We start from the raw sequence: 144,179 nt of genomic DNA on the forward strand, positions 1-144,179 counted from the left end.
ATCTCATTTTCAGCCATTATTTTTTTCCCAGCGTACAAATTTAATTGTAGATTCAAACACTAATTGAAATTGTTAATGTTGTAAAAGTTGTAAAATAGTATTTGTTCTCAATCTCTTGTGCTTTCTATTTATGACATACCTGTTCCACAAACATCCCACTGACTGCAATATACTGCTCACTTAAATCATCAGAGACTCTCATTTTAAAGCCTACCTTCACACACTGGATGGGTAATTACTAGTATGACTGGATCATTTCTATAGTGGTAATGCTCCTGGCACAGTAATGCCTGCCAAAATGATCTGCTTTAAGATTGTTACAGCACAAAAAAACACAAGAGATACTGCTTATAAAGAAATTCTTCCCAATGGACTCTATAGTTCTGGGAAAAATCTCTTGATGGTTCCCACCCAAGTATTTTATTTTTATTAAGCTATTTTTACAAAATAAATAAACACTAAAATCTAATGAAATATGTTAAAGTACAAAATACTATGTCCATAGTTTAAGTCAAGATTTATTTTTGTAGTGCCTAGTTCACATACATCTCCAAACTAGGTAACATCATCAGTGCTAATCTTCTGAGGTATGCATCTCATTTATTGCTTACATTCTTAGGCTATTTTCCATTCAGCTGCACAGTTAATTGGAGGTTTGTATCTAACGCTGGTAGGTAGGGCGTGCAGTCATAGGCATTCATGCGGGAAGAAAAGTTGTTCCTGGTGGAAGTGTGCCTACAGGCAATTTTTTTCCCATTTGCATGCTAAGTGAAGCATTTGACGCCCATATGTGGTACCAATAAAGGAGAATATTTGTAGTTAAGGGATGAAATAAGGGGTCCTTGGTGCTTTCTGAGCTTGGTTGTTTTCTTGCAGACATTTCATTACCTAAACTAGATAACATTATCCATGCTAGTATTGGTACTTAATACTAGCACTGTTGATGTTACCTAGTTTGAGTAATGAAACATGTGCAACAAAACAACCTAGCTCAGAGAGCTCTAAGGACCCCTCAGTTAAAAGATTAAAAGAAACCAACATTAAACTATTATTAAAAACAGCACTAAAACTATGCCTACAAGAGATGGATTGGATGTGGATGAGATATTCTTACTCTATCAGCCACCTCCAGTGGTGAGCATCCCCCTCAAGACCCCAGGCCAATCAGCAAAGCCAAATTTTGATAACCTTCTGAAAGGCCTAAAGAGAGAAGGCAGTTCTCACCTCTGGTGGTAGAATGTTCCACAGGGATAAAAGGGCTCTTCTCCTTGATTCTGCCTGCCTCAATTCCTTAGCAAAAGGGATCCATACCAGACCTCTTCCACTGGCACCATTGGAGCAGGCTTGTCCTATTGGTAAAAGTTGGGTCCTTAGATAACCTGGAGCCATGTCATATGGGACTTTGAACACACCTTTCAACACCTTGATTTGGATCCAGAAGCAAACTGGCAACCAACGCAGCTTGTGCAGTAACAGTATTATATGTGCAGCCATAGGAGCAGCCAGAATTGTGCATGCTATTGCATACTGCACCAGCTGCACCTTCAGCATGCTCTTCAAGGGTAGCTCCATGTAGAGTACATTGCAATAACCCCTGAGCACAGGGCCTCAGGGTCCAGGTAACAACGCAACTGGTGCACAATGCAAAGTTGCACAAAGGCCCTCCTAGTCATGACTACCACCTGCTTTTTGAGCAGGAGTTGTGAATCCAGGTGGACCAATGAGTTGCACTCCAGTCTATCTGGGATAGTACAACTTAATTCAGACTTTACTTGGAAATTAAAATTAGGAATTATTCAAAGTTATTTCAATTATTTGAATAAAATGAATCTGATTAGATTTTTATTAGATCTAATTTTTATTAGAAATTTTTAACACAGTATGGTTTTTTACTTAATGTAGTATCCTATAGGAGATACTGCAATATTGATATATCAAAATATACTAGTTCTTTAGTGCTAAGTATTCAACGGTGTCTTAATGAAAACACTATAAAGTTCAGATTTATTTATCGGCCAGGGAGAGGAACCATCTCTATTCTTTTGAATGTATATTTAATATTTATTGAATAAGAATACACCAATGGGTGACATAAAATAGCTTACTGCTACAGATTTTACAATTTTTAAGACATCTTCCAAAATAGATAAAGAATTCCTTATTTAATTCAGCTTCTCTGAAAAGGAATGAATTTGCCTCACAGAATCATAAATAGAAAGTATAAATTACTTTAATTTTACAGAATGGAAGCTGACATACTGCAAATCAAAGCACATATCTCCAACATTATTGTTATTTCAACCAATGTCCCTGGAAACCAACGACCTTATAGCTTTTCTTTAAAAAAAATAACAATTGTGGGTGACTATAAAATAGAATTCTTTTTCTACTTGCCTACAAAAAGAACAAAAAAGGAGGGTGGAAGTAAGGAATAGCTTGCTGGAAGGAAAAATAGAAACAGCATATTTGTAAACAGCTGCTTTGTCTTTTGCTATATTTCCATTTTGTGAATGGAAAAGCCACTAGAAATGTTATAGGAAATATCCTTAAACTTCCATATGTTCCTACTTATACAAAAAATATTTGTGGAGAGGGAATTTTAGTTATGAAGTTTCATGTCTGTATTTAGCAACACACTAGGCCCAAACCAAACATTATTCTGTATATAAACCTAACCTGTACGTGTTGTCCTAGAACAGGAGTCCCCAATCCCCAAGCCATGACTGATTATTGGGTCTTAAGCTGTTTGGAATCAGGCTGTGGGAGACCATGTGCAAGAGTATTCCCACTTGTGCAAGCAGCTAGCACGTGCCTGTGTACTGCATTTACGTGAGCAGCGAGAGCATGTGCCGCCATTCATGCAAATGGAGCTGTGCGCACACTTGCCTGCCATTCATGAGGAACTATGCTCTCTCTCCTCCCCACCAGTCTGCAAAGGTTGAGGAATTCCAATATCGAGTGTGAAGCATTAGTTATGCTCATATTTAAAGAGGTGTCTTGAAATTACATCCACACAGAAAAAGCTAGATCTATGCATTATATTCCAAAGATCACTTACTTGACTAATAGAACTTAAAATGAGGTAGATATTCAATAACTTGTGTTATTGAGTGAGAGAGATCTGAATCAAATTTCATCTCTGCAATAAATGACTTGTAGAAATACTTGAAACTTCCAAGGACTGTAAACATATTTTCTCCAGCATGATTGGATGGAGAACCCACGGATGGGTTGTCTTAATCTATCTGCTCCAATTAGACTAAGTCTGAAATTTAGTACCGCCCCCTCTGTGCCAAATGCACCCCAGTTTTAGACTTAGTCTCTTTGCTCTAAGACGCACTTTTTCTTCGCTCCTGGAGCAGAAGACTGTGTATTCCTATTTTATTTCATCCCAACCTGTAGCCTAGCAGGCTGACAGGCTGACAAAACGTCCCTTTGGGGGGGGAAAACTTTCCCTTTCTCCCTTTGAGAGCCTTTCAGCTTCACAATCAGCTTGAAAATTGGATTCCCAGAAGCAAGAGAAATCTCCTACCAGGGGCCGTTCCTCTGCATCAGAGGCTCCATTCTTCTAACCAGAGGCTGGAGGCTTTAGAGGCAGGGGTAAGCTTGCCAATTGACTGGGGGGCTCCGCAAGGGACGACGAGGCTCATCAGGCCTGGAGGGAGCCTTTTCTAGGTCCCTCGGCCTCAGCAGACCGCCACAGCAGCAGGAGAAAGTTTTTGGCACAGATCCAATTTTCAGAGCCTGGGGGCCTTACTAGGCCTCGGCCTGCCTCAGCCTCTCTCACCTCACCTAATTGTAATCCATTCGCTGCGTTAGGAGCCCAAGCGATTCCTCGGAACGAGGGCTCATTGCAGCTTAGGCCACAGGCCTCAAGGCCTTCTTCTTCTAATGGACTTTTTTTTTTGGGAATCCATTCACTGCGTTAGGAGCCCAAGCGATTCCTCGGAATGAGGGCTCATCGCAGCTTAGGCCTCAGGCCTCAAGGCCTTCTTCTAACTGCCGTTTTTTTGACGCAAACTCTGTGGCCGCCATTTTGAATTGACTCACGGCGGCCATTTTGTGTGTGACTGAGGCCCAGACTGCCTGGAGTTTCTCCTGAAGGCAGTGTTCATCACCGGTGGCAGAGGCTTCGAGACTACAGCGTTGAACCAGGGAGGGCCTGTTCGCTCCCAAGGGACGCAGTGCCCATTAATTCCCCGCCCACCCCCTTCACGGGCTGAATCATCTCTGCAGGCTCCCTTGGTGAGTTACAGCGCCGAGGGGGGGCGTTTTGCCAAGGTTGAGCCCAGAGCAACTCATCATGGCAGAGAAAATCAGCGAGCCGGCCTTGCCACAGAGGGAGGAGGAGTCCCAAAGACTGAGAGCGGCCTCCCCAGATCTGACAGGCACGATGGGAAGGTCCATTTTTGAACCCCTTTCCTCACATTGTGCCTCAGCCCCAGGGGCCTGGTCTCCCCCCAGGGGAATTCCCCAATTAGATTTAACCACAAGAGGGACCCAGGGAGGGGCATAACCAACCAGGACACCCCAGGACCTCAGGCCACGTTCACCCCCACTGCAGCAGGGCTTCGCCCTCCTGAGAACCAGGCCTTGAACCCGGACCTCCTTCAGTCCATGATAGCCCAGGCTGTGGCTCAGTTTATGGCCTCCAACACCCCACAGCCACCCCCCCAGGCCACGTATCATCCACAATCTCCAGATTTGATGGAGGATCCCTCATCGGATTTGGAATCTACAGGGGCTGAACAATCTGGCCTGATTTTGTTTGAGGACGAGGGCATCACTCCCTCTGACCCCACCCCTCCTGTCGGTCTCTTTGACCATTCATTCTTTAATTCCCTGCTACTCAGGGCCTGCACTACTGCAAACCTCCCCCAAGAACAGGAGACCCCACCTACAACGTCCAAGGGTCCCCACGCCATATACACCGAGCCCTCAGTCTCGCAGAACAATATTCCCTGCCCTCCCCTTTTTCTAAATATAGTTCAAGAACAATGGGAGAACTTAGGATCCTTCTTAAGCCCCGGTGCAATAGAGGGAACATTATTCAATGTTGCCCGTTCTCTGGCCTCCCTATTGGAGATTCCTGAGATTGAGGAGCCTTGAACTCATTGTTTCCCAATGCTAACATCCCTGGGGACATAAATGAGGCACTTAGGGCAGAGGATAAAAAGATTGACTCCGCATTGCGTAGTTCCCATCTGGCATCAGCCTGGGCAACAAAGGCGGCAACGTCCATGGCCTTCTTCGCCAGGGCTTCAGCCCTTGGGTTACGTGAGCTCCAGGACAGGATCCCTCCGGACCAGCTCAGAGCTCACCAAAATCTGGGTAAGTTAGTGGCTACATCCCAGTACCTAGCCGACGCTTCTCTGCACATGGCTAGATACACTGCAAGACCATCGCTGCAGACATCTCAGCATGAAGGCTCCTTTGGCCCAGGAATTGGCGAGCAGACACCAAGACCAAGTGGCGTCTGGCCTCTAAACCTTACACAGGTGGACATCTCTTTGGTAAGGCACTAGAACCATACTTAACTGAAGGTAAGGACAAACTTAAACTCTGGTTAACTCATGTCACAGAGCAGTTACAGGAGGCTGCCTTTCGACCAGCTCCATCCTGGGACTGGGCCTAGGCATCCCTCTATTCCTTTCAGAGACAAGAACGACAGCAGGATCGTTCAGCATGCAGAAGCAGACCACAGATCCAGGCCAAGCGGCCCCTTCAAGGCCGAGGGGCCATTCCTCTAAACGAGGCAAGTGATCTCACAGTCTCACTTCCCATAGGAAGCCAGCTGGCCCCTTATTCCAGCACTTGGGCAGTCACCACTACAGATGCCGGCTGGCCTCTTATTCCAGCACTTGGACAGCCATCACTACAGATGCATGGGTGTTAGACACTGTCACGCAAGGTTTGAGACTAGAATTTTGTTCTCAACCACCTGACAAATTCCGCTCTTGCCCTATCCCAACGAGCAGGTCCAGGGCTGACTTTATGTCAGAGGCCATAGCTCATTTATTACAAATACGAGCAATTGAACCAGTACACAAGACCAAGAAGGACGAAGGTTTTACTCAAACCTCTTCGTCATCCCTAAGACTTGGGGGGCTGGAGGGCAATCTTAGACTTGAAAGGTCTAAACCTTACTTGAGGTATAAGAAGTTTAAGATGCAACCACTTCAATCAATCCTGGCCAGCATCAGGCAAGGTGACTTTCTTACCTCAATAGACCTAACTGAGACATGTTTCCTAACCACCGCAAATTCCTCAGATTCAGCTATGCCCACTACCAGTACAGAGCCCTACCATTTGGCCTCTCATCGACACCGAGGGTATTTACAAGGTACTGGCAGTGCTCGCAGCCCACCTTAGACAAATTCCAATCAGAATTCAATGCTATTTAGATGACATACTAATTCAGTCATCATCATTCCGAAACGCTCAGTCAGACCTCGCTCTAGCCATCAAGGTCTTTCAGGAGCACGGGTTTTCTGTTAATTTCCAGAAAAGTCATACAACAACCCGGCTCCTCCATTTGGGCGCTGTTATAGACACGGACAATTGTACGGTCTACCTATTTCAGGACCGAAGGAACTCTATTCAGACTCTTGTACGTCGGATCCAAAGGGCCAGAGTAGTCACATTGGCCTCCCTATCACAGCTACTGGGGAAGACGGTGTCCTGCGTGCAAATTGTGCCATGGGCACGCCTCCATGCCAGAGAATTACATGGCTTCTCCTTCCATTTCAGAGACTTGAACTCCCTTAATGGTGGGACTCCCCAGCGCTGTCACGGGGAGCAGTATTAGAACCAGACAGGATTACCATTACCACAGATGCAAGCCTGTTTGGGTGGGGGGCACACCTCCACACGCACTGGGCTCAAGGTCGGTGGTCCAAACAGGGCCTAAAGAACAATATAAACTGGCTGGAACTCAGAGCCATACATATGGCCCTAAAGGGATTCACTGATATAGTACAGGGCCAACATGTCCTGATTTTAACCGACAACATTACAGCCAAGGCCCACGTCAACAGACAAGGGGGGACAAGGTCCAGGCCTCTCATGCAGGAGGCCAAATTGCTGGGGTCCTGGACGGAACTGAATCTTGCCTCCATCAGGGCGGAGCACATATCCAGAGTGACCAACCAGCAGGCGGACTCACTGAGCTGAGCAACCATGGACCATTCCGAATGGCAGCTGGATCCGAAGGTGTTCAGAGAGATCGTGGACAGGTTTGGTTCCCCAACCTTAGACCTTTTGCCTCCCCCACCAACTCACAACTTCCCAGATTCCTTTCCGGGTTCCCACCTCCATCAGCGGAGGGAACAAATGCGCTCCGCAGTCCCTGGCCCAGGGAACTGCTCTATGCCTTCCCTCCTCTGCCGTTTCTTCCTGCCACGATCAGGAAGATCCTTCGCGAATGAACAGAGGTCCTCCTGGTTGCGCCACATTGGCCGAGACGCTCTTGGTCGCCGACCTGATGGAGCTCTCCGCATCATCTCCATGGAGGATCCCAGCAAATCGCATCTCCCACATTCAGGGGGAACTACGCCATCCAGACCCTCAATGACTCCAGTTAACTGTCTGGCACTTGAGAGGCAGGCCTTAGGCTGAGACTCATATTCGTCAAGGGTCATAGCTATGATTCAGCAATCCAGGCGACCCTCGATGAATAGAATATACGATGCCACATGGAGAGACTCCTGTAATTGGTGTTCAGTTCGAAAAATTGACCTTTTGGCGGTTTCAATGCCAGTTATCTTGGAGTTCCTGAGGGATGGTCTAGACAAAGGGCTTTCCACAAGCACCATCCGCAGGCAGGTAGCAGCACTTGCCACAGTTATTTCCTGTGGCAATGAATCCTTAACACATTACCCTATGATATACTCCTTCCTAAAAGGAGCTAACAGCGTCAGACCATCAACTGTACATAGATACCCCTCGTGGGATCTTCTTCAGGTTTATAGGCTCTTGTTTCGCACCCTTTGAACTATTGACACTGGTTTGTTTAAACAGTTATCGATGAAGGTGGAATTTCTTGTTGCTGTAACTTCAGCGAGAAGGATATCTGAACTGGCTACTCTTCAGTGAGGAAGGACCTGTGTACGTTCCATAAGGACAGGGTAACCCTTAGGCTAGGCCCCTCCTTCGTGCCTAAGGTCAAGTCCTTGTATCCTAGATCTCAGGAAATAGTTTTGCCGGACTTCTGTCCTAACCCATCTAATGACATAGAGGTTCAGTGGAACAAATTGGATGTGCGCAGGGCTTATATTGTTATATACAGAGAACCTCATCTTTCCACAGAACAGAGGCTCTGTTTGTGTCCTATCACCCTTCATCACTAGGTCAGAAGGTTTCTTCAACCACAATACGCAGGTGGATTAGAGTTTGTATTTCTCTGGCATACCAGTCTCAGTCACTGTGAGATCCCAGGCATATCACGGCCCATTCCACCAGGGCGCAGCTACTACAGATGCCTGGTCTACTCAGGCCTCCGTAGAGGGAATTTGTAGAGCAGCAACATGGGCATCGCCCTCTTCTTTTGTCTGTCACTACAAGAGGGATATATATGCATCTTCTATGGCTTCATTTGGCCGCAAGGTTCTAGAACACGTATTAACGTTGGATGGGACCCAGGCCCAATCTAATTCCCCACCCTAGAGACACAGGGCTTTGGTATGTCCCATCCGTGGGTTCTCCATCCAATCATGCTGGAGAAAGGGGTGTTGTCTTACCTGAACGCCTTTTCTCAGCATGATGATGGAGAATCCACTCCCTCCCATTAGGTCAGTTGGCCTGGTTCCCATATTGTTCAGACGCGTCGGACTAAAGTCTGAGTATCGCCTTAGCCTAAAACTGGGGTGCAGTTGGCACAGAGGGGGCGGTACTAAATTTCAGACTTAGTCTAATTGGAGCAGATAGATTAAGACAACCCATCCGTGGATTCTCCATCATCATGCTGAGAAAAGGCGTTCAGGTAAGACAACGCCCCTTTTCCTAACATGAAAAAAAAATCAGTATTTTGTTGTAGCAGGTAGGACAAAAGAGATACTGCATCAAGAATATTTCATCTTGGTTGCCATTGTTTCTTAAAAGTTTAAGAAAGTACAAAGCATATTACTCAAATTGATGATGTTTTTTTCTGGACTTAGCTACAATGCACAATAGAAACATACATTTAAAAAGTGGATACAATTAAGAATACAACAGGTGAGGCAATTAGCATAACACCAGAGTTTATTAATCATCAGCTACCATCTCCAGATATACATTGTTTATAATTTATTTATAATTGTTTATAATATATTTATAATAATTTGCATTTGAAAACCAATAAAAAGAGCTAACCTATGTATAAAACAAAGACATAAGCAATGGGATTTCCTGAATCTCATTTAGCATAAACACATAAATTTTATAAATGTAGATTCCCAATAATAGTATAATTTATTCGGATTCCCTGTTCTTCAAATATTAGGCTATAACTACTCTATCCTTAGACATTTATTGTGATTTCCTGTGTTTTTCTCATGTAAGTTCTCTGTTTCTGAAAATTTTGCTGTAAAGAATATGTTAGTACAACCCTTAGATAATTTTGTTACTACAGAGGCTATAGATTGGACGTAACTTTTCAAGTAACTTTTTGACTTGGATATCATATGAAAAGTTCTCAGCAACTGAAGAGGTTAAAAAAACCAATTCCCTAAAATGTTCTGATTTCAGGTTGTCCATTTGATGCTAGAACTCCAGCCTGAAGATTATAAGATGGACTACTTCAATACTTGTGTACTTAGAGCATATTTCATTTCATGCAAGTTTCCCATCTTTCTGATCAGATTGTCTTTGTGAAAAATCTACCTATCTATGGACAGTGGAAGATATAAATCCTATATTGATTTTTCTCTGCTTTTAGCAATCTTACTGATAATCTATCAATTTTATGGTGCAAGTTTTGTTTACTTGTCAATGTCATAATTAAGCACTTTTTAAATATATTCAGTTCAACACACTTGATGTCATGGATTTTAATATTCTCAATGTTTTCTTATTTCTGGCAGGCAGTCTGCTGTTACACAGAAGCCAAAACCTTTGCTTTTATATCACTAAAAGGGACATATCTCTCTCAATAGCCTTTGCCAACCCCTTAATTTATAGTAATTACCTAGCTGAAAGAGAAATAAACTGTTTTAATGAAACCCAGATGGAAACAAGAACTCTTCTAACAGATACATCTCTTCTCATAAGTTGATAAATAAAAGATTTCAAAAGCTTATGAGTATTATAGCTAGTCTACAACAAGCAATGATATTTTGCTGACCTTATCTGGGCTTTGAGCTAAGCTGGATGCTATCTAATTAGTATTTAGCATAGAATCCACCAGGAAAAGAAAAGGCTGGAGGCTCTAATGGGAAACGGGAAATAATTCCAGAAGTCAATACCAAACCATTTCCATAATCTTGCTAAGAATATCATATGGCCTGAAGTCCTAAGGAAGTAAGCTCATGTGAAAGAGTTTTCAGCTTTTTATTATTAGCCAACACCTGAAGTTCATGTGCTTCTATAGGGTGGGATGGTGTTTCCAGAATTAAGTTGTCAAATAGCCTTGCATAAGTATCTGCAAACACAATTTAATGTGTGCTTGAAGATGATGCCCAATTGCTTTCTTTTCTTGGTAATGTTGCACACCACAAGAGGGCTAGACTTAGCAATGGAAGGGTACTTTTAAAAAGTAGAAGGTCTACATAATATCATATAAGAATTAACAGAGAAAAAGAGGGCCACAATTGCTAATACCTTAGCAATCAAACACAAAATATTTTTAGTTCCCCTCAAAAATTTAAATTGCTAATGAATTAGTAGGTTTCACTAACAAGCTATCTCATTTGATTCTCAGTGATTGAACAAAATGTTTTCAGTCTGGGAAAATGTTAGAATAAATAGCAGTCTTTGGAAATAAAATGTTTATTTGGTTTTCACTCTCTCATTGCCTTGTGGATATTCTATAATGAAATCCAGCAGGGGGAATCATTATTACTTTATTGTTTACTGAAAACAATGTCATTCTATTACTGGATTTGGTTCACAACTAATGGACATAAATTACACCTGGTACAAACTTGGAATATTTATTGTTTATATGCAAGGAAGTGCAAAAGAAAAAAAAGTCAAGGATCAAGCATATAAGCATTCAAATTATTCTGCAGGAAGGAGATGAAAAATACAATTATACCTGAAACTTAAAACAAAAATAAGCATGTCAATATTGAATTATGTTCCATTAAGTTTAGTTTGATTTATCCAAGTCATTTTCTTGATCTTATTCTACAGTACATCATTGTAGAGTTCACTATTGGCAAAACCAGGAAAGTTAATGAACTAAGTCAAATCTGACAGAATCTGAGTCCGATTTGAACAGTTATAATTTTAAATTGAGTCCACTTGAAAATATAATAGGAGCAGAATTATCCAAACCAACACAATATTCTGATTCAAGTCAACTTTCTAATTGATCTGAATTTCTTCAAGTAAATATTCACACCATATTAAAAAATCGCACCTAAATATTATTGGAATACAAGGGGAATGTATAATGCCAGGCTTCCATTTTTATAGGATGCTATTAGATATGTCTCTCAAGCTGTGCATCAGATTTTAATATACCTGCAGCAAACCATAATAATGCCAAAATGACATGAGTGGTTATAGTTTCAGGTAAATACTGAGATTTTGTTTGACACAATGTATGATGTAAGGGTATAATGAAGGATGTCATCATTACTTCTTCTATGGACCATATGTGTTTGAAATTTATAAACTAGTTGGAACCTAAAATTAACTAAGTAGGAAGTTGAATGTAGAGAGCAAATCAAATAAAACAGATCATCACAATGATATTCACTGTAACATTGAATGACATCTCATATGTGTGTACACCATTTCAATTTTAATTTTGAAATATGATTGAAAACTATGGGTGAAAATAATAACAGATGGAACCTTATGCAGCATTTTATCTCTAAGATGACTATGGTAAAAATAGGGAGAGATTGATGGGGAAATGACATAGAAGAAAATTAGAAAGAGATACTATGTCTTTTATACGTGATCTTAACTGCATTGCAAAAAATGCAGTAAGTTTTAGAACTTGGAAATCAAACTGTAATCCTTTTAATTAAACCATTAAAACTTAATTATCACTGAACTATGATCTTACATCTAATGTTAGACAGAACAATAGGAGTATGATTTTAAGATGCTTGAGAATGAATTGTTTATCAATAGAAAAAAATTGTGCAGGATGTTCTTAAAATTATTTTCATGATATTACAGATTTAGTTAATAAACAAGTAAAATCAATCAGAGAAGTTCAACTTAACTGCTGTTTGAAACAGGCATATACTTTCAATTATTTGAGATTCATAATAAGAATTTTAATTGCTCTGTTATAAATAGAAATTAGATAATACATTTGCCTGTGGTGTGGTGGATATATTTTTTATTATTATAAATGAATGCAAATGGAAAAATAATCCATGCAAATCAACACAGTGATAGGGAACTAAAAACAGTCAAAAATAATAATTTTTGCCTGGTACAAGATCAAACAATTAACAATAGCTTACACTGCTAGAACAGCACCAGGCTCAATGAAGTCTTGCCTCAAGAATAAAGCCAAACTCTTCAATAGAGCTTGTCTTTAACAGAGGCATTAAAGCTTAGCTGAGCCCCTAATGATTGGCACCACTAAGTTTGTTTCAAGTAATGTCTATAACTGGCAGTAGGCGGTCCATTGCTCCTTACCAAAAATTGCAATTATTTAATTAGCCGTAACACCTGAAAAACCCAACAGCTAATCAAGAGTGAATGTGTCATCAGATGACTGAAAAATGTGTCTTATTTGGGAATAGAAAGTAACACTCAACTTGCTCAAGAAGACAGAAGCAGGTTGAATAAATCTTAAAGTGCTATCAACCATAATTTGACTAACACAGGTTCTTATAAAGTAAGCCCAGTATTATTGCTTACAATCCTAGTTTTGTCTGATAATAAGTTCCATGGAAATCAAACTTGTTTAAAATTAGATTAAATGAGAATATTGTAGTATGACACGAACATTTGGCTATGTGGAATAACTACCGAACACTGATAATAAATAGAACTTTATTATTATTTCAATATGGCAGCCATAATATTATATTATCTGGTGATAATGAGATTCCTTGAACATCATAATTACTGTTTGCATAACAATGAAAAGTATGCATTTATCTATATAAATGCAAATGGAGATAAAAGCACTGAGAAGCTGGTTTGCTAATGTTTTCACATTTTGTGCCAAAAAATTAGAGAAACGTCTAAGACCACTTGGGAACCCAGCTTTGTCATGACCAAGGAACTGTATGCAAAAGCAAATACTTTATCATAGCAAGCAAAACTTACATATGACTCAGCACTGTATGCAGCTAGACTTACCTCAAATCCAGAAAAATCCCAGGATCTGGCAGATTTTGCAGTTTATGGCAATCTTGGCCTTGATACTTTTTGGGGTGGGGAGAAGTAGAAAATCTGCCTTAACGGGTTGAACTAACCATTCCCACAATATACACAGTATTGTTCTGAGTAATTGTATGAGCTAGAAGGGCAGTTATATTTTTTCAATTGGAAATGTTGAGCTAAGATGACTTATCAGATAGACATTTTTTTCTAGCCTCAATTGGATTTAGATTAGGCTTACCAAATGAAGAGCAAGTATTTTTTTTCCCTCACCTTTAAATATTTCAGTTGGGAAGCCAACTTTCATATTATGAAAAATACAGCAAAGGGAAGCCAAAGGAGCTACCACTTGACAAAGGAAATCTGAACATCACATATAAATAGAATTGTGGAATAATTGGAGTTGTAATGGAATAATTGTTGCAAGAACTGGGCAGGAAAAAAGAAGACTTCATCACAGACTGAAAATACCATTGTTTTATATGATGCTGAATTAGAACAAAATAAATATGTCATTTTATGAGTCAGAAGATCAGTTTTAGCTTTTTAGAAACAAAGAAGAAAAAACAAAATCATTGCCTGGAACCAAGCACTAAATTATTAATAATATTACATTAGGGATATTAAAAAGGAATGCTGAAAGGTTTGTGGGGCTATAATTTCTGGGAGTATTTGAATTCTTCAATTTCAGAAACAAGTTTCAGAACTTCCATAAATATCCTGCAGTAATGTATGTATGAAAGCAAAGCGATTTTTAAGATTTCTGTGGGATACATCATAGAATTAAGAAATCATCAGAGAATTAAGAAATAGAAGTTGTTTGGAAATACTGGTTTCCATTTCACATTTCAGTTTCTTGTAACAAGATTTCCTAATGTTTGCAACATAAATATTATTAGCTTTTCTGATTCCAGTTTCATGTTACCTAATCTAAATATCCAGACTGATAATATAGCCACAATCTAAGCTATCTGTGGCAGATAATTAACCAGATAACATATGTTATCATGAGTTTGCAATAGTTCTTAAACTATTTTTCAGTCTCTTGATGATGTTTTATATCAATAAATTCACATTAGTATGCCCACCTATTTTAACACCCAACTTTTTCTCATATCACCAAATGTATCTCTAGAGCAACATTTCTCAAAAGGAGAAATTTAGATTTCATTTATTATATCACCAGCCAGTTTATCTAAAATTTGCATTGCCTGGGAGTGAAATATTGGAGAAGACACAGGGTTTTTTATGTTGTATTTACATATTTGGCTTAGCATGCAAATATTCCTGGCCACTGGAATCCAAATTGAAAACACAATTTAATACAATTTTAATAATTGTTCAGACTGCAACTTTGGGGGGGAAACAAAATTAATTTTGTTTTATATTCAAATGGCATTTGGAATAACCTAAATCATTTTGAAACATTGTATTTGTAATAAAATTCTGCCCATATATTTGAGCTAAATATAAATATAAATTAACTTTCTTATCATATCTTCCCAGCATACCAAAAATAATGGAAATGGAGAACCAATTTTAAAAATCAGTGCAATAGATAAATTGAAAAGCTCACTAAAAAGAATAACTGCTGGATTAATCTTCAGAATTTTTTTCTGAACTGTCTACATTGTTATCAAGGCCACAGGACTGTTTAGAGGTCATCCTTCCTGATAATGAAACTTTTATCATTGCTAATGTGAAATGATTTTTCCAGATACATATATTTAGCCAACTATGAGTTTTTGCTGAAATGTCAGCTGGCAAGCATGAATATCTCAACTGGAGTGATATAGTATTTCTAGCTATGTCATTTCTTTTTAAAGGATAAGTACACTGCAGATACGCTAGATCAGATGTTTGCTGAGCTACTGTTTTCTTAAAAAACATTAATAATTATTTACATTCATATTTAATAAACATAATCACTAATTTAGATTAAATATCTAAGTTTTCAATAAAATAAGACAATTTCAATCATATTTTCTGAGTTTAATGTATTTAAACATATAAATACATATTTCTGTAAATACATTTTGGAATAACTTATTATCGCTTACATTCCAATTAATTAAAAAATAGCATATAATCATCTGCACATCTTTAACAATGTTCATTTTATATTGATCTCCATGTGTATACTATCATAGCAAATTAATCCATTGCAGCATGAAGGATTCTTCACTGCAAGTTATGGTCCTATAAAGAATTACACTGATCCAGTTTGGTTAGTTAGATAGATAGATATATAGATAGATAGAGTTTCCAATCAAGTCTGAGAAAAGTTACACCACATTGATTCATACCACATGCACATATTCTTTGTCATAGAAGCACTTAATATATACATTTTGACATTTCATTTTATTTCCAAAGATAAATAGTAGGAAGATTTGCAGCATTATAATAGAAGTATTGTATAATTGCCTTAATAAATAATAATCTTAATTCTTCTTCTTCTTCTTCTTCTTCAAAAATGCTTCTTAAGATATATTGAAAGAAAAAGGTAGAGAAACGCTTTAGAAAAGATTGCCATCAGCTTATTGAAGAAGACAGAGAAAAGGCAGGTAACAAAGGAAAGGCATATCTATTCAGTTCTTACCTTGATTCAGTCTTTTCCAACAAAAAAGGCATTTGTTCTGCTAGGGCATTGTAAGAAAGAGGATCGAGATAGACAGAAATCTCTATGACCAATTGAACTGCATCCTAGAATACTCAAGGAACTTTCTGGATTGCCTAAACAAATTCTGGCCCATTACTTCTGAAAAATCCTGGAGAATTCACAAAATACAAAATTATAGTCACCAACTAGCAGTCAGAATAAACAATGAACAATAGTTCTTAATTTCACAACATATCATAAGATTCAATCATAGTTTCAGCTAGTAAGCCATGAACATCCTAACTAAACCAAGATAAATCCAAAAAATCTAGAGAATTCCTGGAAGCTTGGCATTCAGACAAATGAGCCATCATCAGATACACCACTCAGAAGAGACAATAAAAAGGCTAAGAAAAAAACAAGGAATCAAAAAAACAGAATGCATCATCTCCAGCCACCAATACTCAGATAAGCATGGATTAGCATCAGGTGAAATCATGAGAAAACAACATCCTAATTAAGGAACTATCAAGGAGAAAAACTACACCTCTGCCAAAACTGGCAAAGTAGGCTGCTATACATAAACGAAGAGCAAATCAACACTCAATATGCTGAATATGTTACCTAAGTAATTCAACGTTGCAACCAAAAACCCAAACTCAGAGAGCACCAAGGACTCCATACAGTAAGAATAAGCTTTGCCAGATTAATCTTAATTCAGTTTTTGAAACTGCCTTAAGACACGAATATATTATTTAAATCTTTCCCACAGATTATTTCATGACATTCTGGTTTATAGCACCTAGCCAACTTTTACTGAACTTAGAAGCTATGGAGGGTCAGCTTATTTAATTGTTACTTTTTTAAAAAGTGTGGGATATATGGCATGATATTTAACTGAAAGCTCATTGAAAAAAATAGTTGTTTCTCTTCAAGGTTCAATCATAGGTCTGATAATCTTCCACATTTTTATTAATCACTTTACTGAGCAGTTATTAGGAAATGCTAAGCATATTTAAAGATTATAACAGATTAAGTTGAGTAGGCTGGATAATACAAAAGAGAGAGAAATAAATGTCAAAATCATCTTAATAAATTTTAAATGTAATCTGATAATAACAGTAGTAATAATTTAACATAGAGTTCTTCACCTACCAAACAAATCAAATGCACAATATTAGATGACTGATGGGTTGTTTTACATTAATAATTGTGAAATTGTGAAAAAATAAATATTAGAAGACTAACTGATTGCACACTAAATCAACACTGGATCTATATGATCTTTGTTCTTTATTTCTCTAATTTTTGTAAATTATATTTTTGACTTACTTATTATAATATTAATATCCTACTTCAAATGACTGTACTGTAGTAGTTAATAGTCTCATAAGCACTAAACCTAATAATTAACATGAAATTTTCAAATACTATTCTATAAGGTCAAGTTACTAACATAGCAATAAAAATTACACATTAAAATCATAATTAAGGAAATAAGCAATATTATTTACTTTAATAAAAAAACACTGAAAGGTTAAGAAGAAAGACAGATGCACCAACCTTGTCCTGCTCTTACCAGAGGTTATGCAAGAGTGTGATCAATGCTATCGCAATCCTATATCTGGGCCTGAATACAGATTGAAAGGGATTCTGATAATGCACTTCAAGAGTTCTTTAAAGCTGCTCTGCATCCATTTTCCTCACAACCTTCTATAAAGAGAAGCTTGAAAGCTGGATGAAAATTGACCAAGACCACTGGATCTAATGGTGAAAAGGAGATGGGCCACTAACTCTTTAAGACATAGTGGTACCACACTTGCTCTTAAAGAGGATTAACCACCATCAAGATTCAATCATAATCACCTCCTGAAAGACTATAGCCAACCCAGACATGGCTGCGCTAATAGCTAACAGAACCCATCTACTTCATTAGCCCAATAGGATCAAACTCTTTCCAGATAATCCAACCCCATATTTCATAAATGTCATATTATGTTGTTTTTGTAACAGTAGGTATTTTCCTTTATGTGAAATAATCCAACATTAAGTACCTATTCTTATTTTATTGTTATTAATTAATGCCAGATGATGGCATTATCCTTGATCAGTTGAGGTGATCAATTGAAATGTTAATATATATTGCTATCCCTGTATGATATGCCATACTCTAAATAAATAAGTGGATCAGACCTGTTTCTTCATGTTATGGTAGTGAAGGTATGGTTGCTTCACATGGACTTAATCAGGTGAAATCATGGATATACCTCTGGCTGAAATTTGCCTATAAGGCCTCTAGATGCTTCAGCAATCTTAATGTAGTGATCAGGGAAAGATCAGAACATTAGAGAAATCCATTCAGTCCCAGTGCTTGGGGCTGTGACTGTCTGGATGGACCAATTAAGTCCCAAAAAGTAGAATCAAAGTTGATTTGGAATAGATCTGGCTCTATCTTAGTTCCAATTTTAATTTTGAATGGGATCAATGTCTACAAATGTGCACATTTTACAGGTCTCTACTCCATTTATCTGCAAGTCATTATCTCCTGAGAAGATATGGCATGCACCATATATTTTTTAGAAAAGACCTTTTGAAGGAGGCCACCTCATATGAGGTGAAGTGAATGATACTTGATGGCATGACTTCTCAGTTGCATACCCATGTTTTGGAACAACTTTCATCCCAAGCTACATAATTTGAATCTACTGGCTTATAAGCTATTAAATAGCTATAAAACTGTTTAAAACTTAGCTATTCCTTAGAACATTTGGTGCTAATATTACATAGGCTTCCTATATTTGTCCTTAATGTTATGAATTGTGTTTTGGTTTTTGTTACAGTCTATAAATCTATATAATTTATGGCAAATTTAAGAAACAGATTTTCTTATAGTCACAGAGAAATATCTATTCTGGTATATTCAAGTGTTATTGATTTGCCTATTATTCATCATGTGCCTTTGGCAATCTTAAATAATTGGGAAGTTGTTCTACAGAGGATCCAATTAGTTACATGGGCCCATTAAGTCATCCTGTGACAAAAAAAAAGGAATGGATATAAAATTACAAAACACAAAATTATAACATTTACAAAGCCATAGTAACTGTAGAAATTATTTAACTATGATATGAACACAAAATCTTCATTCATCTTCACCAATTTTACTTTATGAGAAAAACATATCTTTCTCTTATATTTGCTTTTTTTAGCAATATGGTTGCTACTTTTAAAATGTTACTCTTAAAACTGACTCACAACAAAATATTCTACAGAAAGGAAATGTAAAATCACTTTCCTGATATTGAGGTTGGTTCATTTAATAATCACAAAGAGAAAACTGTATACTCCTGTAAAAATCCTTGCTCTTCTATAGTTTTACTTTAACAGTGTTGTCTCAAAGCTGTATTAAGGAATCTCATGTCAAACCTGTGAGGAGGAAAATGTAGAATTCAGTATATGTTCATTTAAATAGTAGAGACTCAGTGGGTTTTTTTAGTTGCATTTCTCAATATTTGAATAGCACACTGAATAGATAGTTGATTAAGATGTGATGAGAAGTTTGCTTCATTGGTCCTCATAAATCATAAATCAATGTCCAAATTCACAAAATAAAAATTGGGTATTAAAAGATTACATTATCCAGATTTTTTCCATTTTCTTTCAGTTGTGTCCTTTCTTAATTGGGTTGACAGTGGAGCTGCAATTATAAATTTGAACACTTTAAATTGAAATTTTTAATTTTGCAGAAAAATAGTTCTTGTTCCAATTTTAGAAGTCTGGAAAACAATATTGTATTTATACCGCCTCCGTCTCTATATAAATAAATATAATTAAATCCATCCACAGCCTTCACATAGCAAAATGAAATTTGGGGCTGCAACATTCACATTAGGTTCCAAGTCCTCTGGCTCCTATTTACTCTTTTTTCAAATTGGTATTTTCAGTGCCCCAGGAAGATCATTTAATGTGTTGTTTCTCTGTAGCCTTCACAAATATAATTATTTAAGGATGCTTGAAGGAAATCTTTGTTCTGTGCTTGGCATATTTGATTGGATCCATCTTGAAGTAACAATATCTGTAATAATTTACAGGGGAAAAAAGTAAACTAGAGCAATACTTGGTGTAAATGTATAAGATTTCTACAAGTGTTATTGGAACTGCAGCTATGAGCAATTTCAGAATATTCAATCTTTATTCTTTTAACTATAAATTTAGGTAGAAATTAGCTGCCTTAATAAACAGAAAAAGTATCCCATAAAAGTGTTTGAGGTATAGATTGTCAATACTTCCCCACAAGATAGCTATCCTTTTCTCTTTTTTACCAGAAGAGCTATAAATAGGTTTTGTTTGCTACCTTGCAGATTATTTTTAGTCAGCCAAAGTAAGTTCAAAAAAGCTGCATTGATCTTTCCACACTGAAAACTACTTAATCTAAAGAAAACTCTTGTACAGAAAATGATTAAAAATAACTATAGCACTAAAGAGCAGCTTGTAGAGTTTTAATGAGATGTTGTGTTCAGCAGAAGTTTAGCATTCTCACAGCAGAGGATCAATACTGCCTTATTTCATTTAGGTATTTTGATGAACCACACTGCATAGTGAACTGGTCCTAGAACATTAGTTTTTAACCCTCATTTGATTCTTACACTCTTCTTGTAAGGGCAGTAACAGATAGAGAACTACACAACTGAGTTGGCATTAGATTTCTGATTATAGGCAGCATATAATATACCAGTTTCACAAGCCAAACTAAAGAAGCCAAACTAAAGAACAATATGTATATACACACAAACCCACACACACATACACAGATACACAGACACACACATATGTGATCAAGTTAACCAAAATATATTTTCATGCATTGCTCCCCATGTTTATTGCTTTTTCATTTTTAATGTAGATAATATGGTTCTTATCTCTTGTGTGCATCACCATTGTATTGTACTTACTTAAGTTTTAAAGCTTGTGTGTTGTTTTTATTCTAGCTGCCTATTTTATTTATTTATTTATATTTATATAATTTATATAGCCCCCCATCTCATCAAAACCAACTCTGAAAAAAATCATAAGAGTAAAGTTCACAAAAACTAAAGATACAAAACATATACATGTTGTTAAGAGAAAAATATACTGAACTAAAAATGTAATGACCAACCTGGTAATTTCTGGATTACTTAGACTGTAGATCTAAGTAAATCCAGGATTCTAGACATACTTGGCTTTCACTGTAGTTCTACAACTGGCATGTTATTATAATTTCAGAGGAGAATGGATTATGTCATAACTAATGTTTTATACTGACAAAGGATGCTGGAAGTGAGAAAAAAAATAATGCTGCTCAGAGCTATATTAAATCTACTTCTTCTACTACTTCCATAGCTGATAAAATCCAAATAAAATCATTGTTGAGTTTCCAGATCACAAAAAACCTCTCTTGGCGCCCATTCAGTTTTTACCTGTGTTTTTCAAAATAAATATTTTTGACAAAAGATAAATTGAAAGCTGGGATACTGTGAATCAATTCACTAGACTCTAGCATTATAATTATTTACAGAAATTCTTCTGGCTTCCACAAAGGCCTAGCTATATTTTAAAAAATGTAGCTGACCATGCCTAACATGGGAACTCTTTTGTGAATAGTCATACTGTGGACATTCAAAATCCAAATGTCCCAATCCAAAATCTTCTGCTAGCTTTTTAAGAGTTTTTGAATCTTAGTGCTGTTAATATCAATAATGGTCAAACCACATCCTTAAATCCCAAAATAGTTTTAAAGGAGTTGCTATTGTAGCCATATTAACAAGCACTTCCAAATCTGTCTATCTTAATTTTAGAAACCTGATTTTGCTGTTTCATTCTATAAAGTCTTTCAAAATAAAACAGATTGAGCTTAATATTCAAGATTAGAAATCAAATCAATAAAATATATTTTTAAAAAATCCATGTCTATTGTTAGAAGACCTTTCAGTTTAATGATACTTCCTTTTCTAAATGACTGACTATTCAAATCACTGAAAAGGAAATAGCAAACAAATTAAACAAAGCCATTATATAAGTGGCTTTTTATGTCAGGCAGATGGATTTTGTATGCTAAAGATGTACACTTCCATAAGGTCGCTGGAGGTGGGCCACGGGGTTGATAAGCCACACATTAAAAAAAGCTGTACTGTTCATGACAGTTTGAATATGGAGAAGCTACATCATGTATGATGTTACATTTAAAAAATGTTAAAGTGTGATTAACACAATAGCTGAACCAGTGAAATGCTATCACTGTGAGGACAGAGCAATATAACAATAAGGCAGCTGTTCCTTTATGCATTCTCATTTAAAATGCTTCCTAGAAATCATACCTTCTGTGGGCAGCTGGAATAGTGCTAAGCTACAGTTTCCAGGAATCTCTTCACTTTGAATTTCCTCATAAAACATAGTTAGAGTTTAGTGGAGGCTAAAGGAAGCACCCTCCTGTTCCTTTTTTTCTTGCTGATGGAAAGCAGTATCCATGGATGAGTGGAGCAGGCCCAAAAAAAGTCAAGACATCTCAATCAAAGCCACAAAAGAACAGAGTTTTGATCATGTTGCTATGAACATCAGATATTTGCCACTGTTGCAAACATTATGTTGATTTTTGATCTCCCTAACCCCACAAGACCATTGTCTTTGAAAAAGATTAATGGTGTGGGGAAACTAAATGAAAAGGATGCAATATTATACAAATATAGTTAATATATAAGCCTGGGTCTTATATTAATTTTTGTTCCAAAGATGCATTAGGGCTTATTTTCTGGTTAGGTCTTATTTTCAGGGAAACACAGTAGCAGAATCTTACAGTCTTGCAAGTCTTTCATAGATGCATATCAGCTACAGCCAGTCAGCCACAAGTAATTGTTTTCTGCCTCCTACACAGTGATATCAGAGAAGCAACTCAATAAAAAGGTGCAATTACAAAACTGCTTCAAACTTCAGCAGTACCTATAAGGGCTGGAAGGTAGAGAATAATACAGAGCTAAGTGTAGGATTAAACGACCAAAAAGCCCTTGAATAGGAGTCCCAGTCCTTAAAATGAGGGCTTGAAAAAAAAAACCTGGAACAATACTAACATATTGCTGGAAAAGATGTGCAGTGGAAAAACACAGGGAGAAAGTGAAACCTATGGGTTTATTAAATATTATCACTTTTCACATAGCTATAACATTGTCAATTACCTGTGCCTAATTATATATTTATAAGTAGATTAGTTGTATATATTTGATTTAACACAGCAGAACTTTATATTTTGCATAATAATCAACTTTATGTACATGATAAAAGATTTTGATATATGGTTTGTACCATTACTTAATTGGAACCTTATTGGAAACTGTAAATAGAACCACTTAGAAAAGTAACTCATAAATATATTAATTCAACTTTTTTTATATGAATATGTAGCTATTTGTGACAATGACCTCTTTATATTGAGAGGCAAAAGGAGAATGGACACAGAGTTTGGTTACTTTTATTCATATCGGCCCTTAGGCTATATGATAGAAGCTTTTGTTCCCATTTTGTGGTAGGGAAGGACAATACATAAATAGGAATCTGGAGCTATTGAAGGAAATTTATCTTTAAAAGCTCAAAGTCAGCCTACTCCAAGATGGGTAGCTTTCAACAATCTCAGATTCATATATTCCTTTTTGCATTTCTATTGTATCAACCTTCAGCTGCAAGCACCTAATTCCTGTATATTACTCTGCAGGTGTGCTGTTTTGAGCCAGTCTGCTAGTTTGAAGGAAAAAGTAAATAAAATGATTTCTTTCTCTAGTTTTAAAATATTCTTACATGCATAACGTGGCAAATTGTCTTTGTCTCTAGGGCACAGCTAGGCTTTCTCAGGGATTTCACTGGGGCCATCAATATTTACTTTTCCCTTGAGAAGCCTATGAAAGAATTGCATAAGGAATGCTATATATAAGAAAATACATTTGGCTTCTTTCAGATTCCTGAGTCTTTACCAAATGAGTTTCGAAACTGGCAAAAGGGTGAGCTTTAAAAAGAATCCTTAACCTCTGAAATCTTTGTCCTAAAGAGGTATCATTAGGGCCATTGGTTTGAAAGGGTGTTTTTAATGAAGCAGCAGACTCCTGGTCAATTCCCTTTGAGAATCAAGCAATGAGCAGCCACAGGACTTCATCTAAGGTCTCACTGGATAGTTCTGCTTGATATAATGACCATTCTACATGTACCTTACTAGAACTGAAGGACCATTTCCATTTCACAGCAAGGAAGAAGTGAAGCCCTTCTTTGAGACAAAGCTAAGCTTTCTCTCAATGCATAACATTACTTAGATATTTAGAAGTTTATTTTACAGTGCCCTTGCAGGTGGGGATGTTAACTGAATCATCCTTTCCAAATTTGTGTCAATGAATCCTGACTGTTCTTCATTCTTCTGAATATTACCTTGTATATTTAGATTATTCTGTGTATTATAGAATAGTTCTTTAGAACTATAGTTAAATAGAGAGTTGAAAAAGAAAACTATCCTTAAACTTGTTTATGTGTGTGTTATTTACTGATATGTTTCTAAATAATATATGTTCCTATATATTATTTAGAATATATATGATCTATTTCAATTTTTGTTGTACCTAGCAAGTACCTAGTAAATATAATTGATAAAATATGTTATATTAACTATATATTATAGTCTCTAAATATATAACATCTGTATATATTTACAATAATATGTGTTTGAATGTTTTTTTTAAAACTTGACAATTACATTGCAGAATTCTGACACTCACCAGAAATTACTATTCACACTCATCACCATGCTGGTCACACTAATTTCTTGTGTCTCAAACTGTTACTTATCAGATCGGTCTGATTTTGCTTCAGTGACTTCAACCAAATAGTGTGTATAATGTATCATAATTTCTCTTTAAATACCTGTCAGACATTCTCCATTTAGAATCATTTCAGATGTAGCTATCCATTTAGTCTATAACATGTACTGGTTGTTAATTGCTTCTTTATCCTACCTTATTTTCATTAATATTTGCCAGGATATCAGCTGAGGGAAACCAAGAACAATATGTATGAAAGCTTACAGTAGCTATTTTATTGCTGTTTACCCTATATGGACAGAATCTTACCAGACTAAAGCACACTGTGATAAGTGCTGTCAAAAATTTAGGCAATGGTGGGCCAACTTGCACCACTTCTCACCTACCAATGATTCAAGGCTGGTGTTTTCTTTACTCCTCCCATAACTCAGTGCCAGATTCTACCATATAGAGTCATTTTAGTATAATAATGGTTCTATAGTTTATGCTATTAATTATACTATACTACTATACTATAATCATTTAAGTACTTTATTCAAATTGCATTATGACTTACTATATTAATTTTATTCCCAAATTCTTAAACTAAGCTGTACTGCTGTATGAATTTATAACTTTTTATTGTACTTACTTTCAGTGGTATATAATCTGTATTGATAGCTAGCAAGTTAAATTTTACTCTGATTTTCAAAGATCTGTTTGCTAAACAATCGCCAAAATGTTTTTTACTTTTGAATTGCAAAATATGAAGAAATATGGAATCCAAATAATAATTTTGCTAATAATTAAGATTTTACTTTGAAAAGAACCACCAGTACTTAGGATACCAGGTAGTACTTGTTTACTTCTACTCTATTCTGGCTTCCTGTTGCCATGACCAGCTACATTTATTGTGAACAGTCAACCAGTCACTGCCTTGGTTCTATATTTACAAGATTATTTACAAAATCTTCTTTTTGTACCTTTTCATTTTGTCTAGGGATTCCAAAATATCTTCGAAATTAATTTTTGGCAATCTTACTGACGTTTTCCTTTTATCTTGCAGTATAACTAGGATTCTGAAAGTTAAAATGCTAAAAAAAAATGACAAGCTAGCTGAATGAGTAGCTTTGAGTTCTAGATCCCAACAACAGAAGAAAGAAATTTAGAAGATTTCCAGATATAAACTGTGATAAAGATGAAACTATCTCAGACAGTTTATTATATAAATAACAATGGAAATTGTTGTCTTCTCTTTGGCTGTTCAGTACTACTTCATATCCCACTTTGTCATTTATATACTGTTATATGGAAAGCAATTTAGCCCAAAGTGTGACTAGATAGCATTCATTTGTTAATCCAAACCATGTCATTTTTATGGAACTTGCAATTCAAATTCTATTTCTTTTGTTTAAATGCCAGACCGTATCATTTAATGCAATATCTTTCCAGAACTGAAGGCTCAGTGGGGTCATACATTTGGGCCAACTTGTTTGCTTAATGGTACTTTAGAAGTGAATAACCAGTCATTAAAAACACCATTCAACAAATCATTATTGGCTATCAATCACCACTTGACTCTGGGCCATTTGCATCACCAACATATGCCGGAGTGGCAATAGGGAACTAAGAAAGTCTTCATAAAAACATCCACAAGGACCAGTGCACTCTGATTTGGAAGCAATGAAATCCTTCTGGCCCCTTCTATATAAGTCAGCAGAAACAGAAATTAAAAAAATGTCTTGCAACAATTCAAGCACAATGCTAAAATCATTATTGCCGCTTTAGATTATTTTGTACAATAGCCTTAATGAAGTGAAACATGAATATGCATGAGCGTATTAAAATGCAGTTGAAATAATTGTTTTCTCTGTTCATTTCCTGTTTGTTCTGGCAAGGTGCCATATATACACCTAAACTAATTATTTTTGAAATAATTGTTAGATCAAATAACAGACTTCTAAAAGTCATGATACATATTTATAAGTATAGTTAAAGAATGTTTTAATGTTAAGATTAAATATTTACTGAAAACAAGCAAATATAGTTAATCTTCAAATCAACTGAAGATTTAAAATGTTATTCTGTAATTTATTTTTTGCTAACAGAAGTTTCAATCATGTTTATTTTAAGCATGGATGGACAAAATTAACTTTGCAATACCCCTAGAGGTTTTGCTGGAAATACATATTCACCTTAAACCTTCCCCTCGTTTACAAGAATAGGACATTCAAGTTCATTGTTCCAGATGTCCCATAAGTAATTGTTTGTGTGAAATTGTACTTGTTCAATTTGTAGCCTTACATCAGAAGAAAAATACCTGAACTGAAAGAACTGTTGAAGTGATGAAAGTGCCGATAATTCCAGGCTAGCCACTAAGTTATATAAAGACGTGCAAGGTCAACCTGGCAAACAAGGAAAATAAAGGATACAATAATCTCTGCATCTATTGTCCCAATAGCCAATAAGTGATGGGAAATTGTACACATAAAGAGTTTTGGGTAGATTTGAATTCCAATAGATCTACCCAAAACAGCATAACATGAAAGAACAAAATGCATAGGAAAAATGAAAGGAAAGGAAGACAGCACACATACAATCTTCTTTAATTATGCCTAAAAGTAATAAAAAAATTGGATAGAGTGGGCATGTTCCAAGACCTTTGCCTTAATGCTGCCTTCTAGGAAGAGTACCTTTTCTTTAACAGCCCCTTTCCCTTGAGATCCAGCAGGCCCATCCTCCTTTCTATAAAGTTTTGTAGAGCTGGCTTTTCTGCTAAGCATTGGGAGAATAAGGCTGGAACTCGCAGATTATAGAGATGAATGGACACAGTTTGGGATTGGGTGCCTGGGTTTAGTCTCTTTTCTTTATTGTTTTGTTGTCTTGATTTTATTGTTAGCCACCCAAAGTTTTGTGTCACAAGATGGGCAACCATATAAATCTTATAACTTAAATAAATAAAAGTTCTAAAAAAAGAAAAGGAATTCTGCAAAGAAAAAGTGAGGGCAATATTCGGTTCAAATCTCACCAGCTCAAGGTTGACTCAGCCTTCCATCCTTCCGGGGTAGGTAAAATGAGGACCCAGATTGTTGGGGGCAATGTAAATATATATATATACATTGCTTACTGGTGTACACCGCTTAGAGAGTGCTCGCACTTAAAGTGATATATAAGTCTCATAAATAAATAAATAAATAAATAAATATTTTCAAAAAATGAAGAGAAAGCAGAAACCTAAACCTCTTTACTAATATATGATTTGAACCTCATCCTCATCCCTCTTCTAGCAGAAGACATATTAATTTCCCATTGAATATTACTAAGAATAATAGTAAACATTTTTAATCATTCAAAAAGATTTTCAATAAATTACATTTTATGCTGATGTCTACTTTCTATCGTGATGAAATATAAAGAGACAGTCACAGCAAGAAAATAAAATATTTGAATAGAATTAGCATGTGGAAGAAATCCTCTAAAGTTTTAATTCCCTGTCATTTCTCTGCAGATGCTGGTTAGGATGTTAAAGTTTTAATTTACATAAGAATGCTTTCTTTTCCAAGCATTTTTGGGTATTTTTGTGCAGATTAATCTTCTCTGAGTTGCCTAAAAAAGCTTTTAAAATGAAAGCCTTTAGAACCAAAATCAGATCAAATCAAATATAAATGGCTGCATAAGTATATTTGCATTTACTACTTTAGCAGCAAAAAGAAGTGTCATTGATTAAAAAAATAATTTATATAATAATTCTGTTATATACATATTTATTATGTATGCTCATAATGGGATGAAGATGTAACAAAAACCAGTCATCACAAATAACATGAATAAAGAAAAGCAAAAATCCATGATTTCATATATGGATAATCTTGTCTTGGACAATATAATTTTTTCTTAATTCAAAATTCCCATTGATCAATCCAACAAAAAATGATAATGAATCTAAAAGCCCAAATGGAATGTTTTTAATCCTCTCTAGTGTCTAAAATTTTTAATGAAGAGAAAATCTCCTGCTGTGTGAGTTGTTCCTTCAACAGATGATCCAATAACACATTTATTAAAATGCACATTAGCACAAGAGACAATTTTAAACCAAAGTCTCTGTACAATGTAATAAGGTTTTAGCTCATAAAAGTGTTTAGGTTTTCATTAAAGAGATCAATGAACCAAATATAAATTCAGCCAAGGAAATATGTGCAGTAGTTTTTGTAGAATACAATTTTAGCAGAAAGAAACACTTGTAGACAGTAGAATCAGTACACGTAAAGTCAGAAAGGTAAATGCTGAGATTTAATTCCCATCCAAGTATGTCAATTCTATTGAGCCTAATAAATATGTAAAAACAGATTCTTTAGGAAAGTAGAACACGTGTTTCCCAAATGTAAACCAGAAACTTTAACTACCCTGATTAGCAATATATGAGAAACTGAAAAGATCTTATTTTTGCCACTGAAAGTTTTCCTAAAAGTGCAATGGAAGCTCTACCAGGTTTTTGTGAGTGGAGTGGCCGTTGTTTTGATTTTTTTTTTTTTAACCAGACCCTGTGGGCCTCTCTGGCTCTGGCATTGGATAAGATCCATGGTCTCTTTTTCTTCTTGGAGGACCAAATCTCTTCCAAACGCTGCTGATTTCAGTAAAGTATTCAATAAAACCAGCATATAAATAACCCTCATTTAATGACCACAATTGGGACTGTCAAGTCAGTTATTAAGTGAAGCAGTCGCTAAGTGAAACAGCAGCTCCAGCTTTCCTTTGTTTTACAAGCTTAGGAAGGTTGTAAATGTAAGGATTGACCACAAAGTTATTTTTTCATCACTGTTATAATTCCATATCATGCTCTCCAGGGCAGTCACAAATGAGGATTACCTGTAATTACCTGCCATTTTTAAATGCAAAAAAAAAAAAAAAAACCATATAAAATTGTAATGTAGCAGTGCATAATATCCTTTGGAGATCTGAATTGTATAATATAGTTAAAATCATGACATGTTATCCTCTTTTTTCAGGCATGAGGTCAAACATGTATGGTCTCAAATAATCCAAACCTTTCCAATAATAAACCTTTCTTTGATCAATGATTTTGGACAGAGATTTTGCTTTGAACTTTGTTGATTTTGCTTTGTTGATTTTCAGCTTTCTATCTGTCAGATTGCAAAGAATAATAAGCAAAGAAATTGCAGGTAGTTTTCAACTTATAACTACTTGTTTTACAACCATTCAAAGTGACAGCAATGGTCCCTAAAACACCTCTGGCCGTTGTAGTCATGTAGTTACATGACTGCATGTCAGATGGGTCAGCTTCATGAACCATGATGGCATTGTGTAGCACATAACAATGATTCACAATTTTCTTTGTCAATTTCTAGCATTTTGGTGATTTCTGATTAAAAATGCTAATTTAAATGAATAGTTTATTTAACAGCCATGGCATTCACCTACCCACTACCATGTTCGCATAATGACTTCTGCAAAATATTACTTCCAGTCTCATGGGTGCTTTGACTTATGACTGTAACAACTTATGACAAAATTTCCAGTCCCGGTTACAGTTGTAAGTCCAGGACTATCTGTAAAGTCAGAAAAGGAACATATTGCTGAATCCAGTTTACCTGCATCATTTACCTTTTCTGTCTCTGCCTTTCTACCCTTGCAAATCTGTTAGAGAATTTTAATTTCTCTAATTGGTGAAAAATAAATCAGAAGCTCTTACAGTTGACTGCATTTAGCTGATTCAAATAACTTTATATTTATATAAAAATATTTACAGTACCATTCTTCTTTACAGCAACATAGCTTAATGAAGATTTCTTACAGAGACAGACCAGAGACAAAACCTTGAGACTGGAAATCCAGCTCCTAACTCAATACTCTTTTTGCACAGACTCAGTAGCACTTTCTTCCCATTGGCTGACTGAGTTACCACATGACTCTTCCTGTTCATGAATATTCCAACACTCCTCCCTTCATGACAGGAAGAGACATCAGACCTATTAACTTAATACATTCTTTAATTGTGAAAAACCTTGTGCCACTAACCTGGCCTTATACTGTATATCATTATTTGGCAATACCTTTTTCTTATATACCCATTTACAACCCACAGCTTTGGATCCCTGTGGCAAAGTCACTAATTTAAATACTTCATGGTCTCCCATGGATTTCATCTCTTTATCCATGGCCTCCTTCCATTTTTCTTGTTCAGCCTTTGGTAATGCCAACACCTCTTTATAACTTCTTGGCTCATTGCCTTGGTTGCCCCGCTTTCTCTTTTTTGCACTCCAATTCCACACTTTTCCTCTCTCTCATCCTTGTCAATCTCCTCCTCCCAGCACCGTTGCTGCCGGTGTGCTCTCTAACCACTCCCTCCCACTCATTCCAGGCTGCGCATTCAGACCCAGTGTTCCAAAAGGCTTGCCATTAGCGCTCCCTTTCTTTCTAACCCGTTGGTCTACACGCTGTTCCTGCCTTCCGTCATCCATTCCTGTCAGCCTTTTTTTCTCTGATTTCCCTCCACGCCCAGGTGTGCGCATGCTCCATCGTGCCTCATTCTTCTGCTCCATCTGCCCACAGCCGGTGGGGATGCCTATAGGCTTGCTCTTAGGCTCAGCCCCTCTCGTCCTTGTTAGCCTTATCTCCCCCAATTTCCTTTCACACCTGGCTGACTGTGCACACGATCGTGTCCCATCTCTCTGCCCTGTCTGCCTATGGTCAGTTGGACTATCCGCCAACTCCTCTCCAACTCCAACCTCCCCCCATTTTTATCTCTTTCCTCCTCTTTCCCCCTCTTGGCTAATCCTATCTTGTTTGGTATCGCTGTCCTACATGTTTTGGGTCGTATGGTCAGGTCCGACATTCCTAATGCCCCCTCATTGTCACCCCCCTGCTGACACTGATCCGAACACACCTCCAGCTTTACACACTCCGTCCTTACCAACCCTGTTGCTTCCAATTCCCCCTGACACATCCTACCACCCCATACTGTCTGTCTGTGGTCAGCTGGTCTGCTCACTAATCCACCCCCAGATTCATCCCTTCTCTTCCTTGTTGCCCCTATCCTTCCTAACGTTGCTGTCAGAGGTTTGCCCCTCACTCGTCCTCCCTCTCCCTCAGTTGTCACCCTAGACCACGCGTCCAGATCCAGTAGCATTGACCATTCACCATGCTCACTTCCTCCCTCCTTTTCACTCCATCCATCCATCCATCCAACTATCCATCCATCCATCCATCCATCCGTGGTTCCAATATTTCACCATCCATCCCTATCGTCCCTATTCCCTCCAGATCCTTTCTTTGCCTAGCCATGCAATGACTGCCTTCCCCGGTTCTGGTTCTGCCTCTGGTAAGCGCCATCCTCATCCTGACTTGCCTCATGTATTTCTAATGTCTGGTATGCCGGGGGCAATTCTATGCATCGATTGAATCCATGTTGGAGAGCCAGGCCTCCTTCAGCAGGCGTCCTCCTTTGGAGGCATCCTGGGCGATGGCTTCTGCTCCTTTGAAATCGAATGAGTGCCCGTGTTAACCATATGCGTCCATATTTGGGAATATATATTCAGGTAAAAAGAATTGACTATCGGTGATGAAAAAAAACAGAGTTCAAAATAGAATTATTTATTCTATTGCCTAAAGAGACAAATCATGAACCTCAAATATGCAAAGCTAAAGACTAATTTACAAATATGTTTTAATGAAGCTACAATTTGTTTGATTTTCTTATTCTTTATGGTAAGCTATCAGAAGTATTACATTTTCATTATCTGAAAGATGTACTTGGTAACAATATTCAGAAATAGGGTATTTGATGTATATGAAACTTGAGTTTAATGAAGTCAGCAATTTGATTTTTAAAAAGATAAGAGTTTAAAATGAGAAAAACTAAGTCAATGATCTCCTCTTTATTAGAAGATCTCCAAGATACCTTCTAGTTCTGTTCTGACTGATTTCATAACAGTTACCTCTAGAATATTCACAATAAACAAATTCCCTTTAAACTGTATTTGTAAGAATATTAAATGTATTCATTAAGTCATTGTGCTGCATTACAACACACAGTGCAATGTGTATTGCTCTTGTTTCGATTCAGATTTTTTCTGCAAGTCAAAATTTAGGAAAATTTAAGGAAGTATCTCTAAAGAGAGTACTTTCAGAATAATAGAATAATCAAAGTGGAAGAGACCTTGAAGATCTTCTAGTCCAACCCTCTGCTCAATCAGAAGACCCGATTGAGACAAGTGGCTATATAGTATAATCTCTTCTTAATAGCCTATAGTGATGAAGCACACAAAACTTAATTGTTAATTGTTCTAACTGTCAGGAAGTTCTGAATTGCCTCTCTCCTTGATTAGTTTCCATCCATTCTTGTCTTGCCTTTTGGTGCCTTGGAAAATAGATTGACCCCCCTCTTCTTTGTGGCAGCCCCTCAAACATTGGACTACTACTATCATGTCACCCCTATTCCTTCTTTTCACTGGGCTAGCCATACCCAGTTCCTGCAACCATTCTTCACATGTTTTAGGCTCCAGTCCCCTAATCATCTTTGTTGCATTTTGCTTTTTTCTTTTCTTTTTTCTTTTCAGCATGCAAAATCCAAATGAGTTCCTGAAGAACATGATCTGTGCAATATCAATAGCAGACATTTTGCTCTGTATTTTTTCTGTTCTCTTTTGTTCTAGAAGTTAGGAACGCATTCAACTCCAATTTAATTTAATTTTAAATTGAAATTAATTCTGTAGTTGAGCCACTGCAGTTTCTCTCAGTTTTTAGTTAACCAAGTTTCTGCAGTTCTTATATTTTAATCTGTTCCCACAGAGAAAAAAACTACAAAAATAAATAAAAATCTTGGTTGGTAAATGTAGCAAGTAAGGGTGGTATAATATTCTTCTTTTTATTAACAGTTTCAGTTTTTTTCTAGACACAAGTTAGTTTTATACTCAAACGCATACATAAGCATTTTGGTACAGATGAAAATTTATATGCCTTTCACTATGTGCTTCGCTTTAATATATGTACTTTTATTTTGAAAGCAAAATACCTACTTTCTCTAATGCATATTGTTTAAGCAAAAAACTGCATTATGAAATGCAGATAAGTACAAAACCTAAAAGATGAATATGTTCCACTTCACCTGTTCTGGTTCTAGTTCACCTATTCATTTGAGAAGTATGAATTAGTTCATTCGCATCATAAAACAAACCAAATGTTTTTTTCTTTATCCTTAGCGTCAAGTTACTTTCTGAATTATTTAATGTGTTTATTGTTTAACTGACTAGATGCAACAGTGAATACCACATATCTTCAAACAATGTTCTAATGGCTGCTTTTCACCATTTAATGTTAAAGCAGAAAAAGGGGGAAAGGCACCGAATAGCTATATTACAAACTGCATTTATATGTCACTATTAAAAAACTATTTTGTAAGAAGAGAGGAGAGATAGAGACTTTTAATAATCTGATTCATTTGAAGTCAAAGTCAGCTAACTAATTGCAATAAAGCCCCAATGAAAAAGAGTCACAAGAATAGAAAAGGGGAATGGGCTGAATTTTTTGGATTGCCTTTTATCGCAAGAGAGTAGCTTTGTGGTTCAGTTGGATTGATTTGATTAACTAAGTTCATTAAACTTAATGGAAGCTTAGCACTTATGTAGGTCCTGTTGTGAAAAAAGAGAAAAACTTGGGAGGCTTCGAAGACCACAAGAGTTGAAGGGAATAGATGGTAGCCCTTTCTTAAACAAAACATTAAGCATTTGTGATCTAATTTGTTGGCTCTCTTGTAGTTTATGTAGTTTGTTGCACATGCATAAGCTTTCTTCCACAATGTTAAATACAAATTATCATGTGTCTTATACCTGACTGAGCAAATACTCATTAGTTCCCTCATGCACAGTGTGATTATAGGAACATCAGTGATGTAATTTCCATTTATAACACATGTTTATCTTTATGGTGAAAATGAAACAATACATAACATTGATTATGATAGGAAATCTATGACAGTTGAAGGTTATAGTTGGAAATAGTCATAGCTGTTTTCTCTGTTTTGATTTCCACAAGACAATTTTTTTAATATTTTCCAGAAGACAAGGAACTCATTTTGGTTTGCCTTAGGAAAAATGCCTTAGAAGTCTCAATATGATACAAAGGGCCAGTCAGAATATAGTCTAGTTGCTGCTTTGATTTTAATCTTTCATAGATCTATCAGTCTATTGATTCATTTCATGGTTGATATAATCTTCCAAGTATGAAGTATAAAAATGTGCAAAGAAGCATTTAAAAAAGAAATCTATACAAGATAAACTTTAGAGTACAAGCAGCTCTATATTTTAAAAAAATGATCCATGTAGCTCTGTGGTCATAACATGTTGTAGCTGAAATTATCTATGTAACTATCTTTCAATTTTGCTAATATTAATATTGATGTTATATTCCACTTCCCTCCAAGTTTAGAACTATTTGAAGATTTCAGAATTAAAAAATAAAGGTGATTAAATTGTACAGAGGTTATATTTTGATTAGAGACCCTGTCTGGTGTAGTGGTAAAGGTATCAGGCCAGAAAATTAGACGTTATGAGTTCTAGTCCCACCTTAGGCACAAAGTCAGCTGGAAGAACTTGAACCAGTCATGTTCTCTCAGCCCTAGAAAGGAGGCAATGGCAAACCACTTCCAAAAAACTTACCAAGAAAATAGCAAGGACTTGTTTATGCAGCCTACAAAAATCAGACACAGTTGAATGGAAAAAATAATTTTCTGATTATATTTTTATTATCAGAATACAGGCTCTTTTTAATTTTTTTTTTAAAAAACGGTTCCTGAAATGAACTTGTATTATCACTGAAATATTAAAAGTAATACGATTGTGCAAAGTTGCTATTATTTCTTGCTAGAGTTACAAAATGCTATATAACAATATGTTTAGAGTCCATGTTGATTAAAACTGCACTTTTAAAAAGTGCATGCCTTTTTTCATTTGGAATCTATTCCTCTTTATTCTTACAAATATGAATGGATATGTTCAAGTTTAATCGACAGAAACATGGAATAAACTAATTAACCTTTATTGATATACTGTTTTGTATATCAAATTGTATTCAAATTATCGTTAGCTCAAGTCAATTTACAACATTATAAATGACAAAATTGTTACAAAAGGAGGGCTGGCCTCCCTTCTTTTCATACTGAGTCTACTCAAAGGAAGTCAAGGTACCCGCAATGATGCCCCTTCCCACTGTGAAATGTCTGTTCCTTAATGCTAGTAGTTAGTTAATCATCCAGAATGCAATCCTCAATTAAAGTGCTGATCTGGTTCATAAATGAGAGGAATAATTACTGCCTCTCAGCTTTTTCTGCAGGTCATTTAGGGCAGAGGAGGCTAGAACTGATGTCAGAACTGCATTGAAATCCTGTTTCATTGATTTTATGCTTTATCTAGCAGTCTGAAAATTTTGACTTCTACTGCTACATTTAGATAGTGGAGACAGTGTAGGAATATAGTTTGTATGAAGTACTATCCATCCCACTGTCTAATCCTATCTTTTCCTAGGCTAGCCATGATGTTCTTTGCATAGTATTTAGATTATCCTTGTCTTCTGGGTTAGAAATATTTCAACTGCTATGCTGAAATACAATGATACTTAAAAGTTTGTGAGCCCTTCTGAATTTTCCAAATTTCTGCACAAACCTAAAACATGATCTGTTCTCCATACAAGTCTTAAAAGCATATAAAGAGAACCCAATTACTCAAATGATCCAAAAACATTACATTTGTTCTTCTATTTATTGAGGGGAAAAAAATCAAAATCTGCTTGTGTTTATGTAAACGATAGGTGCATCAGTTTGCATTTTTTAAAAGAGCATGGAAAAAATTACAATTTTTTTAAATTTTTTATTGTATTTTTGCATGTAACTTTCTTAATAAACTTTCTTTTTATATGCTATATGCCACAAGAAATTTTGTATAGCACTTTTCACTAATGCAATATATAAGTTCTGAAGGTTTTAGCCGACAGCTAAGTGCAATATTCAAAGGAGTACAATGTCAAAATATATTTGTGCAGGAGGTGGAAATGATAGAATATTATTTGAATATTCCAATATGTTCCACAAACAAGTTGTGAAAAATATGCATGTATTTATTATTCATGGGTGCTTTTTATAATAAATAAGTACTCAAGCAGGAAGAGAAAGAGATGCCACCATAACTTAAGACAGTCAGAGCAGATCTATGAGATTACATAACAAAAAAGTATTTCTTTTTTTCTCAATCTTTCTAATAAGATATTGAGGAAAAGGGGAAATTGCAAAGGCACTATTTAAGTTCAATTCAGCTAACGAATGGTTTATTAACAATTGAAAATGATGTACAATGATGTACAATGTACAAATAAGCTTAACTTAGCTTGTATTTTAAAATACATTGACATTGTTTGGTAAAAAGAAACTATATCATGTAATTGTGGGCCTATTTCATCTCCATGCCCATGGTACAACTTTAAAGAGACCAGTGGCAGAGAGCGGAGGGCAAGATTCAGTAATTATATAAAACATCAGTGGAGAAATTTAACAAGCAATATGATCAATGGAATAATAGAATTTCAGTAGTGCCTTAAGCCACACTAATGCCTTAATTTCATAAATGTTAGATATGAAGCAAGAATAAGGAAAGTGTCCAAATGCACCAAACTTCATGTCTGGACACTGACATTTGAACTCAAAACTTGAATTCTAAATATCAGGCTTAAACTTTGACACCAGTTCCTGTTTGTGTCGTGTATGTATGTGTGTATACCTGTCTCTGTGTCTGTGTTTGGAATGATTTAGCTGCCTTAACTGATCAAAAGTATTAATGTATATAATATCTCCAGAGTCAAATTTGGAAAGCCTGTAGTAATATGGCTGCCAAATACAATGAGGTGTTGGCTGTCAGGTTCTACCAAATACTGTTTCTCAGCTGCCAGATAACATGCTATATTTCACCAGAAGGGAAAAAGAGCATATGCTTCTCCACATAAGAGTCCAGTGCCAATTCATAGAATCCACTAAAAAGGTTATGAGTCAAAGACTAAGAGAAGAACTTGCTACAAATTTGCTGCCATTCAAAGCAGACCAAATCAGAAGGGATGAACTAGTACTATGCAAGCAAAATGCTCTATGGTAGATGCAGAGTGTGAATGAAGTATAGTTCCAGGAAAAGAAGTTTAGACATTCCAAGGGAACTAACTTGTTTCTTTGAATGAAATTCTAAATTCAAATCTATACAGTGTTTTAATGTATGCTTAAATAATTTTGGTATTGGATCCAAGGCTCTGCATAATCCTAAAATGAAGCAGTGATATGATTCTGTATAACTTATACTTACATATGCAACATATCAGACACTGCCAGATGTCTAAGACTGGATGGGCGATAGCCAATATGTATTGAAGAATGATCTAATTGCATTTAAATAGTATGTAAAGCCAACTTTCAGAGAACAGATATGTATCACTATGTAGTACTTAGAGCATCACTAGTATTCAGATTATACATTTAATGTCTGAGCAAGTGGGAACTGGAGGTGAGCAAAGACCATCTTGGCAATGTTGATGGTGACTAGTACATAAGGTGATTATTAAAGGCTCAGTGACAGGTCATGCATGTGGAACAATTCCCAAATTTCAGAACCTCACAACTTGCAAATTGAGCCTCAGATTATTTTTGTATACTAAGTGCACATTTAGCTATGGTAGAATTAGTTTATTTATATATTAGAAAGCAGCATATACAGTATACTGTGGCATTTCTTTATTCAATTCTTCCCATAACAATGACTGTGGAATGGGATTAGTTTAGGAAAGAATGACTGACCAGATACCACTGTCACCCAGAGAATTTTTATAGCTGAATACAACACCATACTTACATCAATAAATTGTTTCAGGCAGCAAATAGTGAAAATTTGTTGGAGATATATGTATATAGTGTATACACTAGATTTATGCTGCTGAGGAACCCTAAATGGAGGTGACTGTAGTGTGGTCTTGCCCAGTTATGTGTCCAGTTAGGCAAGATCCTCAGAACTATGAGTTTAGGCCTCCGGCTCTTTATCTCTGTCTTTCCTGGTTAGTTGGGCCCTCCAGGCAAGTCCTATACTTTTGAGTCCATGTGATGGTTAACACAGGAGTCCATGTGGTGGGGTTAATTAATTACAGGAAGAGGTGGTGCCTTCTGTTGTGAAGAGATCATTGCTAAACCCAACACAACTTTCATCCAATCTTTGTTTCCCAGGAAAACATGGAAAGGGCTAAAATCAAGGCTAAAATAGTTTTATAGGATTTGGTTGTAATAATATAATCTGATTATCCTGTATCACTTTATTATACTTCTAAGAATTAGGCAAGCATCTGCCTGAGTCACTTCCAAATGTTATTTCCTTGGGTTATTTTAGCCCAATGTTTCATTCCCTTTTAATGATATCTGCATATCTCCATCAAGGTTATCTTATAAGGGTATCTACACCAGCCTGCTTGGAAGAAGTTGCTTATATGGAACTCTTTTAGTTGGAATTCAGACCTAGTTATAGTACTGAGATACACTTGATGATCTTTGACAAGCTTTGGATAAGGGGAATACATTTATCATAAACTGAATACAGAATAACACAGTTGGAAAGGACCTTGGAGGTCTTCTAGTCCAAGTCCCTGCTCAGGCAGGAAAAACTATACTATTTCAGACAAATGGTTGTCCAATTTCTTCTTAAAAACTTCCTTAACTTCTCAGTGATGCTTAATACTATTAGTCATAGTACCTGATTATTCCAGTAGATTTTCTCCTTCTTGATGAAGTAAGTAGGAAAAGATCAAACATAAGATTCCTGCTTTACAGAGTTCCTAAGGGTTCTACAATCTTCCCACTTCTATTTGACATCTATATGAAGCAGCTGGGGGAGATCATCCAGGTGCATGGGTTAAATATTATTAATATGTTTATGATACTCAATTACCACAATCTTCTCCAAACCAATTAAATGATATTGTGAAGGTCATTTCCTAGTATTTAGAGGCTATTGAAAATACAAGTTTTAACTCAGTCCTGGCAAGAGTGAATTTCTGTGGCTTTGAGATCCAGAGATTTCCCATCTCAATCACTATCTCTGAATAGGGTTACATTCCTCCAGAAAAAAATGGTATACAATTTTGAGGTTCCCTTGACTTATGGCTCTTGCTTTATAAAACAGACGGCAGCCATGGTGAGGAGGACATTTACAAAGCTACAATTGTATTTCAATTGCATCCATTTTGGACAAGGCTTTAGTCAGACTGACTCAGACCCTAGTTGGTTGGATTACCATACACAGGACTAACCTGTGGAACAGTTTCATCTCAGAAATCTGGATGACCCTAAGCCTGTTGGCATTTTGTAAGATGTTAAAGACCTAAATATTCTCAAGATATTTAACTGGGAGGTTAAGTGAGCTAGTAGTTTTCTTACTGTTTCAGTGATGGCAATGAAATGCTTATTTCAACTCCAGGCATATGATACAATATGGTGTTTGTTTGGTTAGTTAGCTTTATTGGTTTTTTTTTTTGTTTTGTTTTAGCCTTTTATGTTGGCTACAGTCACTTTGGTGAAATGGGCAGCCATATAAATTGTTTGAATAAATTACCTTTATTTTATGGAGTATCTTGCTCCCCATAAGCTATCCTGTTATCTTCTGATACTTTACCAAACATCCCTTATTAGATAAAGGCTTTATTTCTAATTACATTCTTATATGGGATGAAAAGAGCTGTTACATTGTTTTTTTACTTTAGGCAGCAATATGTGTTAAAGTGGCTTTGAGGTATGAGCTAGTGTCAGATTGTAGCTATTATGAAAGCTCATTTTTTTTCTGGTCTGGAACACATAAGCCCATTATTTTTATATTGACTATAAATATATTTCTCATGAAGCTTCACAAATTTTTTGACTGATATTATTGCAACGTAGTGTATCTGAAATGAATAGGCTCAGCCAAGCACTTACACGTGGGTAGAATTAGAAAGAGTTATGACTTGCACCAAACACACTAAGGAGAGCAAAAAAAAAGTATGACTTCTGTAAGCTCAGCACTGCATTCTCATTCTGAAATGTTAATGAGGTGGAAAATTAAGAGTTATAACATTGTGTGTCATTTGCTATTTCCAGCACCCAAGTGACACATTTTAGTAATTCATGTTCAGATATTTTCTGGCCAAGGTTTAATGTGTACCTGATTTCTATTTCTTTTAAAATGTAAAATATGAGAATATGAATTAAGCCTTCTAAGTATTATATACATATTGACTTTGATTTTAAAAAATTAAAAAAATTACAAATTCTACTAACCTGTTTTTAGATTCTCTAATTATAACAGTAAATGTAATTGCTTCTTTAACATCCTTAACTTAAACACACACACACACACACACACACACACAGTATACACACAGAGAGACACACACACAATTTTCCTAGAAGTTAGTGATATGGGGACAACTGCCAATGGTATAAGAAGTTATGCAACAAACCTTTTATTTATCAAATGTCAGTTCTTACCAATGAATGAAATCTATTAACCATTTTCCACATTCATTGCCATTCAGTAGACACTTATTGCCCCCTCATCTATAACTCACTATAGATGCATAAATGTTATCCCCAAATATAGGACTTTCCTGGAGCAGCATAGCAAATTAACATGTCTCTGAGCAAGCAGAGATGATACTGTGGCAAAGACCAGATGACCAGCAAGTAGACCGGAAGATGGGCGATTATTCACGTATACTCCAGATGGCTTTTGTTCATGAAGACACTGCAAGATAATAATCTCCCAGGCATTTAAGTGCAGGGAGACTAAGGAAACATCCGTCATGCTCACAACTGTAGCAAAACCTTTTAAAAGACTCTGGATTTGCTAATCTCATTTTCTAATCTCTTTTGGAAATTGCCTATTTATTATCCTAAGGTGATTAGAGTTCTTCAGGATATCTTGTCACCTAGTGGGACCAGAAGGGTGCCTTTTCCGTGGCTGTCCCTACCTTCTGAAATACTCTCCTACAAGTAATTTGAGACCCTCTTCCCAGCATTTTGGAAGATGACCAAGACCTCCTTTTTACCAGGATACTGCAACTGTATGGGTGGAAAGCATGGAAGGGAAAGCTGAACCTGCTTTGGGACATCCCAATGTGATGACTCCTCCAGATGCTTCCCCACACACCTCTCCAGATGTCAGCTTGGAGATAAATGAACCAGTTCCAGGCATGTCAGAAGGGGAGTTGGTCAATAGCTCCAAGCAGTTGTCTGAGAGGGATTTGGCTGAAGCACAGTTACAGCAGGACAGCCCTGAAGCTTCAGGTGGGGAAAGCATGAGGAAGAGGAACTGCCTTCTGCACCTGATTCAAGAACATGTAGAGCAGAAAAAGGCAGGAACAGCGAAGATCAGTCCAATTATTCATGAGGAGGCAGCCTCACCCTTCTTGATGCGCTGGACCCAGAAATTGGCTATTTAGCACAGTAGACAGATGTATACGATGCTGGGAACAATGTGTCTGCTGTGTGTCTTGCCTTGAACTTTGGATTGTGTCTTTTTAGCTGTTTCCTTTGCTTTGCCTTGCCTTGCCTTACCTTGCCTTTGCTTGTGGATTTGCCTTTGTCTTGGAACTTGCCTAGTAGACTGGACTTGCCTTTCCCTTGAAGACTAGTGTTGGCTTCATTTGAATAGCTTGTGGAACTCACTGGGATTGAGCTGATGCCGGCACAGGAAATTGTTGGGGAATACCAGTTTCGGCTTGGAAGCCTTAATAAAGACACCTTACACCTGTGGAATGTGTGTGTGTGCATGTGGAACAGCACACTCAAGGCAGACAATTACAAAACAGGGTTTTTGTTTTACTGCTTTCTTGTTTTTAAGATAGATTGATTAATTGGTTTTATGGTTGTTGTAAGCTATCCAGAGTTGCTTAAAATGGGCATTCATATAAACCTTTTAAATTAATATTAAAAATAAATAAATGTAGATGTCCTTTCTTACAAATGTGTTTTCTTAAAATTATTCCTGCATTGGTGCAGTGCATGGAAAACATGGTATACTACAGTTTTACTTACCAATAATAGAATATTAAATTGGGAATCTTTAAATGTATATATTATGAATTTTCAGTATTATAATATGCGATCATCTAGACAAATGGAAATCAAGTTTTACCGTTTTAAGCATATCCTCTAGCTAAATTAATAGGTTTTTCTCCATCTTGTTATTTATACTGTTGGATTAAGTTCTTCCTTGTTCTTGCATTGTTTCAGTTGGAAGAGGTTTGTGTAAAATGGGGTTGTTAATCTAGGGAGACATTCTGTTCTGCAGGTCTCTGCAGACTTGGTTTAAAATGGTAGCATAAATCTCTTTTAATAAACTATTACTACTAATAAAAAAATGCTTCAGAACATATACTCAAGAGTTCCTTACTGAACTATTTTGCTGCCAGGTTTTCCAATATCAGCACCCAGATTGTGAAAAATACTATTTCTCTCTCCTGCAGTACTAAAAGAAAGATTGGTGCATCACATTTATCTTCCAAGTGACAATACCTTCCTAGTTTTGGTGTGCTTTTGCAATTACATTAAATGCTTTTCTAACAAATGCTCTGTCTTCCACTTCTATTTGATGTTACTTTATGGATTTGAAAAGAAAACAGCTCTTTGAAAAACAATTACCTGAATCTAAAGTCTTCACCACTTCCAAAACTAAGGATGTTGCACTGGGGGTAATGATAAGCAGTAGCAAATAAATAGCGTACAGAGAGTCATTAAGAAATTCTCCCCTGCTAAAAGAAAGGAAAGAAAGAAGGAGAGAGATCCATTGATTGTACTGCAGATTTTACACTACAAAATTAAACCAGAATTCTTCTTAAGAGTACCATTTCCATTACAAACATCAGTTGGGACTGTCAACTGTGCTACTCAAGCAACTTGGTTATGTTTCCATATCAGTCTGATAAAAACCACTAAGATTGTACAGAAATATAGATGTCAATAAGATTTTTCCGGAAAAAGACTCTAGAGTTGTGTTGAAGCCTACCTTAAGAGATCAGTAGCTCATACCTGATGATATTCTTAAAATAGCCAAAATGTAGTGATTATTGGAGACCTTGCGGTAAAGTGAATGTCAAACCTTTATAGGACTTTTTAATCAGTTATGGATTATGAGATTTCCCTCCCCAGATGTCTATGATCTCTATTCTTTTATTATTGTTTCTTGCTTTTAACAGTTGCACACTTCCCAGAGTTCAGTGAAATTGGACGGTGGCTAAATGCTCTCCTCATTGTCATTCCTACCTCACACTCACTTTTCAGTTTGCAATGCAATCTGCATGGAGTTGCCTCTGAAGAATATTCAGAAGTTGCAACTGGCCCAGAATGCAATGAATGCAGGAATAGATAGTTCTGGGCACATCTTTGTAGCAACTCCGTTCTTCCCAGTGGATTTTTCGGTGCAATTCAAGCTGCTTATTTCCATTTATAAATCCCTGCATGGTGAAGGCCAGTTTATTGTTGAGAATACCTGTTCCCTATTGTTTCAGATTTGACAGAGTGGACTTAGCTAGGTTCCCTTCCTTGAAGCAGTGTTACCAAATGGGGTACAGAAGTTATTCCTAACCCATGCAAAATTATTTAAAAACATTGCAAGAGGTCATTTCATAATAGGCCTTTTCTTACTTCTTTTCTTTCTTTCTTTTTTTAAGTAAATATTTTAAACCTTCCCCTTTCAACTTTGCCAGTAACATTATTGGTGTGCAAACCCTCTGCAATCAAATAATGCTCATTATAACTCTTTTCTGTTATCCCATTACAACAGGAAAAATGTTTAAAAGGAAGAACATAATCCCCGTCCCAATGCTTTCTTTTTTCCCCTCTAAGAATTAAGATTGCAGGGAAAAATATCAACAACCTAAGATATGCAGATGATACCACTCTAATGGCAGAAAGTGAAGAGGAACTAAAGAGCTTCTTGATGCAGGTGAAGGAGAGTGCAAAAGTTGGCTTGAAACTCAACATTAAGAAAACCAAAATCATGGCATCTGGCCCTCTCAATTAGAGGGGGAAGAAATGAAAGTAGTGACAGATTTTATCTTCCTGGGCTCCAAGATCACCACTGATGGGTACTGCGGCCAAGAAATTAAAAGACGTTTGCTCCTGGGGCAAGTCTAGATAGCATATTAAAAAGCAGAGACATCACCCTGCCAACAACAGTACATATAGTCAAGGCCATGGTTTTCTCAGTTGCTGTGTATGGCTGTGAAGGTTGGACCATAAGAAAGGCTGAGCACAAAAGAATTGAGGCCTTTGAACTATGGTACTGGAGAAGACTCCTGTGATTCCCCTGGACTGCAAAGCGATCAAACCGGTCAGTCCTAGAGGAGATCAACCCTGACTGCTCTTTAGAAGGCCAGTTCCTGAAGTTGAAATTCAAGTACTTTGGCCACCTAATGAGAAGGAAGGATTCACTGGAAAAGAGCCTAATGCTGGGAGAGATTGAGGGCAATAGAAGAATGGGATGACAGAGAATGAGATGGCTGGATGGAGTCACTAAAGCACTAGGAGTGAGCTTAAATGGACTCCAGAAGATGGTAGAAGACAGGAAATCCTGGAGGAACATTGTCCATGGGGTTGTGATGGGTCAGACAAGACTTCACAACTAACAACAAGGGATTAAGTAGCTACCTTCAGCTATGCTTTTTTTTTAGATTAGAGTGGTGTTGAAAGTTATATTTTGGAACCTAAGATGTTTACTTAGGAAATTATTTACACTAAATTCAATGGGGCTTATTCATAAGTTAAATGCTTATAAAATTGCAGCTTCAGTTTCTGCAGCAATTGAACAGGATGACAGATTTTCATTGAAACTGCAATCCTTCCAAAAGTCCTAGTTATCCCAACATAACTTTAATGGTACAGATGGGATTTCCTTTCTTCAGAGCAATCATACCCTCTACAGTTTAGATGCTAAAAATTTTCCCCATGAAATATAGGTTTAATAGAATCTGCTCAATTACCTTTGACACAATGAAACACTACCAAATAACTAAATAGTACTAAGACAGCTTTTTATCATGATAACATCAGAGAGAACTGTCCATGACTGGAGATATTAGTCTGTATTAGAATTTGATCTGGAGATTCAGTTCAAAAGTATGCATGGTTGCCTTCATGCATCTCTCCCCCCCCAAAAAAAAAATTCTGTAGCCTCAATACACTCTCTTTATTTTTCTCTCTTATTGAACCACCTTTGCTCTGCTGCTTAAATGATCAAAGAAAGGGAACAGGCTCTACCTCTGTAGCTCTGTAGGAACTTTGAAGAAAGGACAATTTATTGTTCAGATTCTAAGAAATGAACTAGCAAACACTGAAAATGTGTACTTTTGTTTCAGTGAACCTACGTTGCAATTTAAAGACCCCCCCCCACCCCACACCAAATGAAATATTGCAAAGCAAGATGCATTGGACAGGAAAGAAAGAAAAATATGCTTCACATAGCTTTGAACAAACCTGAAAAACAATCACTGGAAAATGTAAGAAAGAATTGGAAGTTTGCTGGCAGAAGAAATATGAAAAAAAAAACCCTTATTGGCCAGTAGATTTTCCTGGTGCCATGTTCTCTAAGTTCCATTGTTTAGGGGGAGGGAAGGGAAGAGAGGGAAAACACTGAAAATCTAGCCACAAGTGGCTGTGGAAAAATATTTGTACAAGATCTGTACTTGAACTTTAAGCCTGAAAGTGGAAAACAGTAGTTCTGAAGCAAAGTTCCTAAAAAGAGATAAGGATATATTTGGGATGGGCAGGAAGTGGGTGGGAAATGACATCATCTGCCCTGCATTCCAGAAATGATGGTGAACCATACTGGTGATGAGATAAGCAGAAAACAGAGTTCATATAGTGTGAGCAGGCATCACAGAAAACAATTCAGATTGGTATTGGTCACTCTGTTTATACCATTCGAAACTTCTGTTTATAGAACTTCAAATTTGCATAGAGAAATCACCTAAATAACCTCTTTTGACATTCAGTTAGAATATGTATTCTACATATTGATCTGGATTAAGAATGAACAAGGATCAGTACCTTTGCCTCAAAATGTATTGATTATTTTTATGAGTCATCTTATCAAAAGGAAAAGAAAGCAGTAGAGGTTCTTCATGTCCACAGAAGAGGAAAGATGCTGAAACTTAAATATCCCCATTTGAACTTGGCAGGGAAAAAAATGAGCAGTTGGACTGACTGGATTTCATAGAATGTGTGAAAAAGGAAATTATTGCATTAATTCCAGCAGAAGAGGACAGGACACTACTGAACTTACATTCCTATGAGTGTTTGAACAATAGAACTTGCTTTTTTGAACTTTCTCTTTTATTATTCAAAAATCCGTTGTTTACACATGCACTCTGAGAATAAAAATACAACACAAACATATCTCTGGGAGCTGAATAAGAATATCAGAAGCTGTAACTATATGAGACAGTTGAACAAACAACAGAACTGAAAACCTGTGAAGATGAGGAAAATTATATGCCTAAATTTAGGCATTCCCATCAAAATTGAACACAATGTATTTATGCATCTTTAAAGCTTATTCAGTATTTATGCACAGTTTCAGATTAAAAATAAGGGTGCAATAAATATGACAAATGCAGAAGTTTGCACATCCTTGAAGCTTACACAATGCTACTTCTCTCTTACGGTATTGTATAGTTACTAATAAGGCCCCAAACTATGAATTACATATTGTTTGTGTGCATGCCTTTTAGGCAGTGTTGACTCCTGGTGACTGCCTGGACAGGTTCCTGCAGTTTTCTTGGCAAGATTTCAGAAGTGGTTTGCCACTGTTTTCTTTTTGAATTACTTACTAGGCCTACAATAAATAACAAAAGCACACTTCCATAAGTAAAACACTGCTTTGACCCTTCTAAACCCTCAAGTTGTAATTCTTGCTGTGTCTTCTTTCAAGCAGATGCCTGAACATTTAAAAATGCTATACACAGTACAGTGCTAGTTAAAAACAAATAAATATTTAAGTATTTCAATCTAACTAATTTAACTGTGAGAAACATTGCTAAGAAATCAAAATTATGTCAAGCTAGGAACTGGAATATCAACAAAAATCTGAAAAGAACTACACTTTATGTGACACTGAAATAGTTATCCACAGTGCAGATTTGCTTTTATGACAATTATCTGCATAGGAGAGTTTGAAATGCACATTGAAAGAAGCCCTGCAGAAATATTGATTATTATTTTGCTTCTGAATTTGCAAAAATTCATTGGGGCCCCCTTTTTCCCTGCTCTAGTTCTTTTTTTAGATTTTATAGGGAAAAACCTTGAAATATCAGAAGAAGCAAGGAACAGTGATTAGGTGTATAAAAAGTTAAAAAAAAAATCTAGGGCAGTGATCATAGTTTGCCCTGAGGGATAAGAAGCAATAAAAAGTGATTGGATGACCTATGCATAGTGCAGTATCTTTGGACTACACTTATAGGAATATCACAGTTGATATTTAGGTTGCGATTTGGTAGCATTATGGGTCATATTGTATTTTACATTATTTATATCATTTGGATCCATAAAGATCATATTGTGACCCATTTTCCTGAGCATCCTGAGTGTCCCAAAGGTGCTTTTCCTTCAGTTCTGAAGAAGCTTCTTGGATGAGAACTGAAACATCTTCAAGGGAAAAAAACAAGAAAAACTAGTTGCCATTTGAACAAACACCTTTGAGACAGCCATGACCTGGATGAAAGAGAATCTTGTTTTTCTCCAGCATGATTGGATGGAGAACCCATGGATGGGTTGTCTTAATCTATCTGCTCCAATTAGACTAAGTCTGAAATTTAGTACCGCCCCCTCTGTGCCAACTGCACCCCAGTTTTAGACTTAGTCTCTTTGCTCTAAGACGCGTTTTTTCTTCGCTCCTGGAGCAGAAGACTGTGTATTTTCCCTTTTTCTTATTCTGTTAGCCTAGCTCTAACTACTCATTTTTCATTATTTAATTAATTTCATTAATTAATTTCATTAATATAAAGAAGATTTCCAGCGATTGGAATCATCCTCACCTGACTGCCCAGCCGGGCTGACAGGCTGGGCATCCATAGACCCTTTTTTTCCTCTCCTCTTCTGAGAGCTTCCTTGAATTGCTGCTAACAGAGCCAAGCTCTAGTCTGACTTTTACAACTGACTGCAGCTCCGGAAGCTCCGAAACTTCAGCCGCCGCCTGGTCGATTCCCCCGCTGTCAGCTGTTCATTGGAGATCTCATTTTTGACGCGCTGACTGCCCGCGGCTCCGGAGGCAAGGGTAAGCCTCGTTGATCGACTGGGGGGCTCCGCAAGCGGCGACTAAGGTCGCCAGGCCTGGAGGGAGCCTTTTTAGATCCCTCGGCCTCTGCAGATCATCGTAAGGCAAAAGAGAGGGTATCGACGACGATCTAACTTTCCGAGGCCTGAAGGCCTTATCGGGCCTAGGCTAGTCTCAGCGCCTCCCAGCTGACCATCCAAACACCCTCCGCTGTGTTAGGAGCCCAGGCGATTCTCTGGAATGAGGGCTCATTGCAGCTTAGGCCTCAGGCCTCACAAGCCTTACTTCCAACGGCCGTTTTTGGCGCGCAGAGCTGGAGCCGCCATTTTGAATCACCTCCCAGCGGCCATTATGAAAGAGAATCTTGTTTTTCTCAGGAATTCCCATATTTTGAGGTCCTGTTGGGTAGAAACATCCTCAGGAATTAATAGATTGCTTATTATATTTCCTTTGGGGAGTATTTTTGAGATTGCAGATTACTTAGAAGTTAAGGCCACTAAGTGTACATTCCAAAGTAATGATCCAGGATACTGTGTCATCCATAAAAAGTGGGTGTGGGAGTGGAAAGTATGAGTGTGCACATCTAAAACCCAATTAGGCGTTATGGAAGGCAACCTTTTCATCATAAAAGTGATTTTGTAAAGAAATGGCAAAACCTTGCTAAGCTTAAAACATCTTTGAACAAAGCATTTTGGACTGATGATAGATAAAATGAATATACTTGATGTTGAAAAAAGAATAAAATGTTTAAAGAACACTTTCTCAACCATTAAGCCTGGGAGTATCTCATTTATGCTTTGATGTTGTATGATAGTCAGTGGTGTGAGAAATATTGTTCACATGAAATGAAGAATGTTTTCAAATAAATATCAACATATACTAAAAAATATACCATTGTCAACTAAGAAATTGAAGCTCCAAAAGACTGGATATTTCAAAAAGAGAACAGAGTGAAACATAATACCACATCAATAATAAAGTCCTTATAGGAAAGAATGACTTTAGAATGGTTTTCACAATAGCAATAGCATTTAGACTTATTTACCATTTCACTGTGCTTTACTGCGAAAACAGTTTACAGAGTCAGCATATTGCCCCCAACAATCTGGGTCCTCATTTTACCGACTTTGTAAAGATGGAAGACTGAGTCAACTTTGAGCTGCTGGCAGTCCTTAGAATACTACATTCTAATCACTGTGCCACCAAGGTTCTTTAATGCTCAGGCTTGACTATTGTTTCAAATCTGTGCAATCACAAGTATGCAATTTAGGAATATTTATGAGCTAGAAGAATTCTGCAAAGAAGAATAGAAAAACTTTTCACAATCAAGAACATAAAGACACTTAGCTGGCTTTAGGAAATACTTGAAAGTTGTTATTTTTGCCAAATATTTTAAAATGCAGAATAAAAAACCGTGCACATTTCTGTACCTACCTTATTCATTGTTTTCTTATTTTTAAATCTGTAATTAACTGCACATAAAAAGATAAATGTGAGCATTTAGATTTTCAGAGAGATGCCATATTTACCCTTCTATCATAAAGTGGTTGTGTCAGCTTCTGCTCACTGAGGGAGCTCATGGAAACAAACAATTTGACCAAAGATGTTTATGTACTTTTTATGTACTTTTATGTACATGATTGAACCACAAGACTGAACCACAACCATTCTTCAATAGACAATAGATCTTGAGTGCAGTAGCTGAACTCAAAAACATCATAACTGCACATATTAATTTATATGTTTAATTTCCTATATTTTTCCTATTGCTAAATAAATTAAGTTAAATATTTAGAATTACATTTAACATCTCATGAATATATGTAGCATTAACTTAGATGGTTTATAAAAGTTGAATATTGGTGGTATCATTGTGCATATAAAGTAACATTTTAAAAATTAAGATCCTTTCAGCTCTTTCTCTTAGCCCAGATCACAAAAAATGTAACACTATATCAATGTGGACGAGACACTCATGGCTTATATTTGGACATTGAGAAATAAAATCCCAACTCATTTCTAGTTTATTAAAAACCCCAATTCATATATATTTAATAAAGCAACTGTTGTACAGAGGTACTAATGACAGTTTATGCAAAAGAAATAGTTTGAAATGTAATTGCTTGATTGATTCCTTCAGGATGATGTAGAACAACATGTATAAACATGTTGCACATTAAAAGAAACTGGAGAATAGAAAGCAGCTATTGAAAACAAGCCTATTTTGTTATGCAATGTTCCTATTCAAATGTGTAATGCTTTTGTATTATAAGACTTGATTTGGCAATTGTTATAAAGGTGCTGTTTTCCATATTTGCTGTTAACTTCTTGGCCATTAGCTTTATTTTATATTGGTGAGCTTTGTCTACTGTCCTAAGTGCTATTTAATAATGTTGCCACTGAAAACATACATATAATAAGACTGACCATTTTTATTATCTTTCCAAGGAAAATTATTGCAATAGAGTCTTTGAACAACGACTTTTGAACTATCCATGTCTTTCTTGGTGGTGAAATATGAATCAATAAGCATGCCCATTTATCTTGCTGCTTAACACTGCAGACTTTAAAGAGAGCTTTACTAACAATTTCTCAATGGCGTAGCAATAATTTTGTCTTCTGATGCTATAAAGTAGTATTATAAGTCAAAAGAAAAAGCAATATATTTTGTGTCTCCATCTCTCTCTCTCTCTCTCTCTCTCTCTCTCTCTCTCTCTCTCTGTGTGTGTGTGTGTGTGTGTGTGTGTGTGCATGCATGTCTTTTGAAAGACATCTGTATGCATAGGAGACCTTCCTCTATATTCCCCTGATGTGATGCCAGACTAAAAGAGTTCCAGTTATTTCATTCCTAGTCATTGGTAGCTGAATATTCTAGCTTGATCATAAAGAATGTGTAAAGAAATCAATCCCCTTTCTAATATTACATATTATTATCAAATGTTGATTTGTTTATGAAGGACTTTCTATGTAATTTGAATAACTTGAAGAATGGGGTCTCTTTCTAAGTCTTTGCAAATCACAACCCCTAAAACTGATTGATTAATTGATTGATTTAATTTGTTAAATTTATATGTCATCCAATCTCACTCTGTAAAGCAATTCTAGTTGTCTTATTATATCATAATTGGCAGGTCTGGGGCATTTAATAATAATAAAGTAATTTATTAAATAGTAATATGCATGTTGAGTGCAATCTCAAAACAACTGGAGCACCACTTACACCATTGGCACTGACAAATTCACCATCAGTCATTTGCAAAAATACAGCTTTACTCAAAACAGCTTATATCCTGTGACAATGCCTGTAACATCATCATCACCACCACCACCATCATCATCTTCTTCCTAGCATTATTCCCGCAAATGCAGGGCCCACTTTTCGGAAAGACAAATGACATCCTGTATGATCAAAGCAACATCCGGATTGTTGAGTCCTTGGCGGGAAGCAGATACGAGAAGCAGTTGAAGTTCTCAGTTTTCTTTATTCTGCGTTCAGCTTACAAGTAGATGGCTTCAGCAGCTCCCAAAACCTCCCAACTTCTTATATAGACATTTCCCGGGTAAATGCGATACTTTTCCCACGCCAGCACCCGCGCATGCGCACGGCGCTGGCGACAGCCTGTCTGGTCCCGGGCAGCTTTGCACCTGCCCGGGACTGCCTGCAAACGCCCGAGCCGTTTGCAAGGCTCGGGACATAACACCCCTTTCCCCCGGGCTAAAACTACTACCAACATATAAACATTTATTTTATGCAGTGTTCTGCTTCTCAGTGCTCCTATCGTTACCTGGCTTTTGTTTAGCCAGCAATGTTATGTAATCCTCTAAGTATTTAGGAGACTTCTTTGCTCTCTGTGACCTTCTCAGCTCTGGGTTACTAGCATGAGTTCCCTGACTGGAGGGAGATGTGAGCCTGTTCTCCTTATTTTGCCTTGGTGCCTTCCAAGGACTGTGCCCCGCTGCCTGGCCTGCTTGCTCGCCCACCGGGCTCGTCAGGCCAGGTTGCTCGTCACTTTGTGACCTGGTTGACCTGCCTAGCTGTAGACCCTCGGGCCCCTTGAAGTGATAGCCACTGCTGGGCGTCTCTGTTGAACCTCCTAGGTCCGTCCAAGACCTGTCAGGAGGCTGTCCATTCCCTGAACCCCGTTCTGTGTCCGGGCTTGTGTGGGTTTCTGTACTTTCCCAAAACTCAGTTACTCCCTGATTTGGGCTAGAGGTGTTGTAGTCGGGACTTGGTTCCTCGACCACCTCCCTGTATGTTTGACCCCCTGTAGGATTTGGGGTAAGGTCAGGCCAACTTTGGGGATTGTGTGCCAGCTCTCTTGCGGGGAATGATTTGTTGGGATGCCCCCGGGTATCCTCCGTGACTGGAGTGCTGTGTGATGTGTGTGGAAAGTGAGTATGCCCCCGGGGTGACTCCCTGGCTGGAGTAGGCGTGGATGCCTGGTAATTAGGTAGGCTCATAGAATTCTTGTTCGGAGCTCTCGCGGAACCCTGGGATGGGCCGTTTGTGGCTCCATCAGTGGAGATGGGCAGCAGCTTGTGCCCTTCCCTTTGCTCCAAAGGGTCCCCCTCCCCCCCTGGAAAAGACCCAGGAGTCTCAGCAGAAAAGTCTCGCCTAGAGCGAAGTTGGTCGATGTGCCGACGCAGGACACGACGTTGTCCAGGGCAACCTCGTAGGAGAGAGGACCTGTGATCCTGGACACAGAAGCGGGGACCCATGTATGACCAGGCCCGTAATTGCGAGCCCAAACCGGGGCACCCACAAGTAGTTGTCTAGGTGCCCTAGGATGTGAGGTAGATGAAGGCAGTCTGTCCGGATGCAACCGGTCCAGTTTAGTAGTAAGTTGACGCCCCCAACGAAGTTCAGCTGGGCTTCTCCCTGTAGAAGTGGATGGTGTGGTGCGATAAGAAAGGAGAAAGTCAGCCAACCTGTGATGCCAGTCCCCGTAGGTGAGTCTTTTCAATGCGTCCTTTGTGATGCGCACCATACGTTCCGCCATACCATTGGTGGACGGGTGGAAGGGTGCAGACGTGGCATGACAAATCATGTTTGCCTGTAAGAAAGCTTGGAATTCAGAGGAAGTGAATTGAGGGCCGTTGTCGGACACAATGACATCTTGCAGCCCGTGTGCAGCAAAAATCCCCCTCAGTACCTGAATAGTCTTTGCAGTGGTGGTGGATGAGACAGGTACAACCTCAAGCCATTTCGAATGGCTGTCAACAAGGACCAAGAAGAACTGGCCCTGAAAGGGTCCAGCGTAGTCAATGTGCACCCTAGACCATGGGGACTGTGTTTCCTCCCATTTATGCACGGGAGCTTGGGGCATCTCTGGGCGAGATCGTTGGCACAGGTGGCATGCATGCACCTTAGCCTCAATATCTTTATCTAAACCAGGCCACCACAAGTGGCTGCGCGCAAGAGCCTTCATACGAACAATGCCAGGATGACCCTCATGGAGGGATTCTAAGACCCTAGTCCTCATTGAGGTGGGAATGACAACTCTGTTTCCCCAAAGCAGACAACCCTCATGTGTTTGTGACCACTGCCACACTGCTTGCTTGTCTAGTAGCCTGTGAAGAGGCTCAGCTGCACTAGCTTTTTGTGGAAGAAAAGAATTGTAGAAATTCAGGAGGCCCAGGAAGGCCTGAGGTTCGGCCTTGGACTTTGGCCTAGGTGCTTCTAAAATAGCAGTCAGTTTGGATTCAGCAGGGTGAATCCCAGAAGCATCAATTTTGAACCCCAGAAATTCAGTAGAAGGCACCCCAATCTTGCATTTGTCTTTTTTGAGCTTGAGGCCTGATTTCCTGAATCTTAACAGAACAGCTCTTAGCCTTTCAGCTAGAATGTGTGTGGAGTCTCCTGCAATTAAGACATCATCAAAGTAGGGGCAAACCCCCGGTATGCCCCGTAGTGTGTTTTCCATTACGCTTTGGAAAATCCCAGGAGTGACATTCACTCCAAACTGCAGCCTTTTTACCTTAAAGGCTCCCCTGTGGGTCACAATAGTCTGAGCTATAGCAGCATCATCATCAACAGGCAGCTGTTGATACGCTTGAGCTAGGTCAAGCTTTGCAAAAACGCGCCCCCCCTTGAGGGAGGCCAGAATATGACTGACCACAGGAACAGGATAGGCATGTTGCTGCAATGCCTTATTCAGAGTGCATTTGTAGTCAGCACAAATGCGAATGTCCCCATTTGCCTGTAGAGGCGTGACAATGGGGGTCTCCCAAGGACTGGAATCAACAGGTTCTAGGATTCCCTGTTGGATCAGTTTGTCTAACTCAGTGTCAATTTTACTCTTTAAAGCAAAAGGGACCCTTCTTGCTTTAATTCTAATGGGAGTGACAGTGGGGTCTAGCTTTAAGGACACAGGGGGTCCTTTGAATGTGCCCAGCTGGGGGCTGAAAACATCTGCAAATTCTTTGCAGACTTCCTGTAGGTCGAGTGTTTGTAAGCTGTTGAGTCCTGTGACGTGTATCCCCAGGGCCTCAAACCAATCGAGTCCTATGAGACTCGTTCGTTCACCCCCTACTACTAATAAGTCTAGTGGACCTTCAAAACTCTTGTATTGCACGTTAAGGGTGGCCTCCCCCTTAACACACACTCTTGAATTTTGAAAATCTGTTAACACAATGTCAGAAGGCCTTAACTTGGCCTGAGTTCCACTACCGGAACAAATCTTCCTAAATGTATGCAAGGAGATAATTGAAAAGGCAGACCCTGTGTCTAGTTCCATAGATAATGGAACCCCTTGTAGCTTCACCTTGAGTGACAGCTTTTTCTTAATGGGCTTGTGTGTGCCTGTCCTAAGGATGCTTCTTCGCGAAGCGCAAAACCCTACCCTATTCTGGCTGGGGAATCTGGTACCTTTCAGGCGCAGTTCTTCCTGAGGTTGTACCTTTCGTCGCCCAGACACACAGCTGCAATGTGTCCTTGTTTGCCGCATGCCCGGCAGGTAGCGGAGCGGAACTTGCAGTCGGTTCTCCTGTGGCGACCTCCACAGCCGATGCACTTGAGCGGAGCTGAAGAGCTTCCCTTCTGTTTTTCTTCCTTCGTGGGGTGGAGACGGTCGACTTCCTCGTCCGGATCCTCCTCGGAGTTTCTTTGGACGTCTTCCTGGTGCACGGATGCAACCTCTGGACTGTTTCTGATCGGCCGCATGTTCTTGACAGCGCCGCCTGCTGCTTCTTCTGCGGTGACTTCCCTTAAGGCATCTTGGTAGGACAATTCTTCTTTAGCGAAAAGTCTCTGTTGTAGATCTCGATGCCTTAACCCGTACACGAATCGGTCCCTCAGTCGTTCTTCGAGGTCTTTGAACTCGCAGTGCTTGGCGGCCTTCCGTAATGCGGCGATGAATTCTTTGGCCGACTCACCGGGCCGTTGATCCCTCTGCTCGAAGGTGTGGCGCCATGCGATGACGGACATCTTGGGGTGGAAGTGCTCCTTCAGTAGCTTCTTCAGATCTGCGTAGCTTACAGACTCTACTGGAACAGGTGCTGCAAGGTTTTCTGCGATGTCGAAGGCGTCTTGGCCGCAAACACAAAGCAGGGTGGCAGCCTTCAAGCTCTCTTCCCTCACTTGGTTTGCCTTGAAGTAGTTCTCCACCCTGGCTACGTATGACTCCCACCGCTCTGGATGTGAGACGTCGAATTCCGAAAGCCTTCCGATTTTCGCCATCTTCAGGAGATGGGTCTATCAGCCAGCCTACCCCCGAATGCGCACTGGATTGGCAGGTAGCTGCCGAGTCGACGCCGTTCCGCCGCTCAGGACTCACTTGGGTAAGCTTACACTTCTTCCTTTCCAGGCGGTGTAAGGCGATCCCACCTTCGTCGCCAGTGTTGAGTCCTTGGCGGGAAGCAGACACGAGAAGCAGTTGAAGTTCTCAGTTTTCTTTATTCTGCGTTCAGCTTACAAGTAGATGGCTTCAGCAGCTCCCAAAACCTCCCAGCTTCTTATATAGACATTTCCCGGGTAAATGCGATACTTTTCCCGCGCCAGCACCCGCGCATGGGCACGGCGCTGGCGACAGCCTGTCTGGTCCCGGGCAGCTTTGCACCTGCCCGGGACTGCCTGCAAACGCCCGAGCCGTTTGCAAGGCTCGGGACATAACACGGATGATGTCTACATTTTGACAGAGGTGGCTGTAGATCCACTGGTTGCAACAAAAATATGACTGACTTGTTGTCAGGGCCTGAGGTCAGTTTGGTCTGTGTTCATTTCAGGTGGACAGTATGCAGCAGCACCACCACTAAGAGGAGTAGATTTCATCGCCTATGACAATACCTGTAACACTCTCAAACACCCAAATTTGCCTATCTCAGGTTCTTGGAAAGAACTTGAATGGTGGACAAAAATGCCAATCCAGTCGACTGTGAAACAAACCAAAATAATTTATTAAATTTATATGTTCCCCAAATTTCAGATAAAAATTAATCTAGTGTAAAATAGATGGGAAAGGCTGAATTGTTTTCCTAAGCCATTCTGCATATGGAATCCTATATTTTCCAAAATATTCATCCTGCAATAATATTAAAACTAACCTCTGTAAAAATACCATTATAAATATTATATCACCTAACATGGCAACAGTGAAGATTTGTAGTATGAAAATAACATACTATGCATATAGTTAATGAGAATGTTCCCTGATATATATTTTTTGGTCATGTAAATGAACAAAACATTCTTGGAGAAAAAAAATAAACTCTCATTAAAATAACAAAACAAGGCATTATGATCCAAATTCTGTAAATTATGTACTTGCATTCAATGTCATGAGCAAGTACAAAAGGGATAGACTTTGCATTGTGGGGTCACAATGTACGTTCTTTCCTTATTCCCCATCTGTGGACTCCCATGCTCAGGGAAGAGGAGAAATGTAGTAGGATCTACTTTTAGTTAAAATAGCAAAATTATAAATAGTTACCATAATGTTTATAATAACATGCAGTGGAAACAAACAAGTTGTAGAAAATCCATCTCATTCAGCTTTCTCTGTAACATAGGATCCAACCCAAATATTACAGTATTGACTAGGTGATAGCTCTCTTCGATTGTGTCAAGCCCCATGGGGCTTGCCATTCACAGGTGGTGGTGGGGGTTATACACACCGGAGTCTGCAGCTGCCGAAGACCGCTCACACACCAACCGCCTTAACAGTGTCAGGGACTGTAGCCTCCAGTCCCCCCCATGCCTTGACGGTCGGCCGGCTCTGGCATGTCGAGCTCAACACCGGCAAACTGGCAATAGCCCATGATGTGGCCGTGGCACCATTCTCTTCAGATGGCTGTCACGCACCGCAGCTGATGGGGGAGTGAGCACATGCTGACACAGAAGCGTGGCGGAGCACCAGCAGTGAGCGCTGCCACCATGGAGACACCACATCCAGCAGGGACGGAAGCCTGCTTGGACAGCCCAGGAGGCGGAGCCGGGGCTTTCCTACCTCAATGGCATGTCGGGAAATGGGTGGCTGGCAAGGCTGCAGCGCCAGGGTCTGCCGGCCATGTTAGGAGGCAGCAGTGTGGGGCCGCTTCTGAGGAAAGGCGTGGGCAAGATGGTGAAGGAACTTATATGGACCTAAGGCAGATGTTAGTTTGCGGCTGGGGGTAGGAATACAGGGCGTGGTATTATTATGTAAAGCACTGGGAGCAATCCACTCCTAGTGCTCACTTTTGCTTTGTCAGAGATTAAAGCCTTTGATGATTGCACCTTGTACCAGCGTTCCTGGATTCCTTTTTCTCCGGATGACAATGGACATTGTGTCAGTAAGTCAGCAGTCCCTACAATTTTTTTGTTTACTTTCCCCTGCCCTCATCTGGAGGAAATGGTGGAGGGTACTCAAGAGGCTCCCCAAGGATTGGGGGAAGTGGGGCCTGGTGGAGTAGCAGAGCCTGAGCCGGTGCTGGAACGTGAATCAGAGCAGCCGGTGGTGAGACCGAAAGCGGCACAGTCTTCAATCCCTGGGGATGGGGTCGAGAAGGCTACAGCTCCAAAACTTCAGGGAGAATGGTGGCAAAGCCCAGCTGTGGTCCGTTTGAATACTGGATGGCTGCTCACACCAAGGACCAAGCCCGCCCATCTAGAGTGGAGGGAGAGGCGTGTCACGGGGGACGACGAAGAAGAGTGGAGTTACTCCACAGCCCCCGGTCAGAACATGATGGACATATTGCATGACCAGTTTGGCAAAACCAGCTACCAGGGTCCTGGGTCGTGGCAGCGAGAGGACAGTTCGGCAGGACACACCTCATCATCCCGCTTTTGGCTCAGTAGTCCGAGACTCCGCCTGCCACCGCACGCAGGTGGTTCAGAGGCTTCGGGTTCTGTGTCAGGTGGGACAACTGCTCAGGCTCGGTCAGCACGACTCGGTGGGTCGGGGCTAGATGCTAGTGGCCTTTCTGCAGGGGGAGTTTTGGGGTCACAGGGCCTTGGTCCTGGGCACCCCAGTGGCATAACTGGCCAGCCTGTAGCCCCATGGGGTACGGGAGATATGTGGGGTCCCCCCATCTCAATAACGTTTGACGGGAATCCTGACCAATTGGCTATGTTTTTAGGTCATGTAATTAGTCATCTAGATCAGCATGCCCAGTTATACACATCCCAGTGGGCAATGGTAGTGGCGGTCACAGCTGCTTTGCTAAGGGAGGCAGCAGCGTGGGCTGCTGACCTTTATAGCGACCATGCCCAGGAGCTAGGTAATGCGAGGTTGTTTTTGGACGCCTTGCATGGGCAATTTGAGGACCTGTTGTGGCTCCAGAGAGCGGAAGCAGAACTCCTGTCACTGACCCAACAATAGAGTATGCAATAGAGTATGTCCAGAACTTTCGCAGGCTGGCAGGCCGGTTGTGTTCCTCTTGGCCAGAACGGTTGCTTGTCCACCATTTCCGGGCCAGCCTTGACTACGAGCTACGCCAGGCCTGTGTGTACCGTGGTGTGCCGAACAAGCTCTGAGACTGGTTTAAAGTGGTAGTAGATCTGGACATGGGCCTCAAAGAGTTCCATAGAGAGGTAATCAGGGGGGCTACCCCTCCAAAGAAGAGTGTGGAGAGATCAAGAGCTGCTAAACAGCAAATAAGTCCAGTGGTCTTGTGGGGGTCCCCAGCTACGGCAAAGGCCATGGCGGTGGCGAGGTATCGATTGGCAGATGATGACAGTCCGGATGATGCATCAGCTGATCCGATGGTAAGTGAGCCCATCAGCCCATTCATTCTACCTATAATATTGACAAGCCCTCAAACTGGGGCGCGGAAGGAGTGTCAAGCCCTTATAGATACTGGGTGCACACAATGCTTGATCAGCAGGGAGGTGGCAGTAGAAAGTGGCATTAGGCTACACGAGATAGCTCACCCTATCCACTTTGAGCAGGTGGGAGGGGCTTAGGCCACCCAAGTTACTGAGCCAGTTCGTATGGAACTGGGAACGCACTGGGAGGTCCTTCGTTTCATTGTTGCTCCCATCATGACTGAAAGGGTGATATTGGGACTGGCTTGGTTAGACAAATGGACTCCCACCATATGGTGGGAGGGTAGTTATCGCAGAGTACATCTTGAGGTCTGGCCCCAACTGCTAGGCCCATGTCCCGGGGATCCGGTTCCTGCAAAGGTGGTGATGGCGCAACAACAGGAGGGGGAAGGAAAAGACCTTTTCCCTAAGGAGTACAATGACTTAGCCGAGGTATTCAGTGAAAGGGAGTGCAACCAATTGCCTCCTCAACGACCGACGGATTGCGCTATTGAGCTCATACTGGGTGCCAAGCTTCCAAAGTCCCGAACGTACGCTATGATGCCTAAAGAACTGAAAGAATTATGGCGTACATCGACCAAAATCTGGAACGAGGATTCATCCAGCCAGCCCGCTCCTGGGTTGCTGCCCCAGTCCTTTTCAAGGAGAAAAAAGACGGGTCACTGCGCTTGTGTGTTGACTTTTGGGGACTGAATGCAGTGTGCATCGAACATCTGTATCCTCTCCCGCTCATGAAAGATTTGTTAGCACAGCTGGGAAAAGGCTGGATATTCACCAAACTAGATCTCCGAGAAGCGTATTACAGGGTGCGGATCAAATGCGGCGACAAATGGAAAACAGCTTTCAATTGTTCACTGGGCAGTTTCCAATTCCGCATCATGCCTTTTGGTCTACAAGGGGCCCCTGCGGTTTTCATGCAACTGATCAATCAAGTGTTGCATGAATATTTGTACCGGGGGGTCCGTGTGTACCTCGATGACATCCTGATTTACATGACCACCATGGAAGAACATGTCAACCTTGTCAGGCAGGTGTTACATAAACTCCTGGACGCTCACCTATATGTAAAATTGTCGAAATGCGAATTCCATCAGAAGCGTTTGGACTATCTACGATATTGGATTTCGGGAGATGGGGTGGAGATGGATCCTAGCAAAGTGCAGGCCGTGTTGGAGTGGCAAGCCCCAGGACACAGCGTCAGTTACAAAGTTTTCTGGAGTTCGCCAATTTTTATTGGAACTTCATTCCCTCCTTTGCCGCAGTAGTTCATCCTCTGACAGAACTTCTATGAACAAAGCATTTGGGCAGCAAACCCCAGCCCAGTCAGTCATTGGAGTGAACCATGACCTTCCAAAGAGCCTTGGAGAGCCTGAAGTCCCTGTTTGCCAGGGAACATATATCGTGCCATCTGGATCCAGATGTCCCGTTTGTAGTACAGGCCGATGCCAGTGATGTGGCTGTGGGAGCTGTGCTCCTCCAGAAGAACAAGAACGGGATGTTACAACCTTGTGCCTATACCTCTCGCAAATTCACCATGACCGAAAGGGGTTGGGCCATCTGGGAGAAGGAGGCATTTGCGGTTCGATGGGCCCTCACGACATGGTGCCACCTCTTGGAAGGGACAGTGGTACCATTCAAAGTATGGACAGACCATAAGAATTTGGAAGCATTACAAACACCAAGACGCCTAGAGCCCAAACACGTCAGATGGGCTCAATACTTCGCCTGGTTCAAATTCACCTTAAGATATGTGCCTGGTGGAAAAAATTTCTTAGCCGACGCATTGTTCATATGTTCATATGTTCATATGTTCATATGTTCATATTAGTAAAGTTGGAAGGGACCTTGAGGTCATCTAGTCCAACCCCCTGCTTGGGCAGGAAACCCTACACCATTTCGGACAAGTGGCTGTCCAGTCTCTTCTTAAAAACTTCCAGTGTTGGAGCATTTACTGCTTCTGGAGGCAAGCTGTTCCACTGATTAATTGTTCTCACTGTCAGGAAGTTTCTCCTTAGTTCTAGGTTGCTTCTCTCCTTGATTAGTTTCCACCCGTTGCTTCTTGTCCTGCCTTCAGGTGCTTTGGAAAATAGCTTAATTCCCTCTTCTTTATGGCAGCCCCTGAGATATTGGAATACTGCTATCATGTCCCCCCTTGTCCTTCTCTTCGTTAAACTAGACATACCCAATTCTAGCAACCGTTCCTTATATGTTTTAGCCTCCAGTCCCCTAATCATCTTTGTTGCTCTTCTCTGTACTCTTTCTAGAGTCTCAACATCTTTTTTACATCGTGGTGACCAAAACTGGATGCAGTATTCCAAGTGTGGCCTTACCAAGGCATTGAAGAGTGGTATTAATACTTCACGTGATCTTGATTCTATCCCTCTGTTAATGCAGCCTAGCACTGTGTTGGCCTTTTTGGCAGCTGCAGCACACTGCTGGCTCATATTTAGGTGATTGTCTACTAGGACTTCGAGGTCCCTCTCACAGTTACTACTATTGAGCATGGTGCCACCTATGCTGTACTTGTGCATTTGGTTTTTCTTGCCTAAATGTAGAACCTTGCTTTTTTCACCATTGAATTTCATTTTGTTAGTTAGTGCCCAGTGTTCAAGTCTGTCCAGATCCTTCTGTATCTTAAGCCTGTCTTCTGGAGTGTTGGCTATTCCTGCCAGCTTGGTGTCGTCTGCAAATTTGATGAGTTCCCCATCTATCCCTTCATCCAAATCGTTGATGAAGATGTTGAAGAGTACTGGGCCCAGAACAGAGCCCTGGGGCACCCCACTACACACTTCCCTCCATATAGATGCAGTTCCATTGAGGACCACTCGCTGAGTACGGCCGGTCAGCCAGCTACGGATCCATCTGGTGGTGGTTCTGTCTACCCCACATTTTTCTATCTTGTCAAGTAGTAGGTTGTGATCTACTTTATCAAATGCCTTACTGAAGTCCAAGTAAATTATGTCCACAGCATTCCTCTGATCCACTAATTTTGTCACTTGGTCAAAGAATGCAATAAGATTTGTCTGGCATGATCTATTTTTGACAAACCCATGTTGGCTTTTAGTAATGACTTTGTTTGCCTCTAGGTGTTCGTTGATTCGTTGTTTGATTATCTTTTCCAGGATCTTCCCAGGTATTGAGGTCAGGCTGATAGGTCTGTAATTTCCTGGATCCATTTTTTTTCCTTTTTTGAGGATGGGAACTACATCAGCTCTTTTCCAGTCCTCTGGTAGTTCCCCTGTGTTCCAGGATCTTTGAAAAATATAGTTCAGTGGCTCCGATATCACATCTGCCAGTTCCTTGAGAACTCTGGGATGTAATCCATCTGGTCCTGGCGATTTGAACTCATCTAGGCTGGACAGGTGCTCACTAACCATTTTCTTGCCTATCTTAATTTGTGTTTCTGTTTTGTTTTTTATGGCACTATTTTTGATAGGTTGGTCTGTTTTTTCCCTTTGTGTAAAGACAGATGCAAAAAATGAGTTAAATAGTTCTGCTTTCTCCCTGTTGCTTGTCACCTTCTTGCCACTTCCACCCACTAATGGACCAATCATTTCCTTCACTTTTTTCTTGTTTTTTACATGTTGAAAGAAGCTTTTTTTGTTATTTTTGACTTTGGTCGCAAGCCTTAGTTCATTTTGAGCCTTGGCTTTCTTCACTTCATCTTTGCAGGCTCGGGCTATTTGCTGATATTCTGACTTAGTTATGTTCCCCTCTTTCCACTTTCTATACTTGTCCTTTTTATCTTTCAATTTGTCAGAGAGTTCTTTATGCAGCCATGCTGGTTTCTTTTGAGAGCTGTTATTTTTCCTCTTTGTTGGTATTGTGCTAGACTGTGCTTTTATTATCTCATTTTTCAAAATTTCCCAAGCTTCTTGAGTTGTTTTCCCCTTGAGGATTCTCATCCATGGAATCCTTCCCAAGCCCTCTCTAAGTTTATTGAAATTAGCTCTCTTGAAGTCCAAGACTCTAGTTTGACTGTGTTCTATTGCTTGTGCTTCTATAATGTTGAATTCTAATATTGCATGATCACTTCCTCCCAGGGTTCCTATGGCTTCAACACCGTCTATCATTTCATCTCTGTTAGTGAGAATTAGATCCAAAATGGCTAATCCCCTAGTTCCCTTCTCTACTTTTTGGGAGACAAAGTTGTCTGCTAGGTTTGCCAGGAACCTGTTTGATCTTCCACTTGGTGCGGAGTTTGTCTCCCAGTTGATGTCAGGGTAGTTAAAGTCCCCCATTACTATTGTGATGTGCTTCCTACATACCTTAGTTAGCTGACTAGCAAAAAGTTCATCTATTTCCTCTGTTTGGTTGGGTGGTCTGTAGTATACACCTATGGCAATGTCATTTCCCCCCCCCCTTTTATATTGACCCAAATGCATTCAAGACAGTTTTTATCATTGTTGTGCTCTATTTCTGTGGAGATGTAGTTATTTCTTATATAGAGAGCAACTCCACCTCCTCTTTTATTTGGTCTGTTTCTTTTAAATAATTTAAATCCCTCTAGCTGTGTGTTCCATGTGTGGGTTTCATCCCACCATGTTTCCGTAATGGCAACAATATCGTATCTGCCCTCATTAACCTGAATTTCTAGTTCACCCTGTTTGCTGTTCATACTCTGTGCATTGGTGTATAAACATTTGAGTCCTTTGTGGGTGGCCCTGTGTTTCCTTTCTACATAACCTGTGTGGTGCCTGAGTTCCCCTATTGTCTTACCACCTATTTGGTTAGTGCACTTTATGTGGCACTCGCTATTAGAGGCTTCATTTTGCTTGATAGCAAGGTTGATATTCATTGTCACGCATGCTGCAGTACCACAGCAAAAGGGAGGACGTGGTACAGGCATTAATGCCCCCTTGTAGTCAAGAGGTAGCCAGGGTTGTGTCACAGGCAGATGGGCTCACCGACTTGTGATCGGCTGTGCTAGATGATACGTGGACATTCGGGGGTGCTAACCCAAAGAGGAGGACTGGCCTGGAAGGTTGATAAGATGTATGTGCCTGATCGCCTACAACGAACTGTTCTCCAGAGGTGCCACGACGCCAAACAGGCCGGCCATTTCGGATTTTTAAAAACCTTGCACCTAGTGCGCTGGCAGTTTTGGTGGCCTAGACTGAAATTGGATGTGGAAAAGTATGTGAAAGAGTGCCATGTATGTGCCACTGTAAAGCCTCGAACGGGGAAGCCAATGGGCCTCTTACAGAAAGTAGCCGACCCAACCTGACCGTGGGAAGAGATCTCCATGGACTTCGTGGTGGAATTACCAGAAAATCGGCACTATAACATGATTTGGACGGTGGTCGATCTTTTCTCCAAACAGGCACACTTCATCCCATGCAAACGATTGCCATCAGTGCGTCATCTAGCAAGACTTTTTGTACAACATATTTATTGCCTTCATGGAATACCCCCACGTATTATCTCGAATCGGGGGGTACAGTTCACCGCACAGTTTTGGCATGATTTCATCCACCTGGTGGGCTCATCCCAGGGACTCAGTTCAGTATACCATCCCAATACCAATGGGGCAGCAGAATGAGCAAATGCGATGGCTGAGTAGTATCTTCGTAGCTATGTCACCTATCAGCAAACAGATTGGGTGGATTTCCTACCGTTGCTGAGGTGGCATATAATAATACAGTTCACAGCAGTACAGGGTTCACCCCTTTCCAGATAGTACATGGGATGGAGTTCATTCCTATCCCCGAATGGCCACAAGGTGTAGAGAGATCACAAACCCCTCAAACGTGGATGACACAGGTAGCAGGGTTGTGGGGACAGGTTAAGGAGGCACTAACAAAGGCTGAGGAGGCAGTGAAGGTACAGGCGGACAGAAAGAGGACAGATCATAAACCATTTCGAGTGGGTGACTAGATGTACCTGTCCACAAAATATCTTCGGCTGAAAATACCTTGTAAAAAGTTGGGCCCTAAATACGTACGCCCATTCCAGGTAAGCAAAGTAATTAATCCAGTGACCGTTCTGTTGCAGCTACCCTCGTTCCTTGGGAGGATACATCCTGTATTCTACAGAAGCCTCCTCAAGCCAGCGCATGGGACCCCGCTCATGTCCAAGGCTCCGGGACCGGTCATGGACTCCCAGTATGAGGTACAAGAGGTTCTAGATTCCCGGATTCACCATGGGCGGGTGCAATACCTCCTTAGGTGGAGGGGCTACCCCCTCTCGGAAGCGACCTGCGTGGGGGAGGATGACATACACGCTCCCTTGTTGACCCGTGCATTCCACCGCAAGTGTCCAGGGAGGCCGGGGAAGGATGGGTGCAGTAACATATATTCATCCTCCTCCTTTTTTTTCCCAGGAGGAGCCATGGTAGAGGGGGCCGCATGTCAAGCCCCACAGGGCTTGCCATTCACAGGTGGGGGGTGATACACACCGGAGTCTGCAGCTGCTGAAGACCGCTCCCACACCAACCACCTTCACAGTGTCAGGAACTGTAGCCTCCGTTCCCCCCTCTCCCATGCCTTGACGGTCAGCTCTGGCATGTCGAGCCCAATGCCGGTGAACTGACGATAGCCCATGGTGCGGCCGCAGTGCTGTTCTCCTCAGGCGGCCATCATGCACTGCAGCTGATGGGGGGAGTGAGCACACACCGACACAGAAGCATGGTGGAGCACTAGCAGTGAGCGCCGCCGCCATGCAGACACCACATCCAGTGGGGATGGAAGCCTGCTTGGACAGCCCAGGTGGCGGAGCCGGGGCTTTCCTGCCTCAACAACATGTCGGGAAACGGGTGGCTGGCAAGGCTCCAGTGCAGGAGTCTGCCGGCCATGTTAGGAGGCAGCAGGGCAGGGCCACTTCTGGGGAAGGGCGTGGGCAAGATGGTGAAAGAACTTATATGGACCTAAGGCAGATGTTAGTTTGCGGCTGGGGGTGGGAATACGGGTTGTGGCATTATTATGTAAAGCACTGGGAGCAATCCACACCAGTGCTGACTTTTGCTTTGTCAGAGATGAAAGCCTTTGATGATTGCACCCTGTACCAGTGTTCCTGGATTCTTTTTTCTCCGGACGACAACGGACATTGTGTCACATTGTTGTTGCCATGTTAAGAATATGTGTGTCTGGTGCTGGAAAAAATAAACTCTTGAAGAGCAATGATCACAAATAGACCAGTTATGTCTTTTAAAATCATCTAAGCTGGTAGTCCTTGCTCTTAAGAAGAGAAAATTCTAGTTATGTATGGATTGTTTAAAAAATACATTATCCATCTTGAATTTCTTGCACTTATTTCTGATGGATAAGCCAAACACTGTAGGGAAGAATAGGGCAAAGGGATGTGTTAAGCATACCCATTACCCCCTCATGCAAGTCATTAATAAAAATGTTGAAATGTCAAAGACCTAGAGCTAATTTTTGTGATACTCCAATTGAAACCTCTCTCCAGTTTGATGAGGAATCAATGATGAGCACTCTCTGTGTGAGATTTTGAAGCCAGCTGTGTATTCACTTAATTATCAGGCTATCCAGACCATGTTTAGCGAGCTTCCTAAATCAGTATGTCATGGGGAACTTGTGTCAAAGGTTTTACTGAACTCCTATTGCAGAGTGCAGGGCACAGAATAATATATTTAATGCACACATCTAATGCAAAGTAGTGGATTTCACTTGTTTTTAAAAAAAAGAATAATTCTTAGAAATTTCTGCAAATTTATCTGAGTAAGGCCTTATTGTAAATGGCATTGTTTTCATGCAATTGCACAAGCTACAGAAACATTTTCCTAGTATTGAAGCATAGAAAGAACAGATTAGTAGCTCTGTCAAAATCTATTAAAGAAATACGACACAGTTAAGATTGCAAATAACCTTGCTATGTTTTGTGAATTGGCTAAATACCTGGCATTGATTCATTCAACACACACATAAACACACAGAGACACAAATGGCAGATAAACTCTGCAACCTTTAAAGGCTCTGCAAGCATATGAAGCAACCGGTCATGGACATAGAAATTCTGAATAATGCAATGGAAATATAAAAATGCTAGGAATTGTATACTGAAGATATATCAATGTGAAGATAAAAACGCTAACACAGAACGCAGTCTGGTTATGTGTATGAAATCATCCAGAATTGAGTTCCTTGTGATCAAGTCCGCCACTATGCTGCTTATTCTTGGTTTTAATTATTAAGAGACTTAGGACTGAAGAATAGTGTCTGTTGATAAAGAAAGACGGCAGGAGGAGGAGGAGAAGGATAATGGGCCAGAATAAAAAAAAAAAAAAAAAAAAGACTTGCTCTGGAAAATGTTCTCTTTAATTTCTGCCATGTGTGGAAAAAAATATTTTGTGCAACTTTTCCCAAACCAATTACAAAATAACAATATGTTAAAGAGTTTTTGGTTAAAGCATAGAAACTAGAAAGTGTGCTGGTGTGTAAGATATAATTTAAGTCATTTTTTTAATCCTGGCAAATGCCCCCTGAAGTTTTCTTGGCAGCATTTTTCAGAAGTGGCTTGCTGCTCCTTAGTGTTGAGAGAATTGGCTGGTCCAAGGTCACTGAGCTCCCTTGGTGCCTAACATAGAAATAGAACTTATAGCCCTCTGGGTTTGTAGTATAATATCTTACCCAGTACACCAAACTGCTCTAAATATAGACACTTGCAGATTATAATATAAATATGTTAATCACTGGATAACTAATGATTGCAATCAATATTTCATAAGCATCTAAAAATTTTATTTTTTTATAATTTGATACTGTAAAGAAAGAAAGAAATATATACAATAAGCTGCTCAATATTTTTACTACTTTACTTCCTTCTCTGGATGTATTCTAGATTCTATTACATTTTAATTTTACTAATTTCAAATTTGATTTTTTTCATAAAGTTGGTAACGATCATGGACCTTTATGGCCTTAAATAAAACAAATATAAAATCTTTTGTGAAGAGAGGAGATATTCCTTCATTTGAGGGTGACAAAGGAGTTATCTCAGCATGTCTCTTGCTGGGTCCAACCCAAAGCAGATTGGCTGCAACTGCAAGGCCAGGAAAGTCTAGATTTGTAGACTGTCTGCTCTCCAGGAGAAAAGTGGCTACCTCAGAAGCTCTTCTCAGTCTATAGTGCCACGGCACAAAGTGATCCTCACTGCTGCAGTTAAACCAGCATGGTGAGCTCATACAAGACTGCTTGTCATTTGCAAATCTAGAGTTTTATGATACCTAAATGTATTATTACTTTTATTATTATTATTTTGAGGTAATATAGTTTTATGTGTATTTGACTTTTTACTATGTGTATAGGTTTGAAGAACAGTGTGCACACACATGCTCACACATCTTAAAGGGAACATAGAGTTCTTCAATTAAAGAATGCCATAGAATGGAATCTTTTCTGTTGCAATTCCTGAAACCTTGGACACCATGTCCCCAAGATTGACCCTCCAAAGCATAATATAAAGATCACAAGATGAAGTGGCCTATCCATGGATATGATCCTGCTTTGGATTTATTCTTGGCATTCACTGTATATTGTTTTGTTGATATGCTTTTCTACTGTTTTTAATACATTATGAATTGGCCAGTTTAGTGAAGAAGTGAAAAACAAAACAAAAATCCAATGTAAAAGATGGAAAGAGGAATCTGATCATCAAGAATGAGTATAGAGCAATAGTCTGATATCAGAAAAGCAAAAGTTCAGCATTTGAGGTTAATAAGAATTCTTTGGAAATGATAAAAAAGACAAGAAAAAAGAACAAGTTGTCCATAAAGGTGGCAAAATGCTAACAAAGAAAACACAGAGGACCTTTGTTTCTATTTTGGTTCAGATATCTCAAACATAAAGTAGACCAAAAAAGAGTTTGTGAAGAGCAAGCTAAGGGGCAGAATTGAACCCTGAAATTAATAGGAACATGGTCAGATTGTCTTTGTCCTTTGAATGAATTTCATTTTCATAGCCAGATGAATTGCCTGAGGCACTGAAAGAGCATGTTGATGCCCTAGCTGAAACTTTTCATCTATTATTTTTGAGAAATCTTGGAGAAACAGTGAAGTTCCAGATGAAATGGAAACAAGCAAATCTTCCAAAAAGAAAAAAAATGTATCCAATGAGCTGTGACATAGACTGACATTAGAACCTGAGAAGAATCTTAAACAGATCATGAGATAAATCTGTAAATATTTTATGATAATTACCAGAATTCAGAACTAGTGTGCTTATAATGATCCCTGCCATTTTATATCATTTTATTTACTGTGTGACTTTATTAATGAATCGTAGCCATGCTGTAGATAAAAATACATAAATTTACATAAAAATCTTGAAAATTGTATTTGTTATTTCTTGAGAAACATCAAATTAGAAGGGTCATTCTTGGTTCTTCTGGACAGACCCAAGAGGTAGATGAAGAGATAGAAAAATATTTATCAATGTTGCATATTTCACAAACATGATTAAAATATCATGAAGTCCCTAAGGTTGGTTGGTTGGTTGTTGTAGAAATTTCATTACCCAATTAGGTAACAATATCAGTACTAAGTATCTTCTTCATTTCATTTCAGAAAATAAGAGACAATAAAGCATTTGTGCTATAGGACAGATTCCAGTTGAATGTTATAAAAATTTAGTCATAAGAATAAGAACAATTGCAGAACAGAATCAATTCATCAGCTAGAGAGATGCTGGACTTTCTTTCAGTAGATATGTTCAGGCAGAGGCTAAATGGCCATCTGTCTGAGTTCTTTTAATTTGGATTCCATTACTGAACAGGGATCTCATCCAAATATCCAGAAATTCTAAGTGCTTATAAAATGTAATTAAGCACTCACTGTCTGAGTTTACATATTCAAATAAATGATGATTTGGTGTGTTTTATTTCCATTTTAGCCTTCTGCATGAATCAGGGCAATATAACTAAAATACAGTAAAAGAAATTGTATCTTATTATAATTCATGAATCCAGCCATTTAATAGACAATGATATTATTAATGTTTGTCTTCATTCTATTGAACAGGACCTCAAAACTCTCTTCTCACACAGTTCTATTATTATTACTTTTTAGTTCCTAGTTGATGATTTAGAGCAGGGGTCCTCAACCTGTGGGCCATGGCTCAATACTGGTTGTGGCCTATTGGCCATTGGGTCATGAGAATGGCTGGCGAGTGCGCGCATGTGTGCGTGCATACTCCCCACTCGTGCTAGCGCCACCGCAAGGGGACTATCTGCAGCGTGAGCGTAGCAGCCCCGTTTGTACATGTGTGTGGGTGCTAGTGGCCCCATTTGTGCACTAGAGTCCCCGCATGTGCATGGGCGCTAGTGCCACCACCAGTCTTGCAAGGTGCTAGTTGTCTGTTTGTGAATGCATGCAAGTGCTAGCTCCAGCACCACTGCAGATATGTGTGGTTCTGTTTGTGCATGTGCACTAGCACTGCTGCCAGTGCTGCCATGGGTATGCGCAGCTCCATTTTTCGCTTGCGCACACACACATAGGTAAATTTGCCTGCTCCTCCCTTTCCATCTGGGCCACCAACCAGGAAAGGTTGAGGACCTCTGATTTAGAGCTTGACTCTAGGCTAAAGTGATAAAAATATACTTTTTTTCCAGATGTTTTATGAAATAAAAAGTTGCCACAAAGAAGAAAAGAATCTAGAACATCAGTTTTCAAATGCCTCACTTCAACAATAATCTCATATCATAGCATTTTTATTTCACAGATTTTCTTCTTAATTTAACTTGTGAACTTTGTCCTTTAATTTTAAATAGCTACAATTCCACTGTCCCATTACCAAAAAAAGTTGATCGGTTCAAAGGCTGAAAGAGTTCCTACTTAAAGAGAAAAATTACCCCACTCTTTTCCTGGAACAATTCAAATGTGCCCAATATGGTTCTCAGGACCATGAATGTACTACAAATTAGTTCCTTGCAGATTTCTGCATGCCAACTGGGAAGAGAAAATGAAAAGCAACATGATCCTCAAGCATATTGATCTCAAAGAATGTCTTTCAATCCCAAATGGACTATATAAAGTTTCTTAAAATACACACACACACACAAGCGCACACACACAGGGCTACAGTTTACAAATGTACCTTTCTACTTAGAGAAGGTGGAATAAAAGGTAAATAGTATGAGTGAGAAGATTCCTAGGGATGAGAATAAAAGGATGTGACAGATAGGATTTTGGAAATTGATGCTTATTTTCCATGGCAGGTATTTTGTGACCGGACATGCCTACCCAGCAAAAGCACCCACAACATGTTGTTAGAACTTCAAGTGTGTTCTCCAGGCCACTCCCAAATAACACAATATATATACACACACACACAAACAGAAGCATACTAAGTGTTTTAACTCATCTCTTCAACTAATCATTTTTAATTCTCCTTACAATTTTAGTAGTGATTTTAATGTTTTAAATTATGTGTTATTTTCTTTATTTTTTGTTAGTTATCTACTCCTTTGATCAATTTTGACAGGTAAATTAAAGTAAGGTAAGAACCACTTAATACAATATAAAGTACTTTACTTGGGGAACATGACATAGAAACTGTTGTGGCTAATTCTGACTGAGATAGACAATTTAATGTGAGGAGTATCACCCTGAAACTAGAGTAATTTCACTGCATTTAACAACTGTACTGACTGCCAACATGCTTCAGTTGAAGCATGTTGAAGGTCTTAATAACTGTACTTAATAAAGCCAACAAAGCCTTCAAAATAGGCAATTTGCAACATGTGGGAGCATGTACAAAGCACTATGTATTTACCTTTGATTTGTGTTTAATCTTAATACAAAACTTGTTATTAAGCTAGGCTTCTTGGTTATGGCATTCCAGTTGTGAAAAATAGCACCTCGTATCATAAATCTTTAGGTTTACTGAAGTCTAGGATATGTAGTCAAGTTTTCAAGTGTTCGTGACAATAGATTGGTTTCAATTTCTGTTTGGTTCTATTCCTATTGTCTGTACTTATTGTATTCCAGAAGATGGCAGCACTTAGCAGCTGAACATCAAAGAAGTTCAGACATGGTTAGTCCTTGAACAGGAGACCATCAGGGAATCTCAATTTTAAAAAAAAAGTCCTAGGAAAAGCTAATGGCAGACAATCTTCTTGCTGTTGTTGGGAAAACTATTGCATATGTCTATATAATCACAAAAATCTTGAGATTAATATGTCTATATAGTCTCATGGAAGCTTAATCTTACCTGAATTCCACTGATATGAGTTAAACAAATAATTGTGAATAACTTTATCCTCAGCTATTCTTCTCAGTAAATCAGTAAATACTGATACTGAATATTCAGTTAATTGTTCGTTAGAATACAAACTTATGAAACTGGCATGTACTAGCTAGACAAATCTTTGGATCATTGGAAAGTCCACGAGCAGAGCAAGTGCTTTCAGGCAAACATCTTTCACTGAAAATTCCCCTAATGTCCTGTAAACTTTTATGTTTTACTGATTTTATTTTACTGAATCTCTTTTTTAAAACTCTCCTCAGTTGGCTGACTATAGATAAAATCAGGTAGTCCCTGCCCTCAGGTTTAAAATCTAAAAAATCTGATGGGTAAGCAAAACAGATGGGAGGAAACAGAAAGGAAGAAAATCAAACCTGAATGCTCATTTCCTGATTTGCAAGTTTTCTACAAACATTATTCAGCCACTGAAGTTAGAAGAAAGCAGATTACCACTTCAGGGCAGTATGACAGCTTTCTGACAGACCAGCTGACTTTTTATTTTCTCTAATTAAAAACATGAAAGATGAGAGCTATAGTAGATTGTGACCAAATTTCTGGGGAAGAATTTTTAATCTGAGAAGCATATAATGCTGTGATTGCAATGATTAAAGTGTTTTACCTTTTTTTCAGATCAGTACAGTTTTATCCATGGAGAGAACATATCAAGATACTTGACAAAACAGAGTCCTTTTTTCACTACATGGCTCTTTATCAACAAGAATCATCACATAAAATACTTGAGTATTTTTCTTTGAGGAAGAGATGTTTGTCTTCCATATTTCTATGTTGTGAAGGAAAGACCACAAGAAATGTTAAACAACCACATGAGACGGAGAAAGAAAAGAGGGGAAAAAGTCATGCTGTGGCTTGTTTGGGCTATTGTGAAAGTATAAACCGGCAAAGCAGTTGCTAACTCCCCTTCTCAATATCACACTCTACATACTCTTTGCATAAGCATTTATAGAATGATGCAATTCTTCAGATTCAACCTAATCAGCATATTTTGATAGAAGCAGCTATGTGGTTTGTCATATGGAAAAAGCTGTCAAGTAGCTAAAGCTGTTTATAGTCTGCCCAGTACATGACATGAAGGGAGTGAACACCCTGAAAGTGTAGGTCTTAACGCATACAAGATTTAGTGGTATATTTAGAACTTGTTCTGACCATTTACATGTAATGGCTGCAATGATGAGTAGGTGGGGCTGACATGTTCACAAGATAATTGTAATTGTGAGTGTGGCCATTGATATACAGGTAATCCTCGACTTACGACTGCAATTGAGCCCAAAATTTCTGTTGCTAAGCAAGACAGTTAGGTGAGTTTTGCCCCATTTTACAATCTTTCTTGCCACAGTTGTTAAGTGAATCACTACAGTTGTTAAGTTAGTTACAAAGTTATAAAGTGAATCTCCCCATTGATTTTGCTTATCAGAAGGTCACAAAAGGTGATCACTGGACCTCGGGACACTGCAAACTTCATAAATATGAACCAGTTGCCAAGGATCCACATTTTGACAGCATGACTATGGAGGTGCCGCACCAGTCATAAGTGTGAAAAATGGTCATAAGTAACTTTTTCAGTGCTGTTTTAACTTTGAATATCACTAAGCGAATGGTCATAAGTTGAGGGTTGTTTGTAACACCCTTCTCCCCAGGGCCAAATAGGATAATTCCCAATAATTTTCTAGCCCAGTTATTCCTACCAATCCAATTTGCATTCTTTTTTTACAAGCAAAGCATCTGCATTAAAGCCGCTCAGTAATTATGTTTCTTGGATTGCCAATAGAGCTTTGCTGGATGATGTGTTGAGTACACATATGTGATACTAGTGGTGGGAACCTTGCTTTACAGCCACTTTTCATTTTCCTCTCAAATTAAACTCAAAACAAATTTAAAATTAAGTAGACCAGGATATATAAAGACAGACTGCAATAATAGCAAGATGATGCCCATCCTTTAGATAGACATAATCTTGAATTATGGTATTACACTTCTGTTTGACAGTACAAGTCCTACTGCATTCTATCTTCACATATTTGTTCTTTTCATAATTAGTTTGTAACACGGTTGATAAATACATCATATGATTGCTTTCAATTTTTAAAAAATGTTCTCCGTGCTTCTCCTACAGACACTTCTCTGAATAATGCATTAATATTGTTTCACAATAAGTAAATAAACTTCTGTGCAGCACATTGTAGATGACAATGTAGATTATCTAAATAATGTATTCTACCATGTTAAATGTCAAATTCTTAATGCAAGCATAAAATGTAAGTATATTTTTTTTCTGTAATATGTTATTTGCAGAAAATATCTACAACTTGTTGCTAAGGTAACAAAGAATAAAAAACTTGACTCCTCTTCCTTTCTAGAAACATTGATGTTGCTAGGGTCACCGGGCATGATCTGGAAGAAACTAAATTCCCTATCTTCCACTTTTTGTTTGATTATGAATAAAACTTGTATGAATGCACAATAGTTGTACAATATAATTAAATAATATAAAACTTTTTAAAGTGTGACAGTTTGCACTTTCACCTCTTTCTACTGTCGTCATGCTAGCTTTACTACTAATGCTGAGATTGAATAAAGAAATGGAAAGTAAATCCAACTTTCCATAATGCTATGCCATAAATTGTTGATGCTGCTGAAAAAATTAGAGGCCCAAATCTGAAAAAGAAAATTTCAGTTAACAAGACAATTTCATAGGAGGTTTTTCTAATATCAAATAACTCCTGTCTTTTGTTATCAATTAGATTGGGGCACCATAAAATTTAAATAAAAAGTATCAATAAAGTATCAATAAATATATAAATGTTTACACAGATAAATGTTTACTATCTTTGGATAAAAAGAGATTCAATGCTTTAAGTTGCAAACAGTCATATTTTATACTGCAATATCAAGAAAGGGAATAATCTATTTAAAATATTATAATTCAAATACAATCCAGTTGTGTGGGGTCCTTGGTGCCCTGTGAGTTTGGTTGTTTTCTAGTAGAAGTTTCATTACCTGACTAGGTAACATCATCACTGCTAGCCTAAAATTCTGATTACAAATTTAATCAGACAGAACTGAATACAAATCTCATCACTGCTACAAACATCTGGGTAACTATTGGTTAGCTGTATGGTTTGAATTAAGAATCTAAACCAGAGAGAAAAACCTGGAATCACACTGTGAATTCTTGGAAAATAGTTAAAATGTTTTAAGATGATGATGATGATGATGATGATGATGATGATGATGATGATGACATATACAACAATGTAAAATCACAACTGTCAGTTCTTCATCTTGTGTTGGCTTTCACACGCATCAAGTTCTTCACAATAATTTAGAATGTCATAATATATTAGCATTGTATATGTGTGGATCCATGCAGTGTGGCCTTTTATAACTAATATATGGAAATTTTGACAATGTACACATTTCCTAGGTGCCAACCAAGACTTTTAGGTATGACATCCAGGGTGCCAATAACCATTGGGACAACCACAGCTTGTTTATGCCTTTATTTTTCAACTTTAATTTTCAGTTCTTGATATTTTGTGATCCTTTCCATTTCTTCATCTTTTATTCTACTAATCCCCTGGTAATGGGATAATATCCACAGAAAGGATTATTATTATCACTATTACTATGTCATATTTTTCATTATTGGGTTTAATAGGGTTATAGTTAACAGCTGCTATTAGACTTTCGGTATTGATCTGAAAGCCAGAAATATCTCAAAACAATGAATAAAAATATTTTTGTAAAAAATCTAATCATTTCAGATGTGTGTAATGATCGAGGCACCATTAAGGGCATCTGAACAAGTGACTCCTCCCACCCAAGATTCTTGGCACTAATTGTTTGAAGCTCTCCTCTCCTAGTTTTTTGAAACTACTTCCTTCCTAAAATATCTAGGTTCACAAGATATTTTAAAATACCAAAGGAATTCTAGGTAAAATACAAAAGCATGATTCTTTTGGAAATAAAGTCCTTAATGAGGGAATGGACCTTAGTGAGTGTTCATTATGAAGAACTCTGGACATTGAACAATTTGTAACTTGCCAAAGAGCTAGCCAGAGTGCAAAAACTTGGATCTGATTAACTTTAAATGGGGCCTTGCATTATACAATTTTATTACAGGTTTACATAATATTGTCTTCCCACAGAATTTGACAGACTTCTATTGGGCTCATTTTTTAAAAAGAGGAACATATTAAAATCATTTATTTATATTTAAGTAAGTAGCATTGAAGGACTTGACAGTGAAAAAATGAATGTCTGAGAAAAACAAAAGTGTGACTCATCAATCCCTAATTGCCACTATTCCTTCTACATTTTACTATTTTGTGTTGCTTCCTCTTTGACCCAAAGAGGGTCAAATCAAATTTAATTTAATTTCTATACTTGATTAATGAATTTACTTTAATTACTTAGTATCAGGCATCTTAAAATAAATAAAGGGCAAGTGGCACTTACAGCAATCTTAAATAAGCAGAAAATATTTTCAGTTAATTGTTATGGAAGATACAAACAATCCAACTTAAACTTTAAATCAACTACCAAGTAAATAAACATAGATAGTATATGTGTGTTTAGTTTATGAAGTAAAGCCAATGTTTATATAATCTAACACCATTTTTTTCATGCAAGATTGCATGGAATTTCTGAGAACACGGTACCTAATAATCTGACCTCTGAACACATAGGTACATACAGGGTTTTTTTTCTCATAGAACGCCCAGAACGGAGTTCCAGCACCTTTTTTGAATGGAACCTTGTAGGCAAGGCGGGTTGTATGACGTGTGTGAGTTCCGGCAACTTTTATTTTTTTAAAAAAAGCTCTGGGTACATACATACATATGATAGAAAGTATTTGATTTTAAACTGAAGCCAAGGAATAAGTGTCCTGCCTTTAAAGAAAGTCTAATGCAAGCTGAGCATCATAAAATTCAGTTGTAAATTTTCCTGACAGTTATCTCTGTAACTCCAAAAACTGAACTATAGAGAACCTTGATGAGATAATAATAAAAGTCAATGCAGCATAAGCCTTCAACATGCCAGATTTATAGATTAGATTCCTTTTTGCAAAAAATGTACATGGAACAAAGTTTAGCTGAAGAAAGCCTGGGTAGATTGCTGTAAACATTCAATTTCTGAAGTCTGATTATTAAAGTTTCACATTATTTTCTCATATGTTAAATATGCATTACTCTTAATGTTGTCTACCTTAACATAACAGAGATCAGATTCTCTGAAATAGATCAATCACTACAGAATCAGATGCATTGTAGCTTTCTTTGCCCGTATAAAAGGTCTTATAGGACTGGAAAAGTTCAGCCTTGTTCAAAAAGAATGCCAGGGTTTCTTACCCAATGAATTATGCTTCATGTGATTTACATGGGATTGCAGCATTGTTATCCCTGCACAATAGGAAAGAAAGAAGCCTCTTGTAAGGACATTCAATTAAAAAAAATTACATGTAAATTTAGATGCCTTGTCATTTTCAGACAGGCTTAATTGGACAGATGCATATTGCTGTCTGCATTTTATTTGCTCTAAATTCTTTCTGAACAATGGATTACTGTTTTAATAATAATGCATATTTGTACCATCTTGACATTTTTGCCCAAAGAAAGAATCCGTTACTTGAAAAATACTTTTAGAAAAGTTCTCTCATAGTTATTTAACCAAAGTTTTTTTATCCTGTCTCTCTTCCTCACTCTATGTATTCCTTGAAGCAGTTAAAAAACAATACATTATAAAGATAAATTACTCCAATAAATATCTCTGAACAATGCTAAAGATGATCATTAGTGGAAAATTTGGGCAAAACTGTCATTCAGCAGATGGGGATCACTAAAATGTTTATGAATTTAATTTACTTTCTTTACAATATTTATACCACCTTTCAAGGAACGTGCTCTCTATTCAGTTCACAAATAAACACAGAAATAAATGTATCTTAGTATCAGGATTAAAAGTAATTTTTTAACAAAGTTAAACATAGAATATGGAACAGCAGCAGTTAGCCCAATATAGAAATTCCCAATTTTTAAGAGCCCAAGTATATACAAGTGGAATAGGGGTAGCTTTCAGTTTTTTCAGTTTTTTTCAGAAATTCAGATGACTTCACTGAGCCATAAGGCAGAGGGTTGAAATAAAAAGCAAGACAAAAAATTTAAATTGAAAGCCAATTCTGTGACCTCCATCTCAAAAAGAAAAAGCAATCCACCATCACCAATTTTTCTTGAATTTGTCAATGTTTCAGCTCTATCACCTTAAATTTTGAAATATAAATTTAATATAAATAAATAATAGTCAACATTTATTATTTTTAGTCTCCTATACTTTGTCTCTTAATCTTCTGTGACAATTATAATTTTGTTCCACGTGTTATGGAACAAAATATATGACTTTCATCATTGTGAGGACATAAAACAAATTATATGTGTAGATTAAGAAACATCAAACTCAGGAAATGAATCTTTGTAGTTTAAAAGAGTCTCCCTGAACAGCTCATTAGCATATTTCATTTACATTTCAACATTCATTCTGGATTGTTATTTCTCACACACATTTCTAATCTTTCTGTAAAGAACATACTCATGTTTAATCAGTCTTCTTGAGTACCAAAGGATTCCCAAATGGCAAAATAAGGGTTCCTAAATATACCCACTGTTTCTTGAATTAAACCATACAATATATTAGCTTTATTCTCCAGTGGGAGAATAACTAGAGCAGTTGTTAAAATAAGCCAGTTTTTGCCCTGTATGAACTGACATTAAGAACATTATAAAATGTTTTTATTCTAAGTTGTACTCTGGAGAACCAAGATCTGGATGTCAGATTTCTTTTTCTTTATTTAGATTATGTAACTCTGATGTTCCTCCTGTGAACTGGAAAGTCAAGCAAAAAATAAGGAAACATCAAAAAAGAATTCTAAAATATAAACTGAAACATGTATTCACAAAACAATATGGCCTAAATGCTTCCTTAGGTTCACAAATACCTGGAATTCTAGGATCTATGAGAGATGTATTTGAAGTGAAGCCAGCAACTCGGTTTTGTAGGATAACGGATAACAATGGTAAAATATGAAATATAGAATAAGGAATTTGAATATCCAATTTTAGAAAAATTAAATATCCAAATTAGGAAATGTTAAAATATATATTTTATGACTTAAGAATGAAGTTAGTTCATTATAAAATGTTGTTTTATATTATGTTTATTGCATTCTGAACAATGATTGAAGATCAGATTGTGCTGATATATAAATAAAATTGTCAGTTCTCTGACTCAAATAATCTGGTCATACCTAGTCACAGTTCCCTTTTACTTCAAATTATGACAAATGTTAATATAATTTTAGAAGAAAATGTAATTAACAAGCTAGATATGAAACTGAATTATAATCCCCAAATATGGAATTTGTTTTCAAGAAAGCAAGCAAGAAGAAAAGAAAGAAAGAAAGAAAGAAAGAAAGAAAGAAAGAAAGAAAGAAAGATGGTATTCAATATAAAGTTTTTGCTTCACTATTGCTTTCCCAGAATCTCTTCTATAATGGTAGATTTTCCTTAGAATAGAAAGATCCCATAAATTTTGTAAAATAGCTTACTGAACATTTATAGTTGAAAGATTCTCCCCAAGAATTTTTCTTTGATAATTTTCCTTTCTTCCTTTTTAAATTTGTGGAGTTAAGTATCCAATTCCACGTCAAATTCCTGTTCCATGAATTAAGAGCATTTAATAAGGTGGTTATAGAAACTTCAGTAGTAGAACACTCTTTCTTATATTCCCCAGAGCAAAAACTACATGAAGTTGGAAAGAATATAAAGTCATGAAGTGAGAAGTCTCGGGAGATACCTTTTTTTTGTTGCTGCACTATATTAGTAACTACTGTTCTAGGAATATAGGCATTAAATAAGTTTTACTAAAAAGTTGAAAAAACATATTTCATCATCAAGGTTATATTCATGTAATATTTCTATACATCGGGATAATAATTATATTTATGCATTATGAAAGTTAAAATCTTTCACACAAAAAAGAGTCCAATCTTTTTTACAATACATGTAAAAACTAATGTACTGCATGCATATAGTAATAAAATTAAAATAATAAGAATAAATAGAATATAATTAATAATTTAAGCAGAAATGCAGTACGTTTCACTGCCGTGAGAAGGACATGTTTATGCTAACTATCAAATCTGCTGCTTCTGCCCTCTTATGGCTTCTTTTCAGTAACCTGCACTAAGCAATCCAGTTTCACATTAGACTATGCATGTACCGGTACATCTTTGGTCTCTAAAGGCCTTTAAAGGGTGCAGGCTAATTGTTTTTTAATGAGAAAACTGTAACTCTTGATCTGCCCATTATTAATTTTGTGAGTTTATTAGATCCTCCTCCCCCAAGGCCTGAAATGTTCACAGATATTGTAGGTATACCAAAAAATACTGGGAATCTACATGAAGAGAGTATATGATCAGAATGTTTAGTAGAAGTGAAGCAAGTTCATCTGTCATACCAAAGTGATATAGAAATTTGTTGTAGGCAGATGACTGCTTAGGGCTAATGGCAAAGGCATCATCTCAGACTGTGTGGAAGAATGCAATGGTAATCTACTCCTGTATTTTATTTTATTAATTTTATTTTATTCTATTATTTTATTTTATTTTATTATTTTAATTTCATTTCATTTTTGTAATTTTATTTATTCAATCCCTATAGCTGACCATCTCAGTCAATGACTCTGACAAATGTGATTTTACCAAGAAAATCACATGAATAGAGAATACAAGCAATATGTACTGTGGAAGAGCTGAATGTCTTTTGGAGTACAAAAAATGTTTATTACATAATTAGATTAAAACTTTTAGGAAATCTAAATTCTTGATGTTGTTGAAATTGCCTTCAGGAAAAATTAAAGCAAAAGAACAAGGCCAACCATTTTCCATGATATATTCTACAAGGAGAATATCAGGAATCACTTTTAAGTCCCAAATAGGATACTAATGGAATTAAATACATTGTTAAGGATAAATGTAAAAAGAAGCTGCCAAGACCAAGAAAGAAAAGAAAGCAAACTGGATTTCAGAACAGACATTGGAAATTGTCAAGAGACGAGAAGCCAAAGCCAAGAAAGAAAGTACAGTATCTCAGAAAAAAACATAGCAAAAAATTTGTTAAAAATGACAAAAAACAATATTGCAATGACTTTTGACCCTGAAGATGAAAACATAGAAAAAACAAAGATTTTTTTAAAAAATCCAATCTCAGAAAATTTCAATCTGAAATTAAGAAGATAAAAGATGCCAACCAACAGATAATAATTAATGCAAATAAGAGCCAACAAGTATTGAAGCATACTAAAATTCTGTATTCAGAATTCAGTAGAGATATTGACATCCAAGATATTTTAGAAGACATCCCTTATTGATAAGTACAAGAGGATGAAGTTACATCAGCACTCCAATGCTTAACAAGTGGGAATTTATACAGGAAGTGAGGGATTTTCACAGAAATATGACAAGCAACAGAAGAATTATGCCAACTAATCTGGAAGCCAACACAATGACTAACAGATTGCAAGAAATTTGTCTACATCTAAAGACAAAGAAAGGACTTAAACAGAGTGTGTGACCTATCATACAATATATTTAATTTTACCTGCTAGAATATGCAGGATTTGAGCCCTACATAGAAAAATGTCAGACATCCAAGATGTTTTTAGAAAAGGCTGAAGAACAAGGAAAATTTTATTACAGAAATCCAAGAGTAGATAATAAAAATTAAAACAACCAAATAAAAATTAAAAATTAAATAAAACTTCCATTATTGATTTGAACACAATGAAGCATTCTGAGTGCTTATCTTTTAAGAAAAAATACTAAATACAATGGACTGAATGGCCAGGCAATCTATCTGTTAAGGACTGAAATTATTATTGATGCATACTAGATAATCAACATCCCTCCAATGAATACCAAGAAGAAATCAATATGGGCTTCATTGATTATAGAAAGGCCTTCAGTTATGCAAACCTTGTCATACTGTGGAATATACTTAGGAAAACAGGAATTCCAGAATGTTGCATTGTCCTCATAACCTACGCACCAGTCAAAAAGCCACAGTCCAAACAGAACATGACAGAGCAGATTACCTCCAGTTGGGAAAGAAGTGAGCAAGGCTATGTGCTCTCTCTTCATTTATTCAACCTATTTACTGAATATATATTAAAGGAAGCTGGATGACAGTGATTTTAAAAAGGGAGAAAGAAGCATCAATAAGGTGACCAACCGTCCTCCTTTAGGGAGGACAGTCCTCCTTTTGTAAGTTCTGTCCTCCCTCAAAAAGTGTCCTCCTTCATGTCTTCCTTTTCGATATTTGAAGACTAATCTGCAGGGCTTTTTTTCCCCCTCATAGAACTCTCAGAACGGTGTTCCAGCAACTTTTTTTGATGGTTTTTTTTTCAGCTTTTGCATGAGCTGTGCTACTTCCACTATTGGCTTTTGAAAGCCAATAGGAATTGCTGCTGAGCGCACCAAAACACCTGGCTGCAAACTTTGCACATGCAAGTTGTCTGTATTATTGTTGCAATGAATAAAATATTTCTTTTATTTATGATATTTTTTCTTCAATTTATTTGTGTCCTCTTTTTCATTGTAAAAAATTGGTCACCTTAGCATCAATAAATTGATTATGGTGATTACACTATTCTGATAGTTGAAAATTCAAATGATTTGCAAACTCTTGTAATGAAAGTCAAGGAACAAAGATAAAGAGAACTAAAATTAATATTTTAGTAATAATAACATTATTTATTAATATTAAAAGACCAAACTAATTAGAATGAGTACAGTGTCCAGTTTTAAAACTAACAATTAAGATATTGAAGTGATAGATAATTTCTACCTTTTAGGATCAAATATCAATAATTAATTATATTAATTAAGCCAAGTCAAAACACACTAGAGAATTCCTGGAAGTCTGGCACTCAGGCAAATCAGCTATCAGTAAGCATATAGAGATAAACATCTAGAAACCATTCAAAAAAGACAATTGTAAAGCTAAAAAGGAAACCAAAAGATCAAAACACCAGAAACCAACACCCAGATAAGCAGAGATTAATACTAGAATTAATATTAGGCCAACAATCAAAAAGTAAACAATAACCCAATCAAGAAACTATCAACACAGACAAACAATCAAACAGTAAACAACAGCCTAATCAAGGAACTAGCAAGAACTCCCTCACACCAACAAGGCAACCACTCATAGATAAACAGAGCACAAACTTCACTCCTTCTAGCACTCATGATATTCCCTAGTTAGTTAAGAAACATCTGCAAGAAAACAAACAAGTTCAGAGATCACCAGGTTCTCCACACATTTTGTAAGTTTCTGATGATAAACAGGAAGCCTAAATGTAAGCATCTTCTTCAATTTTCAAAGAAGAAACTACAGCTCAATTTCCAAAGATTTTTAAAAGACTACAAATCTATTTTATTATGAGGCCTAGATAGCTGAGTTCAAATAAGTTTAGTAAAGCCTTTTCTTGGGGATCATCTCAAGTAAAATAAGAGAAATCAATCAGGATGACCCAATATGTCTGTTGGATTCCTATATTAGCAGCTAAGGATGTAAATTCAGTCTATCCAAAAACATGATCTCCTTCAAACAACCCAGAGGGTGCAATATAGACAGAAACTAGTTTCTGAATAATATAGTACAAAGTTATGTGTTATCACTGCACTTTTCTATTACTTTTAAAAAATAATTCAAGCTAATTTTACACAGTTTCTCAGGTGAGGCACACAAAAAGTCTTGAAAGACAACATTTATTTTGTACAAGAAAAGAAAGCAAAGGTATGGAATATAGACAAGTAGAACAAATTCTAAAATAATGCAAAATTATAATCCCAGCTATTGGTTCCATATATTTGTAATTTCCTACAATGCTGGTATCCATATATTATTATTAATCTTTACTATTTATAATCTTCTGAATGTATATACCATTTATAAAGGAGAAGACTGTTCTTCTGTCTTAAGCTTAATTAAGGATATAAATAAGAGTTATCAGATCTTTAATAAATGTACCATTTTAGGACCTATCAGATAAGAGAAACTAGAATGTATATGCTAATTGAAATAAGCATGTGTAAGAAGGAGGGCATGTTTTTATTGTATATATTTTTAAACTAAATTTACAACTAAATTCATTTTCCTATTTAAAAAAATCTTTTCTCGCTAGGAAAACTATCCACCGAAATATATTCTTGAAGAAAAGTGTACATGAAAATGTGTACAAGTAATGTAACAGACTTTTATAGCCAATTGGTTGGGCAAAGTTGAGGATGGTTCAATGAAACTTTCAATGGGAAATTGTTGTTTTTTTTCAAGCCTTTTTGCAGGATATTTAATATATTGAATCCTGTGTCATAAAAGAAGTGTTGGGATATTTTCTTGTGTTAGATTGCTTTAAACATGGGTTTCTTTGCACATTTCTATGAATTAAGGGAAATGTTCGTAAGGAGCAATATTTCCACTGATACAGATACCTAGTCTCCTAACATTTTGTACATAGTAGCAATTGTTTTAGATCTGTGAAAAGTGATATTGTGTTCTGTGCCATTTGTCATGGAAATGCAGAAACAATGCCAGAAGAACTAAATTTAAAAGAAAGTTGACTTCCAATTGTGTATAAGTAAGAGTTTAGACAATTTTCATTCTCCTTATATTTTGTATTTTACAGGGAACAAAAAACTGGAAAGTGAAAATGTTTCAGCACACCATAACCTTGGTACATTGAACGTTTCCTGACAAATGATCAAAGCAAAAGGGAGCACAAAAGCTCTATGGAGAAAGCTTAACATCTGTAGTAATGTGCTTATGCTGAAGGCATGTGAATAGGCAAGTCAGTTTGTAGTAGGAATAACTTTGACAACTGTCGCATCCATGGTAACAAGGTTTGGGTCTTCTTGGATGCAAAAAACTCAGTTTTAGGTGTATTTAAATGCTTTAAATGTATTTAGAATCTAAAGTGAAGTGATTCTGTTAAATATCAATATTTATCTATTCTTTATCTCTTCTTTTTAAAGAAGCTACATTCCCTTTTGAAAGATATAAATAACAGGGAAAACAAAATGATATTAATAAAAAAATGTAAATAATACCTGGCATACACCCTTCAGCAAAAGAACTGTCCATTCTCACCTCCCTTTTTGCTTTAAAACGAATTCTTACATATTATTGCCTTGTAAATAAACATGATGCTTGAACAGTATTGTCCTGAAGAGACATCTGTCACTTAACAGATGTCATTCTACTAACTCATCCCTCATCCCTACAATCTTTCTTTTCAGTAAATAAGAATAATAGAGCTGATCCGATAGATTTACAGGGAAGGGTCTGGGTTAAAAGATTTGATTGGTTAAGTTCTGGCTCCTGCATAATCTCTGCTTAGCTTGCAGTAAGATTTGCTCTTAGAGGCTTCTCTTCTTAGGAGTCCATTAGTTCCATTAGTTTTTCGTCCTTCCATCTTGAATACTCAGGAAAAAAAAAACTTTTTATTTCCTTCCTAGCACTATTCCATAAGTGCAGGGTCTGCTTTTTTGGATCAATGAAGTGTTGATTTATTGGATGTCATAGGAATTGACCCATCAGCCTATTGCTTAAGCTTGAGAGAGTGTGACTGGACCAGAGTCACCCAACCAGCTTTCATGACTAAGGCAGTATTAGAATTCAATGTCTCTGGTTTCTAATCTTATACCTTAACCACTAGACCAAACTGTTCTGTACTCAAGAAAATGTTCTTCCATATTTTTTTTCAAAAAATTTTTGCTCAAGAAAATATTATTCTATACATTTTTAAAATGGATCATATTTATGTTTGCAAACTTTAGAACCAGAAAGATTGCAATAATAGTAATAATAACAGCTACTAAATGGATTTGCATTTTATGGTTCAAAAAGCACAAGTGATTTAATACAAAATTGATTAAATTCCAACTTTCTACAAGATCTATGATGTTAGTCCAAGTCCTGCTGCTTTTATATTTTATGGCAAAGAGATATGTACATCTGTACCTTAAAACACACATTTCTATGGATGAAAATATATTAGCAAATTCTAAATTCAGTTAGAATTCCTACCATGCTCCTAGGGATATGCTTATTCATGTGGAAAGGTTTTTGTATTGCAAGATTAATCATATTATAAACCAAAATTATTTAATTTTTAGGTCATAAATAACACTTCATTTTACCACTAGCACACATCCTTATTCAAAATATAGTTGTATAAGACCAGGTATAAGTGAGGTATTCCACACAAGAAGTACACCTTAAAGTACACCTGAAGGCAGGATGAGAAACAATGGATGGAAACTAATCAAAGAGAGAAGCAACCTAGAACTAAGGAGAAGTTAGAACAATTAATTAGTGGAACAATCTGCCTCTAGAAGGTGTGAATGCTCCAACACTGGAAGTTTTTAAGAAGAGACTGGACAGCCATTTGTCTGAAACGGTATAGAGTTTCCTGCCTGAGCAGGGATTTGGACTAGATGACCTCCAAGATCCCTTCCAATATTATTATTATTATTATTATTATTATTATTATTATTATTATTATTATTATGGATCATTGCACAGTCAGCCAGATGTTCAGACTGGATTTGGCATTTTTGTCTACCTATCGAGTCCTTACCAAGGACCTGGGATAGGCAGATGTGGACGTTTGGTGGTATTACAGATATCGTCACAGGATGGAAGCAGTTCCTAGTAAGGCCACCTTTTGCAATTGACTAATGGCGAATTTGTCAATGCCAATGGTGTTCAAGTGGTGCTCCAGTTGTTTTGGGGTTGCACCCAAGGCACCTATTACTATTGGTACTACCCTTGCTTGCCTTTGCCACAGCCTTTCTATTTCTATTTATAGGTCTTTGTATTTTGTTATCTTCTCCAGTTCTTTCTTGTCTATTTTGCTGTCTCCAGGCACTGCCACATCCATTATCTAAACTTTTTTGTCTTTCTTATTGACAAATGTTAAGTCCGGGGTGTTATGTTGCAGATGCTTGTCTGTTTGAATTCTGATTTTCAATCACTGTGTATTTGCAATGGGTAAACACCTTTTCTTCCAGTAGTTCTGCAGCTGCTGGCCCTGGTTGCTAAGCCAACAGTCCTGAGTCCTGTAACCCATTTTTCATCAGATATCCAGGAACTCCAATATCTAGCGCGGAACTTGTTAACCTGGGTGACATCCGAACTGGTATGGCTTTCTGAAATTCACGTCTCTATTTTTTATGGGAGAGACACTCTTTGTCTGACTCCTCTGAAGAGACCGGTCAAGTATGGTTGAACCTCTGGCATAGCTCTCATCTTCCTCAGAGTACACAAGCCCCACAACCACGTCAAGGTACTGCCTCACTGGTGGATGATGATGATAATGATTACTATTATTATTATTATATACTAGTTTTACTTTACTGTAAGATTATATTAACAGAATCTTTTCTGGAATTGGGTATGTCTAGTTTAATGAAGAGAAGAACGAAGGGTGACATGATACAGTGTTCCAATATCTCAGGGCCTGCCATAAAGAGGGAATCAAGCTATTCTCCAAAGCACCTGATGATGGATGAAAACTAATCAAAGAGAGAAGCAATCTAGAAATAAGGATAAAGTTCCTGACAGTTAGAACAATTAACTAGTGGAACAACCTGCCTCCGGAAGTGGTGAGTGCTCCAACACTGGAAGTTTTTAAGAAGACACTGGACAGCCATTTGTCTGAAAGTCTGAAAGTATATTTCTTACCCATTGCCTTTACAGCTTAAGAGACTAGCTGGAGTCCTTTGCAAGATGTTTGCCACTCTCATATTCCTTCAGTAGGTTAAGCAGTTCTTATTCAGCCTTTCCTCTAGCTGTCTCTCTTCCCCTTGTCTCCCAAGGATGTTCCTACAAAACATGACATGGCAGTTAATGACTTTGTGACTTTCCAAACTAGCCATAATAACACAGAAACATAAGATTCTATAGAAGTGTAACTAATGCTTATAATTATTGGTGAGTCACAATAAATTCATTTGAATATCAGAGCAAATTAAATTAATTTTAAAACTTTAGAACCAGAACTTCTGGTGATTTATGCTAACATTATAATCCACCTAGATGAAATCCAAGTTTTAAATAGTAGACATATACTTTCACCGTCTATAAAAGTATTAATTAAAAAGTATTCTAAAGATATAATTTAACTTCCCTAATTTCATAATTCTTCTCTTTATCTTTTAAAACTTTCTTCCAACTAAAGCTGAATGAATCCACTGTTCCATTGTGGCTCTATCAAAGTTTCATTGTTTCTTTCTTCTGTCACAACATCCTCACTGAAACCATCTCAGTTTTAGAAAAAGTAAAAAAATATCAAATAAAAGTTATATATTATGAAGCTGACATTTTCAAATGATGAAGTCTTCTGGATAATGATTGATCTAACTACAGATTGTCCATCTACCAAGAGTTCCATTTTGTCATGATTAAGTTTAGGTTTATTTTGTTTTATCTCAGAGCTGAGAAAAAAAGGAGTTCAAGAATTTAAGTGTCTTCCCAGAATTAGATGAAAATTACAGATAACACTGATTATAATATGTATATTAATTACTGTGAAGCTCTTTTGTTATTTCTAACCACTTTAGGGCGAACTGTGTAATATTTAGCTTAGTCAACTACTAGTTTTTTAATGAATTAGGTAATTCATATTCTATCTATATCTATATTCCTTTCAGAATCAATTCAGCATTTTCTTAGTTCCTAAAACTAGAAGGGCCTTACTGTGCTATTTAGTTCCAATTAAGCATGTAAAGCCTTTGGCTGTAAGACAGAAGTAGTTTAGGATTTTTATATCAGGCAGATAAGTTTAGCTTGTGAGCATGTCCTTAATTTAAAACTATTTTTATTGGTTGGAAACCTAAAAAGAGTACAATCTTAATAAGCCTATAGGCATGTTGTCTAATGTCTTTTTCACTAAAGTACTCAATCAGAAGTTACTGGGAAGAGTACAAGCAGTTTTCTCTACCACCTTTTTTTGTTGTTGTTGTTGCTTGTTTTCTAGCAATTGATATGCCTTATGCTTTTCTGTAGAATAGGCAGCTTTAGGATTGTCCACATGTACTAAACCAGTATTTTTCAAACTTAGCCACTTTTCAGACTTAGTTGTGACAAAGAAGAGGGAGTCAACCTATTCTCCAACGCTCATAAGAACAAGAAGCAATAGATGGAAACTAATCAAAGTGAGCACCAACCTAGAAATAAGGACAAATTTCCTGGCAGAACAATGAGTGGAACGGCTTTGCCTTCAAAGGTTGTGGGTCACAGGAGGTTTTTAAAAAGAGATTGGACAACCAGTTATCTGGTATGGTATAGACTCAGTTTCCTGCTTTGGCAGGGGGTTGGACTACAAGACCTTCCAACTCTGCTATTCTGTACTTCTGTATTTTAAAATATGTGCATTTCAACCCCCAGAATCACCAGTCAACATGCTAGCTGGGGAACTCTGGAAGTTGAAGTCTTCAAGTTTGAAAAAACACTGCACTAAACCACCAACCTAGAAGGCCTTTAGTGTATACTGTGGAGAATCCAAGTTGGCTGGCATCCTTCCACACTGTGGAAAAAGTCCAAAGACAGGAACTATTTCCATAAAACACTGCTCTTAATTTTTCTGAATATATTACAATTAATCTTTTTGAAGGTCAAGATAAGTGAATCTCCCACATATTAAGTGGGGATTCTGGGAATTGATATTCATATACACTTAATGTTAATTTTGCTTTTAAAAAGCAGCATTACATAGCTTTCTTTCCCCAACATTCTTGCTACTTCCATTTCCTTGAGTATATTGCTAGAATTAGGTCAAGGAATGATGATCCTTTCATATCCTGCATCCTCCTTTGAAGGAGAACATTATCAGCAAGACAAATTATCTTTTTTCTTAGGGAGGTGATGATTCCCATTACCATATGTTAGAATAATTAAAATTCCCCCTAAAAGATCTCAAATTTGCTTTTGAAAAGTATCATCCACATTTTGTCCTTGGTTGGAATTACTAGCCACAACAATTGCTTTTATTTTGTTTCTCCACTTACTTCAACACAGCTGTTCTTTATAGCACTGCCAAATCCATTCACCTGGATTTTAGAGGAGTGGATCCATTTACTCTACTCTGTGCCTTCTCCTTCCTTTCTATTGCTTAGTTCCTTTGAAACAAATTGCCTTCAAGTCCTAAATTTCAATCTGGGGAGTCATCCCACCATGTTTCTGTTGCAAACCTATTAAATTGCATTTTGTTCCTGTATTAGGGGTTTAAGATAATTGTGTTTATTTCTCATACTTTGAGCAATGGTGTAGAGATAATACAGACCATGAACTTTATGAGGCAATGTTCTTTCTAAATTTTTACTGAGCAGTTTAAGAGGCCTTCTTATAAAGATACTCCCATTTTTTTTCTATATTGTACATATCTTTATCCTAGGGACTTTTATTACAGATTCAGTTTAAAACTGTTCTGTTTGATCTTACTATCCGTCAACCATACACAAGGCAAAATTCTTAAGAGGTACATTGTCCTATAGCCAAACTGTAACAATTAGTGATACATTTCTGAAGATATATATACCTCCATTCCAGAATTTGTTGAAAGTTATTGAAAAAATAAAATACCTTGCTAGCTGATCTTTTAAACTTCAATTAATTCTGGAATGGAGGCATATAGATCAGCTAGCAATATTTTTTCTAATCAGCTATTTTTTTAAAATAACTAGGCTGTTTTTCCCCAGTGTCAAATGACACAAATCAATTAAAATTAATATTAGAATTGATCCTTGTGAAAAAAATATTTTAATGGTTATTTTTCATGGCTTAATTAGCAGTAAGTAAACAGATGGTTGTAAATTAGAAATTCATTTACTGCTGGACATGCTCAAAAAGCTATAAATCAGGCTTTAGCTTTTCATCTGGATTTTGAGGGATCAGGCAGTAGCAGAACCTGGTCTAGTTCCAAGGAGAAGTGACTACAATTGTTAATTCCAGTCTAGGGTTCAGAATTCACACATCTATATTATATGGCTTCAGTGTAATTATTATAGAGAATCTCCCCTACAAAGGAGCCCAAAGTTCTAACTGGATATTAGTGTAATAATCAGTAGCTCCTAAATGTTTAGTGTGACCCTCCCCAAATTGACACCAAGTTGCATTTTTTAATACAAGACAAAAAAAAATCTATTACTTAGGAAGTAGCTCACTGCATGTCTAAAGAGGCAAGCATTGCTTTCAGCTGGAAAAGTCGATTCATTGACAGTTTAGGGAAACAAGAGCAAGAATGTTCTTGGAAATTGCAGTCAGTTTCTCTCTAAATCCATGTTTTCCATTGTGATTGCCAGAAGCATTCATGTCACAGCATCATTTTTGAATTGGAGATATCAGGAATTGGACTGCTTGAAGAGGATTTGTATTGCTACCAAATTATGATCCTGGCATCTTTAAAAATGTGGCAGTTACTATTAGTTCCATGCTGAGAAGCAGTATGTCTCTGAATACTACATACGGACATTTTCATAAGGGGTGATATATCTGTGGTATATTGAAATAGAAAAGGTTTAAACTAAACTTTAATCTTATTAGGACAGAAACATCTTATGCAGTAAGATCACATGTTGTACTAAGCTGGGGAGGACAACTTTCAGGTGGTATGACATGCTTAAATATTGTAGGCAAGGAAAATGCTGCAAATGGTCTATGCAGTGGTGCAAAACGGATAAATGTGGGTTTTGATTCCTGTCTTCAAATTGAGAAAAATGGAAACAATGTCCTTTGATATTTAAAACAGATGGCAGCATCTTGTTTCCTCTGTTGATCTTAGGAAAGCTAGATAACATGATAACTTTTTAAGAAGCATAGCAGAATTAGAAAAGGTAAAAGCTAGATTTATGAAGATGCTCAATCATCCAGGTCATGATTGTCCTAAAGATTTTTTTTGTTTTTGTTTTTTCAAAAGGTAACTGGACTATCTTGGGTTTTTTTTTAATCCTTTGAAAACATTTTGCTTCTCATCTAAGAAATTTAAAAAAAAATTCAAAGAAAAAAAACTACAAGAAATCCCATTTACTTTTGGAGGGGAAAAAACACTTTTGGGTTAAGCTAGATAGTTCTTGGCTAGTATTTGGATGGCACTCATTAGGAAATTAGGGTTACAGGATAGACTGGGAAATGTACAAAAAAATACCAGAAGAAGGAAATGACAACAATAACAAATTGCCCATTCCTATGTCAAGTATTTATGAGATAAATTTCGCTGGCTTCACATAACACCCAGCTTTAAGTTAAACAGACCACATTGTGACTTGGTGTGATGTGTAAGGACATTTTTGTGCAGAACCAATTATGCAAACTGTAACGTGTATTCATTAATTTCTGAAAATCTGAACAAATTAACCAAATGGATTCTTCAGAAAATATAGTCCTCCATTAATAATTGTATTTGTAACATATTTTTCAAAATATAAATATTGTGATTGAATGTGTACATACCTAAAAACAAACTACTGTTCATGATTCCCATAATACTGTAGATATGCTATAAAAATTAATGCTGTAACAGAATACTAGACACTTTATTAGATTCCAAGTTTTCTCAGCATTTTAATAGCTTTCAGGTTCAATAATATGATATCTTTTTAATAAGCATATCAGAATTAGAAAAGATAAAAGCTAAAATTTATGATCATATTATAATCTAAAATTTCTTTTTTTTATCAAACTATCAGTAATAAAATTCCCTAGTCCAATGTAATTAGTGCTACCCTAAAGAGCTACTTATTTATTTGTTTGTGGGATTCTTAGGGCTGTCCAGTTCAAACAATGCAACTTTGGATATTGTAACTAGGTAGCTTCCAAACAACTAATGCTGCTGATGTAAGTTATTTTCTGATGTATTACATTGTTGGCTATGTTTTTTTGTTATTTATCTGTCTGTCTGTCTGTCTGTCTGTCTGCCTGCCTGCCTGCCTGCCTGCCTGCCTGCCTACCTGCTTGCCTGTCTGTCTGTCTGTCTGTCTGCCTGCCTGCCTATCTATCTGCCTATCTATCTATCTATCTATCTATCTATCTATCTATCTATCTATCTATCTATCTATCTATCTATCTACCTACCTACCTACCTACCTTCCTACCTATCTATTGAATTTTACACACTTTTCAGTTAAACAGGCTTTAGGAAAGGTTTCCAAAATGCTAAATACAACACAAAATCTGATCTCAGAATTGAAATTGAAAAAGATATAAAAGAGAAAATGTGCTGGGATAAAAGAAAAATCAGCCACTAACGTTTAATGTTCTTCTCAGTGACCACCTGGAATACAGCTATAAAGGGAAATCCTTAATATGAAGAGAAGATAGTGATTTCTTATAAGAAGGGAAATCTGAGTTGCTGGTCAATCAGATGTACTAATAAAGTAGCTTCAGTTTCCCTTTTTTCTTGTTAGCTAACATATTGCTTTGGAACACTACCAGAAACCAATTTTCATCTATGATAACCATTGGGAAAGATGCTTCAAATAATGGAAAAAGCTTTCAGAAAGAAGTCAAATTGATCTTGTTCATCAATGAAATATGGTCCATTTCATTTCCTCTGTGGTGCTGAGTAACTCGTCAAGGTGAATCATGGCCAGATGTCACCAATTTATTTGATAGTGAAAAAACTATTAAATCAAAACTTTGCAATAAATAGAAAATAAAAATAAATGAGAGGTGTGGCTGTAACAGTCTCTTTTAGGCCTATAGGATTAAATTAAAATTGAACAATTTCTTTATAATATTTATTCCTAGATACCTAAATACATCTCAAGTGAAATTAATTTCAGGGAGTTTCTACCAATATTAAGTAGCACAGCAAAAACAAATTTCAAATACTACATCAATCACTAAATAAAATTTATATAGTTCAAATTGTAATCAGGATGTGTGGCTATATAACTTCTAAGTCTTTGAACTCTTTGACTTTTGCTTTTTCAATTATTTATTGTTATTAGTCCTATGATAAACAAAGAGATGAAGGTGAATGCCCCTTATCTTATTGATTTGGGGGGAAAAAATCAATGTCCCATTCATGGATGATAATTATTGCTTATGACAATGAATATAACTGATAATTATAAAAACAAAATTATATCCACATTCTAGATTTAAGACTGTTTTAAGACATTTGTCTTTGACGCTGTCAAATGTTTAAAATCATTCAAAAGGCAGCACTATTAAATGTTTTGTTTAATGTATTAGACTTATACAATAACATCCATAAGAGTTTTGTTAAGAATAACCTAATAAATGTGTTTGTACATATGTTTAGATTACACCATTGTTATATGTCTAACCCCAGGTTTATACCTAAAGTATTATTTTCATCAGTTTCTATCTGATATGGTCATTAAACTAATCAACAAACAATAAGCTAAAACTAAGTACTAGTCAGATCTAGAACTTTGTGATTTTAAAAAAAATGTGTTTGGAATTATTTATTTTATTTATTGTTTGATTACTAGAATATTGATGCTTGTTAAGCATAACTTATGCAAATTTGGAATTGTACAATTTGTAATGTCATTTTCCTCAGGTTTATGGGATAGTTTAACTGAGAAATAATAATCTGTCAAAGCATAGTATAGTTTTATAAGTATAGTTTTGCTTGATCAAAAGTCAAAAGTCAAAAGCTGAAGAATGAGAATATTTTAAGTGCAAAAGGAATGAAAATGAGGAATGAGAAGGAATGAGAAGTACCACAGAAGCTGCTACAAAGATTTTCAAATGATATCCCTCTTTATTTTGCATAACAGCAGAATATAATAGCAAAAATGCAGCAAAATTATTCCTATCATGGAAAGTATCTGCAGCAAATTTTGGCCATATATATTGATCAACTTGATGATAACAGTGGCCCTTCTTGAATTCAGTGAAATTTACTATCAGTCTTGAAGTAAAAGAAAAATGCACTAAGCATTTTATTCACTTGTCTTTCCAGTAAATGCACACAGTAATGCAGGCTAATCCAATCAGGGACCTAAGGCGGTCACAAAGCTGCTTCTTTATTCTATGTATAATAGTTATCTGAGTAGAGACCAGAGTTAGGCAATTAATTTTATTCACTTTTTTCAAGCTTCATCTACTCCTAGAAAGCTGTTCTTTCTAATGATAAGGGATAACTATAGACGCAAATAGTGGATAAATAGAATAGATAGTTTTGTTGTGATTTATCAACTGAATTTCTGCTGTTATTGACAGTACATAAGGCCAAAAAAGGATTGATGAAAAAGGATTGGTAAAGGTGAAACTGAGTTTCAAAAGCTCAGCAAACTCTCTAGATCCCCAAATCACTTAGGTAACCCTATAAATTATTCTGACACGTATCTACTGTAACTATTAATGTTCTTTCATATATCACTCTTTTGAACTCTTTCCCTTCAACAATTTCGGAGCGCAATTTTTTCAGAACCAGAAATGACAACTTCTTGATCTTGAGAGAACTCTATAAAAATATGGCATTTGGAAAAGGAAAAAGGTAGAATTAAATGTCTTATACAGCAACCCTACCATTTTAAAATTAAACCAGTGATTTAAATCATGTCTCTGTAAATAAATAAAAGCAATTAGGAGGGGTAGTCAGACAGAAAATTTGACCAATCTCTTCCTAAGGCAATATGTTTAAACACCTCTTAAAACAGGGTAGTTATTTCCCTGCATGTATATGTAGTTTGCAGTGTATAAACATTTTATTACCAGGCTCTTTAAAAAGCCCTTCTAGGCTAATAACAATACCTCACTTCTAAAATCTTACATCATGTTTTATAGTTTTTGACCAGGTCATGAAATTTATAATGTATTAAGCTAATAAAATGTAGCCTCACTATGACCCTAAGACCCTATATGGACAAAAACCTGGAAATACAATTCTCAATTTTATTTATATCACCTTAAATATGGTAAGATCTTTCTTGAAAGATCCTCCCTATATCCAGGAGAGGAGAAATTGAGAGGAAGATATTTGCAATTCAAATGTCATGGAAACAATTTAAAAATCACATAGATTATTACACAATTGGGTTTTGTTTTATTTTTGCTTAATAGCTTTGTTTTACACAGTGCAGCAAAAGCTGATAAAGATACAACTGTATTGAACTGAAAGATTATTACAACACTTTTTTGATGTTCTCATGATTTTAGATCAGTGATGATGAACCTTTTAGAGACCAAGTGTCCAAATTGCAACAAAAAACCTAGGTGGGTGTGGCCCATTGGATGGGTGTGGCCCATTTGGTGGGCGTGGCTGCAGTGATAACGGCAGACTTGGTGGGACTAAAAAGTTCAATCAATCAATTTCAACTTTGCGAGATCTTTTTTTTCCTGCAAGAAGTTGAAATTGATTGACTGATTGAACCTTTTATTTTTTTGCACATGGCGGTGGAGGCCTAAAGGGAAAAGGTTTTATAATATCCAACTGAAGGCCTAGGACTGGGGCGATGGCACACGTGCCCACAGAGAGGGCTCTGCGTGCCACCTGTGGCACGTGTGCCATAGGTTCACCATCACCTTTCTAGATCATGGAGGAGGAGGAGAAAACACTTTAAACATACTAATAAAGGTAGAAAATGAAATGGATGAAATACAGAAATCTGGATAGTATTCCTATTGTAGAAAAACAGAACAGTAATTTTCATTAAGTTTGCTCTTCTCCTGCAAGCACAGAATAAAGCTGCAATAACATTCATATATATGGGCAATGTGCAGCCAATTCATAACCACAGACATGCAAAATACAAATGCAGGCATTTAATCCCAAGAGAAGGGGCAGAGGAAAAAACTGTTCAACACACAATTGAAAATAAATGACAATTTATAGTATGTCCAGTTATGCCTTAAATATTCATATTTTTCTGAATTTTTCAAACACTCTACCAAAAATCTGTTTAAGCCACAATTATTTTTTGTTATGTTAATTACTTTTATGTTAATTTAACAATTATTAAATGAAAACTTATCTTGTAATTGTTTGTTGAACTAATGTTGGAATTGAAATATTCAGGATTTTAATAAAACATTTTCAATAGATATTTTTTCCTGATTTACTAAATTTAATAATATAGTCTAGGGGTCCCCAACCCCTGGTCTGTGGACCGGTACCAGTCCACAGCATGCCAGCAATTGGTCCACACAAACAAGCAAAGCCCCATCCATGGGATGCAGGCAGTACATAAACCTACGCATTCTCCGGTCCACGGAAAAACTTTTCTCCATACATCCAAACATTTGTGCTGATCAGTTAAAAACTACTTAGGCAGAAATGGGATACAATTAATTTAAAGGAGGAAAATGAAAAATTGAACAAAATCAAACTTGACAGATTTACTTATCAATATCCAAGATATTATTCACTCCACATAGATATAGTAAGTGAATCCCTGCAGAGAGAACAATCTTGGTCAATAAATCAAAATGTCAAGAATTCCCTTGTCCTCTGGCATATTCCAAATTTTATAATTCAGTATTTTCATAGTTTATTAATCATGCTTTCATGGTTCATTAACACCTTCTATGAACAATTGTTTTATATTCAAAAATATCCTATTGTGACATTGTATTAATCTATGCTGTTAACTGATCTGTTACTGGACCCATTTACAATTTTGAAGCTTTCTTCAGACACATTAATTTATCTTTTAATTATTCTCTGAGGCAAAAACCATCTTCCTCTATTTTTCCTAAAAAAAAAATTTTTATAGCAGCTCAAAGCTCAGTTTTTGGATGAAATATTTGACTGATCCAAATCTACTTATTGCCAAGCAGCTTAGCAACATACTACAAGGAGTTGAGATTGAAGGTTGGTTAACATCTGGCAAAGCCTACTTGATAATGAAAGGTCCAACAAAACAGCCAATACCAGGTGATTACAGGCCAATTAGCTGCTTCCCAAAAATTTTCAAAATGCTAACTGGTGTGGTAGCTAACGCAGTCCAACAGAAGTTAATTGAAGACAAGCCCCATTCACCCTCAAGAAATGACCCAAAAAGAAACCACCAAAGCAGCAGATGAGCAAAAGATCAGCAAAAACTCCTAACTGACAAAATGATATTGGAATACTGCAACAGAAGGAAGACCAATTTGTCCAAATATGTAGCTTGGAATGATTACAAGAAGGAATTTGATTCTCTGTCACACAACTACATAATCTAGTGCCTAGAAATAAGAGGAGTCAGTAGAAACATCAGAAACTTTGTGCAAAGATTAATAGCACATGGAAGACACATTTGCTGGTCAATGGTGATAGACTAGAGACATCAAGAGAGGAATCTTTCAAGGAGATTCACTATCACCACTACTATTTGTCATTGTATCGATTCCTCTGTCAACAATACTGAACAAGTCAGGCCATGGCTATCAAACATCAAAAAACATCTTTCAGGCTATCCTATATCCTTTACATGAACAGTCTGAAGCTGAATGGAAAAATACCACCTGAAATAGAATCACTGTCCAAGAAATTGTGATGAATTTTGGAATGGACAAATATGTCATCGATAGGAGAAAAATAGTGAAAACTGAAGGAATCAAGATGCCTTATGGAAACAACATCGAGAATCTGGATGAAGATAACTACAAATACCTGGCCATCATTCATGCTGACAACATTCATGCACACTGAAATCAAGAAGGAGATTAGTAATGAATAAATCAGAAAAGTGAAGAAAATAAAGTCCAAACTCAGTGGAAAAAAATATCATCAAAGCAATTAACACCTGGAAATTCTAGATATTAGGTACACAACTAGAACTTTGGACTGGACTCAAGCTGAAATAGAAGTCCTGGAAAGGAAAACCAGAAAAATAATGACAATGAATCATGTCCTTTATCTATGCAGTGATCTAGTTACCAAGTGTGAGTGTGAAATGTTTCAAGTATGCTAGACAATTGCAGAAGGAGGAGGAGGAGGAGGAGGAAGAGGAGGAGGAGGAGGAGGAGGAGGAGGAGGAGGAGGAGGAGGAGGAGGAGGAGGAGGAGAAGGAGAAGGAGAAGGAGAAGGAGAAGGAGAAGAAGAAGAAGAAGAAGAAGAAGAAGAAGAAGAAGAAGAAGAAGAAGAAGAAGAAGAAGAAGAAGAAGAAGAAGAAGAAGAAGAAGAAGAAGAAGAATAAGAAGAAGAAGAAGAAGAAGAAGAAGAAGAAGAAGAAGAAGAAGAAGAAGAAGAAGAAGAAGAAGAAGAAGAAGAAGAAGAAGAAGAAGAGCAGCAGCAGCAGCACTGGAAGACTATGGATAGTGAAGATGATACAGTGAAGCTATACATACTGTATGAAGGCTTATTGAATACTAAAGAGACCAAACTTGCCTATAAGAAAGAGACAAGGAAAAGCAAAGTACATTACATATACATTAGAAAACTAGCAGGCAAAGCAGATAATAAGATGATCTGGCAATGGTTAAGAGCAAAAAAGTTGAAGAAAGAAAGAGAGGGCCTAATTCTGGATGAACAAGACCAAGCCTTAAAAACAAAGGCGTATAAAGCCAGAACTGAGAAGACAACAGTAGACAGCAAATGCCATCTCTGCAAATAAGTTGAAGAAACAGTGGATCACCTAGCGCATTGCTACTAGAAGATCTCACAGACAGATTACAAACAATAACATGATAAAATAGCAACAATGACACTTGCCTATAAACAAGAACTGGTAGGACAAAAAGTAATAGAAAATGAAGAATTACTCTGGGACTTTTGAATTCAAGTAGACAAACATCTACAATTCAACAGCTGAGACTTAACAGTTGTTGATATACAAGACAAAAAAAGTCTAGTAAATATTGAAATACCAAAAGATAGCAGAGTAGAGGGGAAAGAACTGGAGAAAACCACAACATATAAAGACCTGCAAATAGCAGTAGAACTGTGTCAAAAAAAAAAAGAGAGAGAAAAGATAGTACCAATAGTAATATGTACTTGGATGCAATTCCAAAACATTTGGAGCACACTTGAACACCATCGCATTGACAAAATCACTGTTAGTCAATTGCAAAAGGCAGCCTCATTTGGAAAAGCTTACATCCTGCAACAATACATTTAACACCATCAAACAACAACATTTATCCCAGGTCCTTGGAGGGACTTGATAGATGGAGGAAAATGCCAACTCCAGTTTACACATCTGGCTTATTGTGCAACCAACCATAATAATTTAATTCTGTTTCAAATACAAAAGCTTAGTCAGTTCCTGGTCAGTTTCCAGTGAGTTGCTTAGAAGTGTGCCACAGAATACATGTTCATGGTCACCTCTGAATATGTCATCTCTGAATATGTCAGCCACAGTTGCTGGCAAAATGTCAGGATTCTGGGTAAAAATAGGCTTTAGCCTAGAATCCTATCACAACCTACTCTCCTTTATCTAATTGTTTAATAATTTGTTTCATGTTTAATAGCAATAGCATAATATGCATCTAATGACAGTAACACTGTCATACCTCATATATAAATATTTTTCCAATATCAATGTCTTCACTTTTAAAAATATTGAAATAGGTATAAGAAGAATAGGCAAAATGTCAGAGAATGATGAATCCTTAAAACAGACCATTTTAGGTGTTTCAAAAGCAATCCTAAAACTGGTCACATAGGCTATTTCTTTACTGAAGTAGGGCAGTTTAAATGCTTCAGAAGTGGTCTCATAATTAGATCACCTAGAACTGTTCATTTTGGAAACAGAACATTTCAAGATGGGATGTTTTTATGCTTCAAAGATATAATCATGCTGAAATCTGTGTGAAGTATTTCTGTCTTTTACCCAGAGGTCACCAAAGAAACACACAATGAATTTCTGACTTTAATATTACATTCCTTTTTAGCTCTGATTTCTATCAGTATTACCAGATGTCATTCGATAAAATGTAGGGTGCTTTTTACCAAATGAACTGCCAGTTTCTGCAGTTTAGTCTTTTCTACATTCAGCCTATGTGTCAAAATTACTTTCTGTTAAGATCCTCTAACCTGGATTCATTTGCACTCCCATCTCACATGTGCACAATTTGTTTTTTAATATGAAAAAAGTCATTCAGATAACTTTCCTATTTGTTCATAGGGGACACTATAGTCTAATAAGAATAGAATAAAATAGAATAGAATAGAATAGAATAGAATAGAATGATGATGATAATGATGATGATGATGATGATGATGATGATGATGAAGATGATACCAATAAGAGTCTGTAGTAGAGAAGATGAAAAGGTAATAATAATACTAGAGTGATATAACATCGGTGAATATACTTAGACATAAGACAAATACTGTAAGGATTAGAATTAGCAGAGTGATAGCATGAAGGAAAAAAAATCTCCTTGTCTCTAGCATGTAATGCCCTATGGTGGCATTCCAAAAAAGGGAGTTAAAACAGTTTAGGTCCAGATTCTGAGGAGTCTGTACTTATTTTCTCAGACCTGCTTCTGACCTGCGTAATATATTACAGGTCTTCTATGAAAAGCAGCTGATTGCAAAAAGAATTCTGCAGTCCTTATTGTCCATTGGAATCTGTACCTGATTTGTTTAGCTGCTATATCAAACCAGACAATTATAGAAATAAAAATGACAGCTCAATAATTCCTTTGTAGAACTGTATCAACAGCTCCTGGGGCAATCTGAATTTCCTAAATTGATGAAGATAGAACATTCTTTGTTTTGCCTTTTTAATGATGGTTCTAATGTTAGGTGTCCATTTCAAATCCTGGCAGATTATAGAACCCCAAAACTTGAAGGAAACTACTGCTGATACTGTGTTGTTGGATATATGAGAAATGGTAGAATAGGAGGGCTCCTCCTAAAACATAAAATAAAGGCCCATATTATTAAGGCAAAAAAGAAGGAAACACATATCCCAACTCTTCAAAAGGCAACAGGACTTTCTTGGGGGGGGGGGGGGGATTTGCCATGAAAACTTTTCGCTTCTCATCTAAGAAGCTTTTTCAATTCAGAAAGAAGTTCAGTTCAGTTAAGAAAACACATACTTACAAGACTACTAAGTATGTAAAGTTTTCTAGATCAAAACTAATCTATTCAAAATTAGCATGTTTGTGAGAGACTTCTGGTTTTGCATTGTGGCAAGACGGGCGCAGGAAGGCAAGTTTCTGCCTTCTGCACCCGATTTCGCCCTGCTGGGGGCCCTGAAAAGGGCCTAAAGCCGCGCCAAAGAGGAGATGAAGAAGAAGGGGTGCCTTGTTGATCACAGAGAGATGGCGGTCTTTCCATTTGATCCAAGGAAAGCCCTCTAAACTGGCAGGGGAAAGACCAGCCATACCTCTGCAGGTGGCCATTAGCTGCTGAAAACCAAAGAACAAAGCTTCAATTAGTACATTGTAAACAGCATGTTTGGAACTGGGTGAAAATATTGATCCTTTCTTTACTATTTTACAACTGAATTTCCTGGGAAAGGTTCCCAAGAAGCTAAAAACCTCCAAATGTGAATGGAAGTGTTGTTTTAAAATTTTTATGGGAGATAGAAATACACAATACTGAAGTGAAAGTTATACAAGCCACAGTTTTGATAAATTTGAGAACTGAGACAATTGTTAAGATTTTCTCTTTGGAAAAAAATCATTGATGTGAAATATAAGAAATATAAGAAATCAATCCTTTGTTTTAAGAATGGAAAATGGACTTTGAATGACATCTAGTGGTGAATTTGAGTATAGCACTATAACTAGCCGCTTGGCTGCTTAGTGACTTTCAGCTGAAGGGAGAACAACTGGCAATAAAGGAAAATATTTTGGCATATTTATCCTCCTGACCTTCTTGTACTATAAATACCTATTGAACTTGGATTTTTAATCTCAACAGCTAGTTGGAGAGAAAGAAAAATTTGACTTTTGAATACATCTGGCTGCAGGGAAGTTGAACATTTTGAACACTTGGAGCATTGTGGATTACGACCTTGCCTATCTGATAATTTTCAGGATACTTGAGACAAAGGATTACTATAAAATACTGCCATTAGGACTGGATTATAAAGGCTACATATAAAGACTAGAAAACCAGTCTTACTGAGACTGGTGACACTACAGAATTTCTAGGAATGATGCCTCAAAAAAACCCAAATACCTTTCAGAAGGAAATATTCTCCATGCTACAGCTAATTCATCAAACAATTGTTGCACACAAAAAGGACATAAAAAGAAACCATAATAAGACTAAAAATAACTTAAATGATATAAATGACCAAAGTTCCCAGGTAACAACTACAAAGTATGAACAAATAAACCAAAAACCAGAGGATGAAGCAGAAGAAATGGATATAGAGATGGAGGAGAAAGGAGAAGGGAAATATGGACTGCCACATACAAATAAAATATTGCAAGATCTACATATAACAATGAAAATACAAAAGATCCCTATTCCTTTCTCCAAAATACATTTGATGAAGATTCCAGAAAATGGAACATAGAGAGGGCAGGGGAAATTTTTAGGGAATGGGAATCGGTGAGTTCCCTCCCAAAAATACTCTACCTAAATTGTCCTCCTCATGCCAAGCAGTTTCACAAAAATAGAAGGAAAATTTTTGGACGATTTAATTTCCTTGGCCTGGAAAGCTACTTGACAAAGAAAGAAAGCGAGAGTTAGATTTAAAAAAACAGATAATTTGATCTATCAGAGAGGGCTCTATCTGTTAAATATACTTGCTTGAATATGATTAAAAGAATAGATGATCCTTAGATATAACTAGATTTTTATAATGGAAGATATGATTTAGAATTAAAATAGCATTTTTTTGTTCTTCTTTTGATATGGGAAATTTGAAACTAAGATGAGGGTTGGTATGAATAAAAATGTTTAGCTATATAAATGTAAATAATATTGAGAAAATCATAAATGACAAAGATACTTTAAATATTTATGGGAAATTAAACTTTAACAAGAGCACAAAAAACAGGATATTGACTTATGAATTGATATTATGCTATTTGTATAGTATTAGTAAAATATGATGAACATGTCTATATCTAATTTTGTAAACATCAATAGTACCAAGAATTGTAATTGTCTAATGAGAGGAAAATGAAAAAAATATGGGGAAGAAAGGAGGATCAAGGAAGAAATACTGGATTATGCAGTACTGAATAGATTTATATTGAAGAAGTTAATGTTAAATATGTAAACCCAGAGAACATGTTGTTTACTAAGCTCTAACAATTGTAATTTTTAAAAAATTAATAAAACTTATTAAAAAAACAAAATTAGAGCGTTTGTGTATGAGAGAGGGGGGAAAAGGCAGTTTGGTGTAATAGTTAAAGGTACTAGAAACTGGAAAACAATGAATTTTAAATTTTCCTTGGGTTTGAAGATAGCTGAATGACGATGGGTCATTCATTCCCTCTCAGCCTTAGCAATGGCAAACTACTTTATCATATGATATATAGAAACAACACACAGGAGCCAATTTGGGATAGTTTTAAGGCATAAGGCTAGAAACAGAGAGACTGCTGACTTTTATCTGCTTTAGTACAAAGCGAAATGGGTGAGCTGGGGTCAGTTACTTTCAGCCCTAGGAAGCAGGCAATGGCAAAGTACTTCTGAAAACCTTGCCAAGAAAACTGCAGGGACTTGTCCATGCAGTCATCAAGAGTTAAGTCTGATTTGAACGTGCGTATGTGTGTGTGCACAGAGGAAAGAAATTTCAACTATGCAAAAACTCCTGCACTATTCAAACATGCAAAGTCTTCTACAGAAATAGTTATTATAATAAGCAACTTCTGTTAAAACATCTCAGGATGCAGCTTTTTGCTTGCAGACTTCTAAACAAATGCCTACACACCTCCATACAAATATCTAGCAGAGGGATAAATATCTCATATATAATATTTTGGAGAAAAATAAAGCTCCTATTATATCTCAGTTGGACCATTTCACTTATGCAATGATTGATGCCTGCACTGAATCCTGTTGTTGTCAACTTCCCAACTGAAATTTGAATATAACTCTATCAAGCCTAATCATGTTAACTTTATAATTTACTGGCTTTTATATCAACACACTTCAGCAAGCATTAATATCAAGGTCTCTAAACAAGTATTCTTGAATATAGCAATATGTCCCTTCTCTAACTGAGATGCCAATGAATTAGGGCAAAGCTGTGTAAATCAGCACAGCATTGCATGCATACATGCTTTTCTTCATTTCTGTCCGTAGTCACTGGAATAATTATGCAATGTCTCTCTCCTGCTTCTTTGAATGCTTATTTTTCCAAAGTAATCATTGCCTATTAATGTGCAATTATCTTATCATTCCCTATTGTTTACTCTAGTCAAATTTTCATTACAGCAGACAGATGTGCAAAAGAGGCCTTTAGATACTGTCTGGTCCCTCCCTGTTTTGTGTTAATTACTGCAACTTCCATTCTTTATCACCCTGCACTTTAATGACAAAGGATGACAAGTCTAGAGCCTGTTTGGCTTAAGCTAATTACAGCCATTCCCCATTCAATTTATGCTTGGAGGAGTTCAATAATTATGACACAATTTGCCAGCAGTGCTTGCCATGCATACTTACAAACCATCAGGACTGGGTTTGCTTGTGAATATTTTTCTCTTATTTAGCTGGAGGATGACATCTGCACCAGTCAATTTGACTTTCTTTTCCAAGGCAGTATAAGCTATTTTTACTGATATCTTATACAACCTTCACTCTCTTGCTGTAAATTCTATTCACAAGAGATGATCCCCACTTTGTGTTACTGAGTTATTTCAATTTAAGTAATTGTTCTGTGGAATGCAGATTTCTGCATATGGTCTAGGAAGGTAGAGTTTGAAAGGAATCTTGAATGGAACTTGTTGCTGAATACATCTGAATACCAGATTGCATTGCACAGGAGCACAATTATACCTCCCTGATTCAAATATTCCAGCTCCTAAAATTTATGATGAAAAGTGATCATGTTTTCTAAGCAAATTGTACTTTTCAAATATATCTAAATGGCAAGAAGGAAATGAATAGAGATTCGTATAATACTAGTATATGGGATTCATTAGTAACATGGTAACTATTAATAATTTTAATATAGTAGTAGTGTTTGTTTCACTTTGTTTAGTTCAGTATGTTCATTTTTATGTTTTTTGTTCTTTTCTGGTATATTTCTGTTTGTCATTTCTTTTTACTTGTGTGTAATGTTGGGTGTTCAATCAGTGAAAAATTTCTTTTTTTAGAATACTTTAATATAATATGGGAGATAATCATGGTTCGACATATGTCACATTTAAAGATTCCCATAAGTTACATGGAAAATTGCTAAAGGAAGAATAAGTCACTATAAGAAAAATGCTTTGGACATTAAAGAACTGTTGTTGGTTAGAACAGGCTACCATGGAATACTCAGAGAAAAAAACTGGTATATTATTCTTTGTTTCTAACATAGCGTATAACAGAGGTTCTGATAGATTTATTACACATATGGATTCACTCTTTCCGTGGTATATTTGTGTCTAAAGCAGATGAGGAGGACATCTGGTGCGGAATGCTGGTCTATAGATAGAACATTTAAGGACCCACCCCACTTTGCATCTTAGGAAGACAGAACTCTTGGAATCTTTCTTCCAACAGGCATCTTTATTAAGAGAAACTGGTTGCAGGCATTCTACAGCTCGATGCCCTTCTCTTCTGCATTTGAAACACCCCATTTGCTTCTTGGCTGTAGCCAATGGTTTCACTGGTTCGTGTGTCAACTCAGGCGGGGGATGGCTCCACTGTTTTCCTCGGCGGTACTTCTTCAATATGTCGATCTCTGCTTCCTCTGCCAAGACGTACCATTCCTCAAGTTGGTGTGGGTCCCCTCAGGGCAGGCAAGCATCATATAGGTCATAATTTAGTCCATCTTTGAAATGGCTAAGGAGGATGTCTTCCGGCCAGTTCAGTTTGCTGGCAATGGCCCAGAATTCTTGCGTATATTCAGCCACCGGGCATTTGCGTTGCCTCATCATTTTTATCCTTTCACGAGCTTTGCGATCAACCAGGGGGTCTTCAAATCACCTTCTCAGAGAGGACACGAAGCGGTTGAAGTCGTTGAGCTCTGGGGCATTGGAGTCGTGCAAGTTCACCACCCAATCTGTGGCCGGTCTGTCCAGGGCAGATTGCATGATCTGGATGCGGGCTTTGTCGCTGGGAATGTCCCGCCTGTATTCCTCCATGTAGCTGAGGACTTGGGTTAGGAAAAACTCCAAGCGTGTTGGTTCCCCTTTGAATTCCATATCCAGCAGCAGACATCTTGGAATGGATCGGTGCCTTCGTTGTCAGTGGTAGTGTCTTCCATCCAGGTCATCATTTGTGGTTCTGCAGGGGGTGGGGACTACTGGATCAGCAGATGTCCCCGGGGCTGCAGGTTCCACTTCCCCCTCGGTGTCTCTCCCTTTGTGGTTCCAGGAGCTGGGGCAGCTGTAGGGCTCAGGATTCTCCTCTCCTAGGCAGCTGAGAGTTCTCTTCATCAGGTCGATAGCTTTCTCTAGGATCCAGTCTAAGTACGGTGCCCAGCTCCCTTCCTCTTTGCTGGCATGCAGGGATTCTCCATCTCCTGCTTCCATTCTGGTTGCTTGGCCCCCCGTCTCAGGGTCACCTTTCTTGATTTCTTTTCCCACTTTCTTTCCAACGTCCACTGACCAGCGAGGCTTGTGGTCTTGTGTCTCCACCACCTCTTCTCCTGAGGAATCTGACCTCTCAGATCCTGACATCTGGCAGGGTTTCAGTCAGGGCAGCGGCTCCCTTTCCGGGGAGTTTTCTCTCTTCCTTGCTCCATTGTCTGACATGGTAATTTTTGCAAAATCCCCCAGCAAGGGTCTCCCTTCCAGGTGGATTAATTTTGCAAGTCCTGTCTAATGTAAGGACCCACCCCACTTTGCATCTTAAGAAGACAGAACTCTTGGAATCTTTCTTCCAACAGGCATCTTTATTAAGAGAAACTGGTTGCAGGCATTCTAGACAGGACTTGGGGTCCAAGTTCTCCCATTCAAGGTTTTAAGGGATTCCCCAGTAGCCCCACCCCATCACCCCCTTCTTCCAGCGACAGTCCCAGGCATTACATTCCCACCCCCTTTCTCTCACTGCCGACAGGAGGTAGACTTCAGAGAGGAGTACATGAAAGGTAATAGCCCCGTTGTTATGGTTAATCCTTTTGGTGGTATCCACATCCAGTCTCTTTGAAGTGTACTGAAGGAAGTGAGGGCCATAAAGCCCCTTTGTTCACCCCCTTCCCTTCATCGTATGACAGAATCCAGAGAAGGCAGGAATGGGGTTTTCCAAAGTTGATAACTAGAGATGAAATATAATTGGATTCTGACAGCTTAGGCTTGTTGAAAAACAGGTCTTATGTGCTCATCTCTTTTTTCAAACATCACAAAGTGGAAAGAATGGGAAGCATACCAAGAAATTTGTTTTCTCAAAACTCAGGCATTATAGTCATTCCAGAAAAACATGAGGTGGCTCCTGAAAATCTTCTATAAACTTGATCTCCATCGTCACATGCAAAAAGTCAACTATACAAGTTCAATTTATCAAATAGTTTCTTAAGAATGTTTTTGCTGTACTTTTCTCATTCAGGCACTTCCAACAGATGTTCATAGATAGCCACAAAGAAGTGAAATAACGAAACATGCATAATGCCATTACAATGAAAGTTCCTTCAGTGCTTCTGTTGTGATCACACATAAGTACTTAAGGAGAGAAGTTACTACATCTCAATACACATTTCATCACTTGTTTCCCTCCCTCACAAACATTCATGGCACTTCCAATTCTTGTGATCTAACAGCCACAAAGAAGTAATAATTGTACTTCTTTAAGTATTTGTGAGTATATGTTTGTGTCAGCAATAAACATATATATAGCACCTTGGCATCTGTTATCCTCTTTTGGGGAGGAGGATAGCCTTCAATATTTGCAAAAAAAAATCAGGGTTTTCTCTAATGATTTTTGACTATCCCTTATATATGGCAAACATTTAAGCTGTATTATTTGTGCTTCTGGGAGTGCAGACTGATTTTATTTTATTTAATATTATTTGTCTTTGGTACATTCCAGAGAATTCTCAAAACTTTTCTCTGGCACCGCAATTCAAAATCATTATTATTTATTTCATTCATCAACCTTTCATCTTCCACTGCAACATATTAGAGCTGGAAAAATAATAGATTTCCACAAGTATGCATTCTAAGTGATTTACCCAACTTTCCTTTGCATATATTCCTATTTTTTCTACCTTTTCTCCTATACATATAGAAACATTATAATCTATGCAATTACATTTTACATCAATCCCATGAAATAGTTTGCTTATTACATACCCAATGAATTATAACTAAATAAAATCCAAGGCTTATGCCTATCTATTTTTTCCATCTGCCTCTTCTATTGAATAAAGCGACTTGACTTCTTTATCAGTAAGTCCATGTAACAATAGAAATGTATGAGACTTTGTATCAGACATCCATACATCATAGTATGTATGGTTGTATAGAAGATTTTAGCAAACTACTTTATATGGAAAAAGTTAAAATGGCAATGTGTTCTTTCTTATAGAAAAATTTAGAAAACTGGGAGTTGTCTGACAACTAACAAAGCAACTGGCATTGTTCTGAGTTGTCTGCAATTTACCAGACATTTTTAATTATCATTTCAGCTCTACTCAAATGTAGCAGAAAAGAAATAAACCACAGTGAAAGAGCAGATTAACATTGCACAGAATATATTCATTTATCTGAAAGTAAAACTCTGTAAATCTATTTCTTGTTTTTGTTCAGCTCTACTCTTCATTTGAATTAATACTCTAAAGTCTAGAAAGTTTCATTTCAGTAATATAATATTGAGAATTACAGCACCAGTGCTTATATATTTATAAAGTGCAGTTTATATATACATAGAGTGTTTTCAAACATTTGAACACCATAGTGGCGTTTAAATTAAATCCAGCATTTTGGATTGTGTTGTTTATAATCCTGATTGTTAACATGTTGACATCTGCAAAACACAAAGAGGTATGTTCCTAGTCTGTTTGCACTTTATAATTCCATATGCAAAAAATAAAACACCAAATTTGAAAGGAAGAAACAATTAGCCTCTAGGGTTTTGGAAAAAGAACTAATACTCTCAATCATTTTATCACTGTGCTTTCCATAATGGCCACCAAGAACATGCAGACTGGCTTTACCACTGCAACTGAACTGTAATGTGGTTTGTTTAGTTTTTCTTTGTAGATGATATAAACCAGTGTGCTTTATAAGACATTATTTATAGCTTGGCACAACATATGATTTTAGTCAACTGTGGTTTATGGAACAGACCATGAGCATCAAAACTGTGGTTTAGTACAATGTGTGTACCCCACCACAATTTCCAAAGGGATGGTCAGGTTAGTCTGTTCACATAAACACAGCAGAACCTGGATACTAGTACATTTTACAGCATGATTTCCACTGACTATGACCTACATCATTACTTTAATTTTATTGTAAACTGGGAGCAAATTCATTTCTCTATTCTTTATATAGCAGAGGTGTCAAACTCACAATGTCATATAACGTGTCGTGAAGTATCATTACTTTTTTTCCATTGGCAGCAATGGGGTGGGTGCGATTTTAGCATGATGCATCCAGCCCATGGGCCAGCAGTTTAACACCCCTTCTCTATAGTAATGAGAGAGAAAAGAAATGATTTTTTTTAAAAGAAACAAGAGAGAGAGAGAGAGAGAGAGAGAGAAGAGACAGAGATCCATACAAATTGTGTGAATTGTGTAACCACAAACTTATATAATTTAAATCATTTCTACTATCATGTCATAACATTAATATCACTTAACCCCTTCTTCTCATCTATTGGATGCCTACGAATACATTTTTTAAAAAAGTATTTGAAAGGAAAATGTTTATTTTGAATAAAATCATTAAAAAAGATAAAAACAATTTTTTAAAACTTGTCCTTTGGAATCCAGTCCTCTCTGAGACAGTTCTTCCTTTGATGGCATTCAAAAAAGCCTTTAAAGACTTGGCTGTTCTTCCAGACATTGGGATAATGTTCCTGGGACCACCTTGTTAGAGGTGCTAGATATTTTTTCTTGTATTGATAAGGTTGTCTGGGTCACATTATGTTTTTATTTGTTTGATTTTTTTTGTAGTAAGTTTTATTTTGAGAGTTGCCCAGTGTCAGTCTGAGGTCAGATGGCACCAAAATCAAGTTAAACAACTAACTGCAGTTTAGTGCTGAAATTGACAAGAATTTATATGAATGAATATATGAAGTCCCATCTTTTCTAAATGTTGCCATGTTGGCTGCTCATTTTAATAATTTACCATATATACTAACAGGATATTGACAAAACCTAAGCTTTTTGTAAATGTGGGTTCCTACTCTTTGAAACAAGAGACTAATATACTTCGCAAATACAGCCATTGCAAGTAGACAAAAGTTTGCAATGTACCTTTATTTTATATCCGATGTTACATGTGGATGTCATGAGGGATATCACACAACTGATGTATCTATCTATGCCATGATCAGTTCTTTTACAAACTCTTATAGTAAGGACATTTTGGGAAATGGTACAATCTGGTTCTCCACAAAAGGGAGAGCATCTTTATTTCATGCACTGAGCTTTTTTTTCCTTTATGGTGCAGAATTCATTCACAATAAGCAATTTGGTTAATTTCATTTCATCTAAATGTTTCATGTTATTGACTGCCATAGCCCCATGTATTATAAAAACATTTATACAAATATTGATATGTAGTCTGCTTATATAGATTGTTTTGCTCACATTTCTTAATGCACACAATTTTTGTATGCAATTATTTTGTAGCAAAAGGAGATTTAGTATTAATATTTTAGTGTTTAATATTAGTATTTAGAATAGTATTCTCTAATACTATGTGCATAATGTTCCCCAATAGATGTGTGATTATTGCATTGTTTCTATGTTCTCTTAGATTTTTAGATCTGTCTGAACTGAGAATATGTATCTAAAGATACGTGACAGCCTGACTTCACAGTGCTATCAACTTCTATTTCACTAACTATTCACTTTTAACACAAGGTCATAATGGCTTTCCTTCTCACCTTTTGTGTTGTTAGTTTATTCTTTATTACTCTTTTGAACAACTTATTGTGTATGGGGCTTTTCTTTAGCAGGTGGCCTATCTTAATTCATTTGAAACAGCTGGCAATGTTGACACATTCATTAATTAGTAACATAGTACAAACACAAGAGAAACCACTAATTGCTATCGATTTTGTCAGTTATGCCGAACAGGTGAATAATATACTGATGCTACAATTTCATATCCCTTAAATATAGATCTTGTCTTTGGAATGTTCTATCTGAGATCAAAGAGAGATTTCTAGAAAGAGAACATGATTACATTGCACTGATTGGTGTATCCTTATTTTCATTTCTGAAGGCTATATTACCAAGAATACAGACAGATACTAGATGTTTATAGGAGAAAACCTCACTGGGAATTTTTAGTGGGGATAACAAATGACAGCATGACAACATTCTGAGAATATACTTCAATTGTTCCCATTTGGTTCAGAAAAAAAAGCATTATCCATAATTTAACACAGGACTGGCAAACTTCTGGAAGCCAATGGCTATTCATACCTGGGAATTTGAATTCCACAAAAAGGATAGAGCTTGGTTTGGATGGGGGAATGTTTTGTGTTTTTTTTAAAAAAAAACTATACTTATGTTAATGTTTATGCTACCATTTTCACTGACTTTTCACCAAAAAAATAACACAAAAGACCCTTTGCTCAGATTGCCTATACCTGCATGAGTCCAAGGGTCAGAAGTCTCAGTTTCTAGTGTGTTATGAAACACTTCATTCAATTTCAACCATTCTTTGCAAAAAGCCAATTCAAACTTTTGATAAGAATGACTTCTCTGAGAATGCTGCTTCATAAAGAACACACACACACACACAATGCACACAATTACAGAGAGAGTATCAGAAGAGACAAACTTTAATATTGAGAGAATGATGTCCTTAAAAAAAGGAAGCCCAACTCTGCTATAACATTGATTCAGGTTTGTTTCCATTCCTAATAAGGCAGAGTTGGAAGGCAAGGGGGGAAAACAATCCTTGTTAGTTTTTTCCCATTTTAGAATACTACTCATTAAAGCTAAGCTAGAATGTTTTAAAGTTATGGGAAAAAATAACTCCCATGTGAGATAGAATCAAGGTCACATGAAGTGTTGATACCACTTTATAATGCCTTGGTATGACCACATTTGGAATACTGCATCCAGTTTTGACTGCCACTATATAAAAAAGATGTTGAGACTATAGAAAGGGTGCAGAGAAGACCAACAAAAATGATTAAGGGGATGGACACTAACACATATGAAGAACAGTTACAGAAAATATCTAGTTTAATGAAAAGAACTGGGGAGAACTTCCAGTTTCACACCGTAGTGTCCGGTCGCAAGATGGTGAACCTCCGCACCCCAGAGCTAGTCTCGCCCTACCAGGAAACCCTAAATAGGTCTACATCACCTAGGAGAGGTGGCAAAGAAAAGAAAGGTGCCCCTTATGGGGAATAAAAATATAAAATACTACAGTTTGGATAAATTTGAAAGCTAAGAAAGTTGTTAAAACTCTATACCTGTTATACCTATAAATATAAAGAACAAAAATAACTCTTTGTTTTAAAAAAATTAAAAAATGAATAGTGACATCTAGTGAAGGATTAAAAAAAACTATAGCAGCAACTATAGCATCTAAAACTACCCCAAAGAAAAAGAAATGCAAGAAAGCAAAATGGCTGCCTGAGGAAGCTTTGCAAATAGCTGAGAAAGAAGGGAAACTAAAGGCAAGGGAGAAAGAGAAAGATACACCCAACTGAATGCAGAATTCCAGAGAATAGCTAGAAGAGATAAGAATTCCCTCTTAAATGAACAGTGCAAAGAAATAGAAGAAAACAATAGAATAGGGAGGACCAGAGATCTCTTCAAGAAAATTGGAGATATGAAGGGAATCTTTCATACAAAGATGGGCATGATAAAGGACCCAAATGGCAGGGACCTAACAGAGGCAGAAGAGATTAAGAAGAGGTGGCAAAATTACACAGAAGAACTATACAAGAATGAACTTAGCGTCCCTGATAACCACGATGGGTGGTCACTGACCTCAAGCCAGACATCCTAGAATGTGAAGTAAAATGGGCCTTAGAAAATCTGAGCAACAACAAAGCTAGTGGAGATGACAGTATTCCAGCTGAACTATTCAAAATCTTAAAAGATGATGCAGTAAAAGTGCTACACTCAATTTATCAGCAAATTTGGAAAACTCAACAGTGGTCACAGGATTGGAAAAGGTCAGTTTACATTCCAATTCCAAAGAAAGGCAATGCCAAAGAATGTTCAAACAATTACATCATTGCACTCATTTCACATGCAAGTAAAGTTATGCTTAAAATCCTACAAGCTAAACTTCAGCAGTATGTGGTTCAAAAACTTCCAGAAGTACAGGCAGGATTTCGAAGAGGCAGAGGAACTAGAGATCAAATTGCCAACATACGCTGGATCATGGAGAAAGCTAGGGAGTTCCAGAAAAACATCTACTTCTGCTTCATTGACTATGCAAAAGCCTTTGATTGTGTGGATCACAACAAATTGTGGCAAGTTCTTAAAGATATGGGAGTACCAGTCCATCTTATTTGTCTCTTGAGAAACCTATATGAGGGTCAAGAAGCAACAGTGAGAACTGGACACAGAACCAATGATTGGTTCAAAATTGGGAAAGGAGTCCAGCAAGGCTGTATTCTGTCACCCTGCCTTATATGCAGAGCACATCATGAGAAAGGCAGGGCTAGATGAATCAAAAGTTGGAATTAAGATTGCTGGGAGAAATATCAACAACCTAAGATATGCAAATAATATAACTCTAATGGCAGAAAGTGAAAAGGAACTAAAGAGCCTCTTGGTGCAGGTGAAGAAGGAGAGTGCAAAAGTTAGCTTGAAACTCAACATTAAGAAAACCAAGATCATGATCTCAATTCCTGGCAAATAGATGTGGAAGGACAGCCTCACTATAATAAAGAAGACAAAAAAGATGTTTTATCCTCCAGGACTTCAAAACAAAGTTGAGGATAAAAAAGAAGATGTGGAAGGTAGTGATAGATTTTATCTTCCTGGACTCCAAGATCACCGCAGATGGGGACTGCAGCCAAGAAATTAAAAGACGCTTGCTCCTAGGGAGGAAAGCTATGGCAAATCTAGACAGCATACTAAAAAGCAGAGACATCACCCTGCCAACAAAAGTACATGGTTTTCTCAGTTGCAATGTATGGCTGTGAAAGTTGGACCATAAGAAAGGCTGAGCATCAAAGAATTGAGGCCTTTGAACTATGGTGCTGGAGAAGACTCCTGCGAGTCACCTGGACTGCAAGGTGATCAAACCAGTCAGTCCCAGAAGAGATCAACCCTGACTGCTTTTTAGAAGGCCAGATCCTGAAGTTGAAACTCAAATTCGTTACCTAATGAGAAGGAAGGACTCACTGAAGAAGAGCCTAATGCTGGGAAAGATTGAAGGCAATAGAAGAAGGGGACGACAGAGAATGAGATGGCTGGACAGAGTCAATGAAGCAGTAGGCGTGAGCTTAAATGGACTCCAGAAGATGGTAGAGGACAGGAAGGCCTGGAGGAATGTTGTCCATGGGGTCACGATAGGTTGGATACAACTTTGTAACTAACAACAACAACAATAGCAGCATTGACCCAGAATTTGGCAAGATGCCTAGAAATAGCAAAAAAACAGCTGGAAACAAAGCATTCAGCTATCTACTACTGAATGAAACTACATATGTTTAGAAACTGCTGACCTTCTGGAATTATAAACACACTGAGCTGCATTCTTAAACCTAAGAACTGTTTGCAGAGAAAGAAACATCTTGGCCTTTGGCTAATCTTCTAAAGGAGAAATTACTGGAAAACTTTTAGATGGTCAAATACTTTGGATTGAATCCTGACTGGTTCATAATTAGAAGATCCCTGAAAAGAAGAACTATCACAAAATATTGTTTTCAGTGGTGCCTTGACAATTGGAAATGTATTGGATTATAAAACCATTATATAAACATAAGAACTATGTAAGATTTGGCTGTTTGGATTTTAAGATGGGCTGGTTTCATAAAGCTAATTAAATAGATTATGACACTGATGAAAAACTACTTAGAGAGGAGAGATAAAACAGATATTATATACACCTATCTAAAAGTGATAGAAAACCATACCCAACACTTTCCCTTGAAAACCCCAGTTTGGAACTTCAAAGATCTGCAGGAATAATGATTCAAGACAAAACAAATACATTCCAGGAGAAAATATACACAATGCTGCTACAGATTCAAATGATAATTGTTTCAAACCATGATGAGATTAGAAATAAGTTTGACAATATAAACGAACGTATTTCTAACTTAAACCTACAACTAATTAACACTCAAAAAATGACAACAAAGAATGATCAAACAAATCAGAGAACAGAACATAAATTAAATAAAAGTGTCTTAAATAGAAAGCTACAAATGAAGAAAACTACAATTTAACACAAACAAAAAAAATCCGCAAAACCTCACTATAATAAAGAAGACAAAAAGATGTTTTATCCTCCAGGACTTCAAAACAAAGTTGAGGATAAAAAAGAAGAACTAATAAAATGGATTAAAGAACTGTCAGAAGAATCATTAAAATGTGCGAGACAGAAACCTGATACTTTACTTGATTTGTTTTTTTTGTCCCTAACAACACTTACAAAAATACAATCTGGCAAGCCAAACTTGGAAAGCAACCTGGAAAAAGAAAAAGATTAAAGATGGAGTCAAGAGACGTGATTCAACTTATCAGATGGAATATTATATGACTAAACACTTGTTTGAATATGGTTAATATATATTAATATAAATAAAGCAGGGATTCTCTGAGACTTTAAAATCATCCATCACTTATATTCTGGATATGTTATTTATACACAGGCAATCCTCAACTTATGACCACAACTGAACCTCAAAATTTTGTTACTAAGCAAGATAGATGTTAAGTAAGTTCTGCCCCATTTTATAACTTTTCTTGCTATAGTTATTAAGTGAATACTGCAGTTGTTAAGTTGGTAACATGGTTGTTAAGTGAATCTGGCCTCCCAATTGACTTTGCTTGTCAGAAGGTTGCAAAAGGTGATCAGATGATCCCCAGACACTGCAACTGTCATAAATATGAGTCAGTTGCCAAGAGTCTGATTCTGATCACATGACAATGGGGATGCTGCAACCACCATAAGTGTGTAAAACAGTCATAAATCATTTTTTTCAGCGCTGTTGTAATTTTAAATGGTCACTAAATAAACTATTGTAAGTCAAGGACTACCTGTATCTAAGACCATTGCAATTAGAATTCCCTGGCTTGAATGTAAAAAAAAAAAACCCTATTTCCAAAAACAAAACAAAACAATACAGCCATCCTTTTTTTTTTTTTTTTTTGACACAGACATTCTACTTGGATCTTCAGTTGAAGGGACTCAACTCAATATGTAGCAATAGCATTAGTATTTAGACTTATATACTGCCCCATTCCATTGACAGCACTTTACAATATGGAAGGATTATCTGCATAATCTGGGTCCTCATTTTACCAACCTAGAAGGATGGAAAACTAGGTCAGCCTTGACCCTATCAGGATCAAACTCCAGGCTGTGGACAGAGTTTTGCCTGAAATACTGCACTTTAACCACTGCGCCACCAAAGCTCATGTAATTCATTTTGGTCTCTGTGTTTATAACTTATACCTGTGTGTTTATAATAACTTAAAGTATTCAATAGAGTCCAAGTTAAATCATTAACTACAGGCAGAAATTGGACTTATAACTTGCTGTGCTTCCCCTCCTGCTCCCCTGCATTTTTTAATGCCAAGTACTAGGGAAGATATACTAGTCTTTATAGATATGCAACAGCAGCCCTATTAATTCTCCAGAGAACACTTTGGTAACTTTCAGATTCAAATTTAATTGCCTTTATAAGTATCCAATTCAGATCTATTGGATCTGTCTGAATCACCTCAAGATTCACCGAGTACTCAATGTACACCTACTTACTGCTTTAACATTTATATTTTCCTTGTAATATTATAGGTGCATCTAAGTTTTTGTAAGCTTTGCAGCTATTTGACCAGTGTGTTAAAATATTAAGCTTATTAGAGTCAAGTGTTTTAAAAGATTCAGCACAGTTATCTATGTTTCTGTATTACATTACATATTTAATACTTTCTCCCCATCACTGAGGCATCAGTAAGGAGAAAAGAGAAGCTGCCAAGAATCATATTATATTGAGCAAAGGCTAGTTCTTTGTAGCATTTATTTCACACTCAATATGGTAGCTAATTCTTATAACACACAGGCGATAATAAGAAGAGAATACTGCAAAATATTATTATTTTAAGATGAGGATGATGAGGAAATAAAGGAAGAGGGACTTTCTTTTAAATTACCCTAAAAAAAGAATTATTTTACCATTCCTAGTCTAGAAATGGAAAATTGGGTTTGTATTTTAAGGAAATTGACCTAACTTGCAGTTCACTTCATAGTTCTTCTTGCCTTGAGGGATGGTTTTGTTTGGAGCTTTACTGATTTGAATAACCTACTTAGAGTTCTGTTGCAGTGTGTTACAGGGAGCCCTAAAAAAATAAGTGTTGTTTTTAGTGAAAAGGCCATTTATACTTTAAATTAATTCAGAAACTACATCAGTAGCATCTTGTTGCTTTTGTCATGGCTTCACAGAGCAAGCTACTTCCCTTTTGTTTGTGTTTGATATGTTGTGACATACATAAAAAATGGGTGAAAGGGCAGAGTGTGCATCACAAGAATGGTTTTGGCATTCTGAACACACACACACCCCTGTTTCCTCCCCTGCAAACATTGCTGAACTAAGGGCAAGAAATTAATCCCTATCAGGCTGACTGGAAACAGCAAGTTACAGATCCTGGAACCAGTAAGCGCCAAAAGCAAATTTTGACATGAAAATTAAACTCCAATAAATATGCTTTCTTCTAGTTTAATTTCTAAAAATGAGTACCACACTTTTCCTCCATTTCTAGGCAGGGAAACATAAACATTATTTCATAAGTTCTAAAACATTTTACTTTAAAAACTACATATATTCCCAAACCCAAAGAAAACAATCATAGCCCAAAGGAAAGAATCACATGAAATGGTATGCTCAATTTGTATCCTCAACCTGTCACTCAAAGCTGGCCATCCCTACAAGTTTATCAACTACTTGAGAACACATGCAGTGGTAAAGCTGTTGGAGTGGAACTGGAAGTGGCCTAGATTTTAGTCCATGTTCAACCTCAGGAAGTCATTGGGAGACTTTGGGCAATCATTCAATCTTACAAATTTCAGAGGTAGTTGGCTGCTGTAGAATGAGCAAGTGCTGTTTATGCTGCCCTAATCTTTTAAACAAAAGGCAGAATATAAAAATTAATGAATGAATAAATAAATTATAAAGTCAGCCCCTGGCCATAAAAAACTTGTCCAACTCTGCTTGAAAGTGTCCACAAGGCTCTAAGTACACCTCTTTTTAAAAAAAAAATGTTAATACATTAACGCTTAGGAGCATAAAGTTTCTGGACATAAACTGCATGTTCTGCAATCTTGTGCCAGACAGGGTGAGAATGCCTCTTTTAAAGAACATTCACAGAAGGTCCCATTTGGTTTTCTAAGAGAGAACTCTGAGCTGCGTGGAACATCTGCAGAAAACTCAAATCCAAACTGGAGTGTCAGTTGCCAGACCATGTGCTACTTTCATTCAAACTGTGTGCCAAAGCCATTCCTCCCTAGTTACCTAATGCATACAACAGCATGTAATTACCTCCCAAATACATGCTTACAAATAATGAAGCAATTATGTATATCATTTACCCACCATAATTGAAGTGGCCTAGTAAAGCAAAGATTAATTAGTATGTAATTTTCAGGTTTTGTATCTCGGTATCCTCCAAGTTCCTAATATGTAGCATGTGACTCTGTGTTCTTTAGCTAATAAGAGAAATATTAGTTTACCTCAATTCATGCTTTAAAAATATATTTATAGCATTCATAAAATGTAAAAATGTTCTTCTGTCTCAAGAGGCCATTTATGCCATAATAGAGTAATTTTAAGATAATGTATACCAATTCATATCTTATTTAATCAACCAAAGATTGATTAAATGCACAAACCTATTGGGACTCTTTGGTACAAGATCTCTGTTCATCTATCCCCTATTGGAATGAAGTCATGCCATGTGTCAGTGCACAACTAATGCCAAGAGGCAATATCATTGGACACCTGCCAAAGCACATATTCCACTCCCATCCTCTCTCCTCAGTCATAGTTCCTCTCTCATGGTTACCACTTATCCACCTTTTTTCTTGAGGCAGTGGCAAGAGTAAGGCATCCACAACTTGTGTGCCCCTGCCCAGTGGAAAACTATGTGTGATGCATTGTAGTTCACAGGCAGAGGAAGCTTTCTAATGCAAAACATTCCAATTTCAATTCACAGATGGAAAAAAGACTTCTAACTTAATATGAGTCAAGAATCACAGCCAAATAGCCCAGGATAGGCAGACAAAGGAGGAAAAATGCCTGTATTGTCTGGATTGAGGCCAAACAGTGAGCAGATGTGTCACATTGGACCTTTTTAAAGAAAATGAGTCCACTGACAACATTTTTCATCAGGAGTCCTGAAAATCCAAACCCATCACACCTTAATCCCCTAAATATAATGAGCATTGTTCAAGACTTAGAAAATAGATTAGGATCCACGAGTTCAGAAAGATTCTAACACAGCTACCAGATGAGCCTCTTTTAGGAAGTCATTATCACAAACTATGGACAGTTATTAATGCTTATTCACTAAACTTATTTGTTTCCATAGTTTGGCTCACCTAGATCTACAATCAAGATGCTACTATTAACACACACACACTTATTTAACTAATTAACAACACCTGGAGAAGCTTTTCTACTGAAATCTTAAACCCCAAGTAAAAGGCAATCTTTCAGAGAATATGTTCTTAAAGTAGTTAAGATTCTATACATTTTAATGACATGACTTTGAATTCCATCCAGACATGGAACAGAAGCAGTGGCCTAATATGATCCTGCTGGACAACATCTATTAACAATTTTGCTGCTCTAGCTTGAACCAGCTGGTGTTTGTAAGTTATGTTCAAAAACAGCCTGGGGTATCATGCATTTAGGTAATTATACAGGCAGAGAACATAAACAGACTGGTGTGCATTCTCAATCTTAAATTGAGAACAGTCATTCTGTGCCATAAAGAACACTTGTGATTCCTGCAATAATGCTGTTTTCATGACAATCTTAAAGTATGAACCTGACTTTTTATAATGCAGTTCTGTTCAAAGCAGGCCAAATGTCCTTTAGCCATTATCACAAACAATGGACAGTTATTGACGCTTATTCAGTAAACTTATTTGTTTCCATAGCTTGGCTCACCTAGATCTAATGAAAATGACAGCTTGAGTTTCATGTTATCCATATATTTGTATACTACAACCCAGCCTACCATTTACATAGACATTAAACATCATGGGATACTTTTAAAAAAAGGTATCTGGAAACTGCTAACCTCTGCATCACAGTCTGAATCAGCCATGTAAACAAAACACAGTATCCCCAACAATAGGCTATACAGAAGTTTGATGTACCAAAGCTGCCTAATAGCACAAGGCATCTTTGTTCATTTTCATTCTGATTGTAGGCAAAAAATTGTTGCTTAGATGGAGAGTTTTGAAGCATATTTTATCATATACAGAAAGCATCAAGTTCAAATCTTGGTGATATCTCCAATAAAATAACCAAATAAGAGATAATGTAGAAGACTCTTGTCTAAATCCTAGAAAGACACTGAGAATTTAAATAGAACAAGGCTAATAAAGGTGTGATCCCCAGATTTTGCAGTATTGGACATTGACTATCAGCTTCTCTGATTAGGACTAGTAAGAATTTCCAAAGGTGTTTTTTTTTTCATGAGGCAATTGGACTTCAAACGTTTTTCTTTGAACATATTTACTTCTCATCCAGAGCTTCTTCAGCTCTGACTGGATGGTGGGGAATGGCAGGATTTATATTCCTTGCAGATAGCTGATCATTTGCGTTCTTTTAGTGAGTCATTGAAGCTAAACGTATACATTAAGGAAGACAGAAGCCTTAACATTAAAATTTACAGAAAACACACAGATCAATATTTACATTTTGATTCTCACCACCCACTGGAGCACAAAATGGGAGTTATGAGAACCCTACCCCACCGAGCTGAAGATGGGAAAGAAAAAGAACTAAAACACATCAAGGAAGCCCTCAGAACTTGGCTATCCCAAGTGAGCCTTCATCAAATCCAAAAAAAGACCCAGTAGGAGTTCCTCCATAACAGACAAAGAAAAGAAGAAAACAATAAATGAAACAATTTAGTCATTCATATTGGAAAAGCTCAGAGGATCTTCAGCTAACACAATACATGTGCACATTTCAAACCCAAGAATGCACTAAGGCAGAAGCTTGTCCATTCCAAGGATAAACACCCAGACACAAACTGAGCAATGTGGTATATGCACTACAATGCAGTGAGCCATGTGCAGTTCTGTCCATGGGGAAACAAAACAATCACTTCATAAACCCATGGCACAACATAGGAGAACAAACCCATCAGGACAAGATTCAGCAGTCCATCTGCATTTAAAGGACAAAGGCCACTCTCTCAAAGACAATGAAGTCCACATTTTGGACAGAAAGGACTGCTGGTTTGAAAGATGGGTCAAAGAGGCCATCTATGTAAAAATTGAACAGCCCTCTTTTAACAGAGGGGGAGGGATATGACATCATCTATCTCCAGTCTACAACAAGTCCTTTCAACAGTTCCAAGAAGGCTCCACACCTATTTGTGCTACTCAGGTGACACAGATAAGCCTCCAGAGGCTTCAAAGACTCACTAAAAGAATGCAGGTGACCAGCTGTCTGCAAGGAGTATAAATCCTGCCATTCCCCACCATCCAATCACAACTGAAGAAGCTTCTTGGAAGAGAAGTGAAACATCTTCAAAGAAAAACAAGAAAGTCCAGTTGCCTTGTGAAAAAAAGCACCTTTGGGACAATCATAACCTGGATGACTGAGAATCTTCATAGACTAGTAAGAATTGATGATGTAAAGATTTTCCACTCTTGAATAAGCCATGCTAGTCTTCTAACTTGGCAGGATTAACCTGCTCCCTCAAGCTTTTCTTTAATGTTCTGTCCCTGCCAATCTATTTCTTACTCTCTGCCATAATTATCTACTCTGCCTTTTGCAACAGACCTTAACCTGTCATTCCAACCTGAAGTTTTTGCTTGCGCCATCAGAAATTTTAGCTTCCTTTTTCCTTCTGAATATTTAGCACTATAATTTCTTTCAGTAAAGGCCAATACATGTTCAAAAACCAACCTTTACTGATGAAAATAAATGTGTGTTCATTGTCTTTCCCAGAGCATAAAAGATATTCACAATTTTTAGATGATTTTTCATTCCTACAAAATCATATACTGGATTTACTGTAACTAAGATCAGCATCAGCTCTGAAACTAAAATCTAAGCATATCTAACTCATATTTCCAAATGCAGAAAACAAGTAAGCTGTCAAACCAAAAATAAATGAAGGTGCTATCTGAGCTTGGTGTATAATTAACAATGAATAAAATTCAATTAAATTGAAGGTAGGATTACTGAAAAAACAGCAGCCATATTTCCACATCCAATGTAATCATGACAATAGTTAGAGAAACATTTGAGCTCTTGCCCAAGCTGAAAAATCTCAGTGTGTAAAGAACAAGTATTTGAAGTTTCTAGCAATGCAGCTATTTTTCACTTATAAGCAACTTGTTTCTTTTGAATGTTTGATATCTAACAATAATGCAAAGACAATTTAGAGGTTGATTTGCAGATTTATTGCAAAAGTACAGTATGAGGGCACTAGGGGCTCTTATTCTTTACTTTCAAGGATAGTTTTTGCATTGCCAGCTATTACAGAGATGAATAATGCTATACTATCCTTAGGAAAACCAGAAGCAAATTATATTCTGCTGCTGCTATTGAAACAAACACATATTTGTTGATCCAAATAGTTCTATTATATTGGAGTTTGTAATAAAGTAATAGTTTTGAAAATTTGGGCTGGAGGATATAATTTCCAATAATTTTTAAATCAAAATTGCCCTAGATTTTAGATCTTTTCTTGCTGTTTTTTTTCTCAAAAAACCATAGTACTCAGATATATCTATTTACAAGATTTTTTGCAACATATATATATATATATATATATATATATATATATATATATATATGTAGGTCTTTGGTTGTTCGGGTTTTCTCCCGTGTAAAATTGGAAGTTCAGCTGCTCGAAGCACGAAGCTGAAAACACCAGCCTGAAGATGACGAATGGGACTTCGTCGAAACGTCGCCAAGACACTTCCAATTTTACGCGGGAGAAAACCCGAACAACAAAAGACCTACATACAAATACCTGCGAAAACCTCAGAAAACAAATATATATATATATATATATATATATATATATATATATATATATATATATATCATTATGATGCAATCTTCGATCTCCGGGAAGAGTATACTCCAGTTATTTATTGTTAAAACAACATTTAAAACAATAAAAACAGTTATATACAAGATTAAAACAACTTAGCTTTCGCTGGTCCTCTGCCAGAGTCCTCAGAGTGGGGCTTAAGGGGTGGGAAGTTCTTTTTATCCCCTTGCTGATCCAATTGCCTACTCATTGCCCTCGTGACAGGGCCACTATTCCTGATTGCCTGTGACTGCCTTAACTGTTCCGCCCTCTCTTTTTTGCACTCTAACATTGTATTTATATGGGGGAGACAGCCAAATGAATAAAAACTTGGATACATGAATATAAATTGGCTGTCAGAAGGCAGGAGCAATACTCTCAAATATGGACGCACATGATTAATACCGGACATTCTTTTGATTTCAAGGAGGCAGAAGCCATTGCCCAGGACACCTCCAAGGAGGACGCTTACTAAAGGAGGCCTGGTTCTCCAACACAGACTCCATCAACCGATGTATAGAACTGCCCTCGGCGTACCAGGCACTAAGAGTGCAGGAAGAGCATGTCAAGAGACGGATGCCGATTGTCAGAGGCGAAACCAGGACTGGTGGGGGGGGGGGGTATTTACTACATGACTAGACATAGGGAGGATCCCATAGACACGTCATAGGTAGAGACAGATGAGGGAATATTAGGGTCACAGACAGGTAAGGGTAGTAAAGGAAGAGGAGGTGGATATGATGAGGGACTGCAAGGAGAAGGGGACCAGGGAAGACTCTTGGGAACAGCAGAATTGATCGTACGGCCCAGAACATGGGGGAGGGGTATGCCCGACCCCAGGGGACTGATCAAAAGGAAAGGGGAGAGAGAAAAGAATAGAAAAGATGAGGCACGTAAGATTAGAAGCATATTCACGGGGGGAGAGGGGATATTTGAGAAGGGAGTAAGAATGGAGGAGAATAGCCAGGAACAGCAGGTAGAGCTGCAGATTAGAGGGGGGAGGAAACAGGAGAGGGTGGGGTTGATAGGAATGGAGAAGGGCAGGCAGGAATAATAGGCAGGACAGTAGTTTTGGGGGGGGAGTTTGGGAAGGAGAGTCCAACAGGAACGCAGGTTGGTAGATGGGAACAGTACATAGGACAGCAGGTAAGGGGAGGAAGAATGCTGGAAGGAACAGCAAACAGAGCTGTGGATTGGAGAGGGGGGGAGGAAACAGGAGAGGGTGGGACTGACAGGAAAGGAGAAGAGCAGATAAGAATAGCAGGCAGGATGGCAGATTGGGGGGGAGGAAAGCTTGAGAAGGAGGCTTTAATAGGAATGGATGTTGGCATGTGGAAATAGCATGTAGGACAGCAGGTCAGAGGAGGAGAAATGTTAGAAAAGAGAGGATGGATAGAAATGGATGAACAACAGGTAAGTCAGCAGATTATGGGGAGGACATTGGAGAGGGGAAGATGGACAGTGGGGGAGGAGGGTAAACAGGAACAGCAGGTAGAGCAGCGGATCAGGAAAGAAAAGACATTGAGGAAGAGAACATCAATAGGAATGGTTGATGAAAGGCAGGAGCAATATGTTAATCAACAAGTGGAAGTGTTGAAGGAAGGGGGGAAGGATGACAGGAATGGACAACAAAGGGTGTATGAATCGGCAGGCTAGGGAGTTGGAGGAGGGAGATGAGATAAGAACTGGCAATGGAATGCAAAAACGGCAGGCGGACCAGCAGCCCAACAAGACTCGTGTATTGCCGAATCGGAGGAGGCACATTGCATTGGGCAGAGAGGAGGAATTGAGGAGTGTGTTAATGATAACAGCGCAGGGAGGGGGAGGCAGCACAAGGATGACGGAGCAGAAAAATACAATGTTAGAGTGCAAAAAAGAGAGGGCGGAACAGTTAAGGCAGTCACAGGCAAAGGGGATAAAAAGAACTTCCCACCCCCTAAGCCCCACTCTGAGGACGCTGGCAGAGGACCAGCGAAAGCTAAGTTGTTTTAATCTTGTATATAACTGTTTTTATTGTTTTAAATGTTGTTTTAACAATAAATAACTGGAGTATACTCACGGGTGTTTGTATGTAGGTCTTTGGTTGTTCGGGTTTTCTCCTGCGTAAAATTGGATATATATATATATATATATATATATATATATATATATATATATATATATGATCCACTGCTCTACCTGTTGTTCCTGTTTACTCTCCTCCCCCACTGTCCATCTTCCCCTCTCCAATCCTCCCCGTAATCTGCTGACTTGCCTGTTGTTCATCCATTTCTGTCCATCCTCTCTTTTCTAGCATTCCTCCTCCTCTGACCTGCTGTCCCACATGCTGTTCCCACATGCCAACATCCATTCCTATTAAACCCTCCTTCTCCAGCTTTCCTCCCCCCCAATCTGCCATCCTGCCTGCTATTCTTATCTGCCCTTCTCCTTTCCTGTCGGTCCCACCTTCTCCTATTTCTTCCCCCCCTCTCCAATCCACAGCTCTGTTTGCTGTTCCTTCCAGCATTCTTCCTCCCCTTACCTGCTGTCCTACGTACTGTTCCCATCTATCAACCTGCGTTCCTGTTGGACTCTCCTTCCCAAATTTCCCCCCCCAAAACTACTGTCCTGCCTATTATTCCTGCCTGCCCTTCTCCATTCCTATCAACCCCACCCTCTCCTGTTTCCTCCCCCCTCTAATCTGCAGCTCTACCTGCTGTTCCTGACTATTCTCCTCCATTCTTACTCCCTTCTCAAATAGCCCCTCTCCCCCCATGAATATGCTTCCAATCTTAAGTGCCTCATCTTTTCTATTCTTTTCTCTCTCCCCTTTCCTTTTGATCAGTCCCTGGGGTCGGGCATACCCCTCCCCCATGTTCTGGGCCATACAATCAATTCTGCTGTTCCCAAGAGTCTTCCCTGGTCCCCTTCTCCTTGCAGTCCCTCATCATATCCACCTCCTCTTCCTTTACCTGTCTGTGACCCTAATATTCCCTCATCTGTCTCTACCTGTGGCGTGTCTATGGGATCCTCCCTATGTCTAGTCATGTAGTAAATACCCCCCCACCAGTCCTGGTTTCGCCTCTGACAATCAGCATCCGTCTCTTGACATGCTCTTCCTGCACTCTTAGTGCCTGGTACGCCGAGGGCAGTTCTATACATCGGTTGATGGAGTCTGTGTTGGAGAACCAGGCCTCCTTTAGTAAGCGTCCTCCTTTGGAGGCGTCCTGGGCAATGGCTTCTGCCTCCTTGAAATCAAAAGAATGTCCGGTATTAATCATGTGCGTCCATATTTGAGAGTATTGCTCCTGCCTTCTGACAGCCAATTTATGTTCATGTATCCTAGTTTTTATTCCTTTGGCTGTCTCCCCCGTATAATTACATTGGCAGTCTTTGCAATGCACTCTGTATACGACCGCTGATCTTTCTTCCTTCAGTAATGGCTCTTTAGGGCGCATGACTTTCATCTGGAGTGTTTGATCAGGCCGGTGAGCGACTTTGATATTATAAGGCGCCAATATGCGCGCTGTTGCTTCCGATACTCCCTGGACATACAGTATTGTTGTCCGGGCCATTGTCCCTGCGGGGTTCTTGACATTTGCTATACCTCTGAATGAAACTAGTTGGGTAGCCATTCCACTTACACACTTGATAAAGATGCGCACGCTCCCTCTGCTTAGCCCTCCTGGTATTACAGTGCGTGTCTATACGTGCAAATAATGTCCTTACGCATGAGATCTTATGGGCTGCTGGGTGATTGCTCATATAGTGCAGCATCCTGTCGGTGTGAGTGGCTTTTCTATACACCGTCGTATGGAGGGCACCATTAATTTGACGTGTAATTATACGGGAGAGACAGCCAAACGAATAAGTCTTTATCGCCGAGCCGCATTCCTAGAACGTCGTCTTATACACCGGAAACTACCAGTATTTCCGGCGTATAAGATGACTTAGCGTATAAGACGACCCCCGTCTTTGGCGCCGATTTTAGCGCTCACGGAAGTCGCCTTATACAGTATATATATATATATATATATATATATATATATATATATATATATATAGAGAGAGAGAGAGAGAGAGAGAGAGAGAGAGAGAGAGAGAGAAGAAAGAGAGATATACGGTAGAGAGAGAGAGAGAGAGAGAGAGAAGAAAGAGAGAGAGAGAAAGAGAGTTTTTATACAGTGTGTGTGTGTGTGTGTGTGTGTGCATGCGTGTATGTTATAGTTTTTGCCCTAGCCACTGTGCATGATGTATACTTACTCTATTTAGATGGATTTATATGTGTCACTTTAATCTAGGCATAGGTAAAAAGATTTTTTTTTCCTTTTTCATAAAATCTCATTGAAGTTGGCAGCAGATGCCCTAATTACATGCCACTGATATAAGTGTGAATAATTAGGAGAAATTCTAGAAAGGTTCCTTTAAGAGGAATGTTCTATTCTTATTCCACAATCTCATTTTCATTTCCAGTGGTAGGGCTGGTTCTTCTGCTTCCAGTCAGTATTGACCTTTATGGACTAGAGATAACTCCAAATATTGCTTTGAATTTTTCTACCAAATACATGAGCAGACAACAGAAGAATACCAAAGATTATATAAAGGAAAGGTTCCTCTAGTACAGGGGTGTCAAACTGCCGGCCCACGGGCCAGTTTCATTATACCGAAGCCACAGCCACCCCATTGCTGGCAATGCAAAAAGAGTTACAATACATCATGACATGTCACATGATGTGGCTAATTTGACACCCGTGCTCTAGTACCTTTCCTTAAAAAGATCAATGGAAAAAGCTCCCTAGTGATACTCTTTCTTGGGATTTAATGAAGCATGTGAAACCAGATAAGTTGCAAATCATCAAACAGATTACTGTGTAATCGTAAACAACTTTATACATAGCTTGGCTGTCTTGTAACTAAATAAGTGCCAAAATGCCACATTTTATTCATGAAAAATTCTCCAATTTTCTTTCTTTTTCTTTTCTTTTTTTCTTTTCTTTTTTTTGTTTTTTTGAAGGCAGATTCTTTCATTAAACCAAAGAGATAGTAAGGGTAAAATATTGGCATATTTCTCTGCACAGCAGTAAAGTGAATTAATAGACTGACTCAATCTAAGAAAATCTCCTCTGGTCTTTGAAACCATGATCATTGTCCAGTGAGTCTCCAGATAGGTATTCTGTTGATTAATTAGTATGGCTACTACATTAGCGCAGCTGGTAAGTATTAAGATAGATGACATAAAAACTAGCAATGGTTATGTATACATATAACTGTTTAGTTTTAAAGACACCAAGCATCATACCAAGTATCCACTACTTTGGAAGAGTGGAGAAAGAACAGGACATTTCATTTTTGTTCTGGCTACAAGCAATCAACTATTGTATATCGTTCCAATATTGTCTATAATAAAGATTATAATCTAGGCCAGTGGTTCTCAACCTTTTTAATGCCGCGACCCCCAACCGGTCGTAAGTTGAGGACTACTCAACCGGTCATAAGTCGAGGACTACTCAACTGGTGCAGCACCATTTGCAGAATGCGACTTTTGGCGGGCTCACCAGGGCAGAGACAGCCTGGACAATTCCTATTGGCTTTTGAAAGCCAATAGAATTAGACTCTATTCAAGAGAGTCTAATTCTATTAGCTTTCAAAAGCCAATAGAATAAAAGGGAGTAGCACAGCTAAGAAAAAGGGGGGAAAAATGGCGGACTGCGTTGTTTGGGACCACCGTGAAATGGTCTTTCGACCCCAAATGGGGTCCTGACCCACAGGTTGAGAACCACTGATCTAGGCAATCCATGCCAATAAATCATCAGCCTAGTTAAGGCAAGAAGTCAAATGAAACCACTGAATGTTAGAAAATCTTCTGAATCATGGGTGAGGAACCTGATAAGCTGTTCATGTCTCATTGTTAGATCTACCTCAACTTCATCAAACTCTAATATAAATCACAACACATTGATATGAAGTTGGAGATCAGTGAGGAAGAACCTATATTTTGCAAAGATTTAAAAGCACACTGCTAGCCAGGAAAAGGACAGAACAGATTTTTAAAATGATAAAAAGAAATTGTTATTGGCTTTATTCTTATCATCTTCTTTATAAAGTAGATGGTCAGAAATTAAGGTAGTCAAGATGGAATGAACTAGCACAGTGCATGGTTTGCAGAATTTAAATTGTAAAATGAATATAGAAGCTGAAAAAGGAGAGTATCAATTAAGGGCAATCTGCATGCTTCCAACTAATTCAGAAGAAGTATTTCAGAGCTTAAAGCAGGGGTCTTTAAACTTGGCCCTTTTATGACTTGTGGACTTCAACTCCCAGAATTCCTCAGCCAGCATGTCTGGCTGAGGAATTCTGGGAGTTGAAGTCCACAAGTCATAAAAGGGCCAAGTTTGAAGACCCCTGGCTTAAAGCAATTGGACATATTTTAGCTTGCTACGAAAGCCTAAAAAGTGTCACTGCTACAGTATTTGGAAAGTTAATGCAATACAGAAAACATTGGCATGAAACTTTTATCTACATTTTTTAAAAATCTAATGTAACCGCCAGCTTAAAGGGATAGAAAAAAATGGCAAGGAATGTTAATTTTATATTTTTACCTTAGTGTATTTCATACTTTTTTGTATTTCTACTATTCTTATATTTCAGTGGATCAAAGAGTTCTCTAATCCACCCAGAGAACTTTTATAACTGAGTTCATTACAAATGAACAAGCAAGTAACCAGATAGGACAATCTGCTCTAGGCTAATAAATTTATGCTCCTTCTACAGCTATTAATATATTTGTACTCGAGCAAAATAAATACCAGAGAAGAAAAAGAACAACTACTACGACTACCATGAAACTGGGTAATAATTGCCAGTTAATCTTGCTGCTTTGCAGCTGAACATGAATGCTAGATCCATCTACCGGAGGTTATTTGAGATCTATTAACATCTTTCTCATCATTTCTTTTTTCTGTTTCTTGAAGGCAAATTACAGGAGGCTGTGTTTAGAGCACACATTTAAATGTTCTACAGCAGTGTTTCTCAACCTTGACAATTTTAAGGCACGTGGACTTCAACTCCCAGAATTCCACAGCCAGCAATGCTAGCTGTGGAATTCTGGGAGTTGAAGTCCACATGCCTTAAAATTGTCAAGGTTGAGAAACACTGTTCTACACAGTTGGATATTTGTTGTAACAATCAACATATCAATCAAAATATTCATAAAAAACAACTCAAATTTGGCATAAAAATATTCAAGAAATATCAGAAAGAGGAAAAAAAAAACCTATTTGGGTCTAGTGGTTAAAACATGAGACCAGAAACCAAGAGACTGTGAGCCACTCTCTTTTCTCAGCCCAATCCACTCACATAAGGAGGAGGAAGGAATATTATACATGTTCATCCCACTCAGCTATTTCAAAAACAATAAAAATGGGATTTTTAAAAATCCTATATATATATATATATATAATTTCCACTTTATAACTGAGGGGAGCATTGTAGATGACTGATCTCTACTTATAGAAATAATCAGGATTTTTTTAAACTTTCAGAATTGTGTTCCTTTGCCCATGTCCCTATAGATTAGAAATTAATAATTACCCACAGCATTTTGTTTTTACCTCATCAATTGGAATGACAGAAAAAGTCATAATTCCATTCCATGGTTATAAAGAATTTATGTTGTTCAGGTTCAGCTTAAATAAAACTAGCTAATTTCCATAGAATAACCATATTCTGGGTTTCAATAATTCAAATCTGTGGGAAACTGATCAGAACACTTTCTCTTTAGAAAAGGTTCTAGTTATTTGATATGTTCAGCAGAAAAGATTGAAACTATAATTTTATTAGTACTGATTAGAAAAAAGGTATAATAATATATTTCAAATACTGCTGTCATAGAGAAACCAGAAATTACCGTATCTGTGATCTATAATTCCATGTATACTATTGTGAGAATGCATAACAAGTCTATCAACTCTCAGCATATCTGCAAACCATAATAAAATTCTCAGTAACTATCTCACATGGCATGTTAAATATTCATATATGTATTGCAAATTATTTGGTCACAGTAAAATCATGCTCTTTATTATTGTGGTATCATATTACACTGTTTTGATACTGAACAGACACACTTGCACATTATGCTCTCAAAAACATGCACATTTTTGTATATACTAATGCTGGTCTATGACCGTAAAAAAATTGTTGTTGTTGTTGTTGTTGTTGTTGTTGTTGTTGTTATTGTATATACATTTGTTCGTACATTTTGTACAGTGGTACAAAAATAACTAATGAAATGTTGGGGCCTCATAAATCCAACCCCAACTCTCACAGCTGTATCCTAAGATATGATACTTGTAAGTTACATGGTTTGGGTACAGTGATGGGATTCAGCCAGTTTGCACCACTTCGGCAGAACTAGTAGCTAATTTTGTGTTGCCCAGGCCCAGAATGGACTTCTGAAAGCTGCATCCACACAGAGAATTGGTTGTTCACATATTTGAATCCCACCACTGTTTGGGTAGTATGTTTTTTCTTCCACAACCTAAAAAAATAATAAAATGAAACAAACAATACATTATGAGTTTTATTCTGTTTTTGCTTTCCTCTTCCATAAAGTACCAGTAAATGAATACATTAATCTATAGATTAGAATAAAGATCATAGTGTGCTGTTTCATAAGAGCGCCTTAACATTCACAAGACAAATGATGGCTCTAATGAAATGAAATGTATTATGAATGGAATTTTGCTTTTGTTTTGAGTCACTCCGATCTATAAAGAGAAGCATTTTAGGTTATAAGCTTAGGGATTTAGTAAATTTGGCTGAAAATGTAATTATTTTTTCTCACCGCTACTTAAATGGTCTGACAATCTAACATACAAAGCAGCTACAATTAGTTAGGACTTTCTTAATTTCAACACTCCTGAGAAAGAATGTCAATTTCTTGAGAAATTAGCTATCTATATGCTATTACTAAAAAAGTACAATTAAGAACTTAATCAAGTTTTTTTTAAATCATATAACTTATGGTATCTTTCTTTGCCAGTAACAGGAAACTTTAATATATTTGGTGAATACTAGAGATGTGGAAAAACTGTAGTTTAATTAATGAAATGTTTTGACTTTCATACCTAAAACCTATATTTTATTATAGGTTTTAAGTTTTTTGCTATTTTTTTTTAATTCTCTAGGACAGAACTTTTCAACCAGTGGTATGGGTACCACCTGTGATACATTGGTACCTGACACGTGGTATGCGACCATCCTAGAAAAGTGGTAGCAGGGGAGGGGAATGAGCTGAACCGGTGGCAGCACTGCACAAGCCTGAGCGAGACATGGCTGGAGCTGCAGGACTGTCAGGGCTCAGCGGAAGCGCCAGGATCAGCACCAGGCTCCAGCTGGAGTTCAGCGCTGATCCTGGCACTTCTGCTGAGCCCAGAAGAAGCACTGATCAGCTGGAATGTTGCAGCATCATCAGGGTCTTGTGATTTACATTCAGATGCTTGGCAACTGATTCATATTTATGACGGTCACAGTTTCCCAGGGTCATGTGAAGTGACCAAAACCTGCTGCAACCACCCAGCAGACAGGGGGAATAAAAACCAAACATCCCCCACCCCACCCCCACTGCCAATCCTCAACAGAAATGCTCACAACAATGAAAACCTCGGACAGAAGGAAAAGCGCCGCCGGGTGGGCAGGCAGGTATCTTGCTCAACTGTGGCTTGGGGGGCACCTTTTTCAGTGCATTGTAACTTCGAAGAGTCACTAAGAGAACTGTTGTAAGTCGAGGACTACCTGTACTTTATCACTTTTTTCCCTTTTTTTTTTTTGGGTCATCAAGTTTTTGATACCTTGCTAGGTGACTGGTGGTACTCGGATGTCACCATATCCTAAAAGTCGTACAATGGGCGAAAAGGTTGAAAAGCCCTGCACTAGGACATCCTTTGTAGAGCCCATGTTTCAAGCTACCAAATATATAAAGTCCTTCTCAAGATATCTGACACATTTTTGTCATTATCCTAAAGATTATCTGATAGTCTTTCTGTGAGAGGTGAATATATTCTTGGTAGGTGATATCTAAACTGTTTTTTATTCTTTTGCAACTTCAGGCAGAATAGCAATAATGCTAGCACTTAGACCTATGTACTGCTCCATAGTGCTTTACAGCATTCTCTGCACAGTTTACAGAGTCAGCATTTTGTCCCCAACAATCTGGGTCCTCATTTTATCAACCTCAGAAGGATGGAAGGCTGAATCAACCTTGAATCCCATCAGGATCGAACTCTAGGCTGTGGACAGAGTTTGCCTGCAATACTAACCATTATGCCCCAGAAATTCTGGTAGGAAATCAGTGGGAAGTAGTTTTGACTAAATATTAACATTAGATACAAATATATAAGAAAAAATGTTTCCATATGCTTCTTTCACATATCAGAACATTCTGATTGCATATATGTATACAGAAACATACAGCCTCTAAAGGCAGATGGATAAGCTGTAAACAAAGCATATTTTGTGATGATGTGCCCAATTCTGACTCAGTTTGGAATCTTTTTGATGCTAAATTGCATGTAATTTTACAAAATGATAAAGTATATTTGATGAAGCAAATCTGCAGAGCTTGAGCAATTGTTTTCTGAGGCAGAACCACAACATGCTGCATTGTGATAATGACACTACTATGCTAATCAGCCAAGATGGAGAAAAATCTATTGAGCTTGCATAATTTATAATTTCCAAAATAATTAGCAGCTGTTAATACCCTCTTAGAAACTGGACCAAGCAGGAAGATCCTTATTATCCTGCTTCGGCATAGAAGCCATTACAGATATTTCTGTAAGAGTCTAGAATTCCCATATCATGCTCATTTAAAAAAAAAACACAGTGATTTATTCGTACCTCTTTTCCCAGAAGCACACATTTTCTTCTCCCACAAGAAAGTTTTTTTAAAAGCATGATTAACACAGGCCACTTTTCCCATGTTTCCTGTTAGAGCAGTGGTTCTCAACCTTTTTAATGCCGCCATCCCCAACCGGTCGTAAGTCGAGGACTACCCAACCGGTCATAAGTCAAGGACTTTCCTGCCCGGGAGCGCCACGCATGCGTGGTTCCGCCCCCTGCGCTGGCCGAGGTGTAGCTGGCAAGCGGCAGAGATGGTGCAGGCCAACCACCGGCTGGGCCACCAGCTGGCCCAGACCAAGGGAGGTAAGGCACCCATCGGGCCCCACGCACGCCAGCAACCCTCCCTGCACCCGCCGGCCTCCCACCTCCCACCCCTGGCCCTCTTTTACTTACATTTTTAGTTAGTTGCTCAGCAGGGAGGGGTGGAAACTTCCAGACAGCTCGCCTTCGCTGCAGACAACTTGCAGAATGGGACTTTTGGCGGGCTCAGCAGGGCAGAGACAGCCTGGACAATTCCTATTGGCTTTTGAAAGCCAATAGAACTAGACTCTATTCAAGAGAGTCTATTCTATTGGCTTTCAAAAGCCAATAGAATAAAAGGGAGTAGCACAGCTAAGGAAAAGGGGGAAAAAATGGCGGACTGTGTTGTTTGGCGACCCCCGTGAAATGGTTGTTCAACCCCAAATGGGGTCTCAACCCACAGGTTGAGAACCGCTGTGTTAGAGAGTAAATATACCAATCTCTTTACCATCAATAAAGTCAATGGGAGCAAAACTCCTTATTGAATTTCAATGACACATTACATTGACTTAAAATCCATATATTTGTGCTGTGACATACAATTTTAAAGAGGGCAAAATAATGTATACTAGAAAAATAGTCTCAAGAGGGGTAAAAGTATAGCTCAGAAAGCTCAAGGTCTCTTGGATCACACCAGTACCCCATTTGATACTCCTCACAACTCTTCAGACAATACTAGCACAATTTTTAAAATGATATTTGGGATGTTGAAAGGCAATATCAGCCACTTGCAGAGACTGGAAGTATTCTTTTTAATTCCTCACCATCCTGCCTTGGGTTATAGCCCTATCCCCTTTGGCCCTTAACATACTTTAAGATGATTGAAGCAACATAGTCTAGATGTAGAATCTAGCACTTGTTTCTTGACTGACTCAGTGGTTTGGAGTTTTTTTCTCTGTTTATATAAATCAAAAGAATAATAAAATTATTTAATCAAAATGTAAACAAAGCTTTGGTCACTTTTATCCTTCACAGTTTAGAATATTCTTTGAACTGGGGCAAATTTATATTTTGCAAATAACATTTAATGGGAAGGTAAACTAATGATGATTAAACATTAGCTATGGGCTTCAAAAAATCCATCTGAGCACTAGATGCAACAAAGCATTCATTTTCTGTATCTAATGGTTGTTCAGATTTTTGCAACCCAAATATATAGTTGTGATTCATACCATATATGTGTTGCAATGGTGTGAAATTTTGTTAGTAGGATACAGGACTTTTCTTTTCTTTTCTACCAAGAATAAAGGGAGGGTTAGTGGATAAGTAATCTGGAAAATTACTTCTTCATTATGTTAAATGATTCATGTGTATATCTGCATCTGTGTGCTTGCATTGTGTAGATACATATATGGATATATATGAATACTAAGAATCAACACCAACTTAATGCAGATAATCATAATCATATAAATGAGTGGGATTAGCTCAACATTTATTGCCTTACTTTGAATGTGGAGTGCAAACAGTGCATCTTTCAGGGAATAGAAAACAACCTTTTCCAGCCTAGTGCTACCCATGTGTTTTTAGACTAAACCTGCTAGCAATCTTACAAGTATGATTTATGTTAAGTGATGCTTGAAATTTTGGTCTAAACATCTGGAGAGCACCAGGTTGTTTTAGGAGTCTATTCAGAACACCTGTTAAGTTTATGGCCATGTAAATATTACAACTATAAATTACAATTATTGTATTATTGAATTATTTTGCAGTGTTTGTGCATAAAAGTTGTGGAACAAAGTGTATTATAGAACAAGAACTGGCAATGTGGATATTTTGTTTTTTTAAAATATTATGTGTCATTCTCACTTGACAAACTGCTAGCAGATTGCAGATTGAAAAAAATTCAGCCATAGATTACTTTTTAAAAGCTTGTTGGGAGAAAAAAAAATTATCACAGGGGATGTTTATGCGCTAAAGGTTAAAATATGACAATATATTTTTTTCAATTTTTATTATTTCATTTTCATTACAATCATAAGGAAAAAAATTCAGATACATAAGAAGTTAAAATATAACACACAAATTCCGACATTGCTCACTCATTTCCCCCCAGACCGCATCCCCCTCTCATCTTTTCACTTCCCCCTTCCTTCTACCTCCTCCTCTCCTCTCCTCTCTCTCTCCTCCATCTTTCTACTTACTTGTCCCTCTCCTCTTCTTCTCAATCGGATGCGGTCTGCGGGAAAATGCCCGAGCAATCCTCTATCACCAAAATCTGAACTATTGAACATACTACCCATACTCTCCCTTCCCCCCTCCCCCCACCCCCTTTCCCCCCCAACTTCCCAGAGCTCCGTACAGGGTTAAAAAAAAAGAAAAGAAAAAAAAAGAAAACTAAACATAGTCAACTTAAATTTACTACTTATACAATAACCGGAATCCTAATAACCCTTAACTCTCTGCAAACTTGAATTCATAATTTAATAAAAATCCATTATTCATAAAATAAATGAAACTTTGTTGTTCCATACTTCTTCTGAATATATTCTATCCATCTTCTCCATACAGAAACATATCTCTTTTGTGACTGATCCTTTAAGTAAGCAGAGATTTTAGCCATTTCTGTTAAATTAGAAACCTTGAACACCCATTCTTCCAAAGAAGGCAGAGAATCTTTTTTCCAATACTGACCCACCAATAGTCTTGCTGCTGTTATTAAATTCAGCATTAAAATAGTTTCTTTAACATCAAAATCCACAAAAATAACCAAAAGAAATAATTGGGGAGTAAATTTAATTTTCCTTTTAAAAACCTTTTGAATGTTCCACCAAATCATAATCCAAAAAGCTTTAATATTTTTACAAGTCCACCAAACATGAAAATAAGTTGCATCCAAGGAACCACATCTCCAAAAAATATGACAATATTAAAAATAAGCAAATACATTCCAACATAATCAAGCCAATGTATTTTATCTAGTTTTTTTAAAAAAGCAACTACCTACAAACACCATCAAATGTGTTTTTTACTGAAGATTCTCACTGTATAATTTGTTTAACCATAAATAAATGGGCAGATGGTTACACGTGTTCAGTTTCACACCTTGACATGTGTTATTTTTAATCATATCAAAATCAGTTTCATCTTTGGTAATCCACTACTATGTGTCAGTTGAAGGGAAGGGGGTTCATGGAGATTGCTGACAAAACTGTGGATGTGTATGTCTTACCGTATGTTCCTAAATTAGCTTTCCCATTATGATGGGCAGAAGTAGAAGACATAACTGAGGTTTAACAGAACAAATAATAAGTTTTGCCAAATTTATTTATTTATTTATTTATGAGACTTATATACCGCTTTAAGTGCAAGCACTCTCTAAGCAGTGTACACCAATAAGCAATGTATATATATATTTACATTGCTCCCAACAAGTTGGGTCCTCATTTTATCTACCCCGGGAGGATGGAAGGCTGAGTCAACCTTGAGCCAGTGAGATTTGAACTGCTGACCTGCTGAACACAGTCAGCTAAAGTGGCCTGCAGTACTGCACTCTAACTGCTGCGCCACCTCGGCTCATCATGAAGAGATTTCTTCATCATACAGGAATTCAATTGAACAAGCAAAAGACTCAATATATATACAACTTCTGTATTGAAATCTTAGATTTATCAGACTTTTTACACACTTTTTACTAGCATATTTAACATTGAGGTTACAGATAGGCAAAAACAGTGCTACATGAGAGCATAAAATTCATGGTTTCTATGGCTGAGGCTATATATTCTATTTCTCTACCTATGTTTGAGCACTAAACTAAACTACAAAAGTCTTCCAATTAGGAATGGTATGTGCTACATCTCAGCCACTTGTTTGTCCTACCTGCCTGTTCTATCTTATCCTCATGTGCTCAATTGGAATGTTGGAAGAAGAGGTGTTCCTGATTTATTCAGGACCTACATTGTGTGGAGAGTTGAACTTTTATTCATACTTCTTGAAGTATAGCTTCCTCCAGATCTTCTGGCTGGATTAACAGAAATCAGAGAAACTAGGACTTACAGTTCCGGATCACGGCATTTGCAGCTCTGCGAAGAGACTGCTCTCTTCACCGGCTGATTCTCTGCTGCCGGTAGACCCTTAATGGGTCGAAAAGCCACCCTGGAGGGGCGGCTACCGTTGAGGAGGCCCTCGTCAACTGTGGGAGAGCAGCAGCTTCTTCCATGGCCCGAGATTGTTCCTTTGGCCGACGGTAGAAAGATCTGCCAGTAAAATGGCCGATCACTTTGCTGCTGTAACCAGAAGTCAGAAGAACATCTAAGTGCAGGAACCAGTATGGCTGAGCCAGGTGAGACTTTTTTCCCCCCTCTCTTGGTTCTCCTTTCTTTTTTGTTGCCTGTAAAAAGCATCTTTGAAATTATTTCCATGCTCTAAGAAAGCGGTGTTTGTGAGTGTGAGAAAAAAGCTTAAATGGACTGAATTAACTTAAATTGACTTATTTATTTATTTTTTTATCCACTTTAGCTACTGAGCAAATATGTTTGCAAATAAAAGAGTGCACTATAGTAATAAAAAACAAAAATTCTGCTTTGAACTTACAAACTGACCTCCAGATTCTATCTGAGCATTCTATAGATCAAAAAACAACAGAAGCGGAACCAACCAATATTAAAGAAGATTCTACTTTACTTCATATGCAACCTAATGAGATTTCCGAGGAAAAAAAAAGGACTGTAATTAAACAATTCACAATTTTAAAACCAACAGAAATGGATATACAAGCTCAACTAATCGAGAATTATGATAGCCTGGATAAGCAACTATTAACTACAAAGTTGGACATAACTGAGTCTGCTATTCAACAGATCCAAATGTGGAGATTTGACTCTTTAAAACAACAAGGGACTATTTACAAAGGAGTCAGGTCTCTAAAACAGAAAAGGGGATGCTTTTGCTTGACCCAAATGATACTACAAGGCACAAAAAGAGACTTGTTCATTGATATAGAGGTGTTGCTATGGAAACCTGCCTGGCACAAAAAGAAAGCTAGAATAAGATTTAAGAGTGTGATTCAAGGCTCTATATAACGGGTTTAAAAGTCTTATCAGATATGGATTGATTTATGGTTCAAGATAGTTAAATAAGATGTTAGATTGAATAAAAATTAATTAAAGATTTGAATTTAATAAGAAGATGTTTGTCTGTATATTAACATGTTTGTTGTGGATATAGTAATTTTGGGAGGGGGTTAAAGGAGTTTGATATAGATATTGGGGGATTGATAGATCATAAAGTATAATAGAGTAGAAAGGTATTTTTTGGGGTTTTTTTCTTTTTTGAACTAATTTTCTTGTTATTATAAATGATAGTTATTTTGTAATGGAAGAAGAATAAGAAAAAAGAAGAAATGATATTAATAAATGATTATTGATTATGTCAAGGAAAAAGGGAATGGAGAGACACCTGAAGTGTTAATTATGTATTTATACTAGCAAAATGGAATATAGTAATTGAAATAGTAAAGCTTAACACAGGATTTGGACTTATTTAGATGAAATGTTATTGATGATTGTTTTGATTGACTTAGTTGTATTGAAATACATTAATTTGAATATAATATATTATCAGAGGGAATAGAGAGGGGGTTTCTAATGATTTAATCTGAACTATATAAATACGACTTTGCTTTTGGATAATTGACTACCCTGCCACCACATTGATTCTTAAGAACTTATTTGTAAAATAAAAAAACTAATAAAACTTGTTTGTTTTTTTAAAAAAAAAAGAAATCAGAAAAACTAAAGGGTAGAGTTATGGCCATGGTCTTATTTCCTATCAAGTACATACACTTTCTATGTACTCCATTGCATTCCACTGATGTCTGCATGCATACCATTGAGCAGTCCACTCTGTAATTCGTTGAATCCATATAGCTAGGGTTATCTGATATCCAAAAAAGGGGAACATTTCCTCCTCTTTGTCCTCATGTCCTTCATCCCCTATACATACTTTTTAAATCAAATATTGTCTCATTTGGGAGACATCTTGATTTTTTTTAAAAAATGTACTATTTTACAACAGTAGTCTTTCACATATTTTAACTTGTATAATGACTACATCTGTCTTTACCATATCTGCTAACAGAATCAACAACCTACATTTATATTATCTAATTCATTTCCTGATTCCAACTATTAGCTTCAATCTATCCCCTTTAAAATTTTCTGTAGTCTGGAGATCACGTGACTTGTCATACATTTCTATGATAAAAATTAAAAAGTACAACATTGTTGATTCTAAGGTATATTATTGCTAGAATATATTCTTGAAAATTTCCAAACTGTTGGAAAGTCATTTTATTGAAATTGCAAGGATCGAATAGTGGTATTTATGATGCTGTAAAAAGTGATCTTATATGCATGTAGGTCTAAGTACATTACAGAAGAATCTTGACAGACTTGAACATTGAACATTGAGCGTTACCTAACAAAATGAAATTCAATGGTGAAAAAAGTAAGGTTCTACATTTAGGCAAGAAAAACCAAATGCAAATAGTAGCAAAAGTGAGAGGGATCTTGGAGTCCTAGTAGACAATCACTTAAATATAAGCCAGCAGTATGCTGCAGCTGCCAAAAAAGCCAACACAGTGCTAGGCTGCATTAACAGAAGGATAGAAT

Source organism: Crotalus tigris, unplaced genomic scaffold (genome assembly GCF_016545835.1).
Source record: "Crotalus tigris isolate CLP2741 ecotype Arizona unplaced genomic scaffold, ASM1654583v1 scf7180000018923.2277400, whole genome shotgun sequence".
Taxonomy (NCBI): Eukaryota; Metazoa; Chordata; class Lepidosauria; order Squamata; family Viperidae; genus Crotalus; species Crotalus tigris.